This window comes from Bactrocera dorsalis, chromosome 3 (genome assembly GCF_023373825.1).
Source record: "Bactrocera dorsalis isolate Fly_Bdor chromosome 3, ASM2337382v1, whole genome shotgun sequence".
NCBI classification, from domain to species: Eukaryota; Metazoa; Arthropoda; class Insecta; order Diptera; family Tephritidae; genus Bactrocera; species Bactrocera dorsalis.
The window spans coordinates 84,468,026-84,594,884 of record NC_064305.1 but is presented as its reverse complement, the minus strand read 5'-3'; the positions used below and the strand labels follow the sequence as shown (position 1 = coordinate 84,594,884).

The 126,859-nt window shown below is 34.2% G+C and overlaps 8 protein-coding genes and 2 non-coding genes across 14 annotated transcripts; 8 read left to right on the top strand and 2 right to left on the bottom strand.

The window, feature by feature from the left end:
* The first annotated feature begins 406 nt into the window (after positions 1–406).
* LOC125777678 (CD63 antigen-like) lies at positions 407–4,940 on the top strand. Its single transcript, XM_049452809.1, has 4 exons — positions 407–627; positions 3,811–4,002; positions 4,169–4,333; positions 4,407–4,940. The coding sequence occupies exons 1-4, from the start codon at positions 568–570 to the stop codon at positions 4,674–4,676; spliced, it is 687 nt and encodes a 228-aa protein (XP_049308766.1). The 5' UTR covers positions 407–567; the 3' UTR covers positions 4,677–4,940.
* Positions 4,941–8,097: 3,157 nt separating this feature from the next.
* Positions 8,098–12,926, top strand: LOC105227768 (23 kDa integral membrane protein). The gene is made up of 4 exons (XM_011207278.4): positions 8,098–8,384; positions 12,026–12,217; positions 12,298–12,462; positions 12,540–12,926. Exons 1-4 carry the CDS (start codon positions 8,325–8,327, stop codon positions 12,810–12,812), a joined length of 690 nt encoding a protein of 229 aa, XP_011205580.2. The 5' UTR covers positions 8,098–8,324; the 3' UTR covers positions 12,813–12,926.
* Positions 12,927–14,881: 1,955 nt separating this feature from the next.
* Positions 14,882–17,446, top strand: LOC105227769 (23 kDa integral membrane protein). Its single transcript, XM_011207279.4, has 5 exons — positions 14,882–15,050; positions 16,309–16,500; positions 16,614–16,775; positions 16,851–17,054; positions 17,133–17,446. The coding sequence occupies exons 1-5, from the start codon at positions 14,991–14,993 to the stop codon at positions 17,202–17,204; spliced, it is 690 nt and encodes a 229-aa protein (XP_011205581.2). The 5' UTR covers positions 14,882–14,990; the 3' UTR covers positions 17,205–17,446.
* Positions 17,447–18,643: 1,197 nt separating this feature from the next.
* Positions 18,644–42,723, top strand: LOC105227770 (23 kDa integral membrane protein). 2 transcript variants are annotated; one of them, XR_003845885.2, is made up of 6 exons: positions 18,644–18,801; positions 21,780–21,892; positions 40,874–41,233; positions 41,294–41,488; positions 41,563–41,779; positions 41,862–42,723. XR_003845885.2 is itself a non-coding variant. In XM_011207280.4 (5 exons), exons 2-5 carry the CDS (start codon positions 21,833–21,835, stop codon positions 41,632–41,634), a joined length of 687 nt encoding a protein of 228 aa, XP_011205582.1. In that variant the 5' UTR covers positions 18,644–18,801; positions 21,780–21,832; the 3' UTR covers positions 41,635–42,723. The 2 variants fall into 2 exon arrangements, 1 of the variants encoding a protein (XP_011205582.1); XM_011207280.4 differs by having other exon boundaries at positions 41,563–42,723.
* Positions 42,724–46,628: 3,905 nt separating this feature from the next.
* LOC115066273 (uncharacterized) lies at positions 46,629–71,919 on the top strand. 4 transcript variants are annotated; one of them, XM_049451080.1, is made up of 6 exons: positions 46,629–46,759; positions 48,979–49,093; positions 66,404–66,601; positions 66,718–66,879; positions 67,809–68,006; positions 68,108–71,919. In XM_049451080.1, the coding sequence occupies exons 2-6, from the start codon at positions 49,037–49,039 to the stop codon at positions 68,177–68,179; spliced, it is 687 nt and encodes a 228-aa protein (XP_049307037.1). In that variant the 5' UTR covers positions 46,629–46,759; positions 48,979–49,036; the 3' UTR covers positions 68,180–71,919. The 4 variants fall into 4 exon arrangements, with proteins under 4 accessions (XP_049307037.1, XP_049307038.1, XP_049307040.1 ...); XM_049451081.1 differs by having other exon boundaries at positions 46,691–46,759; positions 48,964–49,093; XM_049451083.1 differs by having other exon boundaries at positions 46,695–46,759; positions 48,964–49,093; positions 66,404–66,577; positions 68,108–71,311.
* Positions 71,920–76,408: 4,489 nt separating this feature from the next.
* Positions 76,409–104,421, top strand: LOC125777331 (protein late bloomer). Its single transcript, XM_049451905.1, has 6 exons — positions 76,409–76,545; positions 77,176–77,265; positions 102,828–102,992; positions 103,129–103,305; positions 103,549–103,722; positions 103,846–104,421. Exons 2-6 carry the CDS (start codon positions 77,206–77,208, stop codon positions 103,924–103,926), a joined length of 657 nt encoding a protein of 218 aa, XP_049307862.1. The 5' UTR covers positions 76,409–76,545; positions 77,176–77,205; the 3' UTR covers positions 103,927–104,421.
* A 5,475-nt stretch (positions 104,422–109,896) lies between these two features.
* LOC105227771 (protein late bloomer) lies at positions 109,897–117,443 on the top strand. The gene is made up of 5 exons (XM_049452301.1): positions 109,897–110,402; positions 115,198–115,380; positions 116,483–116,650; positions 116,786–116,983; positions 117,071–117,443. Exons 1-5 carry the CDS (start codon positions 110,340–110,342, stop codon positions 117,146–117,148), a joined length of 690 nt encoding a protein of 229 aa, XP_049308258.1. The 5' UTR covers positions 109,897–110,339; the 3' UTR covers positions 117,149–117,443.
* On the bottom strand, positions 113,380–113,452 carry Trnar-ucu (transfer RNA arginine (anticodon UCU)). The gene has a single exon. It is a non-coding gene; the product is annotated as a tRNA-Arg (tRNA).
* On the bottom strand, positions 115,565–115,637 carry Trnar-ucu (transfer RNA arginine (anticodon UCU)). Its single transcript has one exon. It is a non-coding gene; the product is annotated as a tRNA-Arg (tRNA).
* A 3,869-nt stretch (positions 117,444–121,312) lies between the features above and the next one.
* LOC105227772 (tetraspanin-9) lies at positions 121,313–125,540 on the top strand. The gene is made up of 5 exons (XM_011207283.4): positions 121,313–121,770; positions 124,419–124,601; positions 124,691–124,855; positions 125,001–125,198; positions 125,262–125,540. Exons 1-5 carry the CDS (start codon positions 121,711–121,713, stop codon positions 125,337–125,339), a joined length of 684 nt encoding a protein of 227 aa, XP_011205585.1. The 5' UTR covers positions 121,313–121,710; the 3' UTR covers positions 125,340–125,540.
* The last annotated feature ends 1,319 nt before the right edge of the window (positions 125,541–126,859 follow it).

The following is a 126,859-nucleotide window of genomic DNA, read 5'->3' as shown; positions in this document are numbered from 1 at the left end:
TAGGAAAATATGTACCTTGATGTAATATCATATTTATTCTGTACAGCCTATTTCGGTTAATTTCGATCTCATTGTAGGCAATCTTAGTTTTTCTTTCATATATTTTCTTAATAAAAACCTACAATGAAGGCAACAAATTATTTATCATACTGATACATGCATAGTATTTGGTCCATAAATTACTGATAAAATATACATACAATGTATGTAGCTATGTGGCACCTTCAAGATAATAACAGTTACAATATCTCTCGCTTATTACCAATGTGAGAGCGCACAAGACTTATCAGCAGTTAGCCCGTCTGACAGTTTTGGCCTGTATGTAACCAGTCTGTGCATACCTAATGTAGCGAACCCGCGCTGGAGCTGGAGCAAGTGACATTTAAAAGAACACAACAAGCGCTCTTGTGTGATTAATTCGACAAGAGAACTCGACGCGTTTAGAACTTTTGCAGCGAAACTGCAAGGAAGAAACGCGATACACAAGTGTTAAACGAAAAATAACAAAAAAATAAAAAATTAATATTTTAAGTGCAAGAACCAGACTAGTAAAAGAAGCATTCCAAAATGAATTTCTTTGCATCGATTGTTAAATATTTAATCTATATCGCCAATATAGTATTTTTGGTGAGTTGAGAATGTGTAATAGCAAAAACAGCAAAAAAATATATTTTTTAAAATTGCAGAAGTGTAAAAAAATGTAAAAGCAATTATTTCAATGTGTTCAGTTTACTACCTGAAATTTAAATTTTCCAAGTACCGCTAGGAATTTGTTAATTTTTTACATTCATTTTTGCTTTGTACAAGTGTCCGTGTATTTTTGTATTTGTAGGTGGGAAAACATGACATGAAAGTGTTTTTAACTTAATGACTTTAATACGTGCGATTTTAGAGATATTTACGCTCCCCTGTATAATTACAGTGTAATTAACTTAAGTAAAAATATGCATACCGTGTAACATTTACGAACTTGAACTTTATTATTACATTGAACAAAGTAAAAAGGATTTTAAAAAGGCCTCAGTGTAAAATAAAAAATGGTCTCTAATTCCTCAATCCTTGGATAGAAACTCTTAAAAAAAATGTTTGCTCAGATTAGCCTGTCAATGTCCTAATGGAACACAATTCCTCTTCTATTCACGACAGCCGCTTCTGTACGATTGCTTCCATCATTGTTGGCACCACAGGTCTGAATTAGGAGAGTATGTGAGGAGCCGTCAGAGTAGATGATTCCCTACCAATGACATAACGAAATACACAGCAAAACCTTCCTATCCGTCAATCCTGGTTTGGCCACCATTTGATTGAGCTCACCTGTATTTGACTATGAACGTTTTTGGTTTAGATTGTCGTCAGTGATCTACTTTTCTCCAATCGCTTCGAAAATACCTCGATTTTGTTGCTTAAGTAGTCATTTCCATATAGAACTTCGGTCCTTGAGATTTTGACATTGGACTTCTAGAGTGTGATATTTGTGCGAGTGAGTGTTACAGCATCAGGACCACAGCCAACTGACTTGAGTTTTCGCATTTATGGAAGAAAACCCGTAAAATATTTCTTTCTCTTCTTTCTATATTTGAGATATATCCTTCAAAAATTACTTCTGAAAGCAAAGCAAAGCTGAAAGCTTGGAATAACCGTTTCTATATTTATTTGATTATGCGAGTCTTCAAAAATATATTATACCAGTTGATTGTTCGATTTGTCACTTTCCAAAGTTTTAATGAGTTTACGATAGCTATTATATCATTATTCAATTATTTACGAAACTCTATACGTTAGTACTCATCCGAGGTTGTTTTGTACTTTTCATTAAGGATGTGGCGGGTCTCAAGCCCAGCGTACAACCCTGGTGAGAGATAGGATATTTCGCCTTCTCACTTTAGCTCGCCTTCAAACGGCTGTTTTTCGGCTACCCAGAGAATACTTGGTCTTATACCGGAAGTCGTGAGCTGCTTGAGCCATATGTAAAAGAATAGTTTCTGGCCACAAGTGCATGGCGCTCAAAGAACTTTCCTCAATTGCGTGAGCTTCTACACATTCCACTGTTAGAAAAACTTGAGATACAGCAGATGTAGTCAACAGTACTGTGTGCCAAAATAGGCTATCAACCTTACAAGAAGAACCTAATTTGGTTTAATTGCAAACATCCAACTATATTTCTGGAATAAAAAGTTTGTCATACGTTAAAATCTGGCAGCTGCTTGTAGACAGATAGTCTCAGTAGTATAACTATGTATACCTAACTGCAATAATATCCAGCAACATACATATGTACATATGTCAGCCACTATATAAAGATATAAGCATGTGTATTATCATACATTTTTTGATGAATTTCCCTATATTTTTTACATTCACTTGTCGGCATATAAGTGTCTATTATAATTGGATTGAAGTTAATAATTGCCCGAGTACTCAGACCACTCAGAATATCCGTGAACACCTCTACTGTTGATTCGATAAAATTCAAATGTTTTTGCGAGCAGGAAATGTTTGACATATGTACACAGAAATAAATAGTGTTGGCAGAGATTAGATATGGAAACTGATTTGTAAGTATCTGTAGATGCAGGGTATTATAGAGATATGAACATATGTAAGTTGTACAAAATGGCGTTGGTAACTATGTAAGTTACATGCGGCAATTCAATTTTTATGTATGTATGTACACATCTCTCGTGCTAGTGCGCACAAACATGTAATAATTTTATAGTTTTAATGACCTTGATGACCGAGAGTAAGTCAAGACTAAATCTACTGGTATTTTTGTACAGGGAAGTACTTTTGCCGCGGTCGGTCAGGGGTTTGGATTTAGATGATACAAACTTCAAAGAACAAAAAAACAAACATATATGTATGCATTTGTAATCTGATCAAATTTGACGCGGACTGACCAAAATATATGCCTGTACATAGACTTTTGCATGCTTTTGACCAATTGTTGAAGCACTTTTGCCACTCCGATTGAGGTATCTTCAAAATATGCGCTCTGAACGAATAATCGTCTCTTCAGATGTCGAAAATTGTTGGCCTTTTAATTCATCTTTTTCGTACGGGAGTAAAAAGCGGTCAATCGGTCCAACGTTCGGACTATACGGTGGATAACTCATCAATTTTGAGCCGTGAAAAATTTTTTTTTACACTCAAATGTCCATACAATATTGTCCATACGATACTGAATCTATGCTGATCCCACTAATGCCTGTAGTTGTTGGATAAAAACTGGTATTTGATGAAGCATCATCGCCATGAATTGAATTTAGTTCATCGATACACTGTTACCAAGATAATCCACTTAAAAAGTTGTGAAAAATAACCGCTCGAAAGGGTTCGGCATTTAATTACATTTTTCGCCAAGAAGAAAATTTAAAGTTATTTTAAACAACACAAATAGCGTTCATAAGACAAAACGTTTTGAATACGTATAACATCAAAAATGTCAAACTTTACGATAAAGTTTTCAGTTAACTGTTAACAGATTGCAACACTAGGGTTACCAAAATATGAAAGGCAATCTACGTGACACTTTGATAAACATAACCTATAAATATGAGTGCAGTCCCAACCTAATAGTGTGTTAATGCTGCAATAATAAAGATTAGGAAGATTTAATTGCTATTATCAGAGTTTTTTTTGCATACCAACATACATACGTTTGTATATTTGTTAACTGATAACAGCTTCTGAATGCAATAGGAAGCTTAAAAGTCTTTAGTCACGTATACATCTCACCTGCAAACTACTGGATATCATATACATACATGTTTATACTATATTTTTATTTGTCTCTTTATTTTTTATTCCTAGGTATGTGGCGTACTCATCATCGTCCTCGGCTCATTTATGGTGGGCAATCTTGGCGATATCTCGTCATTCGATGAGGCTATTAACGTTGAGACGCTGCCTATCCTAATAATTATATTGGGTTGTATAATATTTGTGATATCATTTGTTGGCTGCTGCGGAGCGATACGCGAGAATTCTTGTTTAATGACTACGGTAGGTTATAATATTATATAGACAAATAATCTTAGATCTATTTATATATGTAGTTCTCATGATAAAATACAAAATTTTGGTTTTGTACGGTATGCCCTGATTTCTACATATTAAACATTTATTATTTTTTTATTAAAAATTATAAACCCTTATCTCACTCCCACAGTATGCCGTCTTCATGTTCATTCTGACCGTTCTGCAAGTGGTTTTAGTGGTCTGGGTATTTATAAAGCGTGATGAGTTCTTGAAAACGATGACAGATCTGGTTAGCACAGCATGGGATGAGAATGATTCAGCTAAAGGTTTCCCAATGGACGCGTTACAGCTTAGCGTAAGCATGCTATAATTTTTACTTTTTTACCAAAAGAAGTTGCTAATAATTTAATGTTTCTCTTCAAAAATAGTTCAAGTGCTGCGGCAAAACCAGTTATAACGATTATATAGCTGCGGGCAAGGATGTGCCGGTTTCATGCTGTGGCTCTCTCGACGCTAAGGTGTGCACCGCAGATGTGTACCAGACTAAGCCAGGCTGTACTGCTGAATTCGTTGGATTCTGGCAGACAAATACGAATATTATCCGTTTCGCGGGCATTGCAGTTGCCGCCATTGAATTGGCGGTATTCACAATAGCCTGTTGCCTGGCGAGTAGCATGCGCAGGTCGCGAAGACCTTAAATGCACCGAGTAGAATGAGTGTGTGTGTAGAGCATGCGGTTTTGTAAATAAAGTACAGAAATATACATTGAATTCATTTTATTTGAAGTACAAATAATGATTGTGAATCATGTATTATATGTATTAAAGAATGTAGAAGGCATTGCATAAGTTAAGTAAACTTAGTTAGGTATTTTATATTGTTAATCAATTATTATAAATATTTTTTAATATTTGTTGATTCATTTTATTTATTATGAATACATAAAATGCAAAAAAATTAAAGTTGGAATTGTGTTCTTCACCTCTTTACTTATTGGTAATGATACTACGAGTAAATCGCTGGAAATGATGCAGGCTCATACCGACTTGAACCATGTACTCCTCGCTGAGCTCGACTATTGAAATTGTATGGGATGGTTGAGGGAGCTTTAGTCGCAAATTACAAGTAGGACCAATAAATAATGTTTAATCCAATCGATTGTTATATTTTTGGGCGATTTACAAAAGCTGTCCGAATTTCGTCTGGTAAAAACCATTCAACGGACAGCCGTTTGGGCTGTGCTGTCATGAAACGTTGACGTTTAGTCTAATCAAATATGACCCGTACTGATAAAAAAAACTGTGTTTTCACATATTTTAAAAAGAATCTCTGTTATCACCTTCAACGTGGGCTCCTGAGCCAATGGAAGCTTACCAAAGCTAAATTTAAAAACGCACGATGCCAGTAATAATATGTTCGATGAATGTAGGGTTATCAGCTACCTCTTTTTTGTGACCTCTAGTCGACGTCGTTTTTGCAAAAGTTTCAGATATTTGGATACAAGTCTAAATTTGACACCATTCATACATTAAACAATCGATCCGTAGTAGGAGTATTTTACATAAAAGAAGTAGGCGTGATGGTAACCCGATTTCCAATTTTATACATATCCATAAGGAAGGGTCTCAAACTACGGCCATTTAGCAAATTTGGAGGCAGAAGTCTCATTTCACTCATCTCAGTCTCATACTGACTTTCCTATGATGCCAAGGAACACGTGCAACACGTTTCATTGAGATGTCTAGTTGGTCCTATCTGAAATCGAGACGACGATTTTCAAGCACTGCTTCTTAAACTTTGCCAATGTTAACGTCATTCACAGAGGTGGATGAATCTGAATATCTTTCTGTCACACTTAATTATTACTAATTGACATATGCAGATCAAAATTCACATGTATTTATCGTTTCGGTTTACGCAAGCATGGACCATTACGATACAAGTTTGGTCAGATGGTACAGGTAGATTATTTTTCCAACTGAGAGATACGCCTTTTTATTTGTCGTCATAAAAGAAATTACAATAATTGTAGAATGAACTACTTGTATGTAGAAGAAAATCAAGGAGTCGAGTTGCCACGGCATTTAATGAAAAATAATTTGCTTTTTGGAAAATACGTTTAGAGGAAAACATTTGAATATCTAATTTATCTTATGAAAAAATCATTTTTTATTCAAAGGTGCACGCTGTTTTTGCTCGATTTTGTTAATTTTTCGATCTTATTTATAAGTATGCAGGTGTTAAAACAATATGTAGAATTTTTGCCAACCAACATGATATTGCGTGTGTTTTGTGTTTGTAGGAGTTTACATATGTAGGTTAACACATAAATCCTTTAATTTGAAATCTAACATGTGCCGAACATTATTGTTTTATGTCAATGGTATACATGGCAAGTAATGGGTGTCCCAAAATTAGCGCAATATTTAAATTAGTCGCAATTTCCAAATCTCTTCACAGTTGACGAAGTTGAAAGACTATTCCAAGCATATTTTGTATGAGAGCCATCAAGTTTCCTAATTCTCGAAATATTAAGAAACGTTGTGCTATCTTGTAACGCTTCATTTTTAACGGGTGATTTTTTTGAGGTTAGGATTTTCATGCATTAGTATTTGACAGATCACGTGGGATTTCAGACATGGTGTCAAAGAGAAAGATGCTCAGTATGCTTTGACATTTCATCATGAATAGACTTACTAACGAGCAACGCTTGCAAATCATTGAATTTTATTACCAAAAACAGTGTTCGGTTCGAAATGTGTTTCGCGCTTTACGTCCGATTTATGGTCTACATATCATTTCTCATTTCTGGTTGAATGGCTACGTAAATAAGCAAAATTGCCGCATTTGGGGTGAAGAGCAACCAGAAGCCGTTCAAGAACTGCCCATGCATCCCGAAAAATGCACTGTTTGGTGTGGTTTGTACGCTGGTGGAATCATTGGACCGTATTTTTTCAAAGATGCTGTTGGACGCAACGTTACGGTGAATGGCGATCGCTATCGTTCGATGCTAACAAACTTTTTGTTGCCAAAAATGGAAGAACTGAACTTGGTTGACATGTGGTTTCAACAAGATGGCGCTACATGCCACACAGCTCGCGATTCTATGGCCATTTTGAGGGAAAACTTCGGACAACAATTCATCTCAAGAAATGGACCCGTAAGTTGGCCACCAAGATCATGCGATTTAACGCCTTTAGACTATTTTTTGTGGGGCTACGTCAAGTCTAAAGTCTACAGAAATAAGCCAGCAACTATTCCAGCTTTGGAAGACAACATTTCCGAAGAAATTCGGGCTATTCCGGCCGAAATGCTCGAAAAAGTTGCCCAAAATTGGACTTTCCGAATGGGCCACCTAAGACGCAGCCGCGGTCAACATTTAAATGAAATTATCTTCAAAAAGTAAATGTCATGAACCAATCTAACGTTTCAAATAAAGAACCGATGAGATTTTGCAAATTTTATGCGTTTTTTTTTTTAAAAAAAGTTATCAAGCTCTTAAAAAATCACACCCTTTACTAAGCCTAAACTGTCAGCTGTCGATTTGTTTCTTTTTAGGGTTGTCAACACTTTACCACATAAATGGCGGCAATTTGAAATGTCGGATCTTTTTGGAACTTTTCAAGATGCCATAAAGCGAAGCGATGTCGCTTGGGCAGTTCGAGCGGGTTAAATTTTTGCACAAGTTGTATTTTGTATGCTTTCAATTTAAAATCTCGACGTATCGACTCTACACGGTCTTCGTGTACTCACCTACGGCTGCTATATTTCAAAAAAAAAGGCTCTTGAAAAACTACCTACACATACTTCCATCACCCATTAGTTCTAATAGTCAAGGTTGAACTGTGTCCCTCATTTATTATCGATGGGCGAAAATACTTTGAGCCCTGCATAATATTTGAATTGTATCAATTGTATATATGTATGTATACATACTTTTACATGGTTACGTGGCACAATAGATACCCCTGTGTCATATTTATCTAGTCGATTAATGCATGGAAAAATAATCAAAGATAAGTACGTAGTGATTTTTTGATATTTTATATACATATGTATGTTTGGAGCCACGAAAAAAAAATTATTATAATTAGTTTTGTTAAAAAGCAAATATTCGGCCTAGAGTTCAGTCATTCGAACGAAAGTTACGCGATCAAACGAAATTGGTTTTGGAAAGCAAACCAATTAAATATTTCTTTAAATTGCAAAAAGTTGTACAATAAAAATTTATAATAGTAATAAATTAAATAATAATAAATTTAATAATAATAAATTAATTAATACTAATTTACATATATAAAGATACAATATAAATTAATCGGTTAAAAACAAAAAAACATTGAAAAATGGGCTGGTGCGAGTTTCTTGTAAAATGGCTACTATATTTTTTTAACCTGCTCGCAGTGGTAAGCTGATCATATCCTTGGTTATATGTGATGTGATGTGAAAATATTTGGAAATCATTAAAAAAAAGTCCTGCTTTGAATTTACGGACTGATTATTAGATTACTGTGCTTCGTGTTGATCGTTAGAGGTTTTTAATAAGGACTAGTATAGATTGCCTTTTACTTGCATGTGCTTACTTTTTTTTTTTTTAAGAATGGTGCTAAAATTGTTGTGAAGAGGTATCTGTGCCAGTTGAAAGTTAAAAAAAAGCTCTCATAGTGCTGAAGACAGTTAAATTTTCAAAATTTCCAAGAAATCGTGTTTTGAAGTTCAAAAATACATTTTGAGTTTATACAGTGAAGCTTGGACATTTTATTTTTCTCTCAGGACACTTAGGATTCACTGTCGTTAACAAATAACTATCAAATTAGTCCATTGTGAATTATTGACATTGAAGCGATAGATGGAGCGGGGGTCTTCCGCTAATAAAGTGAAATTAGAGCAATCAGATCTTAAGACCTTGGTATTAATTATAATCTGATTTACTATTAACATTTATTGAGGCTTATAGAACTTTAGATTCAGGTTTATCAACACGGATTCATATTCATTATTTTTCATTAAATTTTATCCACGGCCATAACTGGTATATAACCAGTTTATTAAAGCAACAAGCAAGAAACATAATTTCTTGAAACAGATGTTTGTAGGAAAGGAAAATTAAGAGCCACAGTGTAAAATTTCGAAAGCAAAAATTCGACTAAAAACGGGATGCAATGGTGACTCATGGAGTACGTGTGGATTGCTGCCTGACCAATAACGCATATTTTGCTTATTAACGAAGCCATTCAGCCAGAAATGAGCCTCATCGCTGAAGATGATTTTTCGATGAAAATCCGGATCATTTCCAAGTTGTTGCTCAGCCCAATTCACGAACATACGACCATTGTGGTGTCAGTTCTTGCGTCAATTTCATCTTGTAAGGATGCAGACCAAGATCTTTTCGCAAAATTCGTCCAAACAACGTCACAGAGATGCCCAAGACTTGAGAATGACGTGTGAGAGACTGATTCGACTCTTTCTCAAATGATGCGCTAGCAATATTCTCGACACTACGGGCACTTCTTTGTCTCACTGGCACGGGAACGGGGGTCTGTGTTTGTGGATTCAAATTTTTCCACTAGACGCTCAATTGTTGATCTGACAGGACGATTATGACGACCATAAATTGGACGTAGCGCTCTTAAAGTTGAGGCCACTGACTCCGAATTTCGGTAGCAAATGTTAATAATTTCGATTTGTTGTTGGATCTTGTATTTTTTCATAGTGAAATGGCAAACCTTACTGAAGAGAAATGTCAAAAGAGGGGAAAAATTATGGCGTCGCTTGCTGTCTCTATTGGCCTACTTTTGTAGCGTCCGTATTGAAAAACCCGTTACTAATATACCTAAATTTCTATATTCTATTTCTTAACTAATATCAACGTCATGTTTGGTATAGCTAAGTGTATGCGACCTAATGTCAGCTAAGAGGCAATGCAAACGATTATCATTTTCGGTTAGGGTGAACCTACGTGAACTAGAAGCCGCCAGCGCCAATCCACTTATAGCCGCTTGATGTTGTTGGCAGCCAAGTGCGATGTGGCGTTAGCACCACTGCTCTATACTTTTAAAAACAACACAATAATCAAAGTCAAAAGTCACTTTTTTTTAGGCGGTTACCGTAGGTGTGCTCTTTAAAAGCGTCAACATAGAGTCATTAGTACATAAACTATTTTTTTTACTTTACACCTACGTCTTTTCTTATATAATACTTTGTGCACAACACATGTCTATCGAAAAAATTCCAATCAATGTTGAAAACTTTCGAGTTCACGCCTAAATATAAAAAAAATTCTAGTTAGAAATCTCAGTCTACAAATTTCACTATACCTTGCCTTGCAAAATTATGTACATATGTATATACATAGCTTATATTTGCTATATGAATGTACGTTCCTTTGTATATTAGCCAATTCTGTTTGCGTTGAAATAGACGCCTTCAGTTATCAGTTCTGTCCGGAGTTGCGATAACAATATGGATGACTGTAATTACTTTTGACACATCATTTACACTTTTCCTGATTGAAATAGATATTCGCCATAAATACCTTGTATGTATGTACATACATATCCTATGCATGTATGTACATATGTATGCATTGGGTACGACTTCGGAACGAAATGATTCATTCCATTTTAAGTACATTCATTTATTTAAATGAATATCAATTTCCGATAATCAAGGAATTCACTTGAACTAATTTACGAACTAACAGTCATAAGCATCTAAAATGCGGTTTTAGCACTATACATCTATTAATAATAGCAAAAGATTACCGCTTCATGATAAATCACAAGTTAAATCTAGGTTAGGTTAGGTTAAACTGGCTGGCTGTTACGCCTACTGGTTCTTTGTTATACCAGAAACGGAGTTCAGTTTAATTCAGAACGCCAACGCTTTTTGCGAACCTTGAAAGCGACTTGATATCTAATATTGATACCTCACCTAGTTCCTTGATCTGCGAAACTCCTATATTTCTAAGACGAGTTCTAGATAAGACCGGAGAGTAGCAAATATGGTGTTTTAACGTCTCGCTCGTGTCTACTTCTCTGCACTTCCAGCATGTGTAATCGTTACTAATATCCATCCGACTCGCTTGTGATGCCAGTAAGTTGTGATCTATCACGGGACCAATAGTCGTCCCGCAGTCTTTTCGAGATCGTGTGCGTATAAAGCATGCCCGTTTTCCTTGCGTACTTTTTCATGATCTTGGCGATCCTATATTTGCTTAAGCCATTTCATCTCATCCTGAAAGGCACGTAGACCTATTTGTTATTGCTATCACGTTTCAATTTCTCTTTCAAATCAATTTGTGGTTTCGACGAAGCTACTCATGTCCCATATGCTTTTTGTTGACATTTATTCAAGGTTTGGTGCTTGATGGATTCCAAGTGTTCGGTGGCGGGTCTGGGAAAGGGCTGGACATTCACAGAGAAAGTGTAAAATTGTTTCCTTAGGGCCTACTAGTTCGCAGCCTCGGCAGATGTTGTTATAGGGCATACCCATTTTAGACGCAGGTTCTCCAAATGGCCAATGTCCTGTTATAATAGCAGTTAGTCAAGTATCCTGGACCTATTTAATAAGCCATTTTCTTGTAATATATTGGCCATATCTGTTTAGTTATACAGCATTTTGTTATATTTTTCCATCTGTTGTTTGCTAAATGTTGAAATTGTATATTGAGATATCTCCTGATCGATCCTACCGGGCTTGGTATTAACTCTGCCTCTATTAGGAAAGCTGCTGCCTTTGCCAACTCGTCTGTTTTTCGTTTCCGAAAATGTTCCTTTGGCCGGGAACCCAGATGAAGTCTAGGTGGAGCTTGCCTTCTGGTCCTGCAATTTTAGTCCTTAGACAAAGGAATTACTACATTATCCTAGTGCAGGGTTTTGATAAATCCCGATATTATGTCAGACAGCTAAAGTTTTTTTTATATTTTACTGGATTTTTCTGTCTCTTCTTATATTCAATATATCTATCAGATTTCGATTTCTAAAACATTAGAGACACTCTTTTTTGAACTGTCAAATATGTATACCTATTTTTAATTAATTTTCAGATAGTTGGCATCCTACTCATCATACTCGGCAGTCTTGTTCTCGATGGCATGGGTGATCTAAAATCGGACAGTAATATCGATTATACCAATGTCGTACCCATTATTGTCATAGTACTGGGTGCTGTCATATTTGTTGTGTCCTTCTTTGGCTGCTGCGGCGCACTTAGAGAGATCAATTGGTGTATCCTATTAGTAAGTTTGAAAAAATATATTTATATATATGTATATATACTCCGATAATGAAACAAACTTTTTTCTTCAAACTTTCGCAGTACTCGCTTTTCATGTTCATACTGATGTGTCTGCAGATTGCACTTGTCGTTTGGTCTTTTGTGGAGAAGACAGATTTCCTCAACTCTATGAATAACATTGTTCATAATGCGTTTGAGAATAGAAATGACGATGCTGACAACCCTATGAATATACTACAGATTACAGTAAGTCGCAACTATGTTCGCGAAAAATGTATATTTCTTTTAATAATCTTTTTATGCTTTCTCCTTTTGAAATGTAGTTCAGCTGCTGTGGCTACAATAATTACACCGATTATACCAGCACCGTGCCACCGTCTTGCTGTGGTTTTGTGGAAACGGATGCTCCGTGTCCAGCGGTCATTTATGATACTAAACCGGGTTGCCAATCGGTGTTTTATAACTTCTGGGACGATAATTTAGGTTATGTGCGAATTGGTGGCATTGTGGTGGTTGTTATAGAATTCTTGGCTTTGATATCTGGTTGCGGTTTGGCGGGATGCGTACGAAAGGCGGAACGAAGAAATATGGCTTAGAGTATTGGCTCTACATCAATAGTTAATTATTTATTTTGTTGTTTAAAAAAGGAAGTTTATTTTAATTTAAGTATATTTTAGTTTTTTTGGAAATAAAGTTTTATTTATAATACATTTAGTAATAGATTTATTATATTTTAAATAAATAAATTATATTTTTCTTGTAAGGTTTGAGCAAGAATAACCTACCAAATTTTTGCTCACAGTTGTGAGGCTTTTTTCAGAATAGGGCTGTAAGACAGTAATCTCATATCGCATTACGTCAGAGAATGTTCTTAGAAGCAGGGAGGCAGTAAACAGGTTTCCAAGTCACCAAAGAATTCGAAGACAAGAAATATGTACCTAATGAGGTTGCTAAAAATCTTCATTTCGCAACTTGGCGCCAATTGAAAATTCCAATCGAAACCAAGTCCTTCTCTGCCTGGTCTTTCTAATGGAGTTGAGATCTTCCTCTTTCTCTGGTTCCCCCGACAGGTATTGCGTCGAAAACTTTCAGAGCTGGAGTGCTTTCGTCCATAAGTACGTCGTGGCCTAGCCAGCGCAGCCGCTGTCTCTTAATTCGCTGAACTATGTCAATGTCGTTGTATATCTCCTACAGCTCATCGTTTCACCGAATGCGATATTCGATGTGGCCAACGCGCAAAGGACATTAAATCTTTCGCAATACCTTTATTTCGAAAACTCGTGACATCGACTCATCAGATGTTGTCATCGTCCATACCCTTGCACCATAAAGCAGGACAGGAATATACTTATAGAGTTTTTGTTCGTCCAGAGAGGACTTTACTTCTCAATTGCCTTCTCAGTCCATAGTAGCACCTGTTGGCAAGAATTATTCTGGCATTGTTGCATGTGCAGGAACCCCGAAGGAAAACAGCTTTTTACTCACACGGTCTCGAAAGAACTGCATGACGACTAGTCTAATAACAAGTCTTAACAAACTAGCATTATATACGAGTCGGATGGCCATTAGTAACATGCGGAAAGTGCTGGTAAGTAGGCATGAGAGACACGCTAGACCACTTCGTATGCTTCCGTCGAGCATTATCTAGAACTCGGCTTTAATAACTAGGAGCTTCGTTGTTCAAGGGACTAGATGAAGTATCATAACTAGACATCACGTTCCTCTCAAGGTTTGGAAAATGCCCTGTATGACGAATACCTCAGCTGAAATTAAACTGTACCTCCATCTGGCATTACTAAGGACCAGCAGGTCCATGTATGTTCTGACAGCCAGGCAGTATAACCTAACCTAATCTATATAAAAAAACCAGAATGTAATAAAAATCTGAATAAATCACGGAATATTGGGTCTACAACTATTTTCGCCAAGAGATGGCGTAGCTTGATTATTACTATATAGTTCTAAAATTTCGAACATTTAATGGAAATCCACTATCCTGGTGCGTCTTTTTCAGTAAACACCATTAATTTGGATCCTAAACAACAATAATAAAAAAGTAAGAGTGCGATTAATCTACCAATAAATACGCCATAATGGGTCTAGGGACCTTTTCGACCATTTTCAACCAAATTCGGTACGTAATATTATCCTGTAATCCAGATAAAACTTTACACGAATAGTGTCTTTGAGGTTTGCGACCTTGAATCACAATCATGTAAATACAACTGATTCGTAACAATATCCGTCGCAGTAAGATTTATCGAGAGCGACCTCTTCACTATATCGAATATTTTTTCCCCCACTTATAATTTAGATATTAAATTTGGGATGCAACTTTTCATAGAGAAAATAAAGTAATAAGTTACAAGAGTTGCGAAAACATGTCCGAGAAGCACGGATGATTCGTGTCACCGTACGACTTATAGAGCTCTTAAGCTCAAAATTATCGACTACTACGAAGCTTAAAACCCAATGAAAAGTAACGAATTTCCTCCTATCATTGCACACTTCATTTTCAACTGTTTTTATCTCCCAAAAATATACTACACATATTTATACCACAACCGTTCCACTGGAAGAAGACTTAATTGGCTTATAGCGATAAGGCCTTGTGGCCTGGAAAAATTGTGCACTATATAAAATATACTATTAGATAGCGAATGGCAGTAATACGGGTGAGGTCTGCTGGAAAACGTGCATAGCTATAACGCATTACCGTTAAAAACAAATAAAGAAGATAAAGCGGAGGGGGAAAAAATTAACTACACGAAAATATGGATTGCGGTGGTGTTCTAGTGAAATATATACTTTTCATATTCAACATACTCTTCGTAGTAAGTAAAGACAAGAAAATATAACCTCAAAATGAGTAATATAAACAAGTGAAATATGAACGGAATTTCTTCGGCTAATTTTAGACGGAATTTTAATTGAAAAAAGCCAAGTTGTGAGAATTGATACCACAAGGTACTGATAATAGCATTTTTTTTTGCAACAGACGAGCACTCAATAACGGTTTAGATAGCTAGACAACGGGTTAGTCATAGAAATTTAATTTGCAGTTCTCAAATATTGAGTCACGGTGCGCGAACTCAACTTGCAAATTAGTTGCAGCCCATTTTGTAAGTTAATTTATTTTTTGTATTAAGTGATTACACGAAAACAAGATAAAAGGAAGAAAATAATTAATATTTAAGTTCTACACTTAAGTACAACCTTTAAACATGTGTCTTTGGCAAACAATATCACAAAGCAGAAGCCTTTTATCTATATGAAATAAAGCTGATTCGCTTTATCGATAGTAAAACACTTCTATCTTATCACAAATGCCGACAAATTTACACAAAAATTAATTGAAACTATTTTTTTCGGAGTTGAGGCTTTTTGGATTTTTTTATTTTGTTTTGTTTATACAGGTATAAAACGAAAAAACGTTAATTGAACCAAAGTTATGATATAAAAATTGGCTACTCATGTGTTGAGTATAAGTAAATACGTTTACTTTTTACTTGTTGTTGCTAATATAAATAATATTCTTGTATAGAAGTGACATATAAACACATTTGCACTTCTTCGTGATAGCGTTATCAATAAACTCACAACAGAAGTTAAAAATTTTGCTTTGACCACCCTGTATTGCTGCAATTTTTCTTCGACTTTTAGCAAATAACGACAGCGTCTACGCTTTCATCATAAAATAATTGAGAAATAATACTTATGACGTCATGATTTGGTAGATATTGTTACTGTTCCTCTCATTCAAAGAAATTGCGTAAATTTTTGTGAATAAAATAAATCTCAAGTTTTGAAAGGTTATTTATACATTACGAGGTTATACCCACTTATGATGTGCAAGCTCCTTTATTTTGTTTTTGTTTATTTCGAATGTAAAAATATTGGATAATATTTTCCGAAAAGTCTGGGAAATTTCTTTCTAGTCGGTTGGATCGTACGACTTCACATACGACCTTCTTAGATATACTTTTCGCGTAATGATCGCTGGAATGACTTTTGGATAATATTTTTACTCCTTTACTCAAACAACATGATTTTGTATTTATAATAGTTAATAATATATGTACATCTCTACAGGTATGCGGTATATTGCTAATTGTCTTTGGCTCCATATTAGTGTCACACATACAGCAAGTGGGTAGCTTTGCGCAAACGTTTGAAGCTAACAGCGTTCCCATAGCAATTCTTATACTGGGATGTGTAATATTCATTATTTCGTTTTTGGGTTGCTGTGGCGCAATACGAGAGGACACATGTTGCACAATGACGGTAGGTCACATAGTAATTATGCACATATGTACATACATATGTATACATATGTGCAAATATTTGTATAAAATAATATTATTACTTACATAAATTCGAACATCTTCATCTTACAGTACTCCGTCATTATGCTCGTGCTCTTGCTGGTTCAGATTGCTCTGGTGATACTTGTTTGGACACAACGTGCCAAGTTCCTCAAATATGTAGATCAAATTGTGGAAACAATTTGGGAGCAGCACAAAACAGATCAGAAAGTAATGGACGCTTTACAATTGACGGTAAGTTTCTCACTAATCGGTTAGCGCTTAACCACAACTACATTAGCAATGTAAATTAATATTTATTTCACTTAGTTTAATTGTTGTGGAGTAGATGGTGCAACTGATTACACCATGAATCTCGAGTCAATCCCAAATTCCTGTTGTGGCACAAACGCCGTATCTTGTAGTGTGTTAGATGCTATAAAGAAACCTGGTTGCGAAGAAGCTTTCCATTCATTTTGGGATAAAAGCATAAATATTGTACGTTATGCTGGCCTCGGTGTAGCAGCTATTGAAGTGAGTAGTTTAAAGACACTTTGCACTATTAATTTATTTACATTACTCAAACCGTAATTTTACATTCTCTGTTTTCAGTTAGTGGCATTTATTTTCGCCTGCTGCTTAGCGAATCAAGTGCGCAACAGCAAAAGAAGAGCAAACTATTGATTTCAAAATGGTGGACATGTGAGGTGATGTGCTTACAAGCCTTAGCTTTCCAACGATTACAGTTTGCTTGTCACCAACAAAAGTAGCAAATATTTTACATATAAGAAATAACTATTTAACTTTTAAAAAAGTTAACGAAATCGATTTATGCTATAAAATTATATTTTAATGATTTGAATTCGAAACGATTAAATAAAACTTAACAAATATGTGAGGAAGCGGAAGCAGCGCCGAGAACTAAACTCTTTGAGTTTGTATGACACTTTTTTTAGATTCCACAAAAGACAAATTTAGGGCAGCACTGTAAAAGCAAAACAGTTCTGCTGTAAAGTTGTTGCCATTTGTAATTGATATGTGATATGATCATACACAAAAATTTGTTTCAGTTTTCTGATAATCAGCAACATATGTATATTTATATATAATACTATGTTCAGACCGAAAATTTCAAAGATTAGATTACATTTAAGCATTTAATAACCCAACAGTGTTCTCACTGCGGTTAGAAAGATCAAAAAACAGCTGTTATTGTCATTCAAGAATTCACATCGCTTAATATTTATCAAAAGAAAAGATTGTCATATAGTATTTTGAAATAAAAGCCGTCTTTTTTTAATATTTATGAATTTTTTCATTTGCTTGGTCGATTTTCAGGTGAAAATATATTCATTGCTTTAAAAAAAAATTGTTTGTTTACATTTTTTACCCTTTGTAGTGTCTAAATCAGCTGTGATAATGTAACAGTTTTCCAGTGCTGACTAGATTTTTCCAGTGCTGACAAATAGATTGAGCAAAATCAGAGTCGCACGGACAGATTTAGCGTGGATCAGTTTCAAATCATTTCAATGAAGTGATTTGGAACTGTCATTTTTGTATGGCGAAATCTTGATAAATTTTTAAAATTAGTGGGATAATCAAATCGTGTGATTAGGTGTCGGTCTGAACATAGTATAACATGTGTATATATTATCAATTTGGCAATGAGAAACTTACAGAAACTTTAACAGCACAATCTGGTAGGGCTTTCCGGTAAATAATGTAAATGATATACGATGTAATCGATAGTTAATGTAACATAATGACTAGCAAATTTCTAAATATTTGTTTGAAAATATTACTACGGGGATGACATGGGCACTTGGCCTCCGTAGAAACTTGTATACAACTCGATGTATTAAAATTAATCGATATTATTATAATTTTAATATTAAGGTTATTGAATTACATTTTGCTTAAAGTGAATGAGAATAATATTTATTTAAAAAACAAAATTAAATATATAATGAAGTTTGAGTTTTTATGCAAATAATATTTTTTTCTCTGGGATGAAGAGTAGGATTGTTAGAAGTAGTTAAGCAAGAGTAGGCAAGCCTAGATTTACCAGTACTTACCATCATGCGCTCAATGTGTAACTTGGCAGTACTCGTATTTTCCGTGTTTTCGCGTCCATCATAGCAGAGACATGTTGGTGGTTGGCAGCACATTGCCATTCAAATTTTGAAAGCAGTGCTAATCAGACTATTTTATTGTTGGTTCGTGCGGTGTTTAAATATTTTATCAAATTGAATCGAAAAGGCAACAATAGTTGTGATAAAAGGTATAATTCGTGAATAAATTTATATTTCAATAAATAAATGTAAATAATGCATATTTGAAATATTATGTTTACATATGTACTGTTCAAGTGTGTAGTGGCTGTAACATTTCTTAATGTTGCGAATAAAGTTAAAAGTGGTGGGGGACTGTGAGAAAATACTGCTCAGGATGCTGGGATCTCCCACCCAATAGTATTGTGGAATTGCGACGCAATTGCATAAACATGCTTAATGTATATTCAATAAAGCTTTATTTTAATTATTACGAAATTATTTAGAAAAATGTGCATAGTAGTAAATACAAAGACAGTGGTTATTTATATTAATTCAAAAAATAAATAAAAAGATAGCATCGGATGGGAATGCTAGATGTGCAAAATCACGTAGGTACTCTGTATATGAGACAAAGGACTAAGGCAAAACAAAGAAAAGTGAATACATGCGCCTTTATTAACAAACAAGTGTCAATGAACGCATAAGAAGATTTACTGCATCACTGTGATGTAAGTGAGAGACAGCACAAGGACACAATAATTGAAGAGGAGAAAATGTATATAGCTGTACATAAGTATGTTTGCAAGTAAATACTCGCTGGTAGCATAGGACCTTTGGCTGAGCATATTCATGTGCATATTAAGTGATTACCAGTGACCCATAATTACTTGAAGGTCGCCAATATATTTAATAGTATTAATGGCACGGTAAACAAATATGCAATTATGTAAATATTCAAAAATCTCCCAAAGAAGATCAACAAAAACTAATGAAATCTGTGGAGCTGTTTTGTTTATAAGTATTTACCACTTCGAATAGGAAAGCTAAATATAATATACAGGTGTGCTTATACGTACCAACAAATTAATATATGTATGTATGTATTTAAATGGTGCGGCAGCAAGTTATACCGGTTTTGCGAAAATGAATAAAGTGTGAAGCTATACCCATGTGTACATATACACATACATACAGATTAATTGTTTTTATAGTTGATACGGAATGTTTTGCAACATGCATCTGTAATATTATAACATTAGCCGTATATAATAGTTTATGTGGTTGTTTGTAACTTAATCTGCATCGACATGTACTTAAAAATATTTCAAAATAATAATCTCAAATGATCAGCAGTAATCAGCTCTATGTTTAATAATATATTCCGATGAATCATCGGCAGACTGTATATAGTAATCTATTGGCAGTTGTGTGTGTACTTCCTTTTAGTTACAGCTGAAGATAAAAAAGTTTTAAAATAACTCTTATTTTGTTAGGTAGGCATCTGAGTCAGCATTAAGTAAACAACAACCCAGACTGACAGTTTCTATCCAAGTACGTATGTATGTATATCAACTGGTAGCCGCGAAATTGCGTACAACTGAGATATTTATCTATTATATAAAATCCCCACTTGAGAAAGCTTAAAATATTATAAATATTAAATTAATAGTTCATGCTGTGATATTTCATATTAAGCCAATTGTATTGAAGCTCTACTGAATTATTATTAAGCACTTCCGTATGTTGGTACACAAACAAGCCTTTGCATGTACATATGTATGTACATATGTGTTATTATATATTCTTATTTTTATACTCTCGCAACAAAGTTGCTAAAGAGAGTATTATAGTTTTGTTCACATAACGGTTGTTTGTAAGTCCTAAAACTAAAAGAGTCAGATATAGGGTTATATATACCAAAGTGATCAGGGTGACGAGTAGAGTTGAAATCCGGATGTCTGTCTGTCCGTCCGTCCGTCTGTCCGTCCGTCCGTCCGTCCGTCTGTCCGTCCGTCCGTCCGTCCGTCTGTCCGTCCGTCCGTCCGTCCGTGCAAGCTGTAACTTGAGTAAAAATTGAGATATCATGATGAAACTTGGTACACGTATTTCTTAGCTCCATAAGAAGGTCAAGTTCGAAGATGGGCAAAATCGGCCCACTGCCACGCCCACAAAATGGCGGAAACCGAAAACCTATAAAGTGTCATAACTAAGCCATAAATAAAGATATTAAAGTGAAATTTGGCACAAAGTATCGCATTAGGGAGGGGCATATTTTGACGGAATTTTTTTGGAAAAGTGGGCGTGGCCCCGCCCCCTACTAAGTTTTTTGTACATATCTCGGAAACTACTGTAGCTATGTCAACCAAACTCTACAGAATCGTTTCCTTCCGGCATTTCCATATACAGTTCAAAAATGGAAGAAATCGGATAATAACCACGCCCACCTCCCATACAAAGGTTATGTTGAAAATCACTAAAAGTGCGTTAACCGACTAACCAAAAACGTCAGAAACACAAAATTTTACGGAAGAAATGGCAGAAGGAAGTTCCACCCAGGCTTTTTGTAAAAATTAAAAATGGGCGTGGCGTCGCCCACTTATGGACCAAAAACCATAACTCAGGAACTACTCGACCGATTTCAATGAAATTCGGTATATAATATTTTTTTAACACCGTGATGACATATACTAAATATGGGCGAAATCGGTTCTCCACCACGCCTTCTTCCCATATAACGCTATTTTGAATTCCATCTGATGCCTTCTCTTTATAATATATACATTAGGAACCAATGATGATAGCGGAATAAAACTTTACACAAATACGATATTTGAGCTGAGGTATCCCTTGTGGAAAAATTGTCGTGATCGGACTATAGCTTTTCAAGGTCCCTGATATCGAACACGAAGAACACAGTGCCTAACCTAACCTAATTTTTCACCAAAAATATCGGCAAATCTCTCAGAATTTAATTCTAATTAATTTTACAGCAAAATAAAAAAATATGTAAATGACGGATAATGAAATCTCGATTATCACTTTATCATGCGAGAGTATAAAATGTTCGGTGACACCCGAACTTAGCCCTTCCTTACTTGTTTTATAAGGATTTGCAAAAGTGACTTCAAATAATTTTAATACTTGAAATCTTATTAGTGAAAATGAATTATAAAACTCAATAAATAATTAATGTTTTTTGTTTCAGATTGAATTTTATAAGTTTGTTTCGACGAAAGATATAACGATAAAGTTACCACAATGGATTGTGGCACATCAACGGCTAAATATGTGCTGTTTGCATTCAACACTGTAGTTGTGGTAAGTACTTGTGTAAATATGTATGTATGTATATTATTATACATGCTTTTATAGTAATGAATCAGAGAAATGAAGAGAATTGGTTCATACCTTTTTAATAAGAAATTGACAGAAACGGTTATATCTTATTGACAACTGCTTTTTGATCTGACACGAAATTTAATGCAAAAAAAAAAAAAATATTCTAGCACCTTTCATTTTGAAAATTCGAAATAATAAATAAGCATAATTTGATTATATTGTTCTTTAAATAATATTTTTTATGTTCAATATTGTGCTTGCTTTTATATCCTGAACAGGTTATATTAAGTTTACCACGATGTTTGTAGCACCCAGAATATGTTTTATTTCGATAAACAAAAACTGAATTTTAAGCAAAAATCGCAAAAACAAATTTATTTTGCCGGAAATCATATACATATGTACATATTCACATTATAATAACAGCAGCTGATAACTTGTTTAATGCCGACTTTATTTTTTGTGTTGTTGCTACATTTACTACTTTGCCTTCCCATGCCAACACATTTGTGAAGACAAACCGGCTGAGTTTTGAATGAAATGTTTGAGTGTGTATAAGTGTGTGTTTACAAATATACACATACATATGCATAAGTATATAGATATGTATAATAAACCAAAAGCAGTAGCGCTTCGGTGATGTTTTTATTGTTGGCTTAAAAATTCAGCCCAGTTGTTTGTGCGAACATACAAGAAGAAATTCGTCAAATCTACCAAAATACATAAGATTTTTCGGTAATACCCGAATATTTTTCTACTATGGTGACATCATCAGCAGACAGCAGCTCGGAGCCTGATATTGAATAAACCTAGTAGATAAATACTCATTACATACTTTTATGTACATAAGCTTGTAGAAAACTGGGTACAAAGTGCGTGCATAAAATATAAAATTGCGATAAAATTATGTGCAGATGAGAGGAATCCAGGAGTCAGTTTATCACTATAAGTAAAGGGAACATACATAGTACATATATATAATGAAATAGACGTTACAAACTGTTCACGAAGAATTTTTTCTGTGGTCTTCGTAAGCTTCAAATTGGTTTTAGAAAAAATCATACTAAATTTGCCCTTTGCACTTTGCGACTTTTCATTATTAACACATTTGGATTTTTCTTATGAAAATGCAAATAAGTTCAAATCGGAACGAGTGCTTTTCAATTTAAATTCTATTAGCGCATTAAGTGAAAGATTTGTCAATAAATACATTCCTGTAAGTAAGAAAGTGATTCATTTTCGCTGTTAATTGCGTTACACGTGAACGGAATACATTATTTTGTAAGATGAATATTTACCCGGACTTACAAAGAAAACTATATCTGATCGTTCAGTTTTTACGGCAGCTAAATGTCATAGTGATCCGATATCGAACCACCGACAAATGAGCAGTTCTTTGGAGAGAAGCTGGAGTGAAAGATGACCGGGGCAAATTTTCAGATCTATGTATATCTCTAAAACAGGGGTTAGATCGCGTATGTACAGACAGACAGACAAACTTGGAAAACTTAATATAACCTTTACTGGGTATACATAATTATAAATAACCAACGTAAAATATTTTTTCTAAATATAACAAAGTAAAATGAAAAAACCAATTAAAAGTTGCTAGCTCAACTCTTTTTTTAGAATAGTGGAATGAGATAATTGAAAATGAAAATTACCACTAAGCATTGTGGGAACTAAAAACAAAGCCAACAGTGAAGTACAAAATAAATATGTACATTATTGCAAAAAAATAAAAAGAAGCGGCAAAAGAAAAAAGAAATATATATAAAAGGCAAAAGCAGAACAACAGAATTTACTTGCTACCGTGGGCAAAAAATAATAAGGCTTTTTTAAATATTTGTAAAAACGTGGGCACAAGTGTATTGGGACTAAGGGATATTACTTTGAGGGGACATCACAGATTTTAAAAAATAAATTAAGAATTTCAGAATTATGAACAAAGTCTTACTATTTTTTTTGGTAGTAATTGTCTGACTCAACGCCTCTTGCCATTTGATGATTGTTTGTATGTACATAAGTATGTATAGTATGTGTGTGCGTAGACTAAATTGCAAACCATGCAAATATTATATAAATCTGAATATCTTGTTTACTTGGAACGATTCAATTACGCGCATAATAAATGAAGGAAGTATATATGTACATACATACAAAGACACATGAATACATCCATACACATATTATTGAGGGTCTTATATCGCCTCATACCCGTACTCGTAATAATAAAAAGCATAGAATAAATAGAAGCTTATGTGGAACGTTTCGCGGGCAGTACTAAAGTTACTGCAATGCATTCAAAGATAAAAAATCCACGTTATATATTATATTTTTACAACTGTATTTAATAATAATTGCATGTGAATGTCACGAATATGAGCGCACAAGCAATTTTTGTGAGCTATACGTGCTATGTAAGTATATATGTATACTTATGACGCACTCAAAGCGAACAATACAATCAATTTAACAATTATTCTCCTACTTCCATCTTCCATATACTTACATATGTACATACATATGTTTACCATATATTTACGAATTACGAATATACGCTCGTTACAAAGTGCTCGGAGAAAAGCTACAATTGTCAGATTGGCTAATCCACTTTATTATGGATGTAGAATACTTATGTATACATACATACATATGTATGTACATACATATATTGTACAGGCCGCTTAGCTTGTAGGGAAAATCAAGTCAGAAGGCGGCAGTGTAGTTGCACGATCATTTACATATACGATTATATATGAGAACAGCAAATGCAAAAACATGCATTACAATTTTATTTCCAAGTATTGCTGTTTCAAAACAATGCTGCAGGAGAATGTATGATATATGTATGTATATATGTACATAAGTACATATACATATGCATATTATTCTAATATCCAAAAAATTTTCAATTTCAATTACAATGCAACAATTTCAATTGTAATGTCGCCAATAGTGCAGCTGGATGAACTTTCTGTTATCACATGATGTTGGCGGATGATTTATTGGTAATAGTGGTCCCGCAAATTTGTTGGTTTTATATTTTGAGGGATTGTTTTTATTATAATTGATATTAAGTCTTATGTTTAAAAAATACAAGAAAAAATGAAATTTTATAATTTCATTTATCATTTGAACCATTCACAATAGTAAAAATGAGCTTAAAAATACGCAAAACAAAACTTGGCAGCATTTTAGTTAGAAGTTATACCACTTTAATGACGTATCCGCATACTACTTTCCTACTTCAGTTCAACCTGATAGATTTTTTGTTGCTTTTATGGGTGTATTTTTGACAAGAGAGCAAATCAATCGAAGACAGTTTGGTATAAATGGAGTATTCCTTAAATACATAAGTATATTCGCTTACTATTTCATCACGGCACAGAATCAGTGCCCATGAACCGGATATCTTCCATGTGGAAGGGCACAATACCACACGCAATAATTAATTTATTTTCTTCTACTCACTGCACGTCATCATTTCCCTCCGCTCATCGTCAGCTTAACCAGGCAATCACGGTTAACGATTATTCATTGTTGTTTTTATTCATCATTTGTATTTTTATTTATTTGTGTAATATTTATGTGCAATAAATATGTGTTGTTTGGTATATATCATATAAGTTTTTTATGAGTACCTACATCTACAAATATATATGTACATATAGTAAGTATTTATATTAATCTTATACATACATATGTGTGTATACCTATACATTTGAATGTTTGTATGTACTATAATTGCTCTTAATTCTTACTTTTTCCTTTTGAAAGCTTGTACTCACTAATATTTGTGGATGAGTCGCTTTTAAAAATAAATGCAAAGGTAGTTCTAATTTCATAGGAAGTTAATAGCTTTTACTCTTAAAGGAGTTTGTATGTATGTATGTGTATCTGGTTAATTGGTTACCGGCTAATTGTGGAGATAATTAATAACTACTTACAAGACAAAAACTAGTTTTAAAGGGTTTTTAAATAGTTAAAAAGACTATTGCCAATTTATAAATATTTTTTTAACGAAAACAGCAATTTTTAGTCGATAACAAATAACCGTAATCGTAATCCAAATAACCGGGTTTTATTTACGCAAGGAAATTGCTCCTTATTTGTACAAAATATATTTACCGATCAGCTGCTTCTCATAATCTCCATTAATCGCGAATCCATTAATCAGAGAAATTACGTTAATTCCGTTACGCTCGCTGTGAGTTTAAATGTTTTGATTTCAAGAAATACTTTAAACTGATCAAAATCTTTAAATTGCTTTAACTTGAGTAGTTAGAAATCTAAAAGAACCGCTACTTTAAAGACTGTTAATGCGAAGGCATTGTATTAATTCTAATCACGCCTCACGTTCAATGTGGTTTTGTCCGATAAACTGCGGTCATTTCTTCGAATACTTGAAAACTGATTAGACTTTGACTTAAATAAACAAGCGGTCACTTTTAATCATTAATATGGTAGGTTCGTAGTTTCTTTGTGATGGATGACGTGCTATGGTTTTTATGTTTTAAATTCGGTTTTGATAAAAAAGCGTACTTAAACTGTGAATTATTGCCCTAACTAGTTTTATATTAATTCAAATTGGTGTAAAAAAATGTAATTAATTTTTTCTTTTAAAATTTAGAATTAAATTTTTTAATTTGTTAATCACTCACAGATTTTTAAATAACCCTATCCTTGCTATCTTAAATGTATCCTGAGTTGAACACTGAGACTCGATTGATTGTATTGAGAAATATATAAAGAGCGATATGACAAATGAAAATCTCTAAAACAAACTGCAAGTAAATATGTACATATAAATACGGTTCGTCACTATGTACTTTTTACCCCTTAAATTTAGAATATATGTACATAAGTAAGTACTGATGTACATTAATAGCGGCTGCTGTGTATCCAATAAAGTGTTCTACATAGAATTTGGAGCAACACAGATGCCGCTGGTTCAGTGCACCTCAACAAAAGTGAGCGTGAGCGCTTCTCGATCGATTTTCGCTGAAAGCAAATAAATTATAGAAACTTTATTAGTGCATTTAGAAAGTAAATTTTATGAGAGTATTTCAAATCTGCCAATAATAACAAAATAGTAAGTGATTAGATAATTCTTGAGATGAATTCCACAAATAAATTTTGGTTGTGTACCCAGTTTTCCTGTACGTTTTGAATGAGGTTGTGTTGAGGTCTCTTTAAAGTCACGAGAAGTTCGAAAAAAGCATTATATGATGACTAATGCAGCTGACGCTCATAATGTTCCCAAATTCATACATACATTCATCGCTGGTGATTTATTGCTGCCATTCATAAAAGTGGAGCGAGAACCGTCTGTCATATACGCTATAAAGTAAGGGTATCAAAAGTGTACTTAGTCATACGAGTATATTGCAAATGAAAGAACGTGCGCTGAAGTACGATTAAAACCAGTAAGTTTCATTCATAACAAAGACTGGGTAAATAATTTGGAATACTTGAATTGGAGAAAGTTATAGTTGAGGTTAAGTTTGTGAATTCGCTAGAACTTTTAATAAGTTTGAAGTATAGAGTATAACGATTGGTTTGGTAGAACTTAAATATTTTCCTGCATTGCGAGGCTTTTTCAACCGGTCAGTCGTAGCTGGTTAATGTGCATAGACCATTAACATGATAAAGGCGATGAGCTTGCAAGAAATGACATCAATACCCAAATCGCCTGACGTGCACTCTGCCGCTGGATCTGTAGGCCTCACACGAGCCCAGTAAGTGTTGGTCAGCAAACAACATTTGTTGGATTGCAAAAGCCTCCTGATCCAAAGTGCAAAGCAAAATGTCCATGGAACTACTAGCTCTTAGCAAGGTTAACATGACCGCAACTATAGGTGTTCTAACTGAATACTGTTGGCAAATACATTGGCAATCGGCGAGGCTAAAGATTTTAGAGGACATAACTTATCAGAGTTGCAGGGAGGAAGGTTTGACGTAAGCATCTAGACACTTTCTTCATAACTGTTCAGCTTACGACAACCTAAGGTTGAATAATATTGGTTGCCATACTTTCCACGAACCCTGCGAGTTGACTGGAGTCCATATTGACTAGTTCAATAAATTTGTGGCTGGATTCAGGCGCTTTATAAATATATCACAGTCTTTTTGATCCCTTCTTAGGTGTTCTGGGAATTACAACGGACAAGTGTTTCTAGCAATCCAACTGTGATTATTCGTGGTATCATGAATATCAGTCTTTTACCTAACTTCCATAACGAAAAATGGTCTGAGCAATCAAATCAAGGGAACTAGACCGATTTTTTTTGTTTCCATCGAAGTTCTGATTGATTTAATTAATTTTGTTATGAGGAGTCAAAAAGGTTAATTATTATAGCGTTCGCTATTACCGACAACATTGTCTTACAGAGACAAGACTTCTTTTGGATGCTAGGAAACCTTGACGACTCCTTCGGGAACGCACTACAAACACTGAAATTTGTAAGCGGAATACTTTTCTTTACAAAAACACCCTATATTTGAGTAAAAGCAATCGCTGCTAGACATGAAGTCTTAAAAATTCAATCTGGCAACACTCTATACCCGAATAATAAAGGCATAAACGCTTGACTGCCGACGAGCAACAATGACGCTGTCACAGCATCAGCAAAAACAAGTATGCATATGTACATATGTATGTGCATTGTTGGAAAAGCATAAACGCCATAATTCAAAAGTAATGTGTTGACGTTGTTTTGCGTTTTGCTGGCGATCACGGCGGCAATTGCCAAAAATGGGGGATACAAGCAAAAAAATATCGGGCACAAAAAGGCTGCAGACAAACTTAACTGTCTGGAACTCCGCGTACATGTCGGTTTTATTTAATATTTTTTTGTTTTTGTTTTTGTTATGGCGCATTATTTTCGTCCTTTCCGCATACATTGCTACGCTGTGACGTCATTCTACTGAATGCCCAAACCTCTTGCCATTAGCTATGCTCCCAAAGCTCGCTAAATATTCCTATAAAAAAGGAATTATGGGATAACAAAAATGTAAATAACGCAAAAAGTGGGTAAGAGAGATACGTGAAAAAACGCTTGCTGTGAGTTCTAACCGTGGAATGAAAAAATACCAAACCGAACCTAATGGTGGCTGGTCAATGTTTTTAAAAACAAATGGCTGATGTCAGTTTTTGGCGCCAAAAACGCTGATGGCAACAGAAGATTTGCCAATCACATTACGCGGATTTAGATATGTATACATATGGACTTATATACAAATACATACATGCATACGTAGGATATATATAACCATATATCCATATGTATGTACAGTCAACAAAAGCTTCGTTGGCGGCAAACGAAGGCGTCACTTTACCTAGCTATATTTATATGTTGGAATTTGTTGTTGTTGTTGTTATTGCTTTCCTATATATTTATATTATGTTTTGCTGCTTTTGCTGCCATTGTTTCAATTACACTTGAGCGTAATTTGTAAACATTCTGGGCATGCGATAAATGTCTCCCAAAGCACGCTCGAGAAACCCTAGGAAGCATTGGCGTCGTTGAATTTCCATCCAATGTTGTCATCATTTCCCCCACCTACTCTCTGAGGACAAAATGCATAGTTGCGCAAAATAATAGTAATTTATTATATGCCGGAAATGTTCTATATACATACATGTATGTATGTATGTTTGTATGTAGTATCTTCTTCAACGATTAAGGAAACCTTGTGTGACCTCATTGGAGTGACCGAAAGTAATACGAGTTCAAAGCAGGAACGCAAATTAGGTCTTATAATATAATTACTAAATGCCCTCGAGTCAACGAAATGCCACTGTATGGAGATTCCAACGGATTTCGATATCTAAATCGCTTTTATTGTTTTTCTAAATATTCTTCATTGATATCTCATCTTTTGCTTGCGTTTGGAACAATTGTTGACACACTTTTGCCACTCTAATTGAGGTATCTTCAAAACTGCCTTCAGAACTCGGAACGCATCATCCGTTTCTTCAGGAGTCGAAAAAGAAGCACGTCAACTTTTGTTGGATTCGCCACGTGTCCAATGTTGAATGTATGCTAGTCTCAATAACGACCATAGTTGTCTCAATCTCACGTTAGCTCACAGGACGATTTTGCAATATCAGTTTGCTCACAATATCAGGAAATGACCTTCCCGGCCTCGATTGAATTCACTATACCATCGAGAAACACCGATCCTTAATGGACCTTCATCATCAAAAATTGAATGGAGTTCATGTATGCACTCTTGATGAGTTAATTTATGTCGAAAGTTGTAAGAGAGTTCGAGATTTAATTCCAGTTTTTGGTCGAGAAGAATATTTTAAGTTAGTGTAAACAACACAAAATAGCACTCGTATGTCAAAACGTTCTGAGTATGCATACAACAGGTGCATCATAGCTACATACATATATGCTATAGTATTCCGCTCTAAACAGTATTCTCGGAGATTGTACTGTTGCCTCGGTCAAAAATCCATGTCAAATTTAATCAAGATATCTTCTAAAACAAAAAAGTTGCCATACACAAATTGGGTTTTAATCAGTCAGTTTGTATGGCAGCTTTATATTATAGTGGTCTGACCTGAACAATACGTTCTGAAAATTTAGCACAGTCTTTGATAATAATCTTAGTAAAATTTTTTGAAGATATCTTGTCAAATATAAAAGTTTTCCATACAAGAACGTGATTTTGATAGATCATTTTGTATGACAGCTATATACTATAGTTTTCCGATAACGGCGATTCCGACAAATGAGTAGCTTCTTGAGGAGAAAAAGATGTTTGCTAAATTTCAGAACGATATCTCAAGAATTGAGGGTCTAATTCGCCTACTTACATACGGGCAGGCAGGCGGGCATGGCTTTATAAACTCAGCTCGTATTGCATTTACGCATATACTTTTTAAACTTTCCGACTTTTCCTTTTTGGAAGTTATCATAGCAAGCTTTATTTACCCTGTTAAGTCGTTGCAAGATGGGCGAACTGGGTCTTACCATACAAGTATATGAAAACCAAGACGAGTGAAGCCAAGCTGAGAGATATGACTATAAGCTCGCTGCTAGCCAGTGTGATAAAACCAGCAAGAGATAATAGCCTAAAGGCAGATATACAGTATGTTGACACCAAAAAATGTAATTGTCAACGAAAGTGTCAGTGTGATGGCAGCACAGAAATAACATCAACAACAGCAACAAGCATAATCACACCAGCATGTGTCTGCCGTGTAAGGATTTTGCACCGAACTACTGCTGTCCGTCCCTCTTAAAGTAGGTCATAACTTGACTTGTCACTATGACGAAGCAAACACACACTCATTTGCATGTCTATAGCTATACGCTAAAGCGGCAACATCCTTCCGTTTGGAGTAGTTGTTGCACACAAAATAGTTGCTTTGTTGATTTGGCAGCTTGTGGCTTCGAAAAAAGTGAAAATAAAACAAAATATATAGAGCGGGCATCCTTTGGCATCTTATGTGTGTGTGAATCTGCTTCTAGTGCATCTACTTTTTGCCACCACTGTCAGAGTGTGTGCTATTGGCTTGCGGCACGATGGAACGCCGAGTGACAGTGGCATCACGTCATCATCTCAATACACAAAAACAACAACAGAAAGCCAAAAGGAAGTGAAAGTGTTCAGTGAGACGATTTTATAAGGATTCAGATGTTGTATGCGACGATGAATGAGACAATAATGGAGCGGTTTTTCATATATAGGCAGTCGGCATCTATCATAATACGATGTGCACGATACTGTCATGCAACAGCCAACGCATATTTTTGGTCGATTCTGCACAGGATGCTAGCACAAAAGGGTATTTGCAGCGAAGAAAGTGGGTACGATATTCGTCGCTGACTTGTTGGCATATACCATAGACGTGACGTAGCCCCACAGGCAATAGTCTAACGGTTTCAAATCGCACGACCGAGGCGGCCAATTGACTGGGCCATTTCGTGAGATAACACGTTCACCAAACTTGGTTTTCAATAAATCGATTGTGACATTCGCTGTGTGGCTTGTGGCGCCGTCCTGTTGGAACCACATATTGTCCTAATCCATGTCAACCAATTCGGTCCAAAAATATTCCGTATTCAGTGATTGGTAGCGATTCCTATTCTCAGCAACGTGCCGGTCTTGATCATCACGGAAGAAGTACGACCCAATGACACCGCCGGCCCATAAACCGTACCAAACCGTAATTTTTTTCGGGTTCATGGACTACTTGTGGATTGCTACCTGATCAATAACGTGTATTTTGCTTATTGACGAAGCCATTCAGCAAGAAATATGCCTCATCGCTGAAGATGATTTTTCGATGAAAATCCGGATCATTTTCAAGTTGTTGCTAAGCCCAATTCACGAACATACGACCATTGTGGTCGTCAAGCGGCTGCAGTTCTTGCGTCAATTAGATTTTGTAAGGATGTAGACCAAGATCTATTCGCAAAATTTGTCACAACGACGTCACAGAGATGTCTAACACTTGAGAATGACGTGTGAGAGACTGATTTGGGTATTTCTCAATTGATGCGCTAGGGGCAGCAATATTCTCAACACTTCCGGTACTGCCTTGTCTCATTGGCACGGGAACATTTTGTATTGTGCCTGTGGATTAAAATTTTTCCACTAGACGCTCAATTGTTAATCTGACAGGACGATGATGACGACCATAAATTGGACGTAGTGCTCTTAAAGTTGAGGCCACTGTCTCCGAATTTCCGTAGTAAATTTTAATAATTTCGACTCGTTGTTGGATCGTATATCTTTCCATGATAAAATGGCAAACCTTATGCTCTGAACACATAACGACGACAGACGACAAACGACAAACGAGAGTACGAAAGTGAAATGAAAACAAAACAACGCAGCTGTCCATTTTGCATGTACACAATTTCGTTGTGGCCATACTAATACCTTGCACTTCAATGAAATTTTAATATTTTGTTCAAAGTTAAATTTTTTATGCAAAAAATAAGTAAATAGGTATATATTTTTGTTTTAAATTATCAATTGTTATTACAAATGATATAATAGAGCTATTTTATGCTTTTATTTGTAAAATAACGTCAAGTTTGTAAGAGCTGTGAATAATTTTACATTTTACATATTAGTGGCATCACCACTCTTCCTCATCTCTCTTCTTCCATTCTACTGTCGTTGGCAAATAGGAATTAGCGAGAATGACAACTGTCGGCCTACAGTCGTGTATTCGTGTCGTCGTCAAAATAAGTGTCCATAAGAACGTGTGTAATATTTGACAGATGTCGTTTGTCGTCTGTCGTCGTTATGTGTTCAGAGCATTACTGAGGAGAAATGTCAAAAGAGCGAGGAAAAGATATGACGGCACTTCTTTGTCTCGCTGATGCGGGAACATTTTGTACTGTGCCTATGGATTCAAATTTTTCCATTAGACGCTCAATTGTAGACCTGATAGGACGACCATAAATTGGACGTAGTGCTCTTAAAGTTAAGGCCACTGTCTCCGAATTTCCGTAGTAAATTTTAATAATTTCGACTCGTTGTTGGATCGTATATCTTTCCATGATAAAATGGCAAACCTTACTGAAGAGAAATATCAAAAGAGCGAGGAAAAGATATGGCGTTTGCTGTCCCTATCGGTCTACTTTTGTAGCGTCTCTATTGAAAAACCCGTTATTTCGCTCACAAGACTCCTTTGCTTTATGTCAACTATCGCATAAAAAACACATTTCGTTGACTGCTAAATTTGACACATCGTTTTGTAATTTTTGCAATAAAATATTTTATTTTATTTTTTTTTGCGCTCAATTTTATGACTCCCTCAAGGTGAGAGTTAAAGGTGTGACTTCAAATAAACCTTCAACGTGCTTTTTTATTTTCTTTTATTTTTTAGTTTTGAAACTTTAAGTTTTCATGAAAACTGAAACTTACTGATCACCTTACCTGTCTTCCCTACGGTGTTGCAACGAGCTTCGAGTTCACAACGCCACGCGTCAAGCGTTTTAGTTAACCTATCTGTCCAGTAAGGGCATACTATGTGTTCATGTGCATGTGTGTATGTGTGGCAATTAAGATACGCCTATTAACATTTGTTTAATTAATCTCAAAGCGTTCATTTACACTTCTGCAAAGCGTTGGCGTGTCGGCAGAGTTAGCGACAGCGGCGCTGCATGAATTAAATACACTTAGTTGGCGCTCCACAAACAATCATTGGCATGTCGACTTACATGTGTGTAAATACATACATACTATGTACATATATGTATGTATGTAGTATACATTTATGAGCGCTGATGAAAGATAGATGCTTTGACCGTAGGTGGCTTCTGCGGGCGGCGGTGCAAACCAATGTTAGTGTGTGTGCTTGTTTGCGTGTGTGAAATCATGACTATATTTCCGTAAAGTTACAAATGTCGTTGAAGCTTTATACATATGTAAGTAAATGTAAATATATACATAATGTAGATATGTTTATTATTACATATTAACATGCATTCGTCGCGCCAGTTGTGCTTGGCACACTCATTTACCTACAAAACTGCTCGCTAACTAATTGTGAGCGGTGCCAGTTACTAGCTGTAATTAAATAAATTTATGTGTTGCACAAGAACAACAACAAAGTGAGTGCGTGAGTGTGTTTTGATGGCGCTATGTCATTGGGGTTTAAACACATTCCATAGTGGGCACAGCAGCGACGGCGACGGCGACGGCGACGGCAAACGCAACGGTGACGTTGCATGGCGCAAATGTAGCATATTTGGAGCCAAGGCGGGCGGTTACGTTATACTATAATACGCACACATATATAAACAAACATTTGTACATACTATACACCGCTATAGAGGGGAATATGCGTTGATTTTCCCATTCAGAAAAATGCTTATAGAAAATTTTGGAGCTTGGCCCGGGTTTTGACTCCTTCAAGACTTACAGGGTTACATGGGTTTCCTCGGGTAAAAAACTGTATATTTCAACAATTTTATTTTATTAAAATTTATTATTGTTACAAATAAAATATTTGAAACTCGGCTATTGTGACGCCATTTCCGGTGATCCCTCGAAAAAAGATGTGCGCGCTTTGGCGGGATAACTCCTTACAGGATCAGATAAAGTGAAAAAATACGTATTAAGTTAAAACTTTAACTTAGAACTTGGACGAGAGGAAAAAAACTGGAAATAGGATTTTTGGCAGGAGTTGCAGAAATATTGTGAGCAGTTTAAGGGGCCCACCTAGTGTGATTGCCTAAAAAATGTTATATCATTATTACAAATCTAAAAACGTTTTCCATCCCTACAGTGATTCCGGCTTTCTCAATGGTCGAAAAAATCGAAAATTTACAAAATGGTACCGTTTGAAAAAATGTTAATTTTTATCCTAAATTTGTGCTTTTCGGTAAGCCAAAATACGGTTTTTGATCAGATCAGAAAATTGTTAAGGTTTTGATCGGGACATTTGCCTTTTGGTTGTCCTGTTAATTAAGTTTCCGAATTCATAGAAAATATTTCAAATATCGGACGTCTAACTAAAATAGTTTCTCGAAGAAAATCCCTCTAACGTCTAACTAAAATAGTTTCTCGAAAAAAATCCCTCATTCTGCCACTGGAAGGCAGCTTCAAACTTAAGAATCCAAAGATGTTGTACAATTTTTGTCTCTCAAGTGGGAACCAATGTGCTAAAGTTTTTCGAAATGGCATTTTCGAAAGTACTTTGAAAGCGTTGCCAGATCGTAAAAAAACACCTTCTCTAGATTTTTGATTTTTTTTCTCTTTTTGTATTATTATTGAATTTTTAGTATTTGTTATCCTGCTGGCAGTAAAAAAAAAATGTCTTGAAGTGATTTTTGGTCGATAATATGCTTCGTTTTGTGTCAAAGTTCAAGCCTGATCATTCCAGTCTGTTGTCAAATGAGAGTAAGAATGCATTTTATGCGTTCGTATACCAATTTGTAGAGAGTCAGTTGGTTTATTCGATTTGCTGGGTGAATCGAACACCGCATTATTGTTATTGTTATTGTAGCTGCTTGTGTTGCATGTTATCTTATGAAAGATAGATCTAATTCGGCGCAGATTCCATAGAAAGAAGTGCCTTGAAGAAGTAAAAACCTCAAATTGATGATCGCTGGTATGCTGTGCTTCCCAGAGCTCCTTAACGAGTGAAATTCCTCAATCGTCCAATGCGTTATTTATTAGTTGTACAGTTAACTAGTTACAGCATTCATTTCGTCGTTTTTTTTTTGCGTCAACCAGCAATATACATCTGTATGTGTCTGCGTATGCCTTAGTTTTCCCAAGGTCTTATCATTTAATTGTTGTTGTATTTTTTTTTGCTGGTTTCTAGTTTTCGCTCCACAAATTAACATACTCGTAGTTTATTACACCCGGTCGGTGCATTAGTTTTGTCCGTTGGTTTACTTCATTTCAATTTCAACATTCTCGAATTCGTTATTACCCACTGGTGGCACTTTTTTATGCTGACCTCATTACTCTCGGCTGTACGGGAGGAGGGGAGGGTAGGCGTTGTTCTAGCAAGCAAAATTATAACACTTTGCATTTTTTATTTGGTCCGTTGCGACGCGCCAACAATGGGGGGTATGAGTAATCAAAGAGCGATATGTACATACATACATATGTAAGCATATGTAACCGTATGTATGTGTGTATTTCTGTATGTATGTATGAATTTACATAGGTTGGTAGCGAGTACATGAAGAGCTTGCAGCTTGTTGCTTCACAAAGCAGCGTGACTGATGTCAATCTGCCTGATCGGTGGCAAGTACGTGTGAATATACACACATCCACATAAATATACACACAGTAGCACGAACTCAATTATGCCTTAAGTGCGTTGTTTCTTTATCATTTTAGAATTGTGCTTTAATGTTGTTGTATTTTTAGATACTTATATACATATGTACATACTTACGTGTACTGCTATCTTTCGTGTATTTGCTACACTTATTATGCTGGCATTATGCTTCTTGCTTTGCGTGCGCAAAGTTCATTAGCACTAAATACACTAGTTGTTGGCTGTTTGTGAAAGTACAAAAAATATAAGCTAAAAAAAGTTATAACCTCAAAAAAAATTGTAACCTCAAAAAAATTGTAACCTCAAAAAAAAATTACAACGAGCTGTGCACAATCATTATGCTACAACTCTGCATTTATCTTCTTCTTACTTGCCGCCAAGCCACCCAAGCGTCTGCGGTTCACTTCAAATGACACCTCACAGTTCGCTCTTCTTTCACTGTCCCACAGACGCCAGCCGCCAACCGAAAAGACCAAGTGAAGTTAATCGGGTCTGCTGCCTTTTGGTCTTTCCCGTGAAGCGCTGAAGTATGACTCTTATTACGCAACTAATTTTCTCCATTTCTGTTACTTCTCATTTATTCATTTATTCATACTATCTTCCTCCAACTTTTGTAGCACCCAGAAGGAAACGTTGTAGAGTCTATCTACATACTTATGAATACATATGTATATATACATACATATGTAAATGATCAGCGTGGCGTACTGAAACGATATGTCCGTCTATATATAATTAGTTGTTGAGAAATCGATCTGAAATTTTGCAAACCTCAAGCAAACGTCGTTATAGCTTGTATTGTAGGAGAATAATCCAAAATAAATTCTTTTTTATTGAAAAATGTTCCTTGACATCATATGTACTAGCGTTACTAAATTCAACAGGATTATAGTCCGAACCAAGGATACCATTTTCAAAGAAACTTATCAGATCGGACCCCTTTAGCTGCCGTACAAACAGAAAGTTCCAATTCATGTTTTTATAGCGAAAACTTTTTTTTTATTTCCGAAGGGTATTGACTTTTTTCTGGTTTTCTTCCAACTTGTGTTCGTTAGTTTCTTCCTACTAAAGCGAACATAATGAATTGGTTATGCCTTTTATTACGTTTGGTATTCACTTATCGCTTAACTATTTGTTATTTCACAGGAAATATATTAAATAACAAATTTCTTTACGTCTTCGTGATCACGATTTGTAATTTGAGTTGTTTTCTTTATCCACAATTTTGAAAAACTTATATAGTATATCACTCAAGCACGTTCTTGGTTAATCGGTATGAAAATATGAAATTCTTATGAAACATCATAGCGCATTGGACCCAATGATTTAATTTTCATGTTATGACTGGAAAGCATGCTCGACGATTGACATTTAAGTGTGCTCTACCCAATCCACAAAAAGGGAAACCCCACAATCTGCGCCAACTACGGTGGGATAAGCCACCTCAACAACGCATATAAGATTCTATCGAGCGTATTGTGTGAAAGATTAAAGCCCAGTTTCAACAAACTGATTGGACCTTCTAAGCCTGGTTTTGGCCTGAAAAATCAACAACTGATCAGATGTTCACCAAATCTTTGAAAAGACCCCCGAAAAAAAGGATCGACACACACCATCTCTTCGTCCATTTCAAAGCTGCTTTCGACAGCACGAAAAGGAGCTGCCTTTATGCCGCGATGTCTGAATTTGATATCAACGCAAAACGAATGCAGCTATGTAAACTGACTTTAAGCAACACCAAGAAAGTATTCGAGGCAGTACTCGCCGGGGAAGCAGAGGTAGAGAATATCTCTACCAAGACAATAGAGTCTACGAAACCGGAATGGACGCGTATTATTTTATCCAGCCAAGGACTGTCAACTCGGCAGAATTCTGCCGCCACAAAAACAACGACAACAAGGTCTCTCCGTTGGAAAGACGCGGTGGAGAAGAACCTGGCTACACTTGGGATCTCCAATTGGCGTTAAACAGCGAAAAGAAAAGACGACTGGAGCGCTGTCGTAAACTCGGCTAAAACCGCGTAAGTGGTGTCTAAGCCATTAATGATGAAGGAATACGGGTTTGAAAATATTTTCTATTTTTTAAGGTGCTCTAATGTAAATTTTGTAAAAAAAATGTCTTCTATGTTTGGGAAGTCGGTATTTTGCAAAAACACAAAATTTTGACTACTCCTTCGAGCATTACCCGTATTCATCTATTGCAATAGTCATTTCTTTAGGGTTTTTAGATTTGTGTTAATTTTAAGCAGAAAATTTCTTCTCACCGCCAGACACCTTTTTTCGGCGCTCTCCTGAAAATCGGATACGGCTCTTTTTTTTAATTAATCAACGATAAAAAATAAATAGCTTCTTAAAAAATCCATAAACACGTTTTTTCTGAATTCCAAGTGGATGTAACCTCTAAATTATTATTATTTATTAATAGAAATGATTCACTTCCTCTTATTTATTTTTCATTTTACTGCAAGCATTTGTTTATGACTTTGGCTTTACATAGGTACTGTTGAATAGCAAAGGGCAGCATTGTGTTAACTTTGTTACAGCAAATATTTGTTTTATAACTCATTGTGGGTCAAGTGTTATCTGCCTTATTTGCACGTACTTCAAATGTACATACGTACATACATACATACATACATGAGTGCATTTGCATGTGTGTATGCTCATGTGATGTTTACCTCTCCGCCCGAAAATGTTTACAAAACGCGTCAAAAAGTGGGATTTTTATTCGCGTTTACTTCAAGAAACAACTCGACTTTCACATGCTGGTACATAAGTACATGTACATATACCTATAAGCTTGAATATACATATTTAGCCATATACATATGTAAATATGTCTATATGCGTGCTTATTCGAGGGAATCATTTTGCAAATGAACAATCGCAGGTGTTTTATGCCCGACATGTTTGATGCATACGTGTACACCACACACACCTACACACATAAATATCTATGTTAACTTCTAGAAAAGGTGTTTCCCTTAAACAGCCCAATGAAATAATGTAATCAAGTGCAATTTGTTTAATATTTTTAATTTTGCATTCATTTCGCATGCATCCGCGGCCTTTTTGCGCTTGCTTTTTTGTCGAAGCCATTGAGTACATGCACACTTTTGTTGTTTTTATTTTATTTTTTATTTTTATTTTTTAATTTTGTTAGCTACTTTATTGTATACATAGTTCACCCCATAAAGCAAATTGAGTGATATAATTGAATGATTTTGTTTTTTGAGGTTGCCACATGTTTCAAATTTGATTTGATAGAAAAAATAAATTATACTTTTTTAAAAATCAAACTAAGCAGCTTTAAGGCGTGTTACCGCTGAGAATATTTTTCAAAGAGAGTTGCCACGTCGTTAAATAATGTATATCGCAATAACCCCAAAAATTTGAAGCGATCCGACAAAAGTTTTCACATGCATGCATATAAGCGTATTTGTACCTTTTTGGGTATACTTATCAGGTAATGATCGGATTTTTGAAACAAATTTCGGTTTTTGAGTCAATCCGAAGTGTAAATTTTTCACAAAAAGTTGCTTTTTTGAAATAAAAAACAAAACAAAAAAAATTGCTAATGATCGGATTTTTAAAACAAATTTCGGAAATTTTTCACAAAAAGTTGCTTTTTTTGAAATAAAAAAAAAATTTTTGGAAATAAAAAAAAAAATCAGGTAATGATCGGATTTTTGAAAAAAATTTTTTAAAAAAAAATATTTCACAAAAAAAATTAAAAAAAAATTTTTTTTGGAAAATATTAAAAAAAATTTTTGGAAAAAAAAATATTTAAAAAAAATATTAAAAAAAAATAAAAAAAAAATATTTGGACCTAGTTCTTCTGTCATTGTCCGTATTCATCTGTAGTAATACTAGTTTTTGTTGGAATCCGAATTTGAGATAATTTTGAGCATAAAATTTTTCCACCGCGGTACATATTTGTCGAAGTTGCTCCGGAGACTCCCTTGATCTCGTCAAGGGAATTCAAATTTTTTTCAAATGAATCGCCGTTTATTAAAGAACTTAAATTTTTTTGAATCACAATTTTGTTTTTCATTTTTTTATTAAAAATGCTCCTTCTAAAATTATTTACTAAAAAGTGCATTTTTCCAACTTGTATATAACCTCTTAAATTATGCATATTTCTAAAATTTTACTAAAAATGCTATTTTACCTCTCTATTTTCAGGTTGTCGGTCTTTTGGGCATCGTCTTTGGTGCGCTCATACTCAACAGCATCGGTGTAATCGAGGTTGATGGTCATGTCGGTTTCCCGATACAGGCAGTTTTGCCAATTATGCTCATAACACTCGGTTCAATTGTGGTATTCATCGCATTCTTGGGCTGTTGTGGTGCCATACGTGAATCGGTCTGCATGACTATGTGCTATGCCGTCTTCCTGTTGGTCCTGCTCATTATACAGCTAACAATTGTTGTACTACTATGGACCAATAAGGATAAGTTCAACAGTGCCATGGGCGAGGTCATCGATAAAGCATGGGATAGTCGTAGCAAGAACCCGGCCGTCTTCGAAGCTATACAAGTTTCAGTAAGTGTATTTAATTGTAGGTATGCGTTTATTGGTTTTAACACGTTTACTTTCGTTTAGTTGAAATGTTGCGGCAAGAATGGCGTCACCGATTATGTGTTATCGCTACAAACGCCACCCGCAAGCTGTTGTGAGCACAATGACTGCTCGAATCCATTAAACTTTTATGGTGGTTGCCGTAGCAAATTCCAAGAATTCATGTCCTTCAGCACTGACACAGCCAAATACGTTGGCTTGGGATTGATCGCTGTAGAGGTGTGTACAATTTGTTTAATAATTTTTATTTTTTCTTTATTAAATTAATTCGTTTATTTAATTCTCGCCCACAGTTGGTTGGTTTCATCTTTGCCTGCTGTCTGGCCAATAACGTGCGCAATTACAAGCGCCGAAACGCCTACTAAGCGTTGAGCCTCGCTCCATTCGCAAATGTTCCACACATTTTTTATTTTCCGCTTCTTGATGTCGTGATGTCGTTATAAAACGTACATTTATTTCAAAATATATAATAATATGCAATTGAGTTTGAAGTAAACCTTTGATCTATGAGTATGTATGTATATTTTTTGTTATGAGAAACATACAATAACACTCTGAATTTAATTTTCTTTGTATGTCTTATGAAAATAAGCTGATATGAACAATTGAAAGACAAAAAATTATCTAAATTCACACCTTTAATGAATTTAAGTAAAAAGTTTAAACCAAAATACGCATTAAAAACCATAAAATGGATATGAATACTTATGTTTCTAAGAAAGCTTACCGAATATGCCTGAAATGAACAATATGAGGCCATGAATAAACCACTTTTAATATACAAATATATATACCATATGTACATACATACACACGTTGTACCAAAAAGGAAGTCAAGAAGTTGAAAAATATGGCGTATATAAGCAACAAAGAAATCTCAAGAGAATTTAAGACAAGTTGTATTGTTCCAAGTGAATTAAATATATATGTCTTTATTATAAATGTAAACAATAATGTTATCGACTTGAATTAAACTCTGCGCGAGATAATATGCATTCACAGTTTATTATTATTATATGTATTCTATTGGATATAAATAAAAGTATATATATATACAGATATAGTTATATATGTAAACGTTAGTTACATTATCTACAAGTTATGTTGAATTAATGTATATTTGATTTTATGCCTTTTTACATGTTAAACTAAAGCGAGTCCGTAGCTTGCAAATTATTTACCATATACATATGTACATATATATGTATGCATGTACATTTTAATATATATGTATATATAATATACACATTTACGAAACTACCATGCATTTGCATGCAACGAGCGTTAATGTGTTCGTCTGTCCTAAATACATTCATACATACATATATGTAATCAATCACCTTTTGTACCATTTTTTTGAAAATCCACTTATCCAAAAGTAATTATAAAACTTTTTTCAACTTGAAATTCCATATAAAACACGAATATTTAAATAAAAACGACAAAAACCCGAATTTTCCTATTTTTATTTGTAGAGGATGTTAAGTAAAATTGATTCTGTGCCCCTTTTCTGTAATTCGACTCGAAAAAAATTTATTCGAATTCGGATTTTTTATATTCGGTAACTCGACTTTCGCATTTTCAATTCTATTTTCGTATAAAATATTCGTTAGCTCTAGCCGTTTGAGTTGCAGAAAGTATAAATGTAAAATATAGGTACTTATACTGTCACATGGTGGTACATCTGACTTTTCTAACTGAATGCAGGAGTAGTCAGTTTAAGAGCAGGCAGGTAATTTTATACCAAAAAAGTTTATAATCTTGAACTTATATGGAAAACTTTTTTATTTTACAAGATGAAGATGTTTGAACAAACAAATACTTGCACCAATATGGCGGCACAGCTGTTTTCTTCTGATGTCGGCAACATTTTTGCGTCGAGTATGCTGTCTTGCTATATTGAATTCTTCTAATAGAAACTTTTTATTTCTGAATATACACATATATGTACATTCAATACAACCGAAGTTAATACTTTTTTCTTCTTGTTTTCCTTCATATTGTTTGAGACCAAATACGTCGAGACTCGAATTAATAAAAAAAGCTTTTGCTGATTGCATTAGAATTACAATTTAATTATATTGCGTGGACCTAATAAGAGCTCAAACAATAACAATTAATTAAAAATTAATTAATTCAAATTATGATCTATCACAATACTATTAACATACATATGAACATTCACTCGTCATTTTGAGGATTATAGCTTCGGTCTGCACTATTTATTAAGAATTCAATTGATTACATACAAACATCCATAAATACATAAACGAATACAAATTACGCCAACAATAGCTTTAGTTGTTTTGGCATCAACAATCGAAAGTGAAAGCCTCGATAACTCTTACTTCCACTTTCACTCATTTGGAACTTTTCGTTGTTTACGGAAATACGAAGGTATCGGGTGCATTTATTATACATATACATACAAGCAAATCCGAGTAGGGCAGATTATTTTGTAAACATTTTATTTTGTTAGTGTGACATTTTGTTAAAGCAGCTTTAGTCAATGTAAGTTACTGTGGATAATTTTTGATTTTTTAACCAACTTATTCGAGACTCGAACTTGTTATTTTCTTTTAACCATCCCATTTGATCAGAAAGTCTAAGTTACGTTGAAATAAATAGAACGAATATGCGCTGATTTTTACACGGATGATATAACATCTAAAAAAGCTTAAATCGACTTAAACTATTTTCCATTTTAACAAATTGTCGCAGCTACGTATTACAGTAGTTGCAATCAACCCTTAAACTACAACAATTGTGGATATGTATGCATGTAAGTGCCACAAATATTACCAACAACAACACTGATGGCAATAAGGTCATTCATTGCCTTGGTGATGGCAAAGCAATGCAAGCACACCAAACATTTGCATCGATTGGCCTAATTTTACATTTTAAAGTTACAATAAAGTTTGTCGGCGAATATGCTTATTTCAGGATAACATGCGGCAAGGGGTGTATTTCGGTTTCTGTATCACCTAAAACAGCGACTAGTTATTAATCATACATAAAAAAATATTTTTTTTTGTCATTTATAAATTAATTTCCGAATAAAATTGATTTTCTTGACGATTTTGATTATCAAAAAGTTGAGATCCTATATAATACCACATCTCCTTTGTGTGAAAAAATAAAATATATAGATGACATACAATACTATACATTTTTTCGCCTGTCCTCTTAAACAAAATTTACTGTCTTTCCGAATATTCGACAAGACAAAAGTCATAGAGGCCATATTACGCTATTTAGTTTATATTTTTAAGATACCCCCTCAATAAACTGGTAATTGATATTTAAAGTCAACTAATTTCATAATTTTTTGACACCATATTAAAAGTGAATGGGAAGATCGGATACCCTCTTATGTGTATGACTATGCAATGATTCGGGGGTTCGTCTAGTCATTCCCATCACACACTAAAATCCAGGTAAACCCAGAAATAAAGGGACGTCTAACTACGGCCAATATCAGTATGTCAAAAATGCGTTGAATCGGACCAACACTTCCTTTAGCCCCCATATACTTAATATAAAGATTTTCAAACTTCCGAGTGACTTTTTACCGATATATCGGCCAATATGTGAGTTAGCTCAATGAAAGTAAGAGGGCGTGTTTTGGGTAGGTGAGCTGCTTTCTCATTTCAAGTGACAGGAGCATCTCTTTATCTCTACTTAAATCTCTGTTACCCAATCTTAAAAGTTATATTCATTGCTACACGCAGACTTTAGTTTTCCTATCGCTTTAGTTTTCTTAGACTTTAGTATTCCTATCGCCACAAAGGTTAGTCTCACTGTTATCGATTTATCGACAAATCGATACTGAGTCAACACATATCGGAAACAATTAAAAGCTTTTTAACCCAACTTTTTCTTCATGCTTGCTTAAAATTATTTATGTTTATTTAAGCATTTTACTGAAAGCGCAACATTTTGTGTGCCAATGTGTTTAAATAAACCTATCTGATTTGGAGTTTACCCTTTATGCAGGTTGAGCTTTTTTCGTTCAAAAGCTCCACTATATTTTGTAATAGAAGTAAAAACTTCGCGCTGAGAAACAGAGAGCGAGTTAATTGTTTGTGCAGCACATGTTCTGAAAACATCTTATTAGAATTGTATTAACACAAATACATGCATACAATATATCAAACTAATGTACCAAACAAGTGAGGCGAACATTACTTCCGGCGCAACGGACTTTGCACTAATTGTTTGAGAAGAATTTTTGGAGCTTCTTATCAGTAGTGACAAAGATTTTAAGTTAATAACGCTTGAGATAAGTATATACATGAAATGCAAATAAGTAACTAGCCTTAGATAGCATTATAGATTTTTTTAACTTTTTAGTATATCAAAAGAGTAGTAAGTATGAAATCGTCTTTGAAAAATTCGTGTATTTTTAAAATAAAAACTACTCTTTGTGTTAAATATACATTAAGAATTTCGATTTTGTTACTGTTGAAGATTCTGGAGAGGGATGACTTTATTTTTGAAACCTTATTGGAACTCAGTACAGGATAAATAGTTTGTTACTACCCTGTTTTTGCAGCTTGCTAATGTGTGTATAGATTTTGCACTGCAGAATTGCCGCCAAATGTCGGTGGTGAGCATATTTGTCTGTTGTGAGAGCGAACATTGTTTGCCTACTCAGGTAACCTATTAATCGACCACTTTGCCAGATGTGTTCGAGCATGCATATGTTATATTATTTTTCGTTCCAAAATAATGCACAGTAACTGAATTTTATGGAGACGTAACTGTCAAATCAGCTGTCAAATTACATAAAAATTACATATTGTTTGATTTTACTTTGGGATTTTTTTTCAATTTTATTTTTTTTTTTTATTTTACAATAACAAATTAAGAATTTTTCAGAAATACATTTTTTGCTTCAAAACATTTATTTAAAAAAAGTAAAATATTGAGTTTTCGAAAAATTTTTCAACGTTACCCGTACAAAACGATTATCTATCGATGTAATTTAATATCATAGATATCATATGATCCAGCACCGAATTCAAATTCTTTCCAAGATGGTCCACGTAGTTGCTGCCATTGTTGTATTTTAATTATTTTCCACGAAAATTCAGTAAAATATATCTCAAATGTCTCACTATAATACACCATTTACTTAAAAAAAAAATTTTAGCCCTTTTATACAAAAAAATTCTAAAAATGGGTCCTTCTTGTACCAGAATTGACCCTACTCCCCCTTAATCGAAATTACTTTTTGATAGCTTACCTTTATCTACAAAAATTTGGTAGCATAAAAACCAATATTTCAAAACACATCTTCAAAAATGTATCATAATACTAACTACACTCATCATTGCCGTACAATGGCAACGCTGCATTTTGCGCTCTCTCAATTGTCTTTAGGTGAAAAGCAAAAATTTAGCGCAACATTTTTTAGTTTGCGGTTAAATTTAAGCGGTAAAGCATTAAAGTATTTTCTGCACGCGGCCTTATTTTATTTAAAAAGTATGAAAAAAATTATCCTTACGCATAAGATAACTCAAATGTTTTAAATCAAAATTGACTTACCTAAAATAATGAGATAAATCAAAAGTGAAGAGTAAACCTTGCTGATCTATATACATAACTGGAAATAGTGCACTACCGTATCTAGATGCCATAAACATTGGCTAAAACACAACTTTCTCGCCTTACTTATAATTTGCAGTTGTAGAAAAAAGTTGAAATATTACACTTTCAAATACAAATCCACATATGTATATAATTAATACTTGAACAATAAATATAATTAATATGCTAAGCTAAATAAAATTCTAGCGTATACACAGAATTTATAAAAATACTAAAAAGCAGTGACTTGTTGTTGAAGCGGCATGACTTGTTTACCAATTAGTTAAAAGAAAAAATAATAAATACATACTTGTTTTTGTTATTGGTGGCAGTGTTAGATAGCGTGTAGTAAAGAAGAAGACACCAAACAAAGTCAAACACGGTTTGAATGTGTACATACATATATATGTAGGTACATATGTACGTATGTATCTATGTATTATATATGGAATGCCGCAAAGAGTGTTTACCTGAAATTTGGAACTAACACCAACAACAACTACCTCAATAAATTTCAGCATAATTGTCCGCTTTCTGTGCTCTCAACTTTTTCGAAGTTGTGTGAGGGAGAGAGTGTGTATATGTAATAAGTAGTGAAAAAGCAGTGAGCATTCATAATTTGAAATTGTTTGAGTGTTCTACAAAATTTGTGCATATAAGGCAAATCAGCTGCCATTTTCGCGTTCATTTCCAGCAGATGACCCATGTGAGGGTGGGCTCTTCTTCTGGTTCTCAATTGAACCACTAAGTTACCTCTAAGGCATGTCAGAGGCGTGAGATGTTCGAGTCACCTGGATATTGAAATGCCGGGCATTGATTGCACCGCCTGACGTGAAGAGTTCTTCTGACACGTCGGGCACTCTACTGGCAACAAGGTCAATGTCATTTACTCGGATGTAATCCGCGAAAAGCGATACTTTGGTACGTGCGTCGAGTTTCCCTCGTTGAGAATTCTACGTCCCAGGTGTAGAACACTGGCAAGTCGAGTCCTCAGGGAACCAATAACCTGGGGTTGCCATAAATTTCTCTCTCTGCACAGAAAGCACCTCTATTATTCACGCTATTGGAGCGATGTATCATATTCGATTGATCGAGATCACGTCAGCTCCTTCAAAACAATAGAAACAAGATTTCACCTTTATATCGTCTAAAACTAGAAGTAGAAAACGCAACATAGAAAAATTTACAAATGGCCTTTAAATTGTAAACAAAAAAGTTTATACGTCACCGGATCATTTTTTGTTAAACCGGAGAAAGTAACGATAAAAACTTGACCTATTCCCTATATTTATCATTCTTGAGCTCTATGTTATTAAAACGGGTTTTCCAATAGAGGTGCTATGATTTCTAAGTGTCGGTTGAACAATCGTTACATTCACCTGAATTGAAAGTTGGATGTGGTTTTGGGTCTGGTGAAATTATCGATCCGTACTTCTTTCGAAACAAAGCTGGTGACACCGATACTGTCAATGCAGTGATATAGATTGATGATAACCAACTTTTTATGACCGCAATTGCATAAAGTTGATCTTAAAAACATCTGGTTCCAATAAGACGGTACTACGGCGGGGATGCTGTGTGGAACGAATTATTAACGAACTATTGCGAGAAAATTTTGGACATTTGATTATTTCAAGAAAGTGGCACATGGAATGGCCTCCAAGAGGTTGTTATCTAACACCATTGGACTACTTCTAGTTAGATTATTTGAAGTCATTGATCTTAGAAACAAACCAGACTCTCTTCAAGCTTTACAAAATCAGTATTGATCCCGGTTGAACGTGATATTCATGCCAGTAAATAGTATTTTAAAGAGAGAATATACATAATGCTAACTATTTATCGGGTTTGACTGTGTTATGCAGTCCGTATTATATTGCCTAAGTTGTGGTATTACATAATATTGAACATAATGAAGTAATGCTGTTATTAACCAACTAAAATAACCAACTAAAGTCTGTCATATCTATGACAGGGCCAGCTATTGTGACAAAACCACAAAAAAATTATACAGTACTATAACTTAAGCAACGCACTGTAGTATAATAAATGTGTCTACAAAATATCAAACAATAACTAACTCAAAATTTAATTACAAGTTTCTTTAAAAGTAGGAATATCCGGATAATAATTACAAACTAAAAACAAGAAAATTATAAAAACGAAAACACAATGACATCAACGTCAACGATTAAAAAATTTACAATCGTATTTGGCTTCGTATGTTCGGTAAGTGAAATGAAATTTTTGTGAAAAACTAATGTTTGTAGTTTAAGAGATATTATTCAATATAAAAGAAGAAGAGATAAAAAATCAACAAATAATAATGTTATTCACAAATACAACATATTTCTTACAAAAACTTTGAGCGGTCAGTTTGTAAGGCAGCTACATACATACGTATATGCCATAGAGACTCGATCTGAACAATGTCTTTAGAGATCGTACTGAAACCTTTGACAATGACCCATCCTAATTTATGAAGACATTTCGTCAAATGAAAAAAGTTTTACATCAAAGCATTTGATTCCGATCGTTCAGTTTGAATATAAACATCGAATAACTTAGCGTTTTGGGTGTTTCAATACCCTTCATTTGACTAACTCCTAGGAAAATATGTTTTTATGTGGTTCTATTCCCAATTTGGGTTCAGATCCCGAACTTTTCAAAAGTAAACTAATGAAACAAAATTATATTATTTTTTATCAACAAATTTTTCGGTTTAACATTGTTAAGTTCTTGTAGAGAGCGTAAGAGCGAACCAGCGGCAAATTTACTATGTCAATAGTGCTCTCATGTACTGCTTCAAAAATGATAAAGATCGTTTTAGGCTGTGACAGCTGTAACCAAAAATGTAGCAACAAAATACAAACGTTGACGTAATGAAATTAATAATTAAATTTTGTTTATAATATAAAGGCCACTTGACAGTTTCTCTACGCAGTCTCTTCTCATTCTTAAAATCATTGCGTCACAATGTCGCAATCTTGCTTCTATCACTCTTTCTTCTAATTTTAGTAGTAAAAGAATGGGCACAGCTTTTTTTATGCATAATTCTGTTTGTTCGTTGAACTGTATATACAATATTAATTATTTGAGAGACGGCACATTTTAATAAACATATTTTTCATGTCGGAACTCACACCGCAATACTCGTTTATTGCTTTTTGAGGCTTTTGAATGAATTTCGTATATTTTTTTATGTGTATGAGTTTTATTTAGCAAAACAAACGTAAATTCGGCAATAAAAAACACAAACAATCACACAATTTAAGATCTGTTTGGATAAATATCATTTAAATCATCATTTGGAGTCACTGCCCAAGCGCAGTCTGTACTTGTCAAGGTCAAATTTAACCCGCAGTGTGCTTTAAACCAGATTTTAATATTATTATTTTTAATACAAGCTTTAAAATTCAAATCATAAGCGAGAATTTATATTCTTTAAAGCATTCGACTTATTTGGAGAATGAGATTTATATATTCCTACATTTATGCACAGCATTTTATTGTCCACATAATCCTTTAAGGGTTAACGGTTCTACGTCAAATTTAATTTATTAAAAGCGAAAGCAATCATGTGAGCAAACAATCAAGCAAAATACTTGTTTACCAGCATTTTTAAATTTTTTATAGTATCTATAGAACTACATACTTATACATATTTACATATGTACATGTGTATATCGTCATCTAAAATGCAAAATAACATAACATCACTTTTCATAAGTTCACAGGCGAAGGACAAACGATATAATAGAAACAAAATTTGAGTTTTGGTTATAAAACTGGTTATACATTGGTTATTATATCTGATATCTGGTTATATATTGCTTATTATTTTTTTGATGATACGCTGTTTTGCATATATGTATGTATGAATATATTCCAATTTATTTAAAAAAAAATGGAAAAATTATTATAAATCCGCTTCTTTTCACACTTAAAAGCAATAACAATAAAAGAAATAAATACTACACATTGCTAAATTTCAATTTCTGGCTGACTGTCATAAGGCATCTGCTTTTGGCAATAAATATAAATATATATGTGTATATACCGGTGTATATGCGCGTATGATAATATATCAAGCAAGTGGCTATGCAAATAAAGAAAACATATGTTTGCCTGTCGCGATTAAAATTTATTTTCGCCTAGAGTATATAGAGCCATTTGTTGCTCACGCGCTAATAACCAAAAGGTATAAAAATAATTTGGTTGAGTTACTAATCAACACTGGGGTAATATTGAAACATACAAATGGATGCATGAATTCTACAAATTGATTTATGAACGTTTCTATTTCAGTTTGTATATATTTATGTTTTGTAAAGAAGTAAGGAAGCACCAAAACACAGGTCGGACATTCGACTCTCTCGCAAATTGTTGGAAGAAGATTATTAGAGTTGTATGAAAATTTTTACTGTAATTAAACGGCGAAATTATAGTATCGATTTGGGGTCTTAAATATCCTCCTATGCTTAACTGCGCATTAAGTTTTATTTAGACCTGCTGTAAACGACTGAAAAGTTTCATCTAATCTATATAGTATTTATAAGAGATAATGTTGGGCGAAGAGACGGAATCTGTAATTGAATTCTAGTACAATAGGTGTACTTGCGACCTGATTTTGTCCATTCTAAATTTGCTTTAGAGGGATGTTCTGCGAGTTTTTCGTGCCACATTTATATAAATTGGTTGAGTATAAAAAATTTCAGCTCTAATTGTGCCACACCCGTAGTAAAATTTCCCTGCTGATGCCTATCAAAGTTTTTAAGAACTTTTTTATCACGAGGAGTGGGCGGGCCGATGTTTTTTTAACCTCACACTAACATATAAAAATTGTAGTTTATTAGATACATCTGTTCGTTACGTCATTCTGAATGTTTTGTTATGTATAACCCCAGCTTATTATCTATAACATATTGTTTTGTTATAAACATCCGTTATGTGAAAGTACTATATATAATATAAAAAAAAAACTATTTAAAAATTTCATAAAATAATACCTGCTTTAAAATAAAAAATAAAAACTAAAATTTTTGAATTTGCATTTTTTGCGCCTGCGAACAATTCTGAGACTAAGAATTAAATTTTATTAATTTTTTATTAAATTTTAATTTCAAAATTAAAAATTTAATGTTTACATTTTTAATAAATAACCGCATCCTTGTAAAAAAAAACTTTTTTAATAAAAAAAAGTTTTAACTAATTTTTTTTAATTTTCAAAAAATAAAAATTAAATTTTTTGAATTATTTAAATTATTTGAATTATTTAAATATAAAATTTAAGCCCAAAAATCGTATTAAAATTTATTTTTAATTCTTAAATATAAAAAAATTCTCACTGATCGCATTTTTTTTTAATTCGGTCTTTGGGATTAAATTTGTTTTTTATGAATGAAATGAAATTTTAATATAATTTTCTCTCCACGTATCGGATTTTTTTTGTATTTTTTAATTCGGATTGTGGGATTAATTTTTCTTTATTTTATTTATATTTATTTTTATTTAATTTAATACGTTTTTTTTTCACATGCAACTTTGCTTACCTCTGGCAGCACTGTTTATGAGCCGGCGCACTTGCATGTTTTCTATTATTTATAGAAATAGTTGTGCCCAACAAAAAAGAAAATCGGAGCACAATTCGAAAATATATGTATGTACGTATAATATCCTCCACCTGTATGTTTGTATGTGAGCACAAAATGTTTCTATTTTTTGGTGGAAAGCGTGTGGTTGGTATAGTAAAAAGTTTCTAATTTTTAATTCTGCATTAACAATTTTTATGCCGGTTTCACATTGTTTATACATCACACATGTGTGTATATATGTACATACATATATACATATGTATATATATATAACATTTGATCAAATTTGAATCGGTTTGACAAAAATAAATTCAAAATTTTCAAATAAATTAATGCAAACCATTATTATCGCCTACAAAATAGGCTGCTTTTGAGTCCGATTCAATTTTGATCGGATGGTGTATATGTACATACGTATACTCGTTTACATACATATGCGCATATAGTGATTTTACTCAGGCCCATTAACATTTTACTATTTTTGAGTTTACAGTTTCATTGAAACACACACTTCTCCATACATACACTCAGATACACTTACTCAGCCTAAGTGTAAACTATGAAACATGCGTTTTCTATCTATAATTAATTGATCGTAAATTATTTAGGTTATTGCTTTGCAATAAATGTGTCTAAACATACATATGTTTGTCTGTATGTATAATAAGTGTGTAAGTAAAATTCGCAGATTTTTTATTTATTTACTCTTCAGACACGTTCATATATGTATGTACATATGTATATGTATATATGGAGATATTTTCATACTTATACGTATACATACATATTATATAGATACATATGCAAATGTACATGTATATACATACATATAAATGTGCCCATTTAAGTACAGAAACCATGTGGCGGGAAACTGAAATACTTTGTTTGCAATTAGCCTCGCCATATTCCATAAAATAATATTTGGAAGAGAATTCTTCATCGTTTTGCAAAAATATGCAGAAATTTATGGGCGAAATTAATTAATTTCGTTGTTAATTTTTCCAATTGAAATGAAGGTCAGTGAAATTAGCTATAAGTATACACATATGTATGTATGTATATAAGCTCGTGTGAAAATGGTTCTCAGTTTTCAATGCATTAATTGAGAGGTTTCAAATTATGAGCGGCTTTAAATTGTATTTAAATATGTATGTATGTATGTATGTATGTGAAAAATTAAAACGACCGTTATTTGATACACTCACATAGTCTTATTTGCCGGAACGAAATTTGAATTTAACCATATATGTATGTACAATATCTACATATGTAAGTATGTAGCTTGCAGTTGACATTGTTTTCTTTTCGGCTTTTTATGCTTGGAGCATAGAATAACGTACATATGTGTATGTACATTTATACATTCATATACATGTATATGTCAGTATGGACGGTTGTACCAAAAAGGTTTCAAATTCGCAGAAATCAGATTTCGATAGCCGTAAACATTGTATATCAATTTTTATAACCCAAAAATAAAGCAAAGTTTGTTTTTGTATTGACTCTTGCGTGTATACGTATGTATATGCTTTTTTAAAATATTCTTCACAACAACAAAAATATCCAAAAATGCTGAGTGAGACCAAAAACCCAAATCAAAGTATGTTTTTCCCCGCTATTCCCAAATTTTTTGTTTACAGTGGTTTTAAGCCGAGTTTTTTGGTATTAAAATTTTTAATATTATTACGTAATATGACAAAATTCTATAAACCAGCATTTACAGAGTCCGTTGTGGTCAGAAGCCATAATTAATAATATTCAAAAAATCCAAAAAGAACCTAACTTCCATCTACACTGGTAAATTGGCTGAAAAATTAGATGTTGAATAAAAAAAAAAACCCAGAACATGTGGTCGTCAAAATTATCGAAACAATCACACATCTCAAAAACTATGAAGACTTCTACAGGGATTCTGCATACATTCCACTCATTGACACGATTATGCAGGACGGGAACGCGGTTTTCCGATAAACTTCTTGAAAGTTTCCATATGAGTCAGCTGTTACCAAGGTTTAACCTAAACTTGGAAGAAAAATATATAACTGTACTTACTGAATGCCTAGTTAGACGTTTTGGGAAAATCTTGCCAGGAAGCAAATAACTGCAAAAATCGAAACTCAAAGCAGAAGTAGCGCTTTGGCAACAACAATGCAAATGACGCAAGTGCTTTCTACCTTAGAATGCTGCTATATAATGAGGCAATATTTTCATCGAAGAAACAAAACGCAACAGGTGTGATGCGGATTCCTTTAATTAATTGATTTTCGCTGTTTTTTGTTATTTTAGCATTCTTTTGCCACTAGCTTATTAGCTAAAGGTGGTGGTTGAGGGGAAGCAATCAATTGATACAGAAATTAGTTCAGATATTCCTATAAAGCAATAATTTGTATAAAATTGCTGAATTAAAAAATAATTTATGAATCAGAGCATTTATTCGCACCTGTTATTATGATGCCACAGAGACACCCAAAGAGGTGCTAAAACGCAAAAAAAAAGCAAACAAAAAATAAAAATAAATTAAAAAAGGTATTACTGATCTTTATAAATCGCAATAAATTATCGTATACAACGATTTGTATTTTCTAAGAAACAACAAACAGCTTTATCTTATCAAATAAACAACGAAAGCTATTGTGACAGCATGCGCAAGCAGCATATTTCGTCGAATCATCGTTAAACCATACAACACCTACGCTTTTTGTTGCCATTTGCAAACACCTCGAAGAGCAGCAGATAAAAAGTTGACGTTTCGCGTATCCAAAATTTGAATTTCTAGCGAAAAAACTGACTGTAAGCTTATATTGTTCACCAGAATGGGTTGAGCTGTTGTCTTCCGTTGATTGAAAACAGAAAAGCAATCTAAAATGGAAAATTTGATTTTTGGTTGTTTACTTTGTTGTCGTATATTGGAAATACGCTAACCAGTCAGGTGAACATGAGTCAAAGTTGAAATGAGGCATAATAAAAAAATAATATGTGTCATACCTTTCAGTTCATATTCATTTAGCTGAATGCACTATTATTTACGAGTCTCTTAATTTTCGAACACTAGAAACTCATTATTTCTTAACGCATCAAATGTGATCGAATTTCACTGTACTATGAGCAGAAAATGGTAAAACTTTTTTTCATAATTTTAAAATTCTCAATTTATTCTTTAAAATCTATGTCGTCCTCCTCAAAGAAATCTCCCTTGTCCCTAATACACTTTTGCCAACGTTTTTTCCAATCCTCAAAGCCGGAGTAGCCTTCAATGTGCGCATAATTCTGGTCTAATTTTAAGAATAGCTTGGAGCAAACGACGCATACCACTCAAATAGTATTCCTTGTTAACCACGTCTCGATAATCGAAGAAAACTGTCATCATAACCTTGATTTTTGACGTGGTTTTTCGGCTTCGTCGTCTCGTCTTTCACACGATATTCAGTCGATCGCCTCTTTCGGGACGTAAGCATAGATACAAGACTCATCGCGAGTAATAACACGTTTCATGACAGCCTGGTAATCGAAAATGATTGTTTCACTGACCTTAACTCGGCGCTGTTTTTCTAAAAAATTTAGTGATTTTGGTGCTTTGGTGCTTTCATTTTTCTTAGGCTCAAATGATCTTTCAAAATGGTTTTCACTGATCCTTCCGATATTCTAACGATGCTAGTAAAATCTTTGACTGGTAATCGTTGATTCTCAAGCACCAGTGTCCTTATTTTTTGAGGTCATCAGTTGATGTTGATGGCCGTCCTGAACGTGGTGCGTAAACACTTGATCACGACTCAAAATTATCATTGAAGGCCTTTTCAAACATCCTAGACGTTTCGGAAATTTCGTTTCAGAAATTATATTCCACAATTAATGGAACTAATTTGTTGAATAATTTCACTTATCACAACGATCGCCGAATTCACTTTATGTACTTCAGAAAGATAAACGTGTAGTAAAGACTACATATTATTTTGACGTGACATTTGGCAGAGCTGTCACTGACAGTTATACCAACCTTTAAAAATATTATCGAGCAAAATTTAAATTAAAAAGTCTTACTATTTTTTTACCAGTAGTATATAGGTATCTAACATACTGTTTATACACCCATTGTTTATTGGCAGTTTGTGATTTGCCCGATGACGATGACTTCTTTGCAGCGCCAAAAAATCAGCTCCCCTAATTTTGGTAACCACCATATACACTTATGTCTGCATATACTCGTACATATGTATCTTATTTTCACGTTCGTTCAATTCAGTCAGTAAATAACTCAATGGCAGGTTTCTCCAGCAGTGGAATGCTTGAAATATTTTGATGCATTCAGTGCCACTATAAACCTTTATACATGTGCAGAATATGATAGAAAGCTACTTTTGGAAGGCACTGTGGAAAATAAATGTTGATGAAACACAAATATTTGAGTAGAAATTCGCACGAAGCTTTCGACTTTGCAAGAAAGCTTCACACTCCTAAAAAGCAATGAAAGCTCCAACGTTTAATAGTTGCCGAGATTTAGGCACACTTATTTTTTGTAAGTATTAATAGTATTTTTAAATATTTTCAATATGAATATTATTTTTGAATATTTATAGAATTTTTTTACGTTGTTTATGCTGAGTAATTTTAACACATTTTCGTTGGTGTCGTGGTTTCAGCGTACATAGTCATTGGTGGAATGTTAGCGCGCAGAAATTTTTGTGGTTTCGTGGCGTGGCCTTTCGCAATAAACTTCAATTTGTGAATTGTGCTTCCGTTATTGTTTCGCGGAATAAACTTATAATTTTTGGATAGTATTTTCCCATTCGAACAAATTTCAGTATTGCTTTTTTCGTATGATTAACATGAACCACTTCTACTTTTTATCTGTGTATTTTTTATGATAAGAATTTCGCTAGAATTTCGTATAGGTTTTAAAAATTATAAGCATTAAATTGATTCTGTAAGCTTTTATTTTGGATTACTTATTAAATAGTATGAATACATACATACATATATATGTATGTACGAGTACATTTCGCCAATTTTCGAAGAATCGAAAAATTGTTGCTAAAATGTTCGCGTATTTTTGGAACATAGAATGGGTGATATTATGAGAAAATAACTAACTATTAAAACTAACTTTTAGAAACTTAATTTTCAGATATTTCAAAACGAATTTAATCATCATTAGTACATTTTCGATGACATCTGTTGTCACTACCTCGAAAAAAAGATTTGAATGCCAACAAGCTGTCAATTTGAATTGCGTTGACTTTTCAAGAACAAATTCGAAATTTTTTCGCTAGGTTGGCAATAATAAGTCAAAGTGTCAAAAAGTGTTGATATAAATAACTATAAAACCAAAATAACGACACTTTTCATTGATTTGACCTCAACTTTTACTAAATTTGGCGTAATGAAAATCGCTCATAATAAATAAACAGCTTCCATGAAGACAAATGAGATATTTTAGTTTTTACTTTTTGAAGTTAATCTTTGACATAAATCTAAATGGTTCTGAAAAGCCAGAAATAAATATGAAATGATAGGAAATTTCCCGACATTGATGACAGAGTTATGACATAACATTTTTCAAAATCGTGCTTCCATTAAAAAAAATGGCTTGCGTGCGTGACTTAAGCCTTCCTTACTTGAGCTTGTCTAGTCACAATAAAACAATTACTGTTTTGACTCATTTCATTGTCATTAAAACACAAATAACGCTAATTGATACATTCATACTATGTATCGCCCAATAGAACAATAAACTAGTTAGCGATAATAACTATTCACAACCAGAATTGTAGTCAAAAAACTTAACTGGACAGAGAACCAAAAAAAAAAACTTGTATGGTTAGGTTAGGAATCAACAAATACTCAAAAAACTGAAACTAAATACGAATTTCAGCTGTATCTGGTCATATATATTGAACTACAAAGTTATACCATCCGATCAAATTTGACCCGGACTCGGTTAATTAAACTGCGCCTTCCAAACGTATCGACAAAAAGTTTTTTTCCAAATTGTTACGTTCTTTTTTAATGTTCTAGTGAACAGCGATCTGAACTAAAAAGTTATACCATCCGATCAAATTTGACCCGGACTGGACCAGTAAACTGCGTGCTCAGACCCAATTGATACAAAGTTTTCTTCTAGATGTGTACTTCCTTTATAAATATTCGTGTGAGCTTCGATCTCCATTAGTCCGTCCGATAACGATAACATGGAAAAAGTAAAAAAAAGTGCTTGAAAATTGTCGTTTTGGGATCAGAGAGATAGCAGAGGATCTCAAAACCTCTTACGGATCGACCCAACACATTTAGGTTAATGTTTTGGTTATGAAGCGGGTCAAAGCTAAATTCATACCAAAAGTCCTGAGTCTTTTGCAAAAATTACATCGAGTAGTGTTTGAAAAAAAGAGATTATTGACAAAGTGACTGAGGGTTACAATTCGCTGAAGACACTAAAGACCTTTTCAGCTTAAGGGTTGATATGATTATATTGGCTCACGAACACTTTTGAGGGCGTAAAAAAACATTTTTTTGGTTAGTTCGGGTCAAGTATTAGATAGCTCTTTTGAACTGCTATTAAGCTGGTATAGTTTTAATCAAAATTGGTTGATGTGAACGAATGATCTCTCGTAAAAAATCAATAGGTAACAATTGTTAATTGCTTGTATGTAAAGAAGGTAGTCTGTTAACCAGTTGAGTTTGCAGTTTATGGTAAGCTAGTTGTAGAGCAATCTATAACTGGTCGACTTCGCTGCAAAGTATGTAATGAACTGCATAGATATACAAATGGTATATGTATGTCTACACTGTAATATATTATGCATATTGCTAAGTGAATATGATGATGTTATTGGCACGTTTTATTGTATTAAAAATAGCTAATTTATATTGCATGTAATGCCGGTTGCTTTAGAATCTCAGTCACAAATAATACAAATAACGAGTTTTTCATATAATACCATACATTACATGCTTAAAATTTATGAAATGTGCGCTTACATCGTTTACAACAAAGCGAGCAGTTAAGTTAATGATATGTAATTTATAAAACTTTGTGAATATTTTGCTACTTTTGAGCTTTAAATTAGCAATATTTATTGCTCATAGCATCCAGCATTGAAGTTGATGTCATATCGCGCTTGTTTTCATATAAACAGACACACACAAGTGTAACTACACGAAAACACACTTATAAATGTAAAGATCGCTCCTTGAACTTTTTGCTATTTTTTTGCTGTTTTTGTTGTCACCACCTTTATCTCGCATCATTTTATCGCGCACTTATTCACTTAAGTCAACTACGCGACGTCACTGCTGACATCAATTCGCGATTGAGTGGAGTGTTTAATTGAATGGTAAGTCATTGTGTGTACAATCATCGCCTCTGTGTCTAATCTAGGCACATGCAAACTTTTAGATTAATTTAGCGGTTAACGCTCATGCTCTCTTGGGTATTTGTTCGTGACTACTAAATTATAGTGGTACTGTGAGAAAAAGGCAGAAATGAATAACAACGGTAATTTATCGCCTTTTGTAAAGCATCAAGTAAATTCAAAGCTGATAGTTAAATTTTATAACTAAATAACAGTTTTTATGTTAACAGCTACATATTCAATTGCTTAAAAAATTCTCTAGAGCAAACATATACTATATAAAATACCAATATGAGCATAGCTATTGAGATGGAGAAAATTATAGTACTTATATAATAGTATTAAATACCCATTAGGGTGGTGCTTAAATTCGGTCCCACGTAAATATTGCTTGGGTCCAATTTTATTTTTTCCCCCATGTTAGAACTTGTGTTCGATCGATAAGATTGTATTGCAGCTGTATCGTATAGCGGCCCGATATCGGCGGTTCCGACAAGTTACACCTTCTTGGGGAGAAAAAAGAGAAGAAGTTTCCTTCTAGAGTATAAAATTATCATTATTTGGTATACGACAACCACCCTAATGCCTTGTTAAATGTCATTTGTAGAAATTGGAGCTGATAATTTTTATCTATGAATTGGCATATGATGAATAATTTCTATTTATAAAGCAATTAATGATGCATAGTTTACATATGGTTCAAGTGGCAGATCATACAGTTGATTGTGAATAATTGCAATGTAAACTTATCCACATTCCAAGCGAATGGCCAGAATTATATTCGATAAAATACACTGTATTGGCGGTCATACCAAGAACTGAAACTCGCAGCTAATATTCGTGATCCAATCTAAGACAGAAAGTTCGCAAATTTCCCATAATGGATTAAGTGAGCACTACTGTAAAATTTGTATCCAAATTGTGCATTATTTTCTCTCCGTCAACTCTAGCTTAAGACTATCAGACCACCGTAGTGTCTCTCAAGCTGGCATTAAGGTAGCAATGTCGAAGCAGAGCAGCTTTATTGGCTTTGAGCTCGCTGACTGTGCCTTAGTTAAGGTGTACATGCCTCATTAGCAATATCTTGATACTATTTTTTCCATATTAGATTTGTTTGGGGGCCCAGAAACTGCAATGGCGACAAGTTTGATAGTTTGGCCACGCTCATTCCAATTTCAAACGATTCGAAGCGAGTCAGTATTTCGTTGTCTTCTTGTGTCTGTGGTACTCCCGCGAGCTTGGCGAAGGCTAGTCAACAATGAGCATTTAAGATCCCAATTTCAACCGATTCGAAGCGAGTCGGTGTTCCGTTGTCTTCCTGTGCCTATGGTTCTCCCGTGAGCTCGGCAAAACGCTAGTCATCAACGAGAATTGATGCGGTTGTGTGATCCCAATATCAACCGATTCGAAACGACTTGATATTTGTTGTCTTCCTGTGCCTGTGGTTCTTCTGTGAGCTTGGAAATCGCTAGTCAACAACGAAAATTAGTGCGCCTGCGAGATCTTTGTGGCCCAGAGTGAACCGAAAGTCCTCTGAAATACTTTCTCGTAGCAAAGTCAATCTCGCCTCATTTGTAGGTTTCGATTGGTCCAATAGGCTCACACAGAGTGCGACTGAATATTTCGTCGGTCGCTTTTTGCAAAAGCTGTATGGAGGAAGGCGAGGTGGAATCATTTAAGCACTTTCTCCGCCATTTTTCAGATTTTCTCGGTAGGCAGCTAGGAAAGTGGCTAGGATTAATATTTAGGGCCTTAGCATGTTAGTCGTAAGCTCAAAACGTTTCGTTGAGTTATGAAGAAAGAGAGATTTATTTTTAGGAGCTTTCGGGTATTCACAGTTGTCTAAGTGAGATCCATCGCTACCTTTGACGTGAGTGTTAGCCCTACAACCTAATCTAACCTAAGACTTTTAAGAAATTTATATTTTTTGTGTCTCATTTTGAATCGGATGGTCTTCGAAAAGTTGAGAGTTGCTGTTGCCAAATCCCTTTCATGAGAAAAATGTACTATGTACTAAAAATATAACTATGTGCTTATGTATAAGTATAGTCAAAGGAATATGTTTAATAATGGTCAACCCGTGAGAACTGCAAAATTTGAACTTTAGGTAAAGCCATACCCGAACCCAAAAATATTAGTTTTAATATTCTTCGCCAAAAGTTAATGGGTGTAAATTTCGTGCTTCAATTGAAACAGTTAAGCTCTGCCTAAATTGAAATAAATTGGAATTAATATTCAAGCAAGAAAAGAGGAGCCCCATCCACTACATATGTATGTGATAACAGTAAAGTGCCAAAAGAAATTGCTCACACAACAATAATACATTGTATCACAAGTGAAAATTAAACAAAACGGCGTTAACATTTGAATAATGGTTCCTCGTACTTTTATTACTATATTTACAGCGCTTTAATGTTGACCTTGAGCGGCATAAATCTCGTCAGCCACTGCCTTGGGCGTCAATAAAGCACACGCATGCATATTATTGCCTTCAAGCTCTTTGTTACCCGCAGTAATCGACTTAATGTCGCCATGTGTTGGCCTTTTCACAGCCCGCCACCCTTCACTGACGACAACTGCCAGCTTCAAATTACACTCTAGTGTCTGCTGAACGCGTATTTCCAGCACCTCCATGTGGTCCTTGTTTATATACGACACCCCACATAATAAACGCCTGTGCATATTTACATAGATGTGTACATATGTATGTATGCATGTAACTACATATGTATGTTAGTATCTATGTGAGTTTGCACAGAAAGTCTGCTGAGTCACAAAACGGCATACATACAAAGCTGCATATATATTTATATATGTATGTATATATAAAAATTATCATAAATAAATGCGTCTTTGGCAATTTCAGCGTTTCTCCTCTTCTATGGTTTTCCACGGTAGTCGCCGCTAAAAGGAAGCTCATACACAAGTCTTACCCACTAAAATATTTCTTATGCCCACCAGCACACCGTACTTCTGCGAATACATAAAATGCTTGTAAATATGTAAATAGTTTCAGCGTATATGTATATGTAGTCCATATGCATGTATGTTGCCAGCTCGTCCGACACACTTAGCACTGGCAGCCAATGCCCTCGGTTTGCGTGTTCATTGTTGTCTTTGCCTCTCATTGTTGTATTTATTAATAACAGTAGTGGCATGCGTATGCAGTGTTGCCACTTGATTAAATTTTCTTTGCAAAATGTATTTATCATATTAATCGAATTTTGAATTAACAAGTAGGGAAGAGCTAAGTTCGGGTATAACCGAATATTTTATAAGCAGGCAACTTGCAAGAATTAAAGGCGGAATAAAGTTCGCAAATCTTTATATTAGATATATAGGGGCTAAGGGAAATGTTGGCCCGAATCAATTTATTTATTATACACAGATATACTACTATCAGGACCTACCTCACAAATTGACCGATATTTTCGGTAAAAAGTCAATTGTAGGCACTGGTACCTGCATATTCGGTACTTGGGGTACAGTTTTGGTTCGATTTGCATAACTTTTGGTCAAATTGAGCATTCAAAATTGACAAGACGTTTTCAGGAAATTTGGCATGAATTATTTTCCAAACCAAGCATACTAACTTCGAACAAATTGTTCAGATCGGATCACTATAGCATATATTGTAGCTGCCATACCGAGCGATTGAGCCAAATCAAATTCTTGTATGGAAACTTCATTATTTGTGAAAGGTATTATACTTAACTTTTTTGCATGTTTTTTGATTTTGGAAAAAAATCATGATTTTTGGTAAACATCCTGTGGCAACACGCCTCTTACAGTAGTCTATAGAAATGCTTAGATCTTCTACTATTTCTCTTTTGCTAATATGATAGTTTTTGAGCACTTTTTCTTTCACTTTTTTATGCTTCTCTAGGTAAGAGCTCGAGTGCTTGATACCACTGAAAAGCAAAAATATTTTCCTAATAGTTTCAATAATTTTATAGAGGATTCTTATAACGTGAATCAGCAGAATGTGTGCTTTTTGGACAAATACTAGCATCTGTCAATATTTATGTTAATACTCACTAATTTCAATGGGATCTCAAGGTGTTAAAGATTCAATTAATTCTTATAACGGGTGATTTTTTTGAGGTTAGGATTTTCATGCATTAGTATTTGACAGATCACGTGGGATTTCAGACATGGTGTCAAAGAGAAAGATGCTCAGTATGCTTTGACATTTCATCATGAATAGACTTACTAACGAGCAACGCTTGCAAATCATTGAATTTTATTACCAAAATCAGTGTTCGGTTCGAAATGTGTTATTATCGACAAATTTTGTTCAGCGATGAGGCTCATTTCTGGTTGAATGGCTACGTAAATAAGCAAAATTGCCGCATTTGGGGTGAAGAGCAACCAGAAGCCGTTCAAGAACTGCCCATGCATCCCGAAAAATGCACTGTTTGGTGTGGTTTGTACGCTGGTGGAATCATTGGACCGTATTTTTTCAAAGATGCTGTTGGACGCAACGTTACGGTGAATGGCGATCGCTATCGTTCGATGCTAACAAACTTTTTGTTGCCAAAAATGGAAGAACTGAACTTGGTTGACATGTGGTTTCAACAAGATGGCGCTACATGCCACACAGCTCGCGATTCTATGGCCATTTTGAGGGAAAACTTCGGACAACAATTCATCTCAAGAAATGGACCCGTAAGTTGGCCACCAAGATCATGCGATTTAACGCCTTTAGACTATTTTTTGTGGGGCTACGTCAAGTCTAAAGTCTACAGAAATAAGCCAGCAACTATTCCAGCTTTGGAAGACAACATTTCCGAAGAAATTCGGGCTATTCCGGCCGAAATGCTCGAAAAAGTTGCCCAAAATTGGACTTTCCGAATGGACCACCTAAGACGCAGCCGCGGTCAACATTTAAATGAAATTATCTTCAAAAAGTAAATGTCATGAACCAATCTAACGTTTCAAATAAAGAACCGATGAGATTTTGCAAATTTTATGCGTTTTTTTTTTTTTAAAAGTTATCAAGCTCTTAAAAAATCACCCTTTACATCTGTACATCATCCATTTATTAAAGTTTATCTGAGAGCAAGCTGCCTATTTGCAACATCGAAATTGTTTCACTATGTTGTGTTGGAGAGGATGAGCACTACTTTTATAATAGACATACATATGTATGTATGTATGTACATGAATTTTTATTTCGCGCCATGACATCATTAAAGCTCTAAATCTGACAACAATTGAGAGTATGATCAAAAACCGTAACGAAACAGATACATTTAAGATGAAATATATATACATATGTACATAAGTGGGAGCATCACGAGCATGAGTTCACTCTTAAAAAATTTCTTCCATCAATCAACAATCAATTAGTGCGTTAAAATTTTCTGCAAAATATTCAAATTGAAATATGGGGAATTCCATGAATTCTAGTGTGGATGTTCGGAATCTTCAATTAAGTTGTGATAAATTCCAGTAATACCGCAGTTGAATTAGTGTTTCTTCGAAAAAGTTATCAAAATTACCATATGACCAGAAGAAGAAGAAATCTCTTATTAGAGTCCACAAAGTGTTTAATGAAAGAAATTGGATCGCGAGAATTCTTGAAATTAATATTTCTTGGAGTTTGCTTGTTAGAATCAAATAGTTTTCAAAGATGAATAAGACAATTTCTAAGATTGACTTTTATGACTGAGGAATATATTATTATAACAGACGTTGTTAGGTTTCATCTATTCCAAAACCTCTCGATGCTCTATGAATTGAAACTATAAGTCATAACATATAAATTTGATTCGAACTGAGAAATAAACAACATTCAAATTTTCCATAAACTTTTATTGTTGGAATGGCCTTCTGTGCCTTTAACGAATGTCTCCATGAGTCTATTGAGCATTCTCCGAAGAGGATTTTCAGTTACGAAAACATAAAATAGTCACGGAGAGTGAATAAGGAGGCTATGATTATCGTTTCGTCTCAGGCCAAAAAATCGTGTTAAAACGTGACAGCGCTTATTTTGGTGAAAAATTCATGATTTTTCTGCACACAACAGTGGTCGTTTACGATGAATTGCTACACATAGAGAACCACATAGAACCACGCCATGGTAATCAAAGAAAACGATGACTAACACCTTGATCTTTGACAGACTTTGACGCAGCTTTTTCGGTTTCAGCTCGTTTTTTGAGCGCCGTTCGTTCGGTTGTTGGACCATTTCGATTTCATATTCCGAGACCTAGGTCCCCTTACCAGTAAAAATGCGTTGGATGAGCGTAGGGTCCTCAGCTAAGCGATCAAGAACTTATTTTGACATATCCTTCTTCTAGTTCTTTATGAGTGTAAGAATATTATTGAGCGATTTGGAATAAGAAGCTATAGACCAAGCGAAATCTTTAATAATGGCAAAGATTTGATTTAATGGTAGGTGTACCTCTGCTGACAACGTCAAATCCCTGAATGGATTTCTCATGTGAAAATTTTTTGCATGGATGCAGATTTTTTATTGACTATTCTTATTATTAAATATTGTTTTTTTATTTATACCGTTAGTTTTTATATACTTGATAGACGCTTTTATCCTCAGTACTTTAATCAAACTATTTTTCTTCGTTTACTTTTAGCTCCTTGCCTTGGTGTTAATTGCGTTCGGCGTTTATGTGCTCTCTTCCTACAGAGTCAATGAAGTCGGTTCTTTGGCCGCCTATGCCTATATTTGTTTAGGTGTGACCACAATTCTGATATCCTTGCTGGGATTCGTTGGTGCGGCCCGGGAAAGCGTTTGCTGTACAGTTACAGTATGTACGCAGGAATGCCTAAATGTATTTATCGCCTCATCCATTTTTATATTTCCATTAACAAATGTCATTCATTCATTTTCATCTACGCCTATGGTATCTATATATGATTGCATTTATTAATTCCATTATATTTGCAGTTTATCACTTTTCTATGGGTTTTGTTAATCTGCCAAATCGCAATCACTTTCCTTTTGGTGAAAGGTGAACAAACGGCAGCATCACATCTCGCGAATAATTTGGATGTGGCTTGGGAAGAAGAACTGAACAGCCCTGGAGCGATGTCTCTGTATGAGACTTGGGTAAGTGTTTATTAGTTAAGTATTTATTCTTGAGACTAGCGAGGTTGAGGTTTCAACTCATTCTCAAATTTTGTTGGAACTTCCTCGAAAAGTATGTGAAAAATCCATCACGGCTACGGAATCATTGAAAATGTTGCAGAAGTACTTTGTCATGGACTAAAGTATCCAAGGAATGAAGGTCGAGAAGTCATCTTGTCTCATGTCGTATGGAGTCCATCCAACTCTGTTAATGATAATAGCATCAAAAAACTTCAAGTGCTTGAAAATTGTCGTGTTGGCATCTAAGAGATAACAGAGGATTTTAACATCCCTTTTGGATCGACTCAATACATTTCGGTTAATGTTTTGGATATAATGTATGTCAATGTATGCTTGAATGTTGAATCTTTTTAAAAAACAACGTCGTAAAGGTCGCGAAATCGATGTAGCTATGGACCCTACTTTCATCAAATGCATTGTTGCTGGTGACTAGTACAGAGTTTATAAATATGATGTCGAAACTGTGCAACAATCTCGCGAATGGCGTTCCAAAACTGAGTCGAACCCGAAAAAAAAACAAAATTCATTGCAGTCCATCCTAAATAACGCATAAAAAATTGGATTAATTCTTGGCATGCTTGTATTATCTCAGGGGCCTTTCCTGATTTTTTTTCACTGTCAGTCCGGTTCAAATTTGATCAACTGATTTTATCACTTCCCACTTCGCATTTGTTGTTTACTCCACATTGATTTCAAGGGAATTACGTCTAAATATAAAACACATATGCTTTGTTCGCGCCGAGTGTGTAATCTACGATGTTCGTTTAACGACATGGAATTACCGATAAGGCTGATTGATGGTGCAGTACCCAAACATTTTTACAAACTTATGCAATATATAAATATTTTTAATATACTAAAACATTTACGTTTTTTTTTTCTTTCGACAGCTCGGTTGTTGCGGTCGGGCCAGCCCACACGATTATATAGTCAACGATCGCATGCCGCCAATGACATGCTTCAAGAATGGCGATAATACGAAGAGTGAAAATCTGATCGGCACCGGCTGTCGCATAATGTTTGAGAACTACTGGCTGATCTTGTTGCGTGCCTTCAATGTAATCGCTTGTGTGATGATTGCCTTGGAGGTGGGTTCTTACATACAAACATACTTAAATATATGTGTACTAATGTTGTTGTTGCCATCTATTCAAAATAATAAAATTTAAATTTTTTTATATCTTTGCAGTTATTGGTTAGCGTGATCTCGTGCTGCCTGTGCAATAGCATACGCAATGATCACCGGCGCTCCTATTATTAACCTGATGAAGCGCCCAGTGTTGCCCAGCGTTAATGTTTATACGTAGCTGCTTGTTACTCTGCTATTATTAAACAATAATATAAGAATAATTTTGAAATCGATGTCAGCTAAGTTGGTAATATTTATTTTACCGACTCTTTTTGAAAAATTTTGCAGCCAAAAAGTAAAAATATATATACGTATAGTATATGTTTACGAATTTTTTGTACAGCACACAAAAATAATACACGAACAATAGTTTATAAGCCTAATTATTTATATAATTTATTTATGTATTTAAGTTGCTTACTATATAAGCAGTTAAATGAAAAACATTTTTTTCGCTTTTTAAGTTCTTGTATATTTCACTCTAACTAACTGTGAATATGAATTTGTCAATTCTTTATTTATATTAAAAATACTACTATATTGTATTAAAATTACACAAAAAATCGCTATGAAATGCATAAAGCGAAAAACGAATGTTGCTGCAGTTACAATTTATTACATAATATTTGGTAGTCGAAAAAGTCCTTTCGTATTTTGCCAATGTCGTTGAAGTCGAATATTTATCAAAAACAAATTATACCGCTATAAAAGTGAAATTAATTTTAACCTAAAAAGTCAAATTAATGTGAACTCAAAAACATGCTTTGAGCGTTAAAAAATTAAAAAAAAATTATGTGCACTCATACATATGTATGTACATATAGTATATGTATGAAACAAAATTTCTCCTAATTTATTTTACTTTTACGAATTATTGCATGCTTGTGTGTTTAATTCACACCTTTATGTATAAATAAATTGTACAAATGTATGAATTAGTTTTCTTATTAGCTTTTTTGTATGGAGAATTTGAAAATCTGCTTGAAATTAATAAAATCTGGCACGATCGGAACTCGCAGCAAACACACGTTTAGGCGCACAGTGGTACCAGGTTGATTAAAATTGGAAAAGTATGGTTTTGAATGCAAGACAAAATTAACAAAATATATATTTATGACGCCAATAACGCAAAAGAGTATTTTAGATAAATATAATAAAAATTATGCAAGTAAAATTTAATAAAGTATTATAAAAAAATTGTGTATGAAATAAAAAAATAAAAATTGGCAGCTATTTTATGCAAAAAGTATTTCGAAAGAGATAAAAAAAAATCCGTCATAGTGAGTATTTAATTTTCAGTATTTTCAAATTTTATACATATATTTTTAAACTTTTTATTTCAAAATTACTTTTGAATTTTTTTGAATTTGAATTTTATGGGAACAAAATTTCCATCTTAGTGAGTATTTTATTTTCAGTAATTTCAGATTTTATAAAAACTTTTGTAGACATAAGTATTTTTTTTAAATTTTTTTAGTTCGAAATAATTTTTAATTTTTTTAACAATTTTTAGTTCGTATTTTTTTTAGAATTTTTTGTATATATATATTTGAGTTTTTTATTCGAATCGTACATATTTGGTATTGGTATTTTTAATATTTTCGTACAATATTTTTCTGAGGAAGCTTTTTGTTGGCGAGACTCGAGTTTATAATACATTTATTTTAAATTTAATTAATTTAAATTTAATTAATTATAAAATTTAATTAACTATAATTTTAATTACACCAGTCATTTAGCGACTCTGATGTTAGAGACCGTTTCTTGCTATTTTTGGCTTGCTTAAACCGAAAATTATAGTAAAAATTTCCTAACACGTTACTTGTTTTTTGTTCTGGTCAGGAAGGGTAAGAGTCAAACCACCTTCATTTACTAAAATGACAAAAATAACTGTAAGTGATGGAAATTTTTTTAACTTAAATTGATAATCAGGACACCTTTCGAGTATTTTTCGAGTAACACGCGATGAATGAAAGAGCTAGAGAAGGCCACCAACTACACAATGACTTAAAAATTAAAAACTGACGGATTGACGATGTTTCAAAACAAAAGTTGCATTTCACATGTTTTTGGCCTTTTAAGATTCGATTTTTTATCTGATCAGTATGGAAAGCTATATACGAAACATGCAGAAAAATTTCTTTGTGATTGTGTGACCGAAGATCATATCTTGCCTCCGAGTAATCACTCTTACAAATTTTTTAAAAATGTAGTTTTGAGAAAAAAGCTTTTAAAGAAGAACTGATGGAGCTGTTCAACTGAGACGTTAAAAGTTTGAAGCTTGTAACTCAAAAATATTTATTTTAGAATTGAATTTAAAATTTTAGTATACTATATGTAAAAGGTATAAGCTATGAAATTATGAAGAAATCGTTTTTTTTTTTTAATTTCACACTAGGTGTGTCGCCCTAAATGAGAAATGAAAACCTTGAAAACTAATTTAGCACGAAAAATAAAAATATTTTTTTTGCATTACCTTCAGAATGCAAAATATTCAGAGCTTCAAATGTATCCAAGCTAACATTGCTGTACAATTCTTATTTTCTGTAATTTTAGCCAGATTTTAACGTTTGCGTAACCACTGTGCGACTGAATGAAAACCAATGAATATTGAAGTAATCGAAAAATGATATGCAATGCAGACTTTATTTGCATTCTTTTGAGGTTATGGCAGTACAGATAATGAAAATAATTCAGTTACATTTTTTAAATTCCATAACCTCAAAAACAAACAAATAAAATATACAATGCATATCATGCAAGTATTTAACAAAAATGTGTTTGGAAAATATTCACATTGTGTCGGCTATTTATTTCATTCATTCGAAAAATATCGGTTTATATGCGGCTATAAGCGTACTATACACACTATACAAACTTAACACGTACGCAAACGCATTTAGTGCCTCTTACATTAGTGCCTCAGCTGAATATAATATATGTCCTTATCAACACTGAAGTAAATGTGGAAATTGTTAAAAAGTATGCAAACACTATATAGGAGGTGTCTCATGTTGCTAAATATAATATAAATACGATTGAATATGTTGGCGTTCAAAAGTAGTATAATAAAAAATATATTATTAAAGCACAAACTGTTGTGATTATGTAATGACTAATGTAATATAAGATATACATATATGTATGTCTGCTAAAATGTTTATATGAATGTATTTATATCTATATATAACGCAACGATTTGCTAAAAACTTTTATGAAAACTACCAGTGCATTTAATTAAGAATTTATTAAAAAAAAACTAATTTATATTGCGAGAATTTTTTATGAAAAAAGCAAATTGAAAAAATTACTCAAATATCTATGTGCCAGGCCGACGACTTTTCAATTGTCACTGTCAAAACAAAACTGTAATAAAAATTGAAAAATAATAAATTTTAATTATTTTAGCTGCAACTAAAACAGACGAACTTTAATTGCCAAATGTTGTTGCAAACAAAATCGCGATTTTTTATAACAAATTAAACGATGTTGATACTCAAGTGCTTTTCATAGAATTAAGATTTTTGGCATGTTCTGAGAGTAAGGGTCCACACAAATGATCTGTTGTTTGACTAGTGAATAAAACCGGAGCTGGGTTCAGCAGCGTACAAACACATTTTACCACATATAATCTATATAGTATACTCGTATTATATAATAAAGTAAAGTTCCGAAAGAGATACAAACTTCATATGCTATTGTAAAAAATTTTAATGATTAGATGTGCCTTGAAATTACAACATGACATTAATCCGCACTGCGCTGAAGTGTGTAGAGACCATTGGAAATATAAGTTTACATGTAGACAGGAATAATGACAAAAATATGAACACAATATATATGACACAAATCCATTCGTTTTATAAAACATACTGCATTATATTCCAAATACTTGAAGTAATATGACTTTATTCTAACCTCTAGTATTGTCATTTAGAGACATAAATGCTTAACTTTCGAACCTGAAAAAACTGTAAACATACGTGTTTCCTCTCACATCCATGACGCTTCCCTGAAATATTTTCTCAGAGTCTACACTCGCTTTTCCTTTGAAATTCAAATTGTAAGTGAATTTTATAAACTCTTTTACTTATTGCCAATTTTAAGAAAGTGGCGAATCGAACAAGCGAATGGCAAAAATCAAAGCGATTGGTATAAAATAAAGCGACTGGTATAAATCAAAGATATAATCAAAGATAACTAGAAAAGCAAGTGATTTTGCTATGTTTATGGGATATTTACATACTCTTTTATATTAAATTTACTCTGTTAACTTTATAAACTTTCCAAAGAGACCTCTACCATACATACATATAAGTGTTGAGGAGAGCAATTGCGAAACGAACACACAATTGATATTCTGTTCAAAGTAGAGAAGCTCTACAGTGTCCTCTAGTTTATGAATATGAATAATCAACTGAGTATTTTTTTGTCGACGAGCTTTGAATGCAAAAAAATTGATTTTAAGAAATCTGTAAGGTTTTCCCAGATTTCGCTTTTTACAATTTAACTGTTAAGATTACGGTATTCTAAACATATAAATCAAGCAGTCATAACATACAATAACAAAAGCTTGATTAATAACTTTTTAACAACAACAACTAAATTTTAAACAACAACAATATTGAATAGTATAAATTATATACTATATATTGCTTATCGACATCAAATTTAGAGTATTACTGTGAGATTGTAAAACTGTATTATTATATGCATCTGTTTTTATGAGTTTTCGACAGACTTTCGAAATTATAATTCGCACAAAATTGAAATTAAGTTTTATAAAATAATCGAATTGTTAAACATAATTGAAAATTACACAAATACAACTACACATACATATATACTCAAATGAATTCAATAAACAATAAATAATAAATACAAAACGCTTGCTTTTATGCTCTTGATGTGGTAATAAGCTGAAAGATAAATGAAAACTGCAAATAGCGCTGTAACGGTTTTATAACGATGTTACACTAACCTCAATTTATTATCGATTGGTTCGAGTTTCATATAAAAATGTAAAAATGGTATGCGATGATCTGCCATGGCAGGGTTTATCTTACATTTAATATCTTATAAAAAAAATATGATCATCAATAAGATCAAAATTGCGTGCTTTGACTGATCTGGAGACTTTGTTCGAAATCAGATCATGGAACTTACTAATATGTTCTCATTATTTAAAACCAAAATTTATTTTAAAAAATTCCGAAAAATATTTTCGGTACATACTATAAAATGTGTGTGGCTTCCGTTTTACCTGACAACATAAGTGCGTTTATCAAGTGAAAACTTATGAATTCCGTTACTCTTTGCGGGCGATAAGCCTTTTACAAATATGATTATTTACATACGTTTTCTTTATTTCGTAAAAAAGAAGAAAAAATAGTTTTTTGTTTTTAGTGGCAAAAAATAAATAAATAATATGCCCCCTTGTGTAAGATGCGGTGACCAATTCGTGTGGAGCCTGGGGTCACGGCTACAAAGAGATAGTTTCAGCGGAGCCACACCGACATATTTGGGAAAAGGTTCACTGAAGTCGAATTGCAGCGAGCGGGCGTCGGTCTTGAAACCAGCGAACCGTTGTATAAATGTGTATAAATCTTTTTAGAACTCGCTTAGCAGCGTTGTGTGATGTGTTCGGGATCGTAGAAATCGCTCCCAATGAAAAAAAAAAAACAACAGCCTCGTAATAAGAACAATGGCTTAAGCGTATGCACCTGGAATGTCCGGTTCCTGAATTGGGAAGGTTGCGCTGCCCAGCTGGTTGATGTTTTCGTAAAAGCAAAGGCGGTGATGTCAGCTAAGTAATACGATGGGCGGGCGGCTGGAGCGTGCTTATGACGGGTTTATTAACAGTTGGAAAATTCAGGCTTCATGGCGAAACCTCTCCAAATGGGTTGAGAATGAATGACTTCGCAAGAGGTCCGAAATATGATTGTCTGTAGTCATAGATTCCAGCACAAGAAAATTCATCAAGTTATTTGGCTATCTTTGGATCGAAAGTTCAAAACCAGATCGATCTTGTTGTGATATACTTGTATGAACGACGTCGACTCGAACCATTAAACTGTTGTAGCAAGGGTACGCGTCTGCCTCTGCAATCACAACCGACAGCTAAACGGTTTTCTATTCGACTTGAACTCCTGCTCTCTGAGAGCACTCATCAGCAACTCGATATAAGGAAACTCTGGGACTAAATTTCAAGCTCCTTACGTATAGCTGTAACTGAAATCATTGGGTTGAAGAGGGAAGCGAAACGCATTTGGAGTTAAAAAAGAATAAGCCGAAATGCCTGAGTATGAAGAGTTTGAGACGCTTTCCGATAGGTGTAATATTCGAAAAGGTTTCAAGAGTGGAGCATACTCTTGAAGGATCCTAAGAGGTGATCTAGTCGCTGATCTTCAGAGCATACTGAAGTTATGAAGGGAACAGTCTTCAGTCTGCAGACTAAGACACTGAGGTGTCATTATCTTTTTCACTTTCGTAACTGAAGTCAGAACGAAGATGGTGAGGCCACGCCAACTTTTTTTACTCTTGTCTACAGTCGGTGGCAATAACATTTATTTCTCGTATGAAAACAATTTTTTCAAACGCGAGTCGGTAACAATGGAAGTAATGGTAAAAAATTAAAAAAAAGAAATATCAGCAAATTTGAATATTCCAAATAATGTGTGTTGTGTTGCTTTGGTCGAAATAACCAATGTTTACCAAAAAAGGCATTTACTCTCCGTTCCTTCTGGAAGCTCGTTAGCTAAACCAAGTAAACTCAATATTTTCTCAAGCGCAGCATTTTTACGCAAAACTGTTATTTATTTATAGTTTGAATGCTGGTAAAGTCACCTACACATGCTCACTTAAACCATTTTACCAGCTGCCTAAAAGTATGCTTCAAATGCATATGCATTACTGTTTATTTCATCTTATTTGCTCAAATGCAACAACATTTATGCTGCTCTCTCCAGCGACTGTTTGTTTTGCTAATTTTAGTTGACCTCCGATAAGTCGAAAAATCCCACGTGCACAACAAAAAACAAATTGGGAGCGGACAGGTTTCTACGTATAGTCTTGAATTAGTGTTTCATGGCATTTCATTTCGGCGGGAACTTAATGAATTACTCATATTCTAAGTTACTCGGTGCTCTGTAGGAAAATTCACTGCTTTGCAGTTTAGATTCGTTTTAGGGAAAGTATATAAAAAGTAGTTGAAAAATATATTTGTAAGGAAATAAATAAGATATATAGTATTTTAAAGAGAGATATTTGAAAATGGTTAATTGCATAGTTAATATTTTTTGTTGTTTTAATGATACACAATATTTAATAATTTTTAGTCATGTCTAGTTGAGTTAAGGGCGATTGGTAGAACAAAAAATCTTTTATTTTAGTTTTAAGTTAGGCTTAAGACCAAAGCTGAAGAATTTTGAAATTGTGAAAATGACAAAAATCATGGTTAAAATGGTGATCTGAGGTCGCGAAGAAGAAGTGAATGAGGGTGTTTGGGTTTTTAAGGTTAAAAGACTACAAGTTCTATGGAAAAAGGTAGAATAGTGAAATGCTGGTAATAAAAATATCTAAAACATTTTACTTTTAACACTTCTTTCATATAGGCTCAAAATTTATGTGAAAGATTCAAACAGGTAACTAAGTTTTGGTTTTTTATCTTTTCTAAAAATAGTTTTTCCTTCCCGAACGTCTGGGTAAATTAAGCTTAAATACCCATAAAGTACCGTAATCATTTGATTTATAATATTTTTTATTCATATTTTGATTTAATATCGAAAAAAAAAACAAAATTTTCAATTGAAAATTGTCATGTCAAAAAATATCTGTTTTTTTTTAAGGTCGATAGCCTTTTTCTTCACGGAAATCTCCACTTCCTGATGGTGTAAATAAGTAGACATGAGTATGGTATGTTTTCTCAGAAAATGCTAACAAATATTTCGAAAGTGTTTTTCGACTTTCAATGTTTCCAAAAAAAACAAAATTAAAAATAGCAACAACTGAGCTGAGTTCGAAATTAGCTGTAATGGTGTCAGTGCTTTAAAATGTAGCTGTAATATATTAAAATTATACTTCGTTAATAAAAATATTTGAGCTAACTGTGAAGACAAAAACTTGAAAAGTTAAACATTCACTAAATTTTTCCTACAGGGTCAACGAGCTCATTTTAGAGCACAGTTAAGAATAGTTTGCTTTTGCCCGTTTCATTCTCAATTAATTCCATGCAAAATTTTCTCAGCTAAATATTTGTTGTTATGCTCACAAGCAGTTGGAATCGCAAATGTAAAGACAGAATCACGCTAAAAAGTGGTAAACACAATTTTTGTTGAGGCAAAAAGCAAAAGCGAAGAATCTAAATCAAATAAGCAAAAGCAAAAGGAAAGGCAAATTATTAGCGGCGGCGGCGAAATAGTCGCGTTGGAGGTGTAGGTAGTTTCAGTCTATTCGCGTTTGGCGCCGTTGATGGTTTTCCAATTCGCTAGCACTTCACGGTAATAACGGTTTAGTGTGAGAAAAATTCAAATTTGTTTTCAGTGAAATGAATTTTGCGCGCAATTTGTGTGAAGTGCGTTAAATACTGAAAAACTTCTATGAAAATAGTTGCAACAGTGTCTAAGTGCTTTTACAGATAAGCGTTAAAGGGGGGCATCAGAGGGGGCATTGCGTGCTTAAATGGAGCACTGCACGCTCTGTTAGCAAAGTGCAATGCAAATTTATGTGAATTCTAATTTCGTTTGCTAATTTTGGTTTTTGGAAATTTGCTGAATTCTGTTGCGAGTCGAAGCAAACGCGTGTCCAAAAATAAATATTGGTGGACAATGGACATTCGTATGGACTTTCGTGCATATACAGTGTAGAAAAATAGCAGGCATTTAAAAATATGCCGAAATGAACGAATTTTCCATTTCGATTTGTCATCTTTATTTGTGTTTTCACATTTTGCTCGCTTTTCCGCCGTGTTTACTTTGCCAACTTTGATGTGACGGTTTCTGTTTTCGCCGATTTCGAATGTGCACAGATACAGTATAAATAATTGTATATAGTTTCGACGAACAAGCGCCGCGAATTTTAGAATTATTTCGACTACACTTTCATTTCAAATTTCTTATTTTATTTTTTAGTGAATGGTAAATAAATAAATAGCAACAAGCATGGCGTGTTCAACAAAAACTCTGAAAGTATTTTCTTTGATTTGGGATATCCTCTATGCGGTGAGTAACTGAAAGTGAATTGTTTAATTTTTTCGTAATATTTTATGTTTTGAAATATTGGTTTCAATAATCACACTTATGACTTTCAATTGAATTGAGCACTTTTATCATGACAGATAGTTTGACAGATGTCAGTGACACCACATTGTTAGATTTATTGCTTGCTTTTTCAAAGCAACAATATACCGTGATATTAGCTTAAAAATCAAATATTTTTTTATAGATATTTTTTTTTTAAATTTTTAGTGAGAATGTTCACTTTACGGCGTGTGATCAAATTTGACCCGGACTGGTTTATTAACCTTCGCGTGTTTTTGAAGGTGATAAAAAACGATTTGTGTTTAAAAACATGAAAATGTAGTTTTTGTTTTTTTTTTATCAGTTCGGGTCAATTTTGATTTGATTATATGCATTCGCGCACAGTTCGAAAGTTAAGACGCTCTTTTAAAAATTAAGTAGTGATACCCTAGGCATACTGTTAAACATCGTTAAACATTATTTTTACTACATTTTGGAATATTGTGGATGTTGTCCTTTGATATTGCCCTAAGAGGTTAAAACTTCCTGACACAATAAGCTTACGGTCATGTGATCCATTTATGTGGAAACTTAGCTCGAAATCTCTTCTCAGGATTTTATTGTACGAGTTTCAGTAAAATAGTGAATATATCATCTGATCAAAATTGACCCAGAATGACAAAAAAAAAATATATATCTTTTTCAGACGTTTTCAAAGTAGGTTCATTTTGAGCAAGTATCCCAACTTTTACTTCAACTTTTCATACACTTGTTATATGTCAGCCTCGGCTAGATTGGCCTTTAGTGCCTTCTGCAAATGACTTCTACTAGGTTCAATAGCTCAAAGCGCGTTACCTGAAGCTGATTTTTGAGTTTCGAAAACTGAAATAAGTTAAAGAGAACTAAATCTACCGAATGCGGTGGTTAAGCGATAAATACATTTTTTTTGTTTGACAAAAAAGTCAGTCAGAATCGGGCTAGAACGTGACGACGCATTATCGGGGTGAAAAATTAATGAATTTTCTGCCCATAAATCTGGTCTTTTACGACAAGTTCTTTCACATAGACGACTCAAAACGACCAAGTAGTATTCAATATTGATCGTTTGACATTGTGAAATGAATTTGTGGCAAATCACAGCACGATAATTAAAGGAAACCAAGAGCAGCACCTTGATTTTTGAGATCGGCTCATTTTTGGAACGCCTATAGCTATATTGTTGGACAGTTCTGATGCAATTATCAAATTCAAACGCGTGACAGTCAAGAAGGAAGTGTTGAGTTGTTTCCACCTCATCTGCTACCATACAACTTCTGCAGCTGGTGTCTGGTAGGATTTCCAGCCTTACTGTGTGAACGCCAATAGAGCAATGGCTTGATAAAAGCATCAAAACTAGGGAGATACTAACCTTACTGAGGGCAAAGCGCTCACTAGATCTCTAGCGATCGATCTTGAGATAAAAGGCTTTTGCGACAACGCATGCACCCATACCAGTCTTATCGCAAAGGTACTCGACGCTATTGATAGCGAGGTTAGGCGCTCTTTGACCAGTACTGTACGCACTGTTAATGAGTTCTAGGCTAGTATCGCTGCTCTACTATTTGAGTGGATGGTAATTTCTCTGAAGGAGGTTGCTCTGAAGGAGGCTTTACTCTACTGCTATGTTAATGGCTGCAATCTCAGCCGGGAGGACACTGCAATAGTCAAGAAGTCTGAAACTGAAGTTGATAGATAGACAGTAAACCTCTCCACTAACTTTTGACCCATCCGTGAAGTAGCTCATCGCCCATCTCCTCCAACGGCTTCTTCCCTCCAAGCATAAGGCAAGCTTCCATGACTTTCATTTAGTGCTTTTTACCACTTAAATACTTGTGTTCGTGATAAAGTCAGTTTCCTAAAACACTTCTGGAATACTTTCAACCATTCGGTAGCAGTGATTCTATTGGAAATACAAAATATCAAGTAAACTCCATGGTAAAGGTCATCAAGAGCGTATGTTTTCGCAAGCTTATTATTTTTAAGGTAAAGTCTTTAAAACTAATCTTATATTTTGTAGCAATCAGTAATAAATTTTTTTTAATTTTGAAGTAAATATATTCGTTCTTTACGAAATTGTATTGCGAATGGCTTAAACTTTTCGTATAAACAAGGTGCGATTTCCGTACCTAATTATATTAATTTACATACAAAAATAAACTTTTGTAACACTCCCTTTCACAATGAATACAACCTTACATGAAATAAACAAAAAAGGTTCTAAAAATTTTTTTGCGCGGGCGTATGAGTAACGCCTTGGCCTACGCACTTACACCAACCTTAATAAAAATCTTCGTTTGTGTACGTGTTGCTGTGATTGTCTATGCAAAAGGCGCGGTTATTACCAGCCACAAACAGTAAAGGTGTTTTTGTAAAAAAAAAAACAACAGCCACTTATTAATATCAGTGAAAAAAAATATATTTTTTTTAATTAAATTATTTATATTTTATTTGTGCGCTGACAACCAATTAGAAACGCTTGATGAAAATCTACCACAAACTGTTTGAGAACAAAATATTTATTTACATAAAACGATCTGCAATATAACAGCGCAAACTCAAATTACTTCAATTAATTTGCATAACCGCATAAAACTCCGCGCATGTGTGTGTACACCACGGCGTATGGGTAACTTACCTTCACTGTCAATACTAAACGGTGACTGCAAGAGCAAAGTGCAAAGCTATTAAATTGCAACAGTTGCGGTACTAAATAAATATTGCTGCGTTATATGAAATACAACAACAATAATAATAACAACAATGATAACTATAACAACAATAATAATAATAACAACACCAATAATAATACTAGTAACAACACAGCAGCATATTATAAGACACATGCAAAGTAGCAATAGAAAAACGTTTAAAACAGCAAACAACAACAAAGCAACTTATGCCAAGTAGTTACAAAGATTTTACAATACACAGTGTATTCATGTATGTGTGTGTCTTAAATGTGGCTTGTCATTCAGCAGCGATCATTGACTCAAGCCACCATTCATTGCTGCGCGTCGAGAGCTCGCCCGTTGATTCATTCATTTATTCAGTTGGTCTGTTGGCGCGTGCTATTTATTTTGAGTTATGTACGAGTATTTCGAATTTACACACCTTGAGGTGTCAATACAACAAAAAAAAAACAAAATAAGAGTGTCTTAAACTCAAAAACAAAAAGCTATAAATGTTAAAAACATTCGGAAAACTGCAGGCGCTCAAAGCGAAGCGCGAACAAACGTAAACAAATGGGCGGCAAACAAATGCCGCTTATGAAAATTAAGTCTCAAACATGCAATATATATGTACATTAGAGTGGGTCAATTTGTATGGAGCAAAAAAAATGCACCAAGCGGTTATCAAAATCGTAAACTACGATGAATTCTAAGAAAATTTGCCCAAGAAACCATGGCTCTAAAATCAAAACGGAGCCTCCGGTTTTTAACGAGAAACTTTTCATTTTGTTTTTTTTTTTTCAATAAATGAAATGGAAGAAAACATCAAGCTGTGACCGTACTGGTGCTGCTACACCTTCTCAGCAGCGTTCTTTTTGTGATGCATATCAAGTTGATCTTAAGATCTCTATATACTTGCAATTTTGAGAAAGTGCTCTACACAAATTTAAAACATTCAAAAATGTTATTGAATCTTTTAAGAAAACTAACAGTAGTGGTTATGTCTGGATTTGTTCGAAATGAAATTCCAACAGCTTTAGAAGCTGTATAGATAACGGTCTAATTTTGATGTTTAGCTTAATGTTAAAAAAGTTTTTTATGAAATTGGCCATTAAATCATCAATACACAAGAAATGTAAAAGCTCATGGGTTTTGTAATTTTAAGAAATAAAACGTTGTGACCCTTAAAAATAAATTAGATATTTATAAAATAATAGTATTTAGATCGGGTTTTAAAAAGCTTCGGTGATCGGACGAAAACCGATGTATTCAGCGTGGTATGGTCGTTGGCCGCTGTGGTCGGTGTGTGTATATGTTACCTATCCACCCATAAAAATTAAAATAATATTAATTAATTATATGGGAGGTGGCCGCAGTTTTTGCCCAATTTTAATCATTTTCATAATCTCACCTAACTAGGTACAATCTAAAATGTGTACCAAATTTAGTCGAAATCGATAAAGAAGTTCCAGAGATTTACATATGCACTCAAAAGTGGGCGGTGACATGCCAAAATTTTCATATTGTCGAATTTCTGGCTGCAATACAACACCGAATACCAAACTCAAGATGTTTCCCTTCAACAGTTATTAAAATTTCCGATCTTTACTGTTTTCAAAAATTACCGTTATATGGTAGGTGGGCGTGGTTATTATCCGATTTCGATCATTTTCCAGATATCTCTTAAGTAGGCATTGTGTAATATGTATACCAAATTTGAACGAAATCGGTGGGGTGGTTCCAGAGATATGCATATGAACTCATAAGTGGGCAGTGCCACGCCCCTTATAAAAAATTTCTGTACTGTCGAATTTTCTGCTTAAACTTACCAAATTTGAGCAAATTAGCTTCGATAGCTACAAAACAAGCAAACAATCGACAGTGGAATAGGAATTGGATTTTTTTTTACAAAATACAATATACGAAATTTTCTCGCTAAAAACCGGAGGCTCGATTTTCATTTTAGATCCATGGTTTCTTGGGCAAATTTTCTTAGAATTCATCGTAGTTTACGATTTTGATAACCGCTTTGTCAAGAAAAAAATTGACCCACTCTAATGTACATATATACCTGTATGTGGCTGGATTTAAATACAGCGCTGTTCGCTGCGCGTGAGATTGTGTTTAATTGCTGTTGTTGTTGCTATGCGCACTTCATTTGTTGCGATTTTTTGGTTTACTTTGCTAAGCAAATGCCGCTGATTTGTTTGACTTGCGGTTAAATTAGCTGGTTTTGGTGTTGTTGCTGTTGCAGAAAACTGTAAACTTACGATGGGTGGGCGCAACTGAAGTGTATGCTGAGTTCAAATTACATAACTGGATATTATGAAAAAGCTTATATATACATAGTACTATATTTATAAAGTTGTAGAAAATACATACATATATACATACATATATGTATGTACTTACCGCCCTGCGAGTATGCACGTGAGCCCGAATACGCAATAAATTCCACTGAGGCCAAGTAAGTACTAAGGTGGCATTGTACTATGTTTATAACATATATATTTATATATGTATGTGGGAATGTTTGTAGATGTCTCATTTTATTCATGCTTCTAAGTGGCGCAAAATGTTAAGTGCCAATATTTGGAAAAGCTGTTTACATATGTAAATAAATTACTGTAATTTGGTGTATTTTGATCTTCAGGGCTGCTTAATAAATTTAAATCTAGCGTGTTTACGTGCGTTTAAAGCACTTTGAAGAGCTTTTATTTACAATAAATTACATTTTAGCGAATGTTTTCAAATTCAGCAGAAATACCGTCTGATCAAAATTGACCCGGACTGACATTGTTTGATCATGAAGCAATGCAAGAATGTTAATGTGTCACTCGCTAGAGGGCAGTTTTGAGGTGACATTTATAAACTAACATCTCGTCACTATGCGTTTGATGAATGTTTCCTACCCAAAATATTAACAAAATCTGTAAAGTCGATCCATAAGACATGTTGAAAACTCCTGTTATCTCTCTGCTGCCAACGCGACCAGTAGTTATGCATTTGATAAATGTATGGCTCTCAACTAAGTACAACGTTTTTCCACAAATACGCAGGTCTTTTGGATTAACATTGACAAGTTTCCTACCCAAAATATTAGCAAAAATATTAACCAATATATGTATTAACCAAAGTCTGTTAAGTTGATCCACAAGAGATGTTGAGAACCTCTGCTATCTCTCTGACGAGACGATTTTCAAGACCTGTTTCTTTAACTTCTGCGGTGCTATAGTCATTTTCAAAGGTGAATAAAGGACTCACGTATTTTAAATGATTCTTCATGACCTTCAGTGAAAAATTTAAGGTGCTCAAGTACTTACTTATGCTCATGATAAAGTAGACTCCCAAAAGAATACTTTTACAATGATTTTCTAGCCGTGATTTCATTGTGAACACAAAATTTCAAACAAATTCGTGGCCAAATTTTTATTTCCATACTAAAAATCTCTTGACAAACTTTTCGCGTCGTAAGCAAATACTTGCGAAACACACACTAATTGACATATGGAGACCAAAGTTCACAGGTACATAAAAAAATATGTACCAACCGTGGAAAATATGTCTAGCGTTACGGTTTACGCGTGGGGTCTATGTATATGGACTATTTCAGAACATACAATCTACTTTCTTATTGGATAGGACTTCACAACTTTGGTGGCGCTTTCACAAGTATCCTTTTGGGTACAACTCCTTAAGTTACATTTTTGAGTTTCTGTGATTTGCATATTCGCTATAAATTGATATTGTCCCTTCTTTCTCCTGTTTCCTTTAAAAAAAAAAATTGGGGAAAAGGAGAAAAACTGCTTAGACATCATTGAACTTAGTCTAACTCAACAGAAATAGCAAAAAAAGACAACTCATTTTGGTATGGAGAAGAATTTTGACAGTTTTCTTTCAATCACTATAATTTTTAGTCAAATCACCTCTCTGTGAAAAAGTCTTTAGATGACCTTTCTGGAAGAGAATTTCTATAATTTTTTTTATTAATATTATATAATCTTAATTAAAAAATATTATTTTTCTACCAATAAAAAAACAGTTGCAAATTTAACTTTTGAATTTTTTATTAAGATTTATTCCTGCAATGTCAATATACTTTTCACATTAAGCATACGCCACGTCCACTATTTATTCAAACTCGTTCAAGTCATCATACTGCCATTATTGCATAATATACTCCCAGTTCTTATGTTTAATTTGCACACTTTGTTGTATAAGACATATTTTTGCACTCAATCGTATTTGCAAATCTGCCGTGTCTTCATGCGTCAGTCCTCTACTTTCGAGTTAAAGTGGTTTACCTATTTTTGAAGCTTAGGAAAGCACAAAGCCATTACGTCAGAGCAAATATGTGTTTAAAATCATCACTAATTTATACTAAGTGCTCTTATGAAGTACGTATATACATATGTACTCGCTTGAGTATTGCTGATAGCTCTTTTATTATCTCTGCTTTTGCGAAATCAATAACTTTTGATTAAAAATTTCACTTAACAAATAATAGTTCCCTTATCTGTGTTTGACCCAATTTGGACGAGAAGATGAGTGTATATGTAATTATACATATATTTCATATAACGCAATGTTTTAAAAAATCGAATTTAGTATAATAAATTGTAGTCAGCCCGACTTTATACAATTTTGAGTGTTCGGAAACCGTACAATACCAATAAAAATTCTTGTAAAAATATATTTTTATGATTATGTGAAATATTCCAATAGAAATTTCAAATTAATACCAGTATGATTCAAGGCCAGAAATATTAATATCGGTCCTGATATAATGTAAAGTGAGTATAAGTAGGGTAAAGAAGAATTGTTTGTTATAAAAAATTTAAATATTTTTGCGTGAAAATAATTCCAATATTATTCCTTTACATTATGCTTATGCACATATAGAGATAGTTTACAATTTTTACTCTACTATGTAGACTAAACCTTTAATGGAAAATTTAAGTAGCATTTAGTGTGACCGCCTAAATAAAAGGTTATTTTTGAAAAATGATAAAATTTTTATTTTTTTTTTAAATTATTTATAAAGAATTAGTGAAAAATACACAAACAAAGTAAAAATATTTCCAAAGTACTAAAAAGACCTGCAGCAGTGTTTGCGGTTCAACTATGGTGTGAGCAATAAAAATGAAATAATTTTCTGGTTTGTGGGCGAAAAACTGCGACAAGTAATTTTAACAGGCTTCTCTTGAAGTCAACTTTACTCCATTAAGAGAGTTCTGTAGTGACCGAAACAAATGGTAGTCCGATGGTGCAAGGTCAGGGCTATATGGTGCATGCATTAAAACTTCCCAGCCAAACTGCCCCAGTTTTTGTCGAGTCATCAAAGATGTGTGTGAATTAGCGTTGTCCTGATGGAAGACGAAGCCCTTTCTGTTTATAAGTTCTGGCCGTTTTTTTCGATTGCTTGCTTCAATCTTAACAGTTGTTGACAGTAAAATGTAGAATCAATCTTTCGATCAGGCTGGAGCAGCTCTTAGTAGATGATTCCTTTCCAATCCTACCAAACAGTCACATTTCGAGGCGTCAATCCTGGCTTTGCGACCATTTGTTGAACTTCAGCATGCTTAGACCTTAATTATTGCCGTATTTTATCCACTTTTCGTCTCTTGTTACCATTCGCTTCAAAAATGGTTCGATTTCATTTCGGTTCAACAAAGAATCACAGATGTTAGTTCGATCCAATCAATTTTTCACAGACAATTCATGTGGTACCCAAACATCGATCTTCTTTTTGTAGCTAGCCTTTTTTATATGATTCAAAACCATTTCATGATGAATGTTAAGTTCCTTAACGATGTCATAGCTGCTTGTGTGACGATCCTGGTTGATCTTTTCCATAATTTCAATGACTTTTTCAAAGATAGGTCGATCAGAGCGAGGTGCATCTTTCACATCAAAATTTCTTGAACGGTAGCGAGCGAACCATTATTGTGCTACACGAAATGATACAGCATCGTCTCCGTAAACTTCACAAATTTCATTGGTGGCTTGCGTGGCATTCTTCCCTTTTTTATAAAAAAAATTTCAAAATATAGTGAATTTCTTCATTATTTTCGCTCATTTTTGAACAGCTGTAACTTTTTTCAACTTCCTCGAATTTAATTATTTTTTTGATTAAATGAAGCTTACAATCTCACTTCTCCAACACTGTATGGTATGACACAATGTGATTGGTACCAGTGGAGATATACGACTGCAACGACATCTATTGAAAATCCAATAGATGACTTGTTACAGAGAGAATCCTTTCATGATAGTAGTATGTCTGTGTGTTACAAAATCTTAATGTTTTAAGTATATTAAAAATTTAATTTTGTAATATTTGATAAAGAGATAACTCGCTTCATTTATTCTTTCATCTATTTTGAAAGCATACCACAGTTGATCTGGTAATATCTAGAAATATTGAATAATTTCTACCATAAATACTTAATGTGTTCAAATTGGAACAAGTTTCTATTTTTTGGCAAACATCTGGTACAAAATGCACACATCAACTTGAACTAGTCTTTCCAGAAGAAAACTATACTCAATGCCAAAATATAATATGTAAAACATATAGAAATAAAAAAAACTAATAATTTCGAGTGAAACATCCAGCAGCTTGATAAGCCATTTGCTCCGCACGAATTGAAATAGAAATGAAGAGTAATCGAAAATAGCTGAATTTCAAACATTGCATTAATCGGTACAAGTGCTAACAACTGATAATAAAATTAAAAAAAAAATTAAAAATATCACAACAAAAAATATAATAGCAAGACTAATAATAATAAAAATAAAAAACGCATATAAAAAAACGAAAAACGAAAAGCTATAAAAATCATAAAAGTAAAACTTTGGCCCCACGCAATATCTTTTTCATTTTGTATTATTTTGGCTCACTTCTCCACTTTGTGCTGTTTTTCACGCTTTTGCCGCTGACAAATTCTAATATGCATAGCCACTTGTTTGTATATAGAAATTATTACAAACATACATACATATTTGTGTGGAATTATTGCTGCTTTGAGCCTACGCATTTTCTTGGCGCTACGAGCTTGAGCGCCCCCCGCGATGCGTCGTTGCCCAAATGCCGTCAAACACACACACACATCCATTTGCGCACAGTTAGACGCAATGTGGCATTGTCTAAAATACTATTAACATAACAAAAACAAAAAAGCTAAGAATTTTACTCAAATTTCGTCTAAGTACAACAACAAAAAGAAAACAAAAAATTATTGACGTGAAAAACAAAAGTGTTGTTGGTGTTGGCAGATTGGTCGAAATGGAAAGCGTTGATGTCATCACTTCGGCTGTCTGTCGGTGTGTCTCGCCAGCACGTCTTAAGATTGTTAGCAGCCACATAGGCTATATGTATGAGTGTATATATGTATGTTTGCTCATAATACGCGTGTAAACATGAGGGCAGCCTGTAATGTAATTGGCCTACGCAATAACAACAAGCATTTTATTTAATGTTTATATTCAATAACTTGGCTGAGCCACCAGCAGGTTGCCAATAAATTTTTGGGCATCTGCGTAAGAAATAAACAATAAAGAAATTCAAAAAAAAATTGGTTACAAAATTTAGAAACCGGTGTTGCCAACTAACTTGTAATAAAAATATAAGGAAAGTTAATTTGAGTGATTAAAAATGTTAGTATTTAAACATGTCTTAAATGGTCATTATTAAAAAATGTTCATATGCAAGTATTTTTGTAATAATTTGAATAGGGTTGCCACTTATTTTCAACACAATAGTAAACCAAAATGTGTCATTGTATTAAGTGAGAAAAAACTTTCGAAAGTGATATCAAAAATATTTCGCGAAGCTGCACTTTTCTCTCAATAGAAAAAATATTCTTGGTAGTTAAAATATTATTGAACATAAGTAAGTCTTTGGAATTTTTTTTCTGAAACAAAATTTTTTTTGGAACCAAGTATAGAAAAAAATTTAGAAAAAAATTTTTGGGCATAAAACTTCGATACAGGGTCGCCATTTTTTTTTAAACAAAACATTAAAAATTTATTTTGGATGCAGAGTTGCCACCATACCAAAAAAAATAATAGCTTTGATGAGTGATGTGAGAAATTGAAAATCTCAGAAAATAATACAAAATGATTCCTTCTCGAAAATCTTACATATTTTGAATGTGAAACGAAAAAAATTTGGCAGGGTTGCCATTTATTTTCCATAAAATTTTTAATAAAATGTACTTAGAGAAGTGATTTATGGAGCATACTTTGTCGGAAATTAAAAAAAAATATATATATTAAATAATTAGTTTTGATAGGTTGCACCTTAAAAAATACCACATTAAGACCTTAAATGAATATTTCAAACAGTTTTTTTCAGTTAAAGCTTTTAAAGAAGTCGCTCAGTTCAATCAGCTACAACAGGTTATGTTTCTACGCATTTTCCGAGACAAGTCATTCGATCAACTTGTGACACGGTGTATTTTTTTGGTGAAACAGCCTTTTTTTTCTTCAAATGTGGTCGTTTTTCGGCGATTCAAGCCGTCCAATAAAGCTATGTAATAGTCGCTGTTGATGGTCATTTTCTGAGGTAGTCAATAAAAATTATTCAATACGTATCCCAAAATACAGACGCCATAACCTTGCCAGCCGACTGTTCCGTTTTTCTATCCTTTTGTGCAGGTTAATCATGTGCAGTTCATTAGGATGACCGTCGATTGGACTTAGGAGTGGAAAGATGGAGCCATGTTTCATCCATTGTCACATATTGACGCGAAAACTCGAGCTTATTATGTTGAACATCTCCAAACACTGCTCCGAATCATCAACTCGTCGTTGTTTTTGGTCAAAAGTAATCAAATATTCGTGAATGTTATGATGTAGACGTTCAATTGATATTTTTAGAATGTCTGCTATCTTGAACAACTTCACCTTATGGTCTTACCAATTTATTTTTTGAACTTTTTTGATATTTTCGTCGGTAACAACCTCAATATAAGTTACTTAATAATTTCTGTTTTTTCTAAAAGAATGTTTTTTCTAAAATATATATGTATATATTCCTATTGACTATAAGTTCTTCATGTTCTCTTCAACTCACAGATAAATCTTCCTCGTGTTTATGTGAGCTTCAATTTAAATATTTGGAAAAACATTTTGCAGTGTTTTTAATATTATTATTATTTCTCCGTAGATATGTTTATTTTGGCTTGTTTTCGGGGTGCGAATGTTTTCGTTATTAAAATGTCGGATAGACTTCTTCCACAATACAATTTAGCAAATAAAATGGCAAACGTAAATAAATAAATATATTTAAATAAAGGAAGTTATAATGTGTGCTATTATAATATTTGGTAAACATATATATGGACCTATCTGAATACACACACTTGAAAATTTATAAAAAAAAATAATAGCGGTATATAGAGGTTATGCAGAGGTTATTTGTCCCTACTTCTGAAGTTGTGCGTCACGCTGTTTGCTTTGTTTTCCAAAAACTGTGCGCTACATATCAATAAAAATAACGGAAAAATCTCTAGAGTAAACGGTTGCTATGCTGACCACGTGATTGTTGTATTTCAGACTCCATTCAAGAGGTGGCTGTCTTTAGCAACACACAACAACAACTACACACCAGCACAATTTACAGTCGTATGGAGTGCGTATACGCACTGTGCGCTGTGATGTGCACAGACAATAATATTTGGGTTGGTCCCAAGGTCATGTTATTATGACTGAGTGGTTGAAAATGTGTGTATATATTTATATTTATACAATATGTATATATTTAAACGAATCACGGTCTAGTGAAGATCTTTTTAGTGTTTGAAATATTTTTTAGAGGGCTTAACAAGCTTATCAGCGATTTTCACTGTTGTAGGCGATTAGTTAAATTAGTTTAAATGCAATTATGAATGAAATTCAGTTCCGCATTTGTTAAAAGAAAACAAAGCTAAATCCAAAATAAATAAGTCAATAAGACATGTGGTACATGAGTTGCAAGCTCCTACACTTTTAAGACAAGCGACATGCGTAGGCGACTTTAACAGTATTTAGCGGCAATTACCATTTACCAATTCCATCGTCGGGTACAAATGTTGTTTTGAAATTCAATATATCAACATAATTTTGCCATTTGTTTATCACACAATGGCGGCGCCAAATGTGACGTCTGTGCTTAAGTCCAACAATTGGAAAAAAACTTATTAACTTTCCTAAGCATTTATCAATATGCACGCATACATACCGACACACTTTTATCCATTGATAAACGCTTGTGTCTTTAAAATGTATATGTTATTTATGGGTCCAATGTCTGTGCCAAGCTATAAATTTTAAAGCGAAACAAACGTCAACAATCAACGGGCATTTAGTCATAATTATGAAAATTAATATGAACGGTTTACGAAGTGTGTGAAGCATAACAATGGCTTATCAGGAAGTATGTAAACAGTTATTGCTAACTGCCATTGTTTTGCAAATACAAGTTTGCTAATAACACAGATTAGCATGATAATGGATTACATAAGTCGTAAGTGGAGATTTACTGGAGTTAAATTCAAATATGTTGTTGTAAATATAAAACAAAAAAAAATTGTTTATCACATGTGTGTATTTCGTGTCACATGAGAATGTATAAAAAATTCTTTTTTTTTTTTCGCAGTCTCTTGGAGAGGAAAGAACGTGTCCAAAATTTCAGATTGATATCTCAAAAAGTGAGACAGAGAGTTGCCCCGGCCACGATGTCAAAATCGTGCTTGACGACTTTAACACCAGGGTGGGCAAAGAAGGTATCTTTGGTACAACAGTCGGTAAATTCAATTTCCATGATCAAAAATTCCCAAATGGGTGGAAGCTGATCGAATTCGCTGGGGCCCGCAATATGATTATCTGTAGTACTAGATTCCAGCAAAGAAAAATTCAACAAGCTACCTGGCTGCCTTCAGATCGAAAATCAACCAACCAGTTCGATTATATTGCGATAGACGGCAGACACGTCTCCAGTTTTTAAACGTGCGTACGTGCCGAGGTGCTAACAGCGACTCGGACCACTATCTTGTTGCACCCGCCTTTTGCACTCCTGCTCCCTGAAAGCACTCATCAGCAACTCGGTACAAGGGAACTGTGGAACGGCATTTCAAGCTCCTTGCGTACAGCTGCAAACAAACTGTTGCTTTTCGAAAATGCAAGTGAACAGCTGGTACGATGAAAAGTGCCGTGTCGTAGCGGAGAGAAAGCAGACTATCCCTCACAACGTTGCAGTCGATCACAACATGTGCTGGATGGGATAGATGCGGACAGTTGGAAAGGGAAGCGATTCGCATTTGATTGATCCAAAAATCTTAACGAACGATTTTTTGCAATCTCATTCTTACTGTTATGTTACATACAGCTGCTTTTAGAGTGACGAATCGAGCAATCAGCTGTAATAAATCGAAGAGAGTGTAATAAGGTTGACCCTAGTATAACATAGTGAGATTTTAGTCAATTAGTTATTCACATAGTTTGCGAATAATTATAAAACAGTCGAGTTTTTTTTTTTTTTTTTCAAGTGTAAATTCTCAGACTAGAGACAGAGTAAGCAAAACTTAAATATAACTGATATAAAAAGGTGGGATATCTGAGATATCTCTATACTTTTTCCGGTAGAATCTACGCTGATTTCTAACTCTTGTTGTATGAAGAAAACTGTCAATCAGGCGTTTTGGACGCATTATGTACTCTTAATGTACATCCATGTGAATTATTTTGAAATGAATACAAGGCTAAGTTTTTCTGTAATTCCAAGCGAAATAAGTTATAACTCACATACAAATTGTTTGATTACTACAAATCTAATTGCGGTAGTAATAAAAATATAAAACTAAATGGGAGAGAAATTTGGTGTAATTAGATCTATGCGTCCGATAATTCAGAATATGCGCACAAAACTATAAGGCTACAAATAAATTAATTAAAATAAGTTTTTAAAATGCGTTTTTGCATTACAGTCACGTTCGTACATGTAAATGCTAACCAAAAAGGAAAAGCATAAAAATTTTACAAGTAAGGCATAAGTGAAAAAACAAATGTCAGACACCCAAAAGTGATTCGGGAAATAGCTGCAATTGAAAATGCGAAATATATTTATTGTTGTAAAATATGTATGTTCAAATAATTTATTTGTAATACGGGTGGTCTCTAGAGTTACAAAATCGATTTCGGGAATCCCTTTAGCACCGGAAAGTAGCAGTATGTATTGAGAACGTTTGATTTTTGTAGTTCAGGTGCGAAATCAGTTATGAAAACATAAGCTGATCTAATATAAAATGCCATTGAAGATATTCTGCAAATATTGACAGCAACTCTTTAAAATCTACGAAATTTTTTTTATTGAAATTTGAAAATATGAAGACTCTCTGGTTGCAGAGCACTTTTTGCTGAATTGTTTTAAATTAAAAAAAAAGTATATGGGAAAGCGGACGTGCCATGATAATTCATAATTTTTATTGCTTTGTTTTATTTTGTAAGCAAAGTTGGCTGCGGTTTATTAGGTTTCAATAGCTGAAATGATTGCGAACATTTTTTAAATCAAAGCACAACCATTGGTATCATTCACACTTCTAGCTTAACCATCTCTCAATCTCTCATGGTCAAAAAGGACTACTTCAGGTTAGGTTAGGTCAGGCTAGTCTGGTAGGTCAATGAGCCACATATAGACCATATTTGGTCCTTTGCGATGCTTGATGGAGTTCACTTGATAAGTCCAAGAGGAGTAGTCATCTTTTAGAGTGCCTGCGCTTGGCGCGAATTTTAACAGACTCTGTGGCCTCACTATCGAAACCTCCTTCAGTGTAGTACACCGTGGGGACCCCTAGATGCTTACAGCGTATTTTGCCAATGCGGGACAAGAGATGATACATTTTTTCCATGGTGCTCTGATCCAGACATTTCCTGCAGTCCTCTCGATCTGTCAGCCCCATCCTGCGGGCGTGTGTCGCCATCAGACTCTTTACTAGTCCCATACTGCTTGAAATTTTGTGTTTTTAATGGCATCACTGTAACAGAATCGTTGAAAATGCCTCAGAAGTGTTTTACCTTCAGCCTAAGTACACAAACATTCGGTGAAAATCGTGAAATCATCAAAAACTGCAAAATGACGGAAGTCGTTAAGGAGATGGTTGCCAATGTAGCTGAGTACCCCAAATTAATAAACAACATTCATTCATTACAGATGTTGAGACGTTGATTTATGAATACAAATTCCAAACTGCCCAATAATCTAGCGAATGGCGCTTCAAAAATGTAAAAAAGTCAAAGAAATTCGTTGAAGGCATCATTCCAGTCGAGGATTATATGAACTAAGCCTATTTTGATGGTGACAATAAAGAGTTTTAAATAGGTCAGTCCGGGTCAAATTTGATCATATTATATATTCAAAATATTGGATTAGAATAAATGTTGATAAGCTTGTATTGGCTGAGGAGCCTACTTTGTTGGAGATAATACTGATTTTCAATAAAACAGGTCAGTCCGGGTCATATTTGATCATACGGTTTCGGTTAATTTTTTTTATAGTGAAATTCTGAGGAACTAGTTTCCTGTAGTAATGTAACTGAAGGCTTAAATATGTAATGCTTCCAAATTTAGCCTTTCCTCACTTGTTTTTTTGTATTTTGGGACTAAGTTAAGAAAATTACTACATTATTGCTTGCATACTTATGTAAAGACAAGTTTTTTATGAATTTTTAGCGGTAAAAGTGAAAATACCAAATGATTTCTGGCCGGTACAGCCAACAAGCCTTAATTTATTGCACTCATTTGGGATCAACGACAAAACTCCTAGCGTTCCTATACCTCAAAATAAATTAATACTTGTAGTCAGAAACGCCAGACCTTCTATCCAATCAAAAATATCCGTTAATTCGAATGATTACGACTTCCCGTCATAAAGCTTGAACAGATATTCGCTGGTTTGACCTTTACACTTGACAAAAAATATCATTATATTTTATTAGCAGCCAACTAATTTAGTTGGAATTTACATCATATTTGTTTATGTTTAATCCACGAATGCGCTGTGGAGTTTTGCACATCACACACAAAGGCACAACCGCGCACTTGCGCTCTCCTAGCAGACGTCTTTGCTGCGCTGTGGGCGACGCTGAGTCAATTGGTGGGTTGTTATTCAGTTGGGCACGTTTGTTTACAATTTGTTTAAATTGTTGTAATTTATTGACATTGCTGCCTTTATTTGTTGTTGTTGCATATTTAGCGTGCACTTGGAAAAGCGTCGCGCATGCCAACCACACACAACTATAAACCTAAATGCAGTGGCAACAACAACAAATAGCATTCTTTTCATATAAATCAGACGTCTGACTGACGTACTAACTGGCAAACTGAGTGTTTGACTGATTGGCAACCGCATGTATGTAAATATTGGCGAAAATTTCAGTAGGCATACACTCACACACACACACGCGCATATGTACTGCGTTTGCAGCTGTTAATGTGGCGTATTGGCGGCATGATTGCTGGCGCAAAACCGCTAAGCGTTCCACTGCCGCTGAAAGGTACAATATTTATACTCGTGCAACTGTGCCGATCTAATTTCGAGCTTATTTTTGCCACTTCACTGTTGTGGCATTCACCAAAGTGTGCCAGAAAGCCGCGCGTGCCTTTTCAGTGCAAAAACCGTGCATTGCACGTACTAGGCCTGCATTAGGGTAGTTAGTTTTTTACAAGATTTCCAGAAAGTAATAGCTCTGATTTTCTTCCGACTGGACTCTACTTCGGAGCGTGCTCGCACCGACTGGATTCAGTAGAGGGCGTTCCTAGCTAACGAAAAAGCGGCTGGTCAGTTTTCTCAGAGCTCCCGGAGAGTCAAGACAGAACATTTTCGCGCGACGTGTTTCTGTGAGTGGTGCGAGCCGAAAATGCTGCGTTCGTTAGAGCAGAGGCGCGCGATTAAATTCTTTCTAAAATTCGGTAAATATGCGACAGAGACGTTTGATATGATCAAGCAGGCTAACCTCGATGTTGCTTTAGCAAGAAATAGTATGATTCGGTGGCACTAGGACTTTTTGGAGGGCCGGGAAGAGGTCTCTGATGACAACCGTGCTGGAGACTTGAGACCTATTGATACCCCGGATTTGTTTTTGTTTCCTTGCCTCAAAAAGCCGATGAAGGGTAAGTATTTTGAGACGACAGAAGGGATCCAAGCAGCATGCACCTCGACTCCCAACGCTATTCTGGAGAATGCCTTCCGTGATGCCTTCAATGCTTGGAAATCATGCTAAAAGCGTTGCATCGACGCAGAAGGAACCTATTTTGAAAGTTTTTTTTAAAGAATTGTAACCTATTAGTTTCCGAACAAACCCTGTATGTCAACGCTGGCATAAAATTTATGAGAAATTGCTCACCCTAGTACAAATACATTTTTTTGCACATAAAAAGTTCCTTTCATTCGCGTGACTCATGGCGGCTTTGTTGCATTTATGGTTGTTGTTAATTTTAAAATATTCTGAAATCTTTTTCAAATGCGCGCATCCGTTTCACACTAATTTTCTTACATCAACACACAACTAACTAGCGAACTTCTGCAAATATACTCGCATATGTATGCATATAGTCGTGTGTGTGTTCGTGTCTCTTTTAATTCAGTTTTATTTCACTAGTTGCAGCGTTTAGTTTTAGTGCTCGTAAAGTAATTGAGCACAAGGATGGGTGCGCTTTTTTATCAGCCGCATAATCTTCATCACTTGTCTTTACTAAATATAAGTATACTACATGTGTGCATGTGGGTGTGTAAATTTACATATAAATGCATTCCGTGTTTACTCATAGTATGATCTCTGTGATCTTGGAAAATGAATGCCTATACCAGGCAGCCTTGAGTTAAAAGTGCAGTGGGCAGGCCAATAGTGGAACTCAGGGGTGTTTTTTAAGTTTTGAGTGCAAATTACTGGTTTTTTATTGTCTTCGGAGCAGTCCAGATCGAGCTCATAGACAAGGAATAAAGTTTTATCAATACTTCGGTCGGAAGGAAAACCCTCCAAAAAAACGGAACTTCCGACGAGTCACTACTATAGATGTGTGTTGCGTGGCGTAATCTTGATGGAATACAAGACTTCTCTTTTGCTAAAGCTGGCCACTTTCGCATTTTCAGATGTCTGAATTCCCTATCAAACATACAGGAAACTAGTCCCGACAGTCAATCTTGGCATGGTCACTGTTTGCGTGAACTCAGTGCGAACATTTTCACGTAACGTTGTCATTTGCGACTCACTTTCCATCATCTTTGAAATTTGAAAGGCTTTCAAAACGTAGAACATGTAAAAATGTCTTCTTCTCTTCATAAGACGTTTAGCGTGTGAAGGTATTCGTTAATATCCTGACAAAATGCTAGATAGTTTATTTCTATAACTGTGCAGTCATTTGGAAATACCTTGAAGTATTCAGCAGGCAGTCCATGTATTTTTTCTTAAGAACTAGAAATATGGTATAACGAACTTGTCAATCTGTCTTTTATAACTCATTACCAAATGTTCAATATTTTATATTTCAGTTCGCATAGTGGAGATTTCAAATGATAGCTGTCAAAAGCAATGAACAGAAGAAAGATTAGAAATGAGATAAACTTAACAATACCTTTCTACAATATTCATTTTAAATGTTATTCACTGTAAATATACAGATATATAAATTCTAAGGTCTGTAATTCAACTTTACGTAATTTTTAGCGAAAGAGCGGAGACTACTAATAAGAATTGCACTTGACAGCCGCCGTCATCACTTATTGCTCTTATCTAATCGCTACATTTTGCGCTACTCTACACATTTTCATTATCATGCAACGATTACTGAATCATTTCTAAATTAGACTTTGCCGCCTTTGCCATTTTCAACTTCGTACTTCCGTAATTTATTGGGCCGCCTTGCTAAATTCGATTTTTTTCGCATTTTATTTGTAATCAACCAATTGGCTACCGCTAATACTTATGCCACCTGCCTTTTAGTAAGTGTAGTATGGGTGTGTCTGTGTGCGCTTTGCGTGACATGACAGTTAATAACTTATAGAACTAAATGGCCTATGATTTATGGTCATACAAAGCATTACCGATGCTTGTTGATCGTTGTTTTGATTTTTTAATTAAATCAATTTGATTAAGTTATGTCAGTGTCACTTATGGTGATTAATAAGAACAAAAGCGCAAGGAATATTAAGATTCAAATAATCGAATTGTAGATATTTGTCCGTGTAAGATCATGTTGATATTCAATTATAGACAACAATAATATGCAAATGAGCAGAATTCGATCAATGAGAAAAACACTTAATTCTCTAAAACTAATATCCAGGCTTTATGCTCACCTGACCTTTTACGCTGATCCGAACCTGGGTAAAGTTATAGGAGACCAGTTCTTATGTTAGTTATTGATTAGGTAATCATTTACTTTTCAAGACACCTACTCAAAATAAAATTATTTTCGTTAGAAGATTCAATTTATGAAAAATTCATACTCAATATCGGTACATTGTTTGAGAGTTCTTTGTTTATTATATAATATATAACTTCTTTTTCTTCTTCTTTACTAGCGTAGACACCGCTTACGCGATTACAGCCGAGTTAACAACAGCGTGCTAGTCATTTCTTCTTTTCGCAACGTGACGCCAATTGGAAAATCCAAGCGAAGCCAGGTCTTCCTCCAGTTGGTCTTTCCAACAGAGTGGAGGTTTTCCTCTTCCTCTACATTCCCTCGACAGGTACTGATTCGCATATTTTCAGACCTGGAGTGTTTTCGACCAATCGAACAACATGATCTGGCCAGCGCAGTCGCTGTATTTTGATTCGCTGAACTATGTTAATGTCGTCGTATATCTCGTACTGCTCATCGTACCATCGACTGCGGTATTCGCCGTTGTCAATGCGCAAAGGACTATAAATTTCTGCAAAACCTTTCTTTTGAAAACTCGTAACGTCGACTCATCAGACGTTGTCATCGTTCAACCCTCTGCACCATATGTATGTATATGTAGTAGGATGAGAGACTTGTAGAGTTTGACCTTTTTTCGTCGAGAGAAGACTTTACTTCGTAATGTGTGGCTGGAGAAGTGTTCCCTCTATCATTTTAGTATTTCATAGGTTTAGGTTACTAGATCAGCTCTGGGGGTTCTACAAGAGGATGATCCAGTTTGAAACCTTTTGTTAGTCGCCGCATTTTTTCGTATAATTTTCGAGCATTACACATGTCGGCCAGCTTGAGTAGAAAATCGTTCGGCTGTCTGTTGTGTTTACAGCTTTTTCGAAGTCGAACCTTCCTTGTGTTTGTTGACGTGCGTTTTTTTTTCTGCACAGAGGCGTGTGCGTATCTTGGCTGCAACAAGAAAGTCGCCAGATTATGGATTATATTTTTATTATTTATTACGTATTGCGATCTTCTTAAAAACAGTGAATTTAGACTTAAGATTGAAGTGCTTAAATATATGACACATGCAATAACAGCTCATGACATTAGCTAACTTCGAAATACAAATTATATGTTATGCTAAGGACCTCTTAATATGAAACGCCTTTCCAGATGAGTACAACCATGAGTGAACAAAAAAATTACACTTTTTGAGTATGTGATTCTACTTAAGTTCTACTTAAGTATTTCATGTTGAGAAATTGTATCTGACTTCCAATTAATAACTTTAAATATATATACATATGTATAATACATAGCACATATTTGCGCGTAGTTGCCTTACATAATCACAATCGTTCTTTAGTTATATTCTAAGTTCTATGGTTACCATGTGATGTCAATAAATTGTTTGCTAATGTACTTTTAAGCGATTATACGCTATCTCTTACTACTTACGCATTCAAAAATAAACGTGTATGTTACGTTTGTAAGTGGGTATGTGTGATTGTTGTATATGAGCGCTCTTATCGCTGAACTCAAAACAAACAGTGACGCGTAGATTTCACTTTTCTTATCACCACAGACAGCTTTAGCCTTAACACAGTTGCTGAAAGAAGAACCAACTCACATTTACTATGTACACACATGCATACATACATATTTATTTACCTAAGGAGTATACGCGCTTTTATTACTGGAATTTGCACAGCGCTTATGACTACACTTGCCCCCGATCTACATCGTATAAATAGTTTTAAGACCGCGTTTGTTTGTCTTCGTAGATTATATGATCAGGCACTTCAGGTATTATGTAAGACTGCCGCATTTTTTGCTAAAATTTGCAAAAGAGAGAAATAGACATTGCTAGTTTAGCGATTAACCTCAGCGCAGCTAATTTATATACACGATTTATGGAAAAATTATGAATCTCCACCTACACCTCCACCCTGTTGAGCTGGTTCTAATTTAAAATGCCTTTCTTCATTGCATTTATTTCATTTCGAATTGACATTTTCGTATTTATATTCGTTCAATGTTTTTTTATGGTCGTAAAAATGCAAAATTGCCATAACGATGTGAATAATTTATGGCAAATTTTCAGTTTTTGTTTATAACAACAACATTTAGTTTCTTTGGTTTGTTCGACTTTTATACCCAAACGCAACAATATAAGCGTAGTAATTGGGTATAACGTAGATGTTCCCTACTTTTTTAAAGAAAAAACACAAAGAGTTCAAATTGAATGGCAAATGTTTGTTAATATTCGAAAAAAATATTCTTTGCCATTAATTTTTTTGAAGTGTTAGCCGCGGCTACGTTTCAGATGGTTCATCAAGTCCAATTTTCGATGGCTTTTTCGATGATATCGACTCGTAACTGGCGAATAGCACGCGTGATGTTTCGCTCCAAGACTTGAATAAAAGCAGGATTGCCGCATAGACTTTAAACTTTCATATCTCCAAAGGAAAAAGTCGAACGGTGTGTCTTGGTGACTAATTGACCAGCTCAAAGCGTGAAATTATCTGCTCATCGAAGTGTTTTCTCAATAAATTCATTGATTGATGCGATGTGTGGAAGTGGTACCGTCTTATTAAATGTCGCCGGATCACGAGCTTCAATTTCAAGCATCCAATAGTTGGTTATCATGGCGCGATAACAGTCGCCATTGACGGTTACGTTCTCACCGACATAATTTTGGAAGAAATATGGACCAACGATTCAATGTAAAACTCATTTCCATAAAGTTAGAAGTAGAATTTCAATAAATAATTATTTAAAATTTCTCGCACCCAGTGCTTCCTTACTTTGTTTTAGTATTTTCATGCTTTTTCTATGTGACTATCACCACACTTTTTTATTTTTATTTAGCATGTAATAAAATATGATTTTGCATTGAAAAAAATTGTCACAATTTTAGCTTTGTACTCATTTGTTAGCCCAATTTGGGCATTACTACTCAATAAATAAAAGCACGGTCGAAAGTTGTTGACTTTTTCAAGTAGGTTGACATATATCAAGTCCACTAAGTGGTGACAAATATGGTAGATTTTATTATTTGACTAATTTATTCGCGAAATGAAGTCAGATTTTATTGGATTGACTAATGATTTCGCTTTGTTTTATACTATCTTTTCTTATTTATTTAAATATATGTCTGCAACTATAACAAATTCTGAGTTGAGCAGTTTTTGTTGTAAATGCAAGTGAAGTTATCTCTTCGAACGCAAAGGCTTCTCAGTTGTTACGGGGTGTTGTGCGGTTGTCCAGTATTTGTCCCCAATATTTATTTTATTAATGAAATATAATCAACACTGTCATCTATTCAGCTTCAGCATAGTAAATCGAACAAGTAGGGCCTTAACCTAAATGTGCTTCATTCAGAGATAGAAGTAGTATTTAATGTGGGAAAAAAATAGTAAGACTTTGTTCATAATTTTAAAAGTTTTAATTTACACTTCAAAATCTCTGTCGTCTCCCTTAAAGTAATCCCACTTGGGTCGCTTGGTTCGCTTGGAGAAATTCCTTATTTTTCCAATAGATGGTATTAGAAGTACAATATTAGAAAGTTAAATTTTGTACTAAAAAATTTTTGTGATTATTTGATTGGCTATTGTTTTAGTTAAATATGGATACTAGCTAAGAAGTCATAAGCCATATTTTGCAGTATTTCTTTGAAGCAGTGAAAAGATTCACCACTCTCTGGATAGCCAATTATTGAAAATAACGATAAAATGAAATAAATCTTTACATCCGACCGTCATATAAGCGCTATTTAGATTGTGCAGGTGCTAGACATACAGGTCATAGGTCATACAAGAACCTTTAAATACGACTGCATAGAAAACGAAACTCGATGTATAGTTGCCTTATGAGTTATCAAACAAAAAAAAAAAAGTTCTATCTATGAGCCACTACATAAACTATAAAATCGAAATTTAAAGCGAATGGATACTGGTTATGAAAAGTGAGTCGCTTGCGACAACGTCAGGTTATGGTCGAATCGCGCTGAGCCATCGAAATATGTGGTTAGACAAGCATTGCCGGTCAAGATAGTGTTTTTATGAGATTGATTATGAGATAGAGAATCATCTACTATGAGTTCCTTTCCTACGGCCATGCTCTTAATTCGGATCTTATACTGTCAATAGTGGTAATATGTTCCATCAGAACAACGCCGGGACATATACATCGATAGTGATTCGTCAGAAGCTCCGCGAGCTTGGTTGAGAGGTTCTGATGCAGCCACCATGTAATCCGAATCTGCGCCCAGTGATTATTATCCATTTCTGCCCATGGCAAATAACTTTATTGGCTAAAAACTCGTCTGAACAGAAGCTTGTGAAAATCGTTTGTCCCAGTTTTTTGACAATAGGATTGAGGAACCTCTGAGATTGACCTGAGCAACTACCTTCAAAATGGCAACAATTTATCGGATAAATCGATGCATACGTCGGTCACCTTTTATATTTCGCCATTCGAGAACAAAAACAAATTTTAATTATCGAAAATCGCTTTATTGTTTTTAAAAATATTCTCCATTAAGGTCTACTTATACACTTTTGCATGCGTTTGAACCAATTGTTGAAGCGTTTTTGTCAGTCTAATTGAGGCACCTCCAAAACATGCCTTCTGAACGCCTTTTCAGGTGTCGAAAAACGATGACATCTTACTTGATTTTTTACGACCGGACTAAAAATAAGTCATTCGGTGCCAAGTCAAGACTATACGGAGGATGACTCATCACATCGATGTTTCAGTGTTGAAAAATGCAGTTGTTTCAGTCGATGTGTGAGAACAAGCCTTGTCGTGGTGAAGAGTAATCTGTCTTCGGCGGTTGAGTTTTCTGATTTCTCCGTCTTTCTAATGGTATGGTTGCGACATGCCCAGTTGTTCCAGATAAACAGGCAACCATTCGCTTGGAACTTTTGTTTCTTTTTGTTCTGTAGGTCACATGACGATCTTGTAATATCAGTTTGCGCACAACATTAATAGTTTCCGGAACAACAACTGATTTTAGACGAAATCTTTTGGGGTGATCTGCGACATCGATTGAGCTCATCAAACTATCGATAAACACTGGTTCTTTATGGAGCTTGATCGTGAAAAATTGAACTAAGTTCATCTATGCACTCTTGATGAGTTAATGCACGTCGAAAGTTGCAAAAAATTATCTCGCGAAAGTGTTCGCAATTTTTTAAAATCGAGATACTGTAACTAACACAAATAGCGCTCGTATATGAAAACGTTCTGAGTATACGTACCATAAAAAATGTTAAATTTTACCATAAAATTTTTTAAGTTTCCAGACTCTAATTCTGAGTTTATATTATTATTTGAGGAAATTCAAATCAGCTGAGCATTCTTTTGGCATTCACTTACAAAAGCAGTTCTCATATAGAACGCTTATTTCCTTGTTTTAAAAATATCCCTAATTAACAACAATACTTATATCTACCATTTCAGCTGATCGGCTTGGTCATCATTGGCATTGGCGCTTATGTGATCATCAAACTTGAATATTTCAATACCGCAGCCTTCGTAATACTCGGCTTGGGTATCGTGGTGATCTTGACCGCTGTCTTGGGTTCACTGGGTGCGGCACATGAAAGCAGCCAGATCTCCAAAACGGTAAGCAAATTTTCACATTAGTAAACAAAGTAACGATTTGGTTTGTTATTTTATTGTATTTGTTTTCCACAATATTTTTTGTACTTTTCAATGTCACTGCCCTTTTATGCTGAACTGATACGACGTATGTGTGTAGTTCGCCATTATACTGCTGTTATGGGTTGTGCTGCAAACACTATCGGTTGGCTTCTTATGGATCTTCCAGTCAACGTTGCTGATCAACATCGATCACACCTTCGATCAGTTGTGGGGCACGCAGACAGTGCCCATCAAGCCGGGCAACGCTAGTCATATAGCGAGCATTGAGAGATGGGTGAGCATGAGTAATGTTATAATGGGTACAGAAATGCTTATGTATGTGTGCTTATATGTAGTTTTGTACTTGCGCACTTGAATTGTTTGCGCATGCGCGCAAGTCTCTTTACAAAATGCCATATATGCGTGCATAAATGTGTTTATAAACTATAAATTATTTTTGTTTTTGTAATATTTCACTATTGACAATCATAATTCATAAACGTTTATTGCCATATTTGCGCCGCCATTCATGCCTTAGCTCGATTGTTGCGGCAATATCGGCTCTAGCGATTACCTGCTCCCGCCCAATAGCTGCTACAACAGCGTTACGGACAAGCTGAACCTCGACGGCTGTCGACAGAAGTTTCTCGAGTACGTGGCCGAGCGCTGGCAGGCGTTCAATTTCTTCGCCATCGGCGTGGTGTTGATCGAGGTGCGTATTCAAAATGTCAAAAATAAATAAATTATTGCTTTATTTTCAAATTATTAGCTACTAAATTATGCTTTGCTATGTTTGTGTAATCAAATTTATTACAATTTTCTTACGTAATTCCAGCTGATTTGTGCCGCTTTCGCTTGGGTCTTGGCCAACAGCATTGTGAATCGCTGGCGCCGCTCGAAATACTATCCCAAATAAGCAGTTTAACGCGATCCATTTAAATGCGCACAAAGGCCAAAGAATTTCTACACACACATATACATAGCATAGGTGGAAAGTGTGTATGCATAGCTGATTAGATGCAGTTACAAACGTACACAACTGTACATACCAATCGATGTATTTCTTTTATTGTTTTTGCTTTTTTGTTTTTCTTAAAATTGTTTGATTTTTTTGTTTTGTTTTTGTAAACAAAGTCAACACAAAACGATATTTTGTAGAAGTGTTTGCTCTGACGTTGGAAAATATGAAATTCATTTCGCTAGTCTACCTCAACATGCTCATAAATTAGCTAAGCTACTAAAGAAAACAGTAAAAGCGCCGCTCTGAACTCAGCTTAGCGGGAAAATATTTAATTACCAACACACACGCATACATATGTCAGCGATAATAAACACATACATACATATACATAGATGAAATTTATAAATTCGCAAGTCAAACGAAACGAAGGTGCCAAAAATGGTGTTCAATAGGCAGTAAATTTGAAAAAGAATATTAAATAAATTTTAAAAGAAAATTAAAATATATTGAATAAAGTATAACATATTAAAAATTCAAAAAATATTTTTAAAAAATTTGAAAAAAAAATTAAATAAATTTTAAAAGAAAAATTTTGAAAGAAAATTGAAAGAGTAAAGTAAAGTGTAAAAAAATAAAAAAACAGAACTTCCAAAAATATTTTTAAAAAATTTTGAAAAAAATAAAAAATAAACTTTGAAAGTAAATTAAAAGATATTGAATAAAACAAAACAAATAAAAAATTCAAAAAATATTTTTAAAAAATTTGAAAAAAATATGAAACAAATTTTGAAAGAAAATCAAAAGAGATTAAATAAAGTGTAAAAAAATTAAAAGAAAATAACTTCAAAAAATACTTTTAAAAATATTTTGAAAAAAAAAATTAAGTAAATAAACATCTACATAGTGTATAAACTACAAACGATTAACGAATTATATTATAATATAGTTTATAATACATTTTTCTAAGCATAATTGCGCTGTATTGTTGTTAACATTAGTTTAAGTCGTTAATGAATGTATTTCAATAAAATTATGCATGTCAAATAACAATTAAAACTTTATTAAAAAAAAGTTCAAAATTTACAAGTTGCAAAGATACGAAGATATACACACGTTCAAACACATTTTTTATATACAAAATGTAGAAACTATTATAAAAAATAATAGATTGATTGTAGACAATTTGCATTTGCTCAACTAAATGTATCAATAAAATTTATATACAGTTATAAACCAAAACAAAAAAAAAAACAATAAAATACTGAAAACGATAAATAATAGCCCCGATCTTTTATTTGATAGATCAAAATTTGCAACTTTTTTATACTTTTACTTATGATAGATAACAGAAAGGGAGATCAAGTAAATAGCACTTTTAAAAAAATAATGTTGCACTAATTTGTAAAAAAAAGTATGCGGAAATTGTAAAAAACGCAAAATATTTAATTACTCATGAATATTTATTTTTCCTTGCAGAATGTAATATCCTTATGCCAACGATTTTTCCAGTCCTCGAAACACTTTTCAAAAGCACTTTTTGGAATGACCTTCAGCTCCTTCAGCGAATTTTGTTTTATATCTCTTTGATTGACTGAAAACGGTTTCACGAAGTGGCAATTTCATTTTGAAGAACAAGAACTTGGAGCCAAATCTGGTGAATATGGTGGTTGATCGATAGTATGCATTGTATTTTTGGCCATAAACGCGGCAACAATCGTGGCTCGATGCTCGGTGCATTATCATCGTGTAAAATCCAAGCCGGTTTTCGATGTACTATATGTTCTCACGCAAGCGCTTCAATATGGCCCAATAGAACTCATTTTTAGCCGTCTGGAACAAATTCATGATGCATTCAACCACGATTATCGAAAAAAACAGTAAGCATCACCTGGATTGTTGAGCGGCTTTGCCAGGATTGTTTTGGTTTCATGCTCGAGTCAACCATTAAAGGATTTCATACCCAAAATATCCACCAAAATTATTCGGACGAGCTCGCGAGGGATGTCGCTCTCTTGCCATCTCTCTAACACTTGCCTGACGATTTGCAAGCACCATATCTTTCACTTTTTTCATATTTTCATCAATTGAAGATCCAGAACTTGTCTTCAACAATCCCTCGACCACCATTGAAGGCTTTATAACACTATTAAACTCATGTTTTTGATAAAGTTGAATCACCGTAAGCCTTTTGCAACATTCGCAACGATTCTGAACAAGTTTTGTTAGAAAACTGATATGTAGGTTGGTTTTTATATATGTATAAAGTCTAGAAAACAAAAAAATTAATTAATTAATCATTGAAAATCGTTCTTTTTTCTTTTCAAATCATTCTCAATTAATATCTATACATTTTTGCATGATTCATTGAAAAATTTACTAAGTTCATCGATGCCACTGTTTGCTAGAACGAAACCACGTTGAAAGTCGAAAAACATAATCACGCGAAAATTTTTGCAATTTAATCCCATTTTTGGCCGGGATGAATATTTCAAGTTACTGTAAACAACACAACTAGCAGCCGTGTGTCTAAGCGCTCTGAGTATGCAATAATAACATCAAAAATTTCCAACTTTATGATCCAATGGTCAATTGCAGTCAACACTAGGATTGCCAAATCGGAAAATATAACAGAAAACTTACTATTTTCTATTTTAATACAACTCTCCTTTGACCTCAATTCGTCAAAAGATTCAGATCTTTCGATACGATTGCAGCTTATACCCAAAACATTATCTAAAATGTGTTGTGTCGATCGCTAGCGCTGGACTCGTATAAGAACAGCGTTCGACGACTTCACTCAGTGTTTTGTGTCACTTAACTTTTTTAATTGTGATTGTCATAACAGTGGATAGACGACTCCCTGAAATGCTTTAAAACGTGCTTTGTGTCACTAAAATGATGGTGGTCCTGATAAAGTAGCCCTGAAATGCTTCAAAACATGTTCAATGATTCTGCAAGTGATTCTATCGGAAACACAAATTTCAAGTAAATGTTATATATAATATTTTTTATGGTGAAATCAATACACAAATCTTACTCACACCGTCAACAAACGGCTGTCAAACACACACTAATTTACATATGGCGGTCATATTTCCCACGTAAAAAGGTTATATCAATTTTGGGAAAAAAACTTATAGGTAGTCTAGGTCAAATTCATTTAGACGGTAAAATTTAAGATTAAGATCGATAGATGGTAGAAAACTTTCAAACTTTCGAATCGAAGGGGAATACTTAATTTAAGTTCGCAATCGGATACTTAATCAGATGTGAGGATAGTTGATTAAATAATTAAGTACCACATTTTATGAGCATGTAACAGTCTAGTGCTGATAAAATTAATATTTTATGATTTTGAAGTTTTATTTTGTTAAATGGTGTAAACAAATTTAACAACTATCTTTTTCGTTAAGGTTGAACTTTGACCTCGCATAACTTTTGAGCGAATCGATTTACAAAAAAATCAAATTCTCTAAAAGAGTATTTTTTTGTAGCCACATTTAATGAAACTTCTAAAGAGATCATTTACACCATAAGCTCTGGTCGACCTATCGTTGAAGAAGTTCATGAAATGTTGGAAAAGACTGACCAGGACCATCACATAAGCAGCCGTGACATCGCTAAGGAACTTAACATTCATCATCAAACGGTCTTGAAAAATTTAAAAAAGGCTGAATCTGCAAAAATGAAATGAAATCGAACCATTTCTGAAGCGAATGGTAACAGGAAACGAAAAGTGGATCAAATTCGATAACAATGTGCGAAAAAGATCACGGTCCAAACGTGGCAAAGCTCAACAAATGGTCGCAAAGTCAGGATTGACGCCTATCATGAGTGTTTGGTGGGATTGGAAATGAGCTGTTTCAGCCTGGTCGAACGATTAATTCTACATTTTACTGTCAACAACTGATGAGATTGAAGCAAGCAATCGAAAAAAACAGCCAGAACTGATCAATAGAAAGTGTTTCGTCTTCCATTAGGACAACGCTATGCCACATCTTTTAAAACTCGGCAAAAACTGGGAGAGCTTGGCTGGGAAATTTTGATGCATCCACCATATAGCCCTGACCTTGCACCATCGTTTCGGTCAATGCAGAACTCCCTTAATGGATTAAAGTTGGCTTCAAGAGAAGCCTGTGAAAATTACTTGTCACAGTTTTCGCCGAGAAACCAGAAAAGTTTTACACTGATGGCATAATGTCTCGAGTGGAAAAATGGCAAAAGAGGTCGACGAAAATGGTACATATTTGGTTCATTGAAGTTCATTATAAATATAAAAAGGTGAAGTTTGATTAGAAATACGAAACGACTTTTTCGACTACCCTATATTAATATAAAATATTTAATGTTAATGTTAAGAGCTCAAACATTAATTGAATTTATTTGCTTGGTACTTTGAAAAATTGGTTGATAGAAAACTCTACGAGAGGCTCTCCAAGTATAAACGCTTAATTGTAGCGAGAAGGTTTTCCGCTTTAAGGTTTTCTATTTTTTTCTTATTATCAGTTAAAAAAATGTTTATCTTGCTTCCAACTTTTTGAAAAATATTTCGTTTTGTGAATTTTGTAGGAAATTGATTGCTCTTCAAAAAAGGTCTAAGCGATTTTTTCATAAAACTAAACCGTTTAAAAAGTACGAAATATGGTTTGACTCACCCTAATGTCTACATATACATACATATACGAGTATATGCATTAAAATTTTAAATCAATTGAAGTCAATAAACCTAAAACCAAATGTCTTTTGTACATAAAGAAGAACCTTTGCAGTGACTCACGTCAATCAAATTTTATAAAAAATTATCTTTTGTCGGATGCTATGTGATTGAAGGAATTCGTATGTGGCTAAATTCTTAATGGATCCGATAAAATAGAAAGTAAGTAAAAACACGAATTGGCTGATGTAAAGGAGACTGCAATTATATATTTCATACATGTACATATTGGACGTATACATATGTATAGTATACATATATGTTCAATATAAAGATACTAAGTCTGAACAATTGAAGTCATTCAAAACACTTTTAGCTCTCGAATTAGCAAACGCACATATTTGTTTTGCTTAGAACTCACATGGTCTATAATTTTTCGAAAATCAACAACAAGCGGTGAAATAAACTTGAATGTGTTTACAAAGAGCTTTTCACTGTTACAATTTTTCACTATTACAAAGTATGTTTGTCTGTATGTATGTATATCTTTATGTGTATGTAAGTATGTTTGCTTGCAAGTTGGCGCAATATACAATATATGTGATCCCGTTTAAGCTTGTTGATATTGGCCTTTAAGGTCTTTCGGCCAGCCACGATTTCCGATCATAAAATCAACGCTGCTGGCGCTGCCGCCAGCGTGTGCTCAGCGCGTAGGCGCAGCTTGTGCGGTTGACATTTAAAAATTCATAAAGATTTTCGTTTTCACTTTGATATCATTTTTTGTTGCTGTAATGTTGTGTTTTTGTTTTAATCTCTCAAATCTTTATTGCATTTTATTGGTCAGCTGTGGCGACTATGTGTGCGAGTTGGCGTTCTTGGCGGAAAACCATCGCCCAACAATGTATTTGCATAAATACAGACACAGACACAGCCACAGACACATACACACATTTAATCATATGCATTATCGTGACGGTGTCTTCGCTGTAGAGCGCCTGAAAGACAACTGAGAGTTAAAGACAGCAGCAGATTTTTTCTATTGCTAATGATAAAGTTGCCAACAACAATAACAATAATAACAACAACAGGGGCGTGAAAGCATAAAAACAAAAGCGGAAAACAGAAAATACCGAAGAGAATTATTAGCAATTAGTCGACAGTTTATTTTTTTCGAATTTTTGTTTTGTTGTTGTTTGTGTTTTTCAAGATTTTCTTATGACATGGCGATCGGAAATTTTGTCATCGTTGAGCTCATCGCTCCGCAAAGGTACTACAACGGTTGGCCGCGCAAAACAGAGCAAATCAGTTGAGATCGTCAGGGCCACTTTGACGTTTTGTTGCTGCTTATTGTCGATTCAGTTTAAGAAGCTACGTGAACGCGTTTCGAAAGTGACCGCGGATGCGCCGGTGACGATCGGTCTTTAGTATTGTAAGAGCAGCCAGTGTCTCGTGAATTTTTTAGCGTAACGGAATTCGTTAGAATCGATTGTGTAATTGTTTTATTTGCAATTGTTGTACTTACATATATACCTTACGAGTATATATATGCAAGCAGTTAACGAGTAAACGCAAATAACAGTATTATTTTAACAGCAATAAGTGTTTAATTAATTTTAAAAATATAATAAAGCCACTTACATATTTATTTTATAAAAAAAATTTGTAGTAAATTGTTAGTGGCAGGATATAGACAACAGCTGTTCAACATACGAAAATGTTTCGCTGCACGAGGAAGCGCTTGAAAGTCACGCTATTCGTATTTAATGCGATCTGTGCAGTAAGTATTTTGAAAACTCTGCAAAATATTGTGAAATAAAAAAAATGTTTGAAACCTCGGCTGCACGGAAGCTAAAATACCCTTCACGGATGCATTTCTTATAGTATGAAAGGATATAAAAAGTCTTCATATTAAGTTTGTGCCTTTAATTTGTATTTAAGATAAACTCGTAAGCTATAGTGGTCCGAGTGGGTCCGGAAATTACACTGTTTTTGTAGGCAATAACCAAAGCCAAATTACGTGAAGATATCTGATTAAATAAAAAAAGTTTCCATACAAGGACTTGATTTGGATCGATCATTTGTACGGCAGATATATGCTTTAATTATCCAATATAGAAGATTCCGATAAATAAGTAAATCGTTGATTAAAAAAAAGACGTTTGGAGAATTTCAGGTCCGTATCTCAAAAATTGAGATATGGGTTCGCGACAGACGTGTGCTAGGGTCTGTGAGGTTTTTTTCTGGTCAAATTGTCTGATGAGCTCGCCCGCTCCGCAGCATCCACTAACATGGTAGGATCTGAACTCTTCACTGCGGTGGATCCTCGTACCATAAATGAGCTGCTCCACAAGGAAGAAGGAAGGCTAAGTTGCTAATATGGGGTTACAACCTCAATCGGTTTAAACATATAATCACCTTTACAGGGACAAACTCAAGCTACTTGTCGCGTTCTACACTGGCCACTGTGGCCACTGAAAGTCCAGAACAGCCGCTAATTGACTTCATAGCAGTCTGCAAACGCAGCCTAAAGACCATGTTTTCAAATAGAGATCACATTGCCTCACAAACACCTAACAGATTTTATCAGTATGCTGGACCAAGGTGGGTCGTAGTGTAGTGACTTAGGAGAGAGCACAATAGACCATAGGTCGCTGAGCAATCCTCATCAATTCATCTTTATTTTAGTATAAAGCATATCCGTTAATTGCATCAACCGGAAGAACTGAGTATTAACCCACATTGTATTAAACCCCAGATGATTAAATAATTTTCTTAAGATATCTTACATATGGATCACCGAGTATAAAGTCAACTGGGGATACGGATATTCGGAATAAGGTGTATAGCGCTGTTAAATGCCGTTTAAACCGAATTTCCACAGTGTAAATTCAATTAGAAGTTCGAACTAGAATACTAAAAAATCCTATGGGAAAGCATGGGTCAATTTAATCTATTTTTGGTGCCAAAAACATATTGTGCGCAATAAAAAGGTGCCCTCATATTAGAAAAATATTTACTTAAAGTTAGTGAAAACGGTAAAGCAGTTAGTAACATGTGATATTTCATATAAAATTGACCGGTTTTATACTCTTTACATATAAATAATTTTGAATTATATACTACTCTCCCCTTGTTTTAATAACTCAGCAATTATCGCTTCTTTAGTATTTTTGAGTAATACCATTACATAAGAAATTGATGTGATTATAATCACTATTTCACCCCTGAGTCCTGCACCCATAAGATGAAGATAGTGAATATCGCACATCATGCTTTTCACAGCAACAACTATTCCCTAAACGTTACACATTACAAAAGAAATTGCATTTCCTTCACTTAATTAATTTCTAAAATTTCTATATCCTCTTTTACTTAATTACGTCGCATCGATGAGAAAACTTTTCACTTTTCCGTTATTTACCTTGCCAATTTAGCGCATTGCTTGCAGACGCTGATGACAATAATTAGTCATATTGTGTGCGACTATTTAAAAATAAACTGCAAAGTTTGGCCGTTCTTTTCGCCTTTCTCATTTTTAATGCAATCGGCCACAAACACATGCACATGTTACTGTATGTGCGCCTTTTTGCTACTTTTTAAGTTTCATTTATTGTTTTGTTCAACATTTTATTTTTATGTTTTGTTGTCATTTCACAATTCTGTTTGCTCTTCGCTTCCCTCTTTCTGCATCGCAAGCGTTTATGAGCAACATTTAAAAAACCGTTTGTGAAAACAATTGTGCAAACTTTAAAAGTTTGGCCGATTATGAGCTTTTAAGAGAAAGCTTTCAAAGTAGAATTGGGTATAGTGGTGGCAAATTTTATTGGGATTTGTGAAGAAAAAACGTTAATTTCAAAAATAAATATTTGTGTAGCAACAAGTTAACTGATTAAAAGGAAATGGGTCAGAGGTTTCAGGGATTGGGAAGCAATGATTTTGTATACTTGATTCAAGGCTTATTTCGATCCTAGGTTAGACTAGATTGGAAGTTAGATCCAAAAGAGTGTCCCACTTGAATGGCAGTGAACGCCCTTCCATTGCCGTATATTCCTAAGTATTGACCGCAAAGACTCTCAAAAATCGACAAATCGCTTTGAGGCTGTCACAATTTTTTTAGGTGATATGCTTCCGGCTATTTTACCAGGATCGCTGGACGTATGACTGCCGATATTTTTCCACCACAGACTTTGTAACTCTGGAGAATTGAAGTGGAAGTGCCGGGACGTTTCCATTTCACCTTCTTCTAATAATCTCGACAGTTTGCGTCGAACAATATTTCCAGCCTTAACTTTCTTACGAGCCCTCCCTTAAATTCGAAAGATTGTGGTATTTCGCTGTCTTTCTTCCCTTCGTGGCCGCCACTCAGCATTCGGTCAAGTAGAAGTTATTGTCCAGATAAAGTCGGTAATATCTACTGAAGTAAGAAATTTTATATGAAAACTTTATAGGTATTTATGTGAGACTTCCCATTTTGCATCCATACTAGATAGGAATCCTTATCGCTTCCGAGGGAAGCGTTATTACAGATAGTCAAGATTTCGACTATTTCATAAGAAAACTAGAGGTTATAAGCATCATTTCGAAGTATAAATGTAAAGCCTTGTTAACTGATTTTAAGATGGAGATTTCTTAAAGCCAAAGTAAGGAGCAAGTATTGAAATCAGCTTCAGCTTAACAACAGACTATGAGCAGGGTGTCTCCCTCTTTAAAATGATATGAGATTAGATCCCTATTGGCTAAAATATAATCACCTAGAGCCCTTGCGGGGATCGAACCCGCGACCTTTGGATTAGAAGTCCAATGTGCTATCCACTGCACCAAAGGGCCGTTAAATATTCAAAAATATGCCCAAAAATATAAAATATTATTAACTATTAAAAGCCAAAAGCATTAAAGTAAAATTATATAAATTCAGAACAGAACTACTCCACAGTTGCGTTCATTCATTTATTATTTAAACAGGTGTCTCAGTGCTCTTCATTGAAACTGTAAGATATTCAAAAGAAGCGCCGAAACTTCATTTACAGAACTGACAGCGTCATTTGCATAGTACTGGCATGTTTGATTAAAAAAAAATGTGGAGCGGACAGAGCAAAAGCAAAAGTTGACATATATACATATACTATAAAACATCTTCTAATACAAACTTATACATAACGATTCAACCAATTTCTTCTTCTTTTCCTTTATTGATGCAGACACCGTTTAAGCGGTTACAGCCATGTTAACAACAGCGCACCAGCCGTTCTTCTTTTTTGCTGTTTTGATCCAATTGGAGATCCCAAGCGAAGCCAGGTTCTTCTCCACCAGGTCTTTCCAACGGAGTGGAGGTCTTTGCCTCCCTCTGTTTCCTCCGACGGGTACTGCATAGAATATTTTTAGAGCTGGAGTGTTTTTGTCTATTCGTAGCCACTATCTTTTAATTCGCTGAACTATATATACTCGTCGTATATCTCATACAGCTCATCGTTCCATTGAGTGCGATATTCGCCGTGGTGACTTTAGTTTAGGATAAACTGATTTTAAACTTAGTCTAACTCAAAACCGTAGTTCCTCTATAGCGATAATATTGCTCTCAAGTTTTTATCTTATAAAAATGCTTTAACTTAAACAAATAAGGAATGGCTAAGTTCGGTCTAACCAAATATTTCATACTCTTGCAACTTACATGGATGAAAGCCAGGAAAGTACATTCAGGTACATAAGGCTTGTTAGGGTATAGGGCGAGTTTTCACTTGAATTTATTCATTCTAAGCAAGCACAAAGATGAACCGTTATAAGAAAAACATTATTTGAGATAATTCACATATTGGTTATATAAGCATTGTAAAGTCTTCTGGAAGTTCGAAAATTATTGTATTAGGTATATGGGAGTTAGGGAAGTATTGACCAGAATCAATCCATTTTTGACATGCGTTCATACCATTAGGAAGGGATTATCCCTAAATTTCAATAATATCTGTATCCCACATATTGACCGATATATTCGGTAAAAAATTAACCAAATGTACTGGGGTCCACTTATTCGGTACCCAGCGGCTTGAACAGTTTTGGTTCGATTTGAACAAGTTTTGATTAAAAGGTGTCACACTTCGAAAGTATCATTCGTGCCAATTTATGGTACTTTATATGCTTTTGTTTAATTGCATTTTGTAGGCGTGGCGGTGGTCCGATTGTGCCCATGCCCGAACTCGACTTTACGTTTTTGCTAAAGAACGCGCATACCAAGTTCCATAAAGATATCTTAGTTCTTACTCAAGACTCGTACCGTTTGTACGGGCGGACGGCCATAAAATGGCCGAAACGAAAAGCCCAAAATTTGATGAAAGCACTAACGCCGATCCCAGCCGAGGCTTATAAAAATTAGAACCTATGAGCATTTTGATATTTGACAATAAGAAAATGTTTCACTAAAGTATATTTAATTTGTTACTTTTCTTTTTGGTACTACGGATTAAAACTGATCAGATTGTTATATCAAATAGCCAGACCTTTTTTAACCCATATTCATATACATATAATTAATATTGTTGAGTCTTAATTTTCATATCATTCTTACGCTTTATCCTTAGATCATGGGTGTTATACTAATGTGGTTCGGAGCTTGGCTACATAGTAATATTGGAGAAATCGATGTGGATAACAGTGAAACCCTGGTCGCCACTGTCATTGCACTACTGGGCGCAGTGTTACTGGTGATGGCGATCTTTGGCTGTGCTGCAACCTACATGGAGTCCAAAAGCATGCTGATAAGTGTAAGTAATGATCCATTATGTTTTATATAAATTATATCTTTCAAAAGTGTGAAGAATACTTTGAGAATACTTGAAGTCTGAATTGATTTCAAAACAGTTAAAGGCTTCTAATTTGGAATGGAATCATGCTTAGAGGTCTATCCAAAACCTTAGCATCGTGTTAAACACAAAATAGATTCTTCTAGAGCCCTTGCGGGGATCGAACCCGCGACCTTTGGATTAGAAGTCCAATGTGCTATCCACTGCACCAAAGGGCCGCTTAATTCAAGCTTTTGACTCCACATATCAAAGAGATGTAAAACTATAAAACAGTTACATTTAATTGTTTGAATAGTTTTACCGAAATAGTTCCAAAGTAACTATTTATACAGATGTTAGGCTTTTTCAGTTGTCGAGAACTGAAGTTGAACTATATAGGTCATAAGTTTTGAGCTCACTATCAGCAGCTGCATGCCTTAGAACTTGAAGTTTTCTTTTGTATAATTAATACTATGTTTTTGTCTTACTCTAATTCTTGATTTTAAACCATCAAGTTCATCAACAATCGTGTTAATCAATAACACCCAAAGAGATTCAATACTACATATTGAGGAATATTGTCGATCATTGACTTTGAAAGGTATTTAATTAACCTTCCTCACCTCATTCTTCGACTTAGCCCCATCAAACAAATTGAGAGAACGTTTAGGTTAAAGTCAGAACACTAGAGAAGTCGGAAATATGCTCTGTGATTCGATATTATCTGCTGAGGGTTAACTGCCTTTAGAAAATACTTTTTGTAGGAAGCAAAATGTTGGTGGAGTCCAAATTTGAACTCATCTCACTTTGTGTGGCACTCAGCTGGAATGTTCGAAACCATCGGAGACACCCTTAGATAACCTCAAAAGAAGTCTAATTCACTAAAGTTCATCATTTAAATTCTTAAAGTATCAGTTAGCCTTTTAGTCCGATAATTGCGAAAATTCTAGAGTTAAACATTCATGGCCTCAAAATCAAAACAGTTGAATTTAGAAAGCGCAGGGTTGCATTTTCCGTGAACAGCTCGTATTTTTGCTGAGCAATAAATAACTAAAGAATCGCAAATAATCTCTTTCCTCCACAGTATGCTGTGATTTTAGTTATCTTGCTGGTCATACAAATATTCCTCGTGAGCATCAGCTACACGGCGGCTAGCGGCAGTCTCTCAAGTGGCCTACAACGAGGTTTCGACGAACTCTGGGATAGACGGAATACGAATAAAAATACAACATTGTCGTTTTATGAAGAGTGGGTAAGATTTTTAAGTTATTTATTACCTACAAAAACGTAATCAGTTCACATATCTAGCAAGCAGCCCCCCCAGTAACCCAAATATTTATCCATTTTCTTTATTGTAAAATAATATTAATTCTTCTCCCCCCCACAGCTCCAGTGCTGCGGCAAGAGTAGCGCCAATGACTATTTTCTCATGGACAAAGTTCCGCCGCCCAGCTGCTGTCGCTACCAGGACTGTACGAACGTTCTAAATCTCTATGTGGATGGTTGTGAGAAGAAATTTGGCGAATATTTGACTGAGAAGACGAGCAGCTTCAACACTATTAGTTGGTGTTTGATTATCACGGAGGTAAGTGTGCGCAAAGTTTTTATGAGCGCGATATTTTTAATTATTATAATTATATTATTATATTATTAATAATTTTGTCTTTTACAGTTAATTGGCTCGGTGTTCGCTTGCATTTTGCTTGATAGCATCCGAGATTATCGCGATCGCATTCGTTTCTACAACTGAGGAGTGCGGAGAGTTAGACACAAAATGCAAATACCTCGTTCCTTTGCACTGCATAGTATTGTTACACACACATACATATTAACGTATGTTGAATTGATATATTATTAATATAAATTAGGAAAAATATTGTAAATTATTAGCTAATTATTATTATGCAAGCTAAACCTAGACCTTAAAAATTTAGTTACATTCTTATATAATTTTTATAAAAAAATATTGTTGTTTAATTGTAAGTAACACAATTATATGGTAACCTTGAAATAAAATAAAGTCGAATGCAAAAACTTTTTGAAAACATTTTGTATACATTACATATATTATTTTAACTCTCAGAATGCAAATTTTTCGGCATGAATCACATGTGTCTCAAAAAAATGTACAGTAAGACCTCGCTTAAACTTCCATTAAAGTAGAGCGCAATGCGAAACAACGCTGTACGAGCTATCTTAACATGGAAATGTTGGCGTTAAAGGAAGATGGATAAGAAATTGGTATATACAATATTCAGATGGTCAATTTTTGGATATTCTGCGGTAAAAAAAGAGATATTATTTATTTAAAAATATGTTTAAATTAAAAATTCCCAACAGGTGGCAACTCTTGTAAAAATTATTCCCACTAAATATCTTTCCTAAATATTTGTAGTTTAACACTTATATTATAATATTTAATTTATTTTAAAATTACCAAATAGGTGGCAACTCTATCGAAGAATATATTTGATTAAAATATTTCATAATTACGTTTAGTTCGATACTTATACTATAATATTTTATATACTTTTGGCTTTTCAAACAGGTGGCAACTCTACCAAAAAAAAATCCTTTAAAAAACCTAGACATTTTTCTAGAATATGAAAAGACATAGACTTATTTGTTTAGGATTTATATTTATTTGCGAAATTTGAAGAATAAACTTTTTTGCATATCTTCAATCTATGAATTGTGAAAACAAATTGTCTTGAAATTGTATGTATATAAAACACTAAATATTTAATTATTCATCAATATTTATTTTGTCACCTTCAAAGTAAGCCCCACTAGATGTAAAACACTTATGCCAACGATTTCTCCAGTCTTTGAAACACTTTTCATAAGTACTTTTTGGAATGGGCTTCAGCTCCTCCTTTTTTGGTTTTGTATCTCTTTGACTGACTGAAAACGTGTTCCACGGAGCAGCAATTTTAGTTTAGGGAACAGAAAAAAATTGCACGGAGCCAAATGTTGTGAATCCGTTGGCTGACGTTTGTTAAATTCAGTTACAATCGTGGCTCAATGTTTTTTTTCACGCTAATACCTCAATAAGACCAAATAGAACTCTTTATAGACTGTCTGACGAAACAAATTAATCGTGCACCAAAAAACGATTTTTGCGTTGCTGTTTTGATTTCGGCTCGTTTCATTCCAATGATTGTTGACTTATCTCATCGGCAGTTATAATGTTCTTCATGAATGTAGGATCTCTTTATCGGGACGAGTCGAGCAAGAACGCATTTCATGCCAAACATATCCACTAAAATCATTTGAACGGACTCGCGAGAGATGTTGAGCTCTCTTGCCAATTCTCTAACACTTGTCTGACGACTTTCAAGCACCACATCCTACACTTTTCAAACGGAGCATATTGTAAAAGCCATAGCAAAGTGAAATGTGAAAAGGTTGTAGTAAAAATGATGAACATTCTTTCATTGAATTAAATACAGAATGTAAACATTAGAACTGAAAGCACTTTCAGTAGTAAAGTAAAGTTCCAATTTAAGCGTAATTTTCAAAGGATACTCCACGACGTATACGCAATATTTCATATCAGCAACATGAAATATTATTACGAATTGTCTTTGCCATAAGTGCCATAAACAATTGGACAATTGTTCTCCGGCTTGGCTCTCAAACATAGGTTGGACAAATATACGCTGCGTTGCAAGATCGTCAAGATTTCTTCCCAAATTCGATGATTTTGCATGCAACAGATGTTTGTGGTTTCCGAAGTCATTATGAATTAGTATACCAAAGGTCTATCTACTTTGAATTTAATTAATTAACGTTATTACAACGTCATAAAATATTTCACACTTTCAAAGCCACTGCAGAACGTGGTTAATCTGATAGTCGAGTCATAAACTTCGTCACGTTCCCGAGTTCATTTGAACGAAATACATTTTATTTAAGTACTAAACAAAAAAACTAAAGATGATTCACGCATTTCGTCTGCGTTCCTTGTGGCACAATTAAGAGACGAAAATCGCTGCACAGCGACGCCAAGCAGCTGGTGTTTGATTTATGACTAAAATTAACCAAAATACGCTGAAAATTGACCATGAAAATGAGCCCGTTCTACAAGTGAATGAAAACGAAAAACATGGAAATACAGTCCTACGCAAAAAATAAAAACAAAAAACTAAACAATATTACAAATAAAATTAAATAAACAATATAGGAAAAAAATTAAAAAAAAAAACAAATTCATAAAAATTAACGGATATGATTAAAAAAAATACATAAAAGCCATACAAAGTGAAACTGGAAATGCAAATGAAAAGAAAAATCACGAGAGTGAGAATAAGAGCGAGAGAGCGCAAACAAGAGCAAGCGATGAATAAATCAATGCGCGAGCAGCAATGATTTTAAACTTATTGCTGCTCCACATTGTCACGGAATTTTAGCGAACTTTCGATATGAAAACAAATCTAAAGGCTACAACTAAAAGCTTAACGCAGCAAGTAGGTGTCACAAATGAGAGCTGGTAGAACACGAAACATAAAAAAACAACAATAAAACCAGCTAAATACAGTAAGCTAACACAAGTAGCAGCTAACAGATGAGAAGCGTCAACAGTCAGTGATCAGTGACAACAACAACGTCAAATGAAAGCCTCAACCAGTCAACAATGAAACTGAGCAACAACAAAGGCAAACAGCTAACGGATGAGCAGAAAAAGTGAATTGTGCATGCTGAGCGAGCACAAGATCAACACGACCTCGCCGCCCGCTCACCGCACTAGCGCTGCCAGCGACAAAGCAATTATATATAGAGTCGCGCTTAAGGCTGTGGACATAGTGGACGTGATGCAGGGTTGATAGCGCAAAGAATAGAAAATATTTGAATAATTTAATAAAATTAATAATCTTTATCTAATAATCATTGTAATATGCATAAATCAATATAATTTTAGTTTTTCAAACTTTTATTCCCATTAAAAACACTATAACAATTGAAATTTAATTTACATTGAATTGGTTTTAGAAAAATTTTAATGAAATTTCGTTTAATTTGAACAAATTTTGAATTTTTTTTTAGAAATAATGGAATTGAAAAATATCGCAATTGTTTTTAGATAAATTTTAATGACATTTAATTTTTTTAGATTTGAAAAATTTGGAAATTGTTTTTAGTGAATTTTGAAAATTTTTTTGGAAAATTTTTTTTACGGAATTTTTTATTTTTAATTTAAAATACTATTTTTTTTAGAAAGTTTTTAATGAAAATTTAATTTAAAATTTTTTCATGTTATTAGAACAATTTCCTCTAAATATATTATATTTAATATTTTTATAAGACAATTTTAATTTTTTTTAATATTAATTTAATTTTTTAATGGAAATTTTTAATTTTTTTTTTAATTTTAAGAATATATTTTCTAAATATATATTTTTCAACCGTTTTTTTGTTTTTTAAATTATTCAATGTGAATGAAAATCGCAAGAAAATTATATAATTTTTTTTTTAATGTTTATTTCTTTAGATAATTTTAATGAAAATGTAATTTACATTTTTTCAATATTTTTCGACATTTTTTTTCTAATTATTTATGCAAAATATAAATTTACATTTTTTTAATTCGAAAATTTTGAAATCATTCTTTAAAAAGCTTAATTTTTCATCAGCATTTGATCTATTCTAGTTCTACGCTCATTGAACTCTTTCTAGCCATCTCGTCTCGCTCTGATCGCCGCTACAGTATGTACAAAGCCTTAGCCAAACAACTCATTTGCGTCGCACGATCTCCCCCACCAAGTGAATGTGCCCACACACAATTATACATACATACACACACATGTACGCGAGCATGAGCGTTTCAAAATAAAAATATTGTTAAAGTATAAAATTCTATAGATTTCCATATAATATAGAATAAGTATGTGGGATTTTTGTTAAATTTTAAATGCAGTGTTTTCAGTCAGTTTACGAACGCGCGCTGACACCGGCGCAGTGATTGAGGCGAGTGGTGAGTGGAGAAGGGTTAACGCATTTTTTTTCTCTAAAAAAGTTGTAAAAAACGTGTGAAATCTCAAGGCTTCAGCTATTTTACAACTATCTAATTTGCGGCTGTAAATTTGCAACTTAAAATAATTGCCGTCATATTGGAAAAGCGCGAAATCTGCCACAAGTGTGTGAAAAGCCTTACGCTTAGTAAGTTGTTTTACCATTTTTGTCTCGGCAAACCAACAAAAGTGAGTTAATACGGTTACATCAGCAGCTGAATGAAACATATTGGAATTCTAGCAAATTAACGGCGAATATTTTTTATTCAAATCAAAAAATCAAAATTTCAAAGGAGAAAAAATGGGCTTAGGTAAAACTACAGCAAAGCATTTGTTGTTGCTGCTAAATTTTATATTTACGGTGAGTAATAGTTAAAGTATTATTTTCATTTAATTTGTTTTTTTTTTTTTTGATGGCCTTAAGTGCAATGGGGAGTAATACAGCGCGTACGGCACATGCATTTATAAGTATATGTATTCGCGTACCCTACTGGAAAAATTTGAGGTGGTGCCATATACTAAACTGGTGCTACATTACTTTGAAAATGTAAAGTGTTGTTATACTGATAGCTGTACTAGTAGAAAGGTTTTTGTAGTTTTTTATAAGAGAAAGACCTCAAAAAACTTCAGTTTTTGAATTGCTAGTTTTCTTAAAGCATTCACGGATGTGGAAACTTGTAAAAAAAAGATTTTGCTCTCATGAACTAAGTAAAATTCTGCATTTTTATAAACAAACTTCTAAGAAAAATCAAAAAAATACAACTTTATACCTCGTTACCCTTATTGAATCAGTTTTTTTTTAGTTTAGTATACATATAGTCATGCATAAAGTTTAAAAACAACTAGTAGACTTACTTTTTTGACATTTGATGCAACCCTGATGACATAAGACAACCTATAGAAACTAAGTATTACTTTCCGAAGCTATTTCAATTCGTAAAGTAACCAAAAAAGGAAAATTAATTTGAAATAAAATATGCTTTTAAATAATTTTGTTTATTATTTTGATAACTTCACTAACATATTTCACATATTTTTCGATTGTCTATATTCTTATCATGCCGGTGACATTTTCCATATATAGCAAAGCAATTTCCTTGGTATTTGCCGCCAGAGTAATTTGTTTTCCTGCAGGGTATGCTGCTATTTATAAATCTGTGGTGAAGGTGTTTATAACAAATTATTTTTGCTCTTTGCATCATTAGCGTATTGCTGCCTTTGTTTTTGTTGTAAACACCTGTTTCTAATCATACTTTTGCATAATTGCTTTGCAGCTAATGCTGTTTTAATCTGAAAGAGTTCATTGAGAACAACATAGAGAATATATTGCAGTTTGAAACTCCATAATTCTCAATGAATAAGTCGTGTAAAGAAGAGTATGACACAAATCATGAGTGATCTTTGCAGAAAACAAAAATAAGTGATGACTCTAGATTTAGTTGGAACGCCCTTTATATTTCGTAAAAACAAGAAGGGTCGTAGAACAAATTTCGGAAAGAAAGCTAAGCGTTGCTTACTATGCACATTTACTCGTTATTTGAGTCAGAAGCTATCAAACGAAGTTCCATAGCTAAGTCGAGTAACAGTTACCCCGTTAGATACCATTTGTATTTTGAATAAGATTGTTTCAGAAATATTATTAGAATAAGTAGAATAAGTAAGTATAAGAAAAGTAGCTACTAAAACCTCATATTCGCAAAGGCGTCATAGTCCAATTGCCTACACTACTGGTCCGAATTAAGACTTTGCTTGTAGGGGAGCATATCATATCAGATGATTCCCTGCCAGTTCCACCAAGCACATAGCAAAGCCTCCCTGACTGTTAATAGTGGTTTAGCTATCGCTTACTGACCACGACCATTTTCGCATGAAGTTGTCGTAAGTGACCCAATTTTTATCAAAAGCAACCATCCGCTTTAAAAAAATACTTACAGACGCCGCTCCAATTTGCCTGAATGCAGTTAAACACAGACGAGGAAGGTACAGACATGTCAGAACACTACGCCGGGATGCCTCTTGATATTTACCATTGAACATCTGCACAGCGGGGTTTGGATGCACTCATTTAAAGAGCATAATGAACTCCATTCCAGGCAGTTTATCTTAGGAACATCAAGATGTCTATACTAAATTACATCAATAACATAAAACAATACACAACGAACTTTAGGCATGCACTGACCACATTTCACAGTGGAGCCATAAACGCCTTTACCGACCCCTTCTCAGTGAATGGCGTAATTGGAGTCAAACCACCATCCATTGCAGGCAAAGAGCTCGAGTAGACGCGAGAAGTGACCCTTGCGCAGCTTCATTCTGGATACGGTAGCAGGTCAAACTCCTACTTATCCAGAATCTTCCCCAACATAGCATGTGCAGCGTGCAACGAGTCCCCGACTGACTCTAACCATCACTTTTCACGCCCAGTCCTCCACACTCACCATTGTATGACCTCGATGACAACTTATCTGAACATTACCATCCTACTCAGGACTAGATAACAGTTACAACAACAACATCATCTGCTTTTGAATCCCCGAATTTTTTTCCGATTCGCAGATGGAAATACGTCCCAAAAAGTCTTATGCATCATGTTTAACTCCTGGATAATCGAAACGGTAGTTATATGACGGTCGGAATTGAAGATTTCCATTAGTTTATATTTTCGAAAATTGGTCATATAGATCTTAAACTTCGAAGTTAAAGAAAGGCCATACTGTATCAAAACTGTAAACTTTATTTACGTTTTCACCTGCTTGGCTGGTGTTTTCAGCTGTTTCGAAAAATAACAGGGAATAATACTGAATCAAGAAATTAAGGAAGTCCAATAATTCGAAAAATATATTCTTTTTTACTAGATCTAATATACAGAATGAATTTTGGGTTGATATATGTATATATTATTACGTCACTTCTTGTCACACCCTGTATTCAACTCATTATTTGTATACTCATAGTTTTATGTATTTTTGTTAAGCAAATTCAATAATAACGGCTATTATTTTTCAGCTGCTCGGCATTGTTGTAATCGCATTTGGTATTTTTGTATTGGTCAGCGCTGCCAACAACAACATCGATCATGGTGAGAATTTAGCCGGTGGACTCATAATTACGTTAGGCATTATAATTGTGGTGATTTCGATATTCGGTTGTTTGGCGGCCATACACGAGTCACGCAAAAAACTGATTGTTGTAAGTACGATGAATGCATAAAATAAAATTCATGCTAGCGTATTTGTAGAGAATTATAAATGAAATAATTATTTTTTGAACACACCCAGTATATTATCAGCTTGATAGTGCTGATACTTTTGCAACTCATTTTGGCTGCGATGGCCTCACAAGGCACCAAGGATGGGCTGGCGGGCAGCGTACACGACGGCTTCGAGGAGCTGTGGGAATACGAGCTGAAAGAGCCGGGCGCATTGGCCTACTACGAGAATTGGGTATGTATACACACATACAAACATACATACAGATACCAAAAAATAGAAGTGTCATCAAGTTTATTACACTTACCGCACCTTTTCGCATCAATCAACTTTTATTTATATTTTATATTGTTAATTGTTCTTGTTCAACGTTTAATAGTTACACTGCTGCGGGGTCAACAACACCGACGACTATCATCGCATACAACATGACATACCGCGCACGTGCTGCAAGGACCGCAACTGTCAAATCGTCGATAACATCTACAACGAGGGCTGCCAGGCGAAGTTCGAGGAGTACCTGTCGGGCAAGATGCTCATGTTCAGTGTGGTCAGTTGGATTTTGATTATTGGCGAGGTTAGTGAATTCTGTCAATATTTTCTTCCATAAATATTGCATTCTCTCTGTGGCTTTTTTTAGATCGCTGGCGCCGTGCTGGCTTGGATGTTGTACAGTAGTGTGAAAAACGAAAGCAGAAGAAATCTGCGTTGGATGTAGTGCATTTCGAGAACTTGAAGTCCAATATATTTTTATTAAATAGAGTGTACTTTTTTAAGTGAGTTGCAATATTTATACTTAAATCGTGTTTCCCGCACATAACGACTGTACCTAATGTTATTTTTTATTGTTCAAAATGAAATTAAATTATTATTTTACAACTAACTAGTCAAATGGTGAAAATAAAAATGTTTAAACCCATTCGGATTTTTTTATTTGCCGTGAAAACATTTTAGTGGCGATAATAATAGGCTATAAAGTTCTGTAATATAAATGACCATGTAGTCCATAGAATAATTTACAAAAAAAAAAAAAATAAAAAATAAAAATTATAAACAAAAAGTTAATAACAATAATAAATTTTTCAGCACCTGAATTTTGTTTCTGAAAAATAGTTATGTCTATTGAAGGCATTCATGTGACTGACTTTGCAGTTGCTAACATTCAAGTCTACAAAGATTATACATATTTCAAGCTGAGGTCTTTGCTATTGCGAAAGCCACTAAGCTGGCCTGTAATGCACCTGCAGGAGTCAACATCCGCGTAGACAGCCAAGCAGCAATCGTATCGCATATCGGCCACAAGTGTCTTGTGAAGCAGGGTAGCAGTGAAAAGTGCTGCCAGAAGCAGGCAACTTAACTTTTACTGGGTGCCAGGCCACAAAGGCATTGAGAGCAACGAAATATAAGACGAGATTGGCACGCGATAAAAGAGACTGTAGGAACATGATCGAAATACCAACTGGTCACTGTTTGGTAGCGACACACGCCCGCAGAATGTGGCTGACAGATCGAGAGGACTGCAATAAATGTCTAGAGCAAGGCAACGGGTAAACTCTGGAGCATCTCAAGTGCACTTGTCCCGCATTGGCAAGACTACGCTGTAACCATCTGGGGTCTGAACTGATTAACCTAATCTTTAACACAACTTTATTGTACGGCCCCATCTATCCAACGGCTTACTTGATATCAGGAGCTAAATCATTCATGGTTCATTCGCATTAATTTTCAACAATGAATTGAATAAATATTAGCTTAAATACCACAGCTCCGAGAAGCTCAATCGATATTTTAGAAAGTCGCCTACTAACGCGGCCTTCGAAAAAAAGGCCGATCAATTGAGAAACGATCGAAAATCCACAACTTTTATTTCGGGCCACAAACAAATCCAGTACTGCAAGTCCAAAATGATGTTAGTGTTAATGTTCCTAAAGGAAAGTAAGCCAAATTGTCAAATAATGAGGTTGATTTGAATTTCTAAAGGTCATGTTCGGATGGCCCTCTGTTTGGACCACATTTTTGTTTGAAATCTTAGTTCGATAGAAATTTAATTAACTTGTCAAGACCTCTATAATAGGTCGCCTAGACACAGCATAGCGGCAAACGGATCACAAGCCCATGTAATTGCACTTTATTAAAAAAAATAAAGAAATTTTAGGGACTGAACCTCTTACAAATGATACAATTTTTTTAATAGTAAAGAACACAACTTGATCAAAAATGACCCGGACTGACAATAAG

Bases quoted from the DNA above. Each gene is read 5' to 3' on its own strand.
- LOC105227771 (XM_049452301.1), top strand. From the start codon at position 110,340: ATGTTTCGCTGCACGAGGAAGCGCTTGAAAGTCACGCTATTCGTATTT. The intron at 115,381-116,482 runs GTAAGTAATGAT...TTTCCTCCACAG, and splicing joins CCAAAAGCATGCTGATAAGT to TATGCTGTGATTTTAGTTAT. The intron at 116,651-116,785 runs GTAAGATTTTTA...TCCCCCCCACAG, and splicing joins TGTCGTTTTATGAAGAGTGG to CTCCAGTGCTGCGGCAAGAG.
- LOC125777678 (XM_049452809.1), top strand. From the start codon at position 568: ATGAATTTCTTTGCATCGATTGTTAAATATTTAATCTATATCGCCAAT. The intron at 628-3,810 runs GTGAGTTGAGAA...TTTTATTCCTAG, and splicing joins TCGCCAATATAGTATTTTTG to GTATGTGGCGTACTCATCAT. The intron at 4,334-4,406 runs GTAAGCATGCTA...CTTCAAAAATAG, and splicing joins TGGACGCGTTACAGCTTAGC to TTCAAGTGCTGCGGCAAAAC.
- LOC105227770 (XM_011207280.4), top strand. From the start codon at position 21,833: ATGGATTGTGGCACATCAACGGCTAAATATGTGCTGTTTGCATTCAAC. The intron at 21,893-40,873 runs GTAAGTACTTGT...CTCTATTTTCAG, and splicing joins CATTCAACACTGTAGTTGTG to GTTGTCGGTCTTTTGGGCAT. The intron at 41,234-41,293 runs GTAAGTGTATTT...ACTTTCGTTTAG, and splicing joins TCGAAGCTATACAAGTTTCA to TTGAAATGTTGCGGCAAGAA.
- LOC105227772 (XM_011207283.4), top strand. From the start codon at position 121,711: ATGGGCTTAGGTAAAACTACAGCAAAGCATTTGTTGTTGCTGCTAAAT. The intron at 124,602-124,690 runs GTAAGTACGATG...GAACACACCCAG, and splicing joins CACGCAAAAAACTGATTGTT to TATATTATCAGCTTGATAGT. The intron at 125,199-125,261 runs GTTAGTGAATTC...GGCTTTTTTTAG, and splicing joins GGATTTTGATTATTGGCGAG to ATCGCTGGCGCCGTGCTGGC.
- LOC105227769 (XM_011207279.4), top strand. From the start codon at position 14,991: ATGGATTGCGGTGGTGTTCTAGTGAAATATATACTTTTCATATTCAAC. The intron at 16,501-16,613 runs GTAGGTCACATA...TTCATCTTACAG, and splicing joins ACACATGTTGCACAATGACG to TACTCCGTCATTATGCTCGT. The intron at 16,776-16,850 runs GTAAGTTTCTCA...TATTTCACTTAG, and splicing joins TGGACGCTTTACAATTGACG to TTTAATTGTTGTGGAGTAGA.
- LOC115066273 (XM_049451080.1), top strand. From the start codon at position 49,037: ATGACATCAACGTCAACGATTAAAAAATTTACAATCGTATTTGGCTTC. The intron at 49,094-66,403 runs GTAAGTGAAATG...GTTTACTTTTAG, and splicing joins TATTTGGCTTCGTATGTTCG to CTCCTTGCCTTGGTGTTAAT. The intron at 66,880-67,808 runs GTAAGTGTTTAT...TTCTTTCGACAG, and splicing joins TGTCTCTGTATGAGACTTGG to CTCGGTTGTTGCGGTCGGGC.
- LOC105227768 (XM_011207278.4), top strand. From the start codon at position 8,325: ATGGGCTGGTGCGAGTTTCTTGTAAAATGGCTACTATATTTTTTTAAC. The intron at 12,218-12,297 runs GTAAGTTTGAAA...AAACTTTCGCAG, and splicing joins TCAATTGGTGTATCCTATTA to TACTCGCTTTTCATGTTCAT. The intron at 12,463-12,539 runs GTAAGTCGCAAC...TTTGAAATGTAG, and splicing joins TGAATATACTACAGATTACA to TTCAGCTGCTGTGGCTACAA.
- LOC125777331 (XM_049451905.1), top strand. From the start codon at position 77,206: ATGGCGTGTTCAACAAAAACTCTGAAAGTATTTTCTTTGATTTGGGAT. The intron at 77,266-102,827 runs GTGAGTAACTGA...CTACCATTTCAG, and splicing joins TTTGGGATATCCTCTATGCG to CTGATCGGCTTGGTCATCAT. The intron at 102,993-103,128 runs GTAAGCAAATTT...GTATGTGTGTAG, and splicing joins GCAGCCAGATCTCCAAAACG to TTCGCCATTATACTGCTGTT.